Source organism: Monodelphis domestica, chromosome 3, assembly GCF_027887165.1.
Source record: "Monodelphis domestica isolate mMonDom1 chromosome 3, mMonDom1.pri, whole genome shotgun sequence".
NCBI classification, from domain to species: domain Eukaryota; kingdom Metazoa; phylum Chordata; class Mammalia; order Didelphimorphia; family Didelphidae; genus Monodelphis; species Monodelphis domestica.
In genome coordinates, this window is record NC_077229.1 from 414,214,677 (window position 1) to 414,358,855 (window position 144,179).

Sequence of the window (144,179 nt, forward strand, 5' to 3'; positions counted from 1 at the left end):
CTCAAAATAGTTAATTTCCTAGTCACCAAAATGTTTGATCAGAGAGAGGCTCCAAAACCTGTCAGGAATACTGAAAAGGGATTTCATGCTTCAGATATAGTTGATACCAAATGACCTTTCAGTTTTGTTTTGTCCTTGACACCTCCATTTAGTCCCTAACATCTGTTCAAAGTATTATAACAACTAATAGCCATTTATGTACAGTTTGTAAGGATATCTGTCTCTTTCCTTCTTCCTTCCTATTCTCACTATTCCAAACCAAGTTGAACTCATATGTGCAATAACTAATGTTAGTGCTATATCTCAAAGCATTGGCAAAATAAGGTATGGCCATATAGTATGTGCACCGTGAGACTAAATGTAAAGTAACAATGGCCTCCATTCAGAGTTTGGATCACCTTCCATGAGAAAGGTTTGAGTAGGAAATAAAATAAAAACAGGAAATGTTCTTTTGAATTACTATAAATTTCAGCTGAAGAAGGAAAGTAGTCTATGGACTCAAAGAATCTAAAAGATTTAGCTACTGAAATAAAGTCATTGAGGAATGTGGCAAGAGGGTAATTTTTAAGATGAGCTTGTAAAAATATAAGGAATAAATTCCTAGAATTCAGATTTTCCATAATGGTCCTGGTCCCATTATTTGGTATGTTAGAAGAGCTATCAATGGGAGCATTTTAGTATTGGCAGAACTCCATCTTTCAGATTCTTGAAAAGGGATTCTTGAATTCTTGGGAAGTTGAACTGATTGACTCTTTTGATAGCAAAGTCTGATAATATATGATATCGTCTTTCAGTCCTTTACAGTGACTTTTAATATTAATTTTATTTGTTTTCTACTAATATAAATATGGTAAAAACTGACTTTGCTATGGTGTACTTTTCTGTACTTAATAGCTAATGATTATGTGACTGGCCTACCATCAATGAAGCATTTACCTCATGTAAGTGGTTATATTGAATTATCTGCATATGCAGTGGTGTTAAGTTATTTACATCCACAGTGGTGTCAAACTAAAATAGAAATTGTGCCCATTAACTGTACATAAGAAGCCTTGTGAGCAACAAATTGACTTATTTATAATTCTATCTGTATTTTATTACATATCTTTATTTTGTTAAATATAATTTAATTATATTTTGACATGTTTCTCGACACACTCAGAAGTCGTCCTGTATTTGACACCTCTGGTCTTCATGCTCTAGTCAAGATTATGGCCATCTCTATGTGACCAATAGTTTACATTTTTTAGGATGATGGCCAAAGCTTGAATTTTAGCTGGCACTTCTTGTTTGAATTTCTCCTACTGTTCCTATTATAGTTTTTGATATATTTGTTCATCATTCTGTTTGGATAAGTTCCTTGAGAATAAGTCTGTCTATCTTTGCATCACATGAGTTCAGTCTTCAACCAGGAAAGGGATCAAGAATCAATGTTTCACAGAGAGATTAGACCTCTAACCTTGACTATATTGATGCCATTTTTTAACTAAATTGGCCACAGAAATTTTTTTCATCTAAAATACAGGGTCCCTATCTATTTCCAGGCATCCTCAAGCTGCAATATCTATTTCCCAGAATCTTCCCCACTTCCAGAAAGTCTCTTTTTGGAAGCCACAGTCAACCTTAATGCATTTCTATTTAGGGATCTAATGTCTGGTGAAAAATCATATCTTTATCATTTATTTAATATGTAGATGCTTTATCTATCCTCATGTCCATAGCCTTGCAAAGTACAGTAGATACTTCCCATTAATCAATTTATCTACAAGTGAAGGGTAGTCATTTAGTCTAGCATGAATTTAGGGTTCCCATTTAGATAACCACATGGTCAGACCCTATAATTTAGGATGAAGGTGAGTCAGGACACTAGTATCAATAACCACTGCAGGTATCAAGTGATGGAGGAAAATCAGCAAGGAATCTTGTTTGTTTTTTTCTCTAGCTATATAAAGAAAGTATTAATGTAGGCCTAGGAGTGGTGAACACCCAGGTTCTAGCAGTAAAGCTGTACTGCAGTGCCCAACGATTAACACACTGTCTTTGACACAGTGGGCACTTAATAAAGGCTTACTCAATTACTTAAGTCTTACATACCTTTCCATTGCCATCATAGCTGAGCTGTAAAGTTTTAGGATGATTCAGATGTCACTTAAACTTATGATGACCCAAACTGAATTACCTTATTCATATGATCCAAATGAACTCTCCTTCCTCACTTTACCTTCCCTAACACTAGCATTAAAAACTCATAGAATTTAGAGAAAGAAGAGGCCCCTGAAATCATGTACTCTAAATCTCTCATGTTACAGATTAGGGAACTAAGTGATTTTTAAAGGACTTGAAGGATAACAGTATGATTTTAGTTGGAAAAAATCTCCTGATTTTTATACCTATTCGAATCCTACAAATTCTTTAGGATTTTGTATAAGCTTTACCTCCTCTATGAAACTTTCTTTGACTACCCAAGTCAAAACTAAGGTGTACATTTTTTGAAGTATCTAGATGGCTTAGTGGATAGAAATCTGGAGCTTGGAATCAAAAAGACAAATAAAATTTTGCCCTAGACACTAGTTGTGTGATCCTAGACAAATTACTCAATCTGGTTCAGTTTTCTCAAATATAAAATGAGGGTAAAAACAGCACCTTCCTCCCAGGATTGTTGTGAGGATCAAATGAAATAATACTTTTAAAGATAATTGTAACTATTGAATATGGAATTTTGATCTGGAAAGCAATTTACAGAGGCAGGAAGGAATGTAAAGAAAAAGAACAAACAAATAGTGATGTGAATTAAAATACATAGGCATTTACAAGAAATGTACTTCTTCATCTCTGCCAATTTAAACCTGTATCTTTCATTAATTTTTAATTTAGCTTCAATCTTCTCCACTGATTATATGACTCAACTGTTAACCCTTTCTCCATTCTCAACTACCTAGTTTTCAATTTGACATGTATTATTCCTAAGACATTTAAAGCTTCTTGACCATTAGAATTAGTACCTTTTCCTTTCTGTATTCTCAGCATCTAGCACATATCTTAAAATAGAATAGTTTCCTAATAAATATTGTTTATTTTGATTTATCAACAAATACTTAAACATTTATCAGCCATTATCTGAATTATGCCCTTGAGACACAAAGAAAAACAAAATAGTTTCTGCTCTTCAGTAATCTCTTCTAATAAGTGAATCCATTTACCCTTTTTATTGTATAGTGAAGCCTCAGGATCCTTTTTCAGAATGATGTTATCAAATAAATAGGAGAACAAAGAAATTCAATTATGTTGAAATAGTAATATGACATATATGTATATATAATAAGATATGATATATGTATACATTTGCCCTTATATTATAAATGTATAGTAAGGGTATATACTATATCTATATACATAGAATATTATATGCGTATGTATACTTATGCACACACATATTCAGGACTTGAAGTTAGAATGCTTTGCAGAAAGAAAGGCAATAGAAGGGTCAGAGGTGGGGGGGAGGGTGGCGGGGAAAGGACTACCACAAAAATTATCCTTTCAGCTAAATCATGTACAAAATCAGATATTCTAAGTGGTAGAGTTGAGAGAGAGATCATTCCAGGGCTCAGGAACAATCAGATAAGGAGACAAAATATGAGCAACCATGTGTTGAATAGTATAGCAAAAATCAAAAACTCTCATGCCAAGGACAAAATACTTTAAACAGTCAGAAAGAAATAATTGTATGGCTTTAAAGCAACAAGTTTTACACATGATTTAGCAGGCAAAGGAACATAGTTTGGAATATGATATTCAAGAAGGTAGAGATGCTAGGATTATAACAAATTTCCTAGATTTATAAAGCAATTCTTAATTAGTTTTACCAGTATGGAACTAAAGAAATAAATTAATTTAGATAATATTGTTATTTTTATTATCCTACACAAAGCAATTTATGAAGTTCTAATTTTTTATCAGTCTCAATTTGTGCAATGATCTCAATAACAACAATACTGTGGGATTTTCAACTTTGAAACTTTGCTACTCTCAGAAATACAATGATCCAGGACAATTCTGAGTGATTTATGACAAAGAATGTTTTTCACCTATAGAGAAAGAACTCTTGGAGTTGAAATGTAGATCAAAGCATAGAATTTTTCATTTTAGTTTCTTTTGGTGTTTTATTGGGGGGTAATGGTTATATATGAGCATTCTCTTACAACAACAAACAATATGAAAATATATATTTAATGATAATGAATGCATGTATAACCCAGATTCATTTGCTTATTATCTCTGGGAAGGGGGAAAGAAGGGAGGGAGGGAGAAAATGTTGGACTTATAGCTTCAGAAACTGTATGTGGAAAACTGGTATTATATGTAATTGCTAAAATGAAATATCTTTTAAAGGTTTTAAAAGATTGTTTTGTAATTGTATTCCTCTAGTTTCTCTGTTTTTCCCAAAAGTTATGAACTCCAAATTGTTTTATACTATATGCAGATATTTTAAATAGAATTTCATATTCTCTCTTTACTTACAGTAACTTTACAGTAACAATATTGTTTAATGATCAACTGTGAATAACAACTATTTTCAGCAATTCTAGAATAAAGGGACTCATGATGAAAGAGGCTAGCCAATTCCATAGGAACAACTAATGGAGTCTGAATGCTGATTGAAACATGCAAGCCTTCACATCATTTCTTCATTGATTTTTTTTTCTAGTATAAGCAATTTGTATCTTCTTTCACAATATAACATGGGTCAGGGAAATGTGTATCATATGATAACATATGTACAACAAACATCACAATACTTGCTGTCATGGAGAGAAAGGAAGGGTGGAAAGCAGAGAAAGGACATGGATCAGAAAATGTCATAGAGCTATTATTAAGAACTCTATTGAAATACAATCTAGAATTTTTTAAATTCCTAACCTAAACTACATATAGTTCACTCTAAAGTTCATACTATATAGAAGTTTCCAATAATATTTATTTATTGTTGACTAGTTAATAATATAAAAATAAACTTTGATCCAGCTATGGATGTACTGAATCACAAATTCCACATTTATTACAAATTAATTGGTGAAGATTTTTCTTTAATTTAATTTCCAAAAAAATAATTCATAGATGAACTCACAGCTTAACATAAACACAACAAAATATTTATGAATATGATAAACATTTAGACTATTTCCAGAAATAGACCCAAAAATTTAAATTGACTATGATGCTATACCCCCTTTTTATTCATTTTTCCAAATCCACTATAATGAAAACATAATTCCAGATCAGAAAAAAATCCTAAGCCCTCTCTCAAGTCTACCACATCAGTATCAAAACGACTGAGCCCTCCAACTTGCCAAGATACAGACAAACGAGTTGGGTTGGTTTTATTTAATGGTTTGTAATTGAGATACACATGCTTTGCTTTAGGTGTCACTGAAGTATAAAATGTAGGGGATTACTTAGTGAATATTTATGTAGGAATCCTTTATTTTGGCTCAGGAGGAATGCACATTAACCCATGGAAATCAAATCTTTTATCCAAAGTCTCCAGAATACATGAAGAAAAAAAATACTTTCATATGGTTGTTAAGTATTAGATTTGGAAAGTCTGTTCTTTTGAAGTACCAAGTGAAAGCAAAAAGCAAAAAAGGATCTTCTAATCTGGATCATATATAGGATAGGAAAAATTAAGGTAGTGGAATTGGCATCAGTACTTGCTAATAAATATTCCAAGCTTTTCTTAGACTTCCAAGAAGAAGACAATATTAAGTGGTGAGTGAGGTCAGTTGTGTAGTCTGAAAAATTGAGAATCACTTTTTTTTCAGCCACAGTGGCTTTTCATGATAGTAATGTTTTAACTGTCTCACCATCTTTATTAATATTGAATTTTTGACTTGATCTTATTGACAAGAGACAATATTTTCACATTCTTTCTCTGTTACAACCCTAAACCCTGCAATAACTTCTCTGTCTTAGTAAGTATATATCACCAGGGAAATTATAAGATCAACCAAAAACCTTTGAATGTTCTGCCACAATTCCTGTGATTGTATCATCCTTCCAAATGTGAGTCCCAGTAGCTAGTTGGGATGAGAGAAATTCCCCAGAATGTTTAGCTTCTATTCTTCTCCTATCTATGGCAAGCTGCCTGTACATGAAAGGAATTGAATCATTATGGTTTTTTATCCACTTGCATTTGGGTTCATGAAAATGTTATGAGCTCTATGATGGTCAAAACAATATTTCAGTCTCCTTAAAAAAATCTTGCTAATCCCCTTTTACATTAAAATACAAAATGTGATATGTTTTAAATAAATCCAGATAAACCTAATAGGTTTAATTTGGGTAAGGGATATGTAGAAACCTTACTTCATTATCCTGCATCCCTATTCATCTCCTTAACTGTTGCATTTTCCCAGCTTGGGCTTCTCTCTGATTAGACAAGTGTTTTGTTTGTTTGTTCTCCTTTTTGTTTTGTTTTGTTTTTTCAAGATGTTGAGATATATTATTTTCAGTGGTCTTTGGCATACTTCAGTATATACTTAGGCTAGGACTATTTAAGTAATGCAAAATAGAGGCAAAAATACTTAGGCAAAAAGCCAAGAAGCACATTCCAAAGTGCCTAGATATTCAGGAAATGAAACCTTCAGGGTTCAATGGTTTAGTTCAGCCATTGGCTATGAAATTTCATTGGATAATTGATCTATGCTCTAATTTAATTTGCCTTTGTAAACATAGTTTTAGTTTGCTCTAGAAATACACTGGGACTAACTACTCATTACTTTAATAATTCTTCATGTTCTTAATCTTGTTCCTCTTCTCTGAAATCTTTTTGCACTTACATTATCTGTGACATTTCCATAATTTAAAAGGAATATTTCAGTTTCAAAACAAGTCCCAGATAAATTACTGACAGATGTATATATAAATGCATGGGATAAGCATAGATACATACATATGTATGCATAGTCACTTATAGGGCAGCTAGATAGTATAGTGGATAAAGAGCCAGGGCTAGAGTCAGGAAGACCCAAATTCAAATCAAGACTCAGATATTTATTAACTGAGCAGTCCTACATAAGTTACTTTATCCAATTTACTTCAATTTTCTCATATGTAAAATGGGTTGGAGAAGTTTGACTGATATCTCTGTTGGAGTCCAGTGACCCCTAATTCAAATACATGACAATCCTTCATTGAAACAGTAGACAAACTGTCAGCATGTGTTGAAATATCTAATTTGCAGGTGATATCTTCCACTATTATAGCTTTATCAGGACTAAGGGAGGAAAATGGGTGGTCCATGAGACTGATTGAAATGGGGACTTCTTGAATATAATATCCTTGTGGCCCTGAAAAACAGGATGTCCTTGGTATCTTAGAAAACAAGATGTCCCCAGTGTCCTGGACATCTTCCTACCTTAAGTGGATGATAGGTTATATTGACTGATTGAGTGGTTGATTGATTTTTTAAAATCACTGTATTATGATCATGTCTGAACATAATATGGATGGAAAGAGGAGAGAGGGAAATTTTGGTGATTAGATAAAAAGAGAACATGATTGATGAGGCAATTTGCTATAGAAGTCAGGAACCATGGCCTTAAATTAACAAAGAGGGGGTTGGGGAATGGCAAAGAAAACCTTTGCACAGAATATGATAGGAGGATGCAGTGGAACATGAATTTGTAAGTTTTTAAATAAAGACAAAAAAGGAGATAAGTAAAATCATTTTTTCAATAAAATAAGGATCAAGGTTTATAAAGGAAGTGGGAAGGAAAAGCAAGCACATGGCATATAGGAGTTGTGAGGTGAGAAGACAAAGTTTCTTTAACCCAAAGATGCTAAGTGATTCAATTCAACAAACATGCATTAAGAACTTTCTATTAAGAAGGAAGTTAGATGTCACAGTGAAGAGAGGGATGGATTTTGAGTCAGGAAGTTATCAGTTCAAATCCAGCCTTAGCCACATACTAGCTATGTGACTACCTGGTCATGACACTTAACTGTCTAAAAGAAAAGAACCTACTATGTATTGGTCACTCAATACCCTATTTGCTAGAGGTTAAGAAAAAGGAAATAAAAGAGTTTATATTTTGTATGGGAAACAACCTGTACATGATGCAAAATATGTATAAAAGAATATTTTATTTTAGTATGTAGAGGGAATGAGCTAGGTCTCTCATAAGCAGTGACTCAGTCTGAAGTTTAAAGGAAGCTTAGAATTACATAAGGAGACAATAAGTAGAGAAAGCATTCCATATTTAAAAGTTCAGCATTCCAAAGAGATGGGAGATGGAATGGTATATAAGGTGGAAAACCAGAAGGATAATTGTACTAGACCACAGAAAATACACAAACTAATATAAACTCATCCTAGAAAGGCAGGTTGAAGTCAGATAGGAAAAGGTTGTAAAGGTCAAGGTAGGAGGTTATATTGTATGCTAATGCCAAGAGGGAGCCTCCAAAACTTCATGAGGATCATTTTGAAACAATTAGTGAAGAAGAAATGAGAAAACTAACTCAACAAACAAGTTCAGTGGTCAATATAGAGATTATTGAAAGCTCATGGCTAAAAATTAGGAAAATGAAGATGTAAGAATTAAAAATAACAAAACACAGGTTCTTTTAATAATCAGAATCATGGAATTTATCAGCATCGTCAATTCATGGAGTTCTAGACCTTCTCATATATAAATATATTCAAACATTCCTTCTGATTTCAAGGATAAATTTGCTTGAACAATCAAAATATCAAGACATCAAGATTACTTTTAGGAGGTTCCTCTCATATCCAAAAAATGCAAAAAATGGGTTTTACTTGTCTTATATAGGTGAAATGGGATGTATGGGGTGCTCAGGGAGGAATAGTATTTCTGGTATGGAGGGCTTGTCGTGCCCTCCTAGGGCAGCTTTCTAACCTCTGACTCTCACCTGACCCTCAGCTCTCACTTGTGGCTCCTAGTAGCTGCTAGCATGTAGCAGCGGCCACACCCCGGCAACAATTTCAACAGGCCTGCTAAACCTTGTGAGGGTAGCCATCAGGCTGTAGAACCCTGGTGAACTATGGCTTTGCTCACCCAGAATGTGAAGACTACTTCAGCCCAACAGACAGAAGAAACCAATAAGAAGGTTCAATAGCTGAGAGGGCGACGCAGCAAAGCACTGTGGAGTGCTTAGGGCATGTTGGAGGACAAAAGACAACAGAGCCATCCGATGCAGCTGAGGAAGTCTCCAGTTGTAACGATTTTTCATGCCAATGGACCCAGGCTTCCAACGCCGAGAGAGTGGGACTGTCTCTGTGCATCGACTTTTCCACTTAAATCTCCTTCACGCACAAGTGTTTTTGTGCACTCATCTACATCACAGATGAAAGCGCACAAAGACAATCGTCATCCTCTGTTATTGAGAGACTACTACTACTACTACTACTATAGGTGAAATTATTAAACCAAATGAAGAGGATAGATGTTCTTGTCCACATATTTCAAAACTGCTAAGGTATTAAAACCATTGGGATCTGATGGGATTCTGGTGTTTCAGATATTAAAAATACTTTGAGATTATCAGTCATTATTTGGATGCTCATAGTTTTAAGTGCAACATAAAATCTTCCTTGACTTTCTATAATAGGAACATGTCAAAGTGCTAATTATTTTAAAATGAAATGGGAGCTTAAGTTGGAAAAATGCAATGTAATTCTTAGATATTCAAGAACATTCTAATAGTTTTATCTTCTAATTTCACTTGGAATAGATAGAAAAAAATTAATTTAAAGTTAAATAAAGATAGTGGAATGGTAGGAAGCAGTGCATTCAGCTCTTTATTAAAAAAACACCTCCAAACAGAATAAAAAATCAAACAAAAAAACAAAAAGAATCATTTTAACTGGATATTGAAAGAAAAGCAACAGTGAGTCGTTTTTCCAGTCCAGCTCAGCACAGAGATACAGAAAAGGAGTTAGGTAAATACTGAGAATAAGTCTTGGATCTTGATGCTGTAAAAATGGACTCGAATCCAGGACTTCAATCCCCAGAAGTCCTTGTTCCACTTTCCCAGAATGCTATGTAATCTCACTGAATTCTCACCTGGGCTGAGAGCAAAATCATTATTTAAAGGATCTCCACCCACGGCAGGGGCTCTTCTCTTTCTGGCTTCACTGGCAAACAGACGCGTCTCATGATGTGAGTGAAATTTGGGTGGGCCTCATGGCCCACCTAGCACTGCTTCTCTTACTTGTATTTTCTTTAACCCTTGACCTTTAATAAACCTCATAAAAATAATACTTCTTGCACAGAGAAACTAATTTCTACCTGCCTCAGTTTCCCAAAATTTTAATCTTTACAATGCACAGTAAACACTGTAGATTATGGGAAGAGGTAGTGATCCAGCTTCAAAGAGGTCTCAAATCCCAACCAAGTCACCAGACTAATACCAAGGCACTCTGACAAGGACATATGCCAGTTAGAAACTCTGTCACCCACTGCCCTGTTTGAGGTCACAGATAAATAAAAACCAAAAAGTCAAACTGTACACAGGGGTAGAATTTTCATGTTGAGTGGCCATGGACATAGCATAAAGAAAGAATTACATTCAGAATTAATGATGTACCTTGAACCCTAGTTGTACAACAGGGGACATTTTCTAGCATTTATCTAATATTGCAAAACCAAAAACAATAAACCTAAGCAAGAATATAAAGAGAATGATTTAATTCTACTGCTCTGAATTAACAGATCTTTCCAGGTGGATAATAGGGAGGTAGAATCCAGTAGTAGTTTATTCTTCTTCAGACTGAAATCCTGGTCAAGAACTTGCCAGTCTTGGATCAGTGGAGCATCAGTCATATATGGCCCTACTGTAATAGCACTGAAGTCTTTCAGCTCCTTAATATATCAGAGATCCCATAATAATTGGAAATCTAATTACTCTAAGAAAGTAGTAAGAGGGCCATTTCAGATTTTTCTCCCAGAAGTGTTTCAGAGTCTAGTCATAACCTCAAATCCTATATAATGTAGTAAGCTAAAAGAATGACCAAAAACTATCCAACAAAGAGCAAATAGGCAGGCAAGGAAGCTCAAGACACTCAAAAGAAGAGAATTATTTCCAGAAAATGTACAAATAAAAAATCAGAGAAAAAAATAGCTAGAGTACAAACTCAAAAAGAATTCATGGCAGAGATAAAGAGTTTCAGAGATCAAAAATGTTTTACAAATAGAATGAAAGTTCTTGATGAAAAAATGGGAAAGAAATGAGAGATGTAGAAGAAAAATTTGGATAAGGAATTAACAACTTAACATGATATACAAAACTTTTTCCAGGCAACAAATTCCCTGGAAATTAGAATGTACAGCATAGAATCCAATGACTCCGCAATATAATAAGAAGTAATTTAAAAAATAAGAAGCCAAATAATCTTAGTTATATTGGTTTTTTTGTGTAAAAACTTTTTTTTAATTTAATGTAACAAAAGTTATCTATTTTACATCTTGCAATATTCTCTATGTCTTATTTGGTCACAAATTTTTCTTTTATGCAAAGTTCTGACAGGTACACTAATATGTGCTCCCCTAATTTGCATACACTATATGTTTCTAAATCATGTGTACATTTTGACTTTACTTTGTTATACAGCATCAGGTATTGGTCTATGCCTAGATTCTGCTGAATTCATTTTCAGTTTTCCCAGAAGTTTTGTCAGAGTGAGTTCTTTTTTCAAAAGCATGAATCTTTGACATTGTCAAACATAAGATTACTATGGTGATTTCTTACTTATGTGTTGAATGACTTATCTATTCCATTGATACATTACTCTATTTCTTAATTAATACTACATTATTTTGATACTTGTAATATAATTTGAGATCCTGTGTAGTTAAGATACCTTCATTCATATTTTTATTAACCCATTTGATATTCTTAGCCCTTTCTTTTTCCAGATGAATTATATTATTTTTTTCTAGCTCCATGAAATAATTTTAGCTAGAATTATCATTTTTAAATGTAAATTAAAAACAATTACCCATGAGTAATTTATATTTTTTAATCATTTAGACCTGATTTTATTTATATGGAAAATATTTTGAAATTGTTGGCTTTGTCTTGGTAGGTAGACTCCCAGGTATTTTATATTGTCTACATTTATTCTAAATGGAGTTTTTATTTCTATCTCTTACTATTAGACTTTATTGGTAGGATAAAGGAATGCTGATGATTTATGTGAGAACTTCTAAAAATTCTGAGTGAAAAGATCAGGCTATGTAGAATGTTGTGTAGAAAGTTGTAGAAATGTTGAAGATGAAACACAGGTGAAAATAAACATAAACAAAAAAATCCCTAAATGAACAACAATAAAAGACTAAATAAGGATTAGCTCTTATAGTCAGATGTGGAAAGATATATTGGTGAGAAAGTAAAAGAATGAATGGGGGAAATTATTTCAAATAATCAGGTTATACAAATAGACAACTATATAAACAAGTAGAAGAAAGTATGGTGAGGAGCAGATGTCACTGAAACCTTATTCTAATCTGAACTGGTCAAAAAAAATGGAAAAACATACACACAGATGGGAACAGAAAGACACAGTACACAGAAAGGTAACAGGAAGGAAAGAGGGGAATCAGGGAGGAACAATTATAGAGAAAATACATTTAAAGTGGGATTAGTCTTAAATAAACTTTAGGGATTTAGAAAAAAATATTTGTAGATGTTCTTGAAATAACAGAAAATTGAAATTTGAATGTAGTACACAAATATTGGTGGTAGATGGAGCAGTGGATAGAGCATGAGGCATAGTGTCAGAAAGATCTTAATTAGAATTCAACCTCAGACACTACCTGTGTGACCCTAAGCAGTAACAGCCTCATTTTCCCTTAGTTTCTTCATCTGTAAAAATTAGAATACTAATAACTATGTCCCAGGGTTTTTGTAAGGATAAAATGATATAACAATAGTAAAAATTTTAGCACGGTGCCTGCCACATTATAAGTCCTATATAAATGTAAGCTATTATTATATTTATTATTTTGGATTGAACTAGTAAATGGTGTATAAATATGATGGAATATACTTGTTCTCATCTTTAATGAGTACAATGAACAACCATGATTGCAGAGGACAATAAAGGAGACATGCTACCCATCTCCTGCTAGAGAAATGAAGAACTCAAAACTAGACCAATATTCTTTGGATATGACCAATGTGGAATGATAGTTGATTGTTTTATATTTATTTATTTTAATACAAGTAATATTTATTTTAATATAATATTAAAATATATTCACTTAAATATTTATAAGGAATTTAATTTTTCATGTGTTTTCATTTGGAGTCAGGGTATTGAAGGATGAGGAGACAAATTTTGATGGTTAAAACAAAAAATATTGTGTAAGAATTTAATTTAGAGACAGAAGGCTAAGAATATTCTAACTCTGTTATATACTTTCTTATTTCTTATGTGACCTGGGGAAAGTTATTTCTAGTTATTTTATTTTTAAAGTTAAAATATTTTATCTAGATTATTTATGTAGTCTCATATACTCATATACTCATACTCCCTTAAAATTGTTTGTTTCATGGTTGCATCATAGGCTCAACCCTCTGCAGAGTTTTAATACTGAGCATCCTACAGTCTTCTGTCTTGATCACACACACACATATATATATATATATATATATATATATATCCATATATATATATATATCCATATATACATATCCATTGTAGTAAAGTTCAACTACCATATCGTCAAGTTCTCCCATAAAACTTTTAGAAATAAACTTTCTCAACAGAAATTAGAAGTAAAATGACATTATTCTTCATTAAATTAAAATAAAAACTGGTAATAAGATAAAGTACACTCTGAGAGGAGCCACTAAAGCTGGGATTATAAAGAGTAGTCAACACAATGATATATACATTCTATTCCAAGTCAGAATCCCTTACTATGTCATGCCATTAATCCATAACCATCCACCACATCATTATTTCTAATAAGCAGAAAACCACTCCTTTACATTTTGGAAGATATCTACTAACATGCAGACATTTAAAATATTAATTATCTTTTTTCTTGCTCTTTATATATTCATAGATTGAATTGATGAGTTCAGTAAAATATACATAAATGATATATTTTATATTACTATTATTTGCAACAATTTATATAGCAAATAAATGATTGAAGATGTATTATGAGAAAAAATGTCAATAATGAAATAAATTACTCCACTTAAGTCAGAAACCTCTGTGTTCAAATCCTGTCTCTAAGAAACAAAGTAACATTAAACTCTATATATTTTGATTTCCATATTTAAAAAAAAAAGACATCAACTATTTCACAGGTTTGTGGAGGGGATAATGTGAAATAATATCTTATGAATTTGCAAACCTTCAGTATAAATATTTAGAATAGTGATGGGATTCAGTCTCAGCCAGATTATGAATTGTGTTAATTAATGAAAAAGTCATAATAACCAATTTCTCTATTACTTTTTAATACAATAATTACATTAGATAATTTCTGGGAAGTTTGTGATTATTAAATGTTCTGCTTTGAAAAAAGTTGCCTGTCATTGGTATGTTCAGGAGAACGCAAACTTTGTAGGAACCAGACCTAATTTAAGAGAATATCTTCAACAAATTATAGACTAAAGATGAAATTCTGGTAATAAAGGCTCCTGCGATGATAACAAAAAAAGATAGAGTGCATCAGCTTTATATGAGGGTGAGAGAAAAAGCAAGAAATCTACTCTGTATGATTTTCTTAAGAGGTATAGACAACAGGAAGAGGAAATAGATAGATAGATAGATAGATAGATAGATAGATAGATAGATAGATAGATAGATAGATAGATAGATCTATATATATACACATATATATGTGTGTGTGTGAGAGAGAGAGATATATGTGTGTGTGAAAATAATTGATAATGGGCTTAAGTTAGGCCTCAGCAGACCACCAATAAAATTAAATGAGGAATAAATATAACATTTAACAAAAACTTTTACTGAGCATAGCATAGGTAAGATACTCAATTTCCTTAGGCACAGCCTCCTGTACCTCCATAAGGAAATGAGTCTGGTGGGCAGGTCATTACTTTTTGGTATGTCTTCCACATATGAAGATCACTGATTCTATAGGAGAGTGTTTTGTATGACATTAGGTAACTAAGCAACTACTGTCATGTCCTGAAGCTACCACTAATCAATTAATTGATAAGAGAAGTTAGTCTTTATTATATTCTAGGCCTTGGACCAATTAAATATCAGGAAAAGATTCTTTGTATTTTAAAGAACAATTTTGTTTGAAGGTACTGAGGGATTTTAGTTGATAGTGACCCATGAGAGTATGGAGCTCTATTTCTTTCTTAAAATCATTCTGCTTCTTATTCTTAATCTGTCTTTTTATATGATCACAAACACTTCCTTAGTTGTCTGTAACTGCAAAATATTTCCTTCAATAATGCCCCAACTAGTGAACACTGCTTCATTTTTTATGCCTAATTTTTGTTGTTATTTTAAACCTACCAACTAAATGGAAGCACCGAAAAAATTAGTTTTTCTAAGTCTATACTATATAATATCACACATCCTGAACAATGTATGTTGTTTCTAGGTGGGATTTGGGTGACATTGGCATGTCTTTAACTGATTTTCTTTTTTTTTCCACTTGCTGTACTGCTTTTTTTAAAATTTATTTTTACTTTTTATTTTTTTTTTCATATGATTAAGTTTATTTAGTCAATTTATAACATTATTCCTTGGTTACAATAAACACATTATTTCCCTCCTTCCCCTCTGCCCACTCTTCCCACAGCTAACATGAAATTTCATTAGGTATTACATGTGTCCTTGATCAGAACCCATTTCCATGTTGTTGTTTACACTGGGATGTTCATTTTGAGTCTACATCCCAAACAATATCCCTTCAACCCATGTATTGAAGCAGTTATTTTTGTTGGTGTTTTTACTCCCACAGTGTTGCCTCTGGATGTGAATAGTAGTTTTTCTAGTAGGTTCCTCCGAGTTGGTCAGGGTCATTGCATTGCCACTAATGGAAGAATCCGTTACATTCAACAGTACCACAGTGTATCAGTTTCTGTGTACAGTGCTTTCCTGGTTCTGCTCCTCTCACTCTGCATCAATTCCTGGAGGTTGTTCCAGTCCCCATTGAATTCCTCCACTTTATTATTCCTTTAAGCAAAATAGTATTACATCACCAACATGTACCACAATTTGTTCAGGCATTCCTCAAATGAAGGCATCCTCTCATTTTCCAATTTTTTGCCACCACAAAGAGAACAGCTATGAATATTTTTGTACGTGTCTTTTTCTTTATTATCTCTTTGGGGTACAAACACAGCAGTACTATGGCTGCATCAAAGGGCAGACAATCTTTTATCACCATTTGGGCATGGTTCCAAATTGACCTCCAGAATGGTTGGATCAATTCACAGCTCCACTACCAATGCATTAATGTCCCAACTTTGCCACATCCCCTCCAGCATTCATTACTTGCCTTTGCTGTCATGTTAGTCAATCTACTAGGTGTGAGGTGGTACCTCAGAGTTGTTTTGATTTGCATCTCTCTGATTATAAGAGATTTAGAGCACTTTTTCATGTGCTTATTAATAGTTTTGATTTCTTTAACTGAAAATTGCCTATTCATGTCCCTTGCCCATTTTTCAATTGCAGAATGGCTTGATTTTTTATACAACTGGGTTAGCTCTTTATAAATTTGAGTAATTAGACCTTTGTCAGACATTTTTGTAATGAAGATTGTTTCCCAATTCATTGCTTCCCTTCTAATTTTGGATGCATTCGTTTTGTTAGTACAAAACCTTTTTAATTTGATGTAATCAAAATTATTGATTTTACATATTGTGATTTTTTTCTAGCCCTTCCTTGGTTTTAAAGTCTTTCCTTTCTCAAAGATCTGACAAGTATACTATTCTGTGTTCACCTAATTTGCTTATACTTTCCTTCTTTATATTCAAGTCATTCATGCATTCTGAGTTTATCTTGGTGTAGGGTGTGAGATGTTGATTCAAACCTAATCTCTCCCATACTGTCTTCCAATTTTCCCAGCAGTTTTTATCAAAAAGTGGGTTTTGGTCCCAAAAACTGGGATCTTTGGGTTTATCATAGACTGTCCTGCTGAAGTCATTTACCCCAAGTCTGTTCCACTGATCCTCATTTCTGTCTCTTAGCCAATAACAAATTATTTTGATAACCACTGCTTTATAGTATAGTTTGAGATCTGGGACTGCAAGGCCTCCTTCCTTTGCATTTTTTTCATGATTTCCCTGAATATCCTTGATCGTTTGTTCTTTCAAATGATCTTTGTTATGTTTTTTTCATAATTCTGTAAAGTACTTTTTTGGTAGTTCAATGGGTATGGCACTAAATAAGTAAATTAATTTGGGTATGATTGTCATTTTTATTATGTTAGCTCATCCCACCCATGAGCAATGTCTTTATTCCAATAGTTTAGATTTAGTTTTAATTGTGTGGAGAGTGTTTTGTAGTTATGTTCATATAGTTCCTGTGTTTGTCTCAGCAGATATATTCCTAAGTATTTTATATTGTGTAGGGTGATTTTAAATGGAATTTCTCTTTCTAATTCTTGCTGCTGAGATAGATTGGAGGTATACAGAAATGCTGATGACTTATGCTGGTTTATTTTGTATCCTGTAACTTTGCTAAAGTTGTTGATTATTTCGACTAGCTTTTTGGTGGATTCTCTAGGATTCATTAAGTATACCATCATGTCATCCGCAAAGAGTGATAACTTGGTCTCCTCATTGCCAATTTTGATGCCTTCAATTTCTTTTCCTTCTCCAATTGCTATTGCTAGTGTTTCTAGTACAATGTTAAATAATAGGGGTGATCATGGACATCCTTGCTTCACTACTCATCTTATTGGGAAGGCTTCTAGTTTATCCCCATTGCAGATGACGTTCTCTAATGGTTTCAGATATATACTGTTTATTATTTTTAGTAAAGGCCCTTCTATTCCTATACTTTCTAGTGTTTTCAATAAGAATGGGTGTTGGATTTTATCAAAGGCTTTTTCTGTGTCAATTGAGATAATCATGTGATTTTTCAGTATGCTTGTTAATATGGTCAATAATGTGGATAGTTTTCCTAATGTTGAACCATCCTTGCATTCCTGGTATGAATCCTACCTGGTCATAGTGAATAACACTTGTGATGACTTGCTAGCATCTTTTTGCTAGTATCCTATTTAATATTCTTTTCATCTATGTTCATTAGTTTTCTTTCTCTGTTTTTGACCTGCTTGGCTTTGGGATCAGTACCATGTTTGTGTCATAAAATGAATTTGTTAGAACTCCTTCTTGGTTTATTCTGTCAAATAGTTTGTATAATATTGGGATTAGTAGTTCTTTGAATGTTTGATAGGATTCATTTGTGAATCCATGGACCTGAAGATTTTTTCTTAGGGAATTCTTTGATGGCTTGTTAAATTTCTTTTTCTGATATGGGGTTGTTTAAAAAAATTATTTCTTCCTCTTTTAGTCTAGGCAATTTATATTTTTGTAAGTATTCATTTATTTCACCTAGATTGACATATTAGTTGCCATATAATTGGGCATAGTAGTTTTAATGATTGCCTTAATTTCCTCTTCATTAGAGGTAAGGTCTCCCTTTTCATTTTGGATACTGTCAATTTGGTTTTTTCTTTCCTTTTTTTAATTAGACAGACTAGTACTTTGTCTATTTTATTTGTTTTTTCAAAGTACTAGCTTCTAGTCTTATTGATTAAATCAATAGTTCTTTAACTTTCAATTTTATTAATTTCTCCTTTGATTTTTAGGATCTCTAATTTAGTCTTCATCTGAGGATTTTTAATTTGTTCTCTTTCTAGATTTTTAATTTGCATGCCCAATTCATTGACCTCTGCCCTTCTTAATTTGTTAATATATGAACTCAAGGATATACATTTGCCCCCTGAGTACTGCTTTGGCTGCATCCCATGGGTTTTGAAAGGATGTCTCATCATTGATATTTTCTTCAATGAAGTTATTGATTGCTTCTATGATTTGTTATTTAACTAACAGGTTTTGGAGAATCATATTCTTTAATTTCCAATTAATTTTTGATTTACCTCTCCATGTTTCCTTACTAATTATTATTTTCATTGCATTGTGATCTGAGAAGGATGAATTTATTATTTCTTCCTTTTTGCACTCATTTGCAATATTTTTATGCCCTAATACATGTTCAATTTTTGTGAATGTACCATGTACTGCTGAAAAGAAGGTATATTCCTTTTTATCCCTACTTATTTTTCTTCACATGTCTACTAACTCTAATTTTTCTGAGCTTTCATTCACTTCTCTTACCTCTTTCTTATTTATCTTTTTTTTTTATTTATCTAGTTCAGATAGAGGAAGGTTCAGCTCTTCCACTAGTATAGTTTTTCTGTCTATTTCATCCTTGAGCTCCTCTAGTTTCTCTTTTAGAAATTTGGATGCTATGCCATTTGGTGAGTACATGTTGAGTACAGATATTTCTTCATTGTGTATACTGCTTTTTATCAAGATGTAATTACCTTCCCTATCTCTTTTAACTAGATTTATTTTTACTTTGGTTTTGTCAGATATCATGATTGGGACTCCTGCCTTCTTTTTATCAGTTGATTCCCAGTAGATTTGGCTTCATCCTCTTACTTTCACCCTATGTGTATCTATCTTCCTCATGTGTGTTTCTTGTAAACAGCATATGGTAGGGTTTTTGGGTTCTAATCCATTCTGCTATTCTCTTGATTTTTATGGGTGATTTCATTCCATTCACATTCAGAGTTATTATTACTAGCTGTGTATTTCCCAGCATTTTGATTCCTACTCCTGGTCCTGCTTTTTCTTCTTTCACTATTTCCTTCTACACCAATGTTTGTTTTTAATCAGTCCCCCATTTCCCACCCTTATTTTACTTCCCTTTCTACCCCCCCTTGATTCTTATTCCCCCCTCATTTTTCCTGTAGTATTTCTAAAATTACAGCCCCCACCCTCTCCCTCTCTTGTACTGCTTCCCTCCCCACCAGTCTGTTTGTTACCCTTCTACTCCCCTGTAGGGCACAAATCTATTCTCTGCCCCAATGGATTGGATTGTTCTTTCATCTTTGGGTCAGTTTTAAATCACATAAGAGTTGAGTGTTTCTAGGTGGGAGGGGGGGATGGGTCCTGGGAACTTCCTTCTGTCTTCCCCTTAAACCCGAGTGTTCTCAGATTCTAGCTTTTTGTGGGGTGTACCTTTTGAATTATGTCCAGCAGGAGGGTTCCTTGGCTCTGTCTTGTTAAGTTTGATTTTCAGTCCCCTAGGAGCATTCAGTTTGTGATTGGTAAGGAAGGGTATTCAAGTAGTAACATAAAATAATACATAATAATAAAAAAGGAAATGTTTATTTTGTCTCTCTTTGTGCATCCCTATGTTTCAACAGTACTTCAGGGATCATATTTCAAGTAATAAGTCTAAAAGTAGATGACTCTTATTGAGGGAAGATAATTTTATAATAAAGCTAAGATAAAACTTGATGAGGATACAAAATATATAAAAATGAGAAAACTAGTAGAAGTTAATAATGGGCAGTGTGCATAGCTTTGGAGGTCATTTCCTTGGCTGTCATGAAAATGAACTACATAGAAAATAAAACAAAAATTCATTCATGTACCTTATAGAATCCTAAATTGTAATGGCATTATAATGAGAAAAACATTATTTGCCCAGTCAAAATCTATTATGTTAGAAGAAATTGTGAGAGAATAAAGAAAGTTGTGGTCATCATATGCATTGGCAGCTTCTTTGTCTATAAACCAAAGAATATATATTATTTCACATAATTCTTAAAACAAATCTACTTGTCTCCACAAAGATACAAAGATATCAGGCAAATGGGAGAGGTCTCCAAACTCTAATTATGTTAAAACATTGATCATCAGAATCTCTTAAAGGTTTTTTCATTGTTTCTAATTAATCATTCATTTCAGTTATTATATTCATTTTAAGTCCATTTATTAAATGACAATTTAAGATTTTCTTCTTTTGTTTCTGAGCATAATTGAGGGTAAAGAGAAAAGAACAAAAATATGACAAAACAAAAACAGTTTTTCATTACTTAGAAAATAAAAAAAGCATATTAATTTTCTTCAGGGGAGACATATCCACACATAATTCAATTATAAAATTAAGTCATTCAAAAATATTTTAACACCTATTATGCACTAAGCATTGTTCAAAGTCCTGGGATTAGAAAAAAAAATTAAATGGTCTGCCTTCAAGAAGGTTATATTTTACTGAAGGACATTGAATATACTCAATGAAATGTACTGTAGCTATTGGGTGAGATCAGTAAAGGTCAATATAGGAAATTGCATTTGATTTGAACTTTTAAGAAAAGAAGGGGTTCTTAGAGTAAAGACTGAGTGGGAAGTTGATTTTTTCCAGCCATTAAAAGAGAAGGAAATTTATACAAAAATATTTAAAGGGCATACTATATGCCAAGAATAAAAAAAAAACAAATAATAACTCAGATCAATTAGAACAAAGAGTCTGTGAGCATCAGTAATATATAATGAATGTGGAAAGGAAGATTGGTGCCATAATTGTGCAGTAACCATTATCACTATTGTAGCAGTTTATTTTTTCTCTCACTAGGAAAGCTCAAAGGCATCTCTCATTTTATAGATGAGGTAACTGAAGACTAGATTAATGAGATGACAAATCTAAGTGTACTTTAAGGTTAAACATGATACACATTATATTGCATTTCCTTTCATTTTATCCTAGATTTTAAGAATTTGAAACTCTTTCTCCAAGTGGTGAAGGGAATATAGTGCTGGGCTTGGAATCGGGAAGACAAATTCAAAACCAGACTCTGCCACTTACTAGCTGCATAACCCTGTAAAAATCACTTAATTTCTATTTACCTCTTTCCACATTTGCACAATGAGAATACTAATAGCACCTACTTCTCTGGGTTGTTGTGAGGATCAGATTAGAAATATATATGTATATATAAATATATGTACATATATATATTTCCTTGCCAATCTCACTTTAAAAAATATATTTATTTAATTAATTTATGTTTTCAATGTACATAGAATATTTTCTGAATATTATTCATATTTGTAATATTGTTCTTCTAAAGCCAAAAACCCAGTCATATATGCATAGAACCACATAAACAATCATGTGTTTTTCTTATGCATTTTATTCCCACAGTTCTTTCTCTGGAAGTGGATAGCATTCTTTTTCATAAGTCCCTCAGAATTGCCCTGGGTTCCTTTGCTACTAGTAAAATAGTCAATTACATTCAATTGTGCCACATGTTCGACTTTCTGTATACAATGTTCTCTTGGTTCTGCTCATTGCATGCTTCATCAATTACTGAAGGTTTTTCCAATTCACATAGAAATCCTGCAGGAAAATCCTGAGGAAAACAACTGTGCATAATCAATGTTAAACATGTCAAGTAAAAAGTGGCACACTAATACATTTTTGGTGGTTTTATTGGTTTAAATATTTTGGAAAATAATTTCAAATTATATTAAAAACTATTAATATTCTTTAATCATTTATGTTTTGTGAAATGGCTTTTAGTCCTAGAGAGAGAGACGTGGATGAATGGATAGATAGATAGATAGATAGATAGATAGATAGATAGATAGATAGATAGATAGATATTTTGGATAGCAAAGCCTAATCAGAGATACTTGATAAGATTTTCTTTCCTAGAACACTTCCTTTCTAATATATATACATTATTTTCTTCATACCAAAGATTTTTAGTTTCATATAATTTTTATTTTATCTTTCATAATCACAAGTATTCTCTTTTGGTTAAGAATTAATTAATGTGACTAAAGACAGCTTTAATGTCATCACCTGAGAACACCTTATCATTCTTTTTGCCTTTTAAAAGGATTTCTAGGTTAACAGGTAGGGTCATATAAAAATATAGTCACTTTTTATGAATAATTTAAAATTATTTTCTGGAAAAGTTAAAACACTTCATATTTCTACATATAGCATATTAATGCCTATCTTTCTGCAGTCCTCTCAACCCTGAATATTTCTACTTTTGTCATTTTGGTCAATTTTCTGAGTATGAGGGCATCAAAATCTCAGGGTTGTTTGGATTGGCATTTTTCTTATTACTTATTTGGAACAATCATTCTTATGGTTGTTAATAACTTTGAGTTTTTTAAAGTTGTTTATATACCTTGATTGCCTATCTAATGGAGAATGATTCATTCATTTATTTATGTTAATTCCCTATATATATAGTAAAATAGTAATAGTCATCAAAAATGTGGATTTTTTTTCTCCTCAAATGGCAGTTTTTATTTTTCACTTGTAGTTTTAAAAATTTTGTCATTCTATTAAATTGGTTCCCTGAAGGCTCCTTCACAGCAATTATTAATATATTTAAGCCTTGAAGTTGATGTTTTTAACTGTAAAATAAAAACAGAAAATCTGCCTTCCAAATATTGAGTCAAGAATAATTATCAGACTGGAAACAAAAAAAATTATGATAAAGGGTTTTTTATTTAATTTCTTGCTTTATGTCTTTAGATTAATAATAAATTTTGGGAGAATGATATGAAAAACAGTAATATATGACCAAACAAAGGAAGCTGGAAAGTTCAGGGTTGAGGAAGTTACAAAACACACAGGAAGAACACTGGTACAAATATTGACCAGAGGGAGTGACAAAAATTGGGGGTAAAAAAAATTGTCCCCATGTAATTTTTTCTCTGAGTTACTGTTGGATTTTTAATGGCTTGTGTATTACCAAACTTGGTTTTTAATGTATTCTGCTATGGTTGTGTTGATAGGAAACAAATTTTGTTTTTCTGCAGCCCATACAATGAAACAGTAAATTCATCAATCATATTGGTTACATTTTTATTCATTCAAATTTAACAAGACTCTATGAAACATTCACTGTTTATCTTGCCCTAGAGAGCCAAAGAGCCTATATGACTGAATTTCTTTGAGGAAGACATAAACTTAGTGTTGTCTTAAAATTCGATGGTAGATAAAGTGCCAGGTCTTGAATCAGGAAGAGTCATCTTCTTGAGTTCTAGTCTGGACTCAGTCACTTATTACCTATGTGACTCTGGGCATGTCAAATAACCTTGTTTGTCTCAGTTCCTCATTTATAAAATGAATTAAGGAAGTAAATTGCAAAATCACTCGAGAATCTTTGCCAAGGAAACTCCAAAGGGGTCACAAAGAGTTTGACAAAACTGAAACAACTCAATATCAACAACATCAGTAAAACATTCTTCAACATAAAAGCCTGTATTCCTAAAACCAAAACCAACCAGCAAAACAAAACTAAATTACTTTGTCATGTAGAGAACACTTTTGAGTCAATATCTTTATATTACTATGAATCTGATCGCTTTTCTTGCTGGAGTGGAATCTTCATTTATATTTTAGGATGATTGAAGAACCCGAAAGTTGCTCTGCAAATATATTCAGTCTTAATTTAGAAATATCTTCCCAGGGTCCTTTCTAAAGTCTTTCTAAGATTTTCCTTCTTAGAAATATAGTATTAAAAAACTTTCTGACTGTCTTAGAAAGCTTACTTGTTTTGGATTCTGAACCTTTTTTTGAACTCTTTGAGACATTGTATGTTTTGAAGATGAAGGAACTATAGATACCATCTAATCCCATCTCATTCCCCATCTTATAGATAAGGAAATTAAAACTTAGAGAAATTAAATAACTTGCACTAAATTACAAAGGTATTAAATAGCTGAGCCAGTATTTGAACCCAAGTATATGAATCAAAATCCAGCAACCCTTCCTTTATATGCTTCTGTCACACCAGCTCAAAATGCAGCTAATCATATATATATATAACATAGGATTGATAAGTATTAGTTCCTAGGTGAACTCCATAGTTTTTAATTTCCCTTGGATTCTGATCTGTAAATATTGTGCTAGAGTTTTGAGGAATGGCCAATGAGAATGTTTAAAGTCATGAGATGGAGTGCATTATGTGAAGTACAGAAAGGAATCCAGTGTCAATTCATGGCTGTATAGGTGTGTGTGTGTGTGTGTGTGTGTGTGTGTGTGTGTGTGCACGCAATATAGGCATACTAGACAGATCAAGGGTATGACTAATGTACAAAGGGCTCTGAATGCCAAATTGAGGATTTGTATTTTATCCTGGAGGTAATAGGTAGATACTGGCTCTTTTTTAAGAAAAGGTTTGACATAGTCAGTTCTATGTTTTAGAAAAATGCAATATACATGTATTAAACATATATGTATATATATGCATATATATGTAAAAATATTATAGAAAGAGCCCTACACAGAAAAAGAGATAATACTGAATCACAGAAAAAGCTAAGATCTGAGACATGGAACTAATGGTTAAATTTGTTTATATACTAAAAGTTAATGCCTTGAAAGATTTTTGATTTTCAGTATGATTCTGAAAAAAAATGGTGACTATATAAATAAGCAAATAATAGTTTGTTGTTTTTTTTAATTTGTGAGAAAAGCTCCCTTGACTAAAAAATTTTCCTTATCTACCCCATGATGTTTAAAATTATAATAACAAAGCTTTGGTTCTTTGGGTCAAGGCATGAAAAGTTATTCCTTACAATAAAATGACCTAATAAAGGCCATATATTAATCAAGTTTCAGCCATTTTCAATTGAGAGTGAATCAATTTTTATGTGTATATACTTCAACACGATACACCCTAAAATATGAGAAAGAACAAGAAAGTATGCATTGATCAAAAAAGAAGGAAGGAAAATAGAAAAATAATAAAATGTGAACTACTATGGAAGTCTTTCAGCAACCAGAACTAGATACATTTGAGATAAAATAGGGGGGATTTGACATTTTTGCCTTCTCTATTTGTTTCTTATTCAGATGGCTAATCTAGCTGAATGTCTATATCTTCCTCAAGATGATCTGACCTTTTCCCCTTTCTTTTCTTTTGTTTCCTCCCTGGACTCTTGCCTCTAGGTTACCTAGACTGCATCTGAGGAGTTTTAGATTGTGTAGTTATATCTTAGATAAGCTAGGAATCACTTTATCTATTCTTTCCAAGAAGGTGGATGACCAGGCCTTATCATCTGCCCTGATACTGGGCTTCAAACTTCTTGAAGTCTTACAATTTCCTCTGCCACACTGTAGGCTATTACTACACTGTGTAATTTTTGTATCACTGAACACTTAAGTGTTATGCATCTTCCCATCTCCACTGAAGAGTGTAGATGTGTGTATAAAGATTTTGTCAAATAATGGTTTGGGGAAAAGTTTTTAGGGAAGAGGTAACAGAGAATAACACCAATAAATATAAAAACAGGGGTATATTTAATTTAAAATGGTAAAGGGAATAAGGAGGAGATTAGGAGTGTATATAACAATAATGCATACAAGTAATAGATAAAATAAACTTAACTAAACTAAACTACAAATTACTAAGGGGTTATCAATTTCCACAGGGCCAGATTCTCATAAACTCCAGATGGTAGGGTCAGATAGCCAGCAGGATCAAGTTGTGGTGTCCTCACAAGGTCCAAAAGGAAGAAAGTTCTCACCATTCACAACGCCCACCACTGTGAAAGGAAACACTTACTCAATATTTCTATAATCCAAAAGTCCTTGGGAGCTCTTCAATTGGTTCTTAAGAGAGACCACACTAGGCACACCTTCAAGTCTCACTAGCTTTAGAGAGAGAGAGAAATTTCCAACTGCCTTAGAATTCTGACCCAGTCAAGTCTGTGCAATCTTGATCTTGCAAGCTGCTAGCCTACATTGTTATTCCTTGCTAGAAATCCTTTCTTACAATGTAAACATATATGTACACATATAATATGTATATGTGTATGTATACCTACATGTATATATGCCAGATATTATTACATTTCTTAGTTATCTACAAACTTCCATCACACAGCTACTATAGCCTATTTCATATCAAACATCTGGATAATACAAAGCAAAAAATGTTAATTATTTCAATGTTGTGACTGTCTACCCCAAAGATATTGAAAATAAAAAGAAAAATAGTTGCATAAATCATGAGAGGAAAAGAAACTTAGAAATATTACCCAATTCATTCATTTTAAACATGAGAAAATAAAGCCTGAATATGGCAAGATACTGACTTTTTATTTCCCATGAGGAAATTTATTGTAACATAGCTTTTCATTTCTAAGGGGAGCTATTAAATGAAGAAGAGAAAGAGAGGTGGGAACAGGAAATGTGAAGGACTTTCAGTAGGCATGAACTGGTTTCCATTTTGTCATCCTTGATAAGAAATATATCTTGAGTAGGGACATTTAACCTCAGTACCATAGGAAGGGGAAAGCTAGGGCATGACAAATGCATTTTGTACTAGTGAACTTCCTCCCATTGCCACCTCCTGAAGAGTTTGGACATGTTCCTGAAGGCTTATCTCTTCTTTGTGTTTTTTTCAAGGTTTGTATCCCAGCATGCCTCCTGATTAACCAGGTTGTTACATAAACTGCAGTGGCAATAATTCCAGGTTCTGGCCTACCACTTCTAAGTCAGACAGGATCAGAAAATCTAGCAAGTTGGGGAGTAGTGGACCAGTCCAGAGTCTCTGGCAGTACAAAGGACCCTTACTGGTGGCAGAGAAGGAACATATACTTACTGGGTAGCTGCCAAATCACTCTCCAAAAACCTATAACACCTCAAAATGAATCCAAACAGCATAACTCATGAAAAGATAGGACAAAATAATTTTTCAGTCCAAAACAACTTAGAAGGAAAGTGCAAAAGATTTATTACACTGGTGTAGAAATGGAATATGCTCAGGTAGGCCTTACAAAGGCAACAGACCATGGTGCTAGCTAATCCAGCAGCAAAGCTTTCTGGATCACACAACTGAAAGGTGTCAGTCAGCTGCTCAAAAAAAAATTATGTCTCTCTTTACATCCTGTGGATGCAAGATTTTATCACTTTGCCTCTATGTCATAGTTTCAGGGTGAGAAAGAGCACTAGCATACACTAGCATTTGTATCCACCAGAAAGCAGGGGATCCTGGTCACAGTTTCAAGGCAAAGAAAGAGTGCTTATTGTTACTCACAGAGGAGAGTATATGTCAGCAGTGTACTAAATACAACTATTCTTTGATAATATGACCAAAAGACCATAAAACTTAGCTTTCCCTAGAAATGACTTAGAAGGCAGAAACATAAAGTTATAAAGACCAACATTAACAGGTTGTATTTTAGTTAAAAAAAAAAAAAAGTAAAAAGGCTGGAAAGTAAATGAACAACAACAACAAGTTTCCTCAATAAATTTCCTGAATTTTCTTGCCTTTTCACCCAACATCCTCCCCACTCAGTCCTTTTACCTCCTAACTCGGCTTAAAGACAGAGCTGCCAGAACAGGTAAGTATAAAACACTTTTTCTCTCTTCTCTTTTCTCCTTAATTTAAATTGGGGTCAGCAGGATTTTTTCGTTTCCTCCTTCCTTTAATTTTAAGGGGGAAACTGGGCGGCTCTTTGGATTGAGAGCCAGGCCAGGCTTATCTAATCAACTGATTAAGCAGGGAGGAATCTTTGGAGAATGGAGCCCTTACCTCACAACAAAAATAGCTGAGTACAGCTAGGGAGCCAATTTAAAGTCCATTTTCCTGTTTCCTAGCCTTTCTAGTCTTAAAAATTTAAGTGGGCTTTGCTCAAGGAAGATAGCACATGGTCCTAGCAGTTTTAGCCTGAGGGCTAAAGTAGATTGCTGGGACCCTCCCATATACACATTTTTTAAAAGAAGGAGTTTTAGCTCTACACTTTGTTTACAGCCTATTCACTCCTAATCAGCCCCATTTCATACAGCCTCTGCCTCAGGGCATAAAGTTTTGTCTGGCTTGCTCTACTTGTGACCCCTCCCAGACCTTTAAAATAAGCTTAGCCTAAGAGAAAAGATAGGAGAATTTACAACAGAATAGGCCCTTGGCAGCAGGCAGTAAAGAGAGCCACCTACTGACAAGAAGAAAAAGTTATAGGCAACTTAGTAATTGATTTTTAAAGAAAGAAAGAAAGAAAAATGTGGCTATAGCCTATACATAATTTACTTAGGAATTGCCTTATAATTTCAATAACCAAGTGCATAGGATACCTAGTAGGTGTTCCTATGGGATGGCTTTTCTCAGAAACTATAAGTCTCTTTGTGACCCTTGCATTTCTCTTCCTTGGGATTGTAATTGTTGGAGTTGTAATGTACCTAATCTCCTCTAAGAGAGAACAATCACTTGTTCCTTCTATTACTCAATAAATTAAGGAACAAAATATTTCTATTACCCAACAAATTACAGAACAAAATACTTTTATTAATCAACAATTTGTGGAACAGGATGAACTTATGGAGGAAAAATGGGGTAAGATCAAAACTTTTCTGCAAAATATTAAAAGAGTGTTAAGGGCATCCTGCAATAGGAGTGAATTATCTCTCCATTCTCCATCATTATCAGGTTCCCTGCCCAACCCTGCCCAAAACAATTTGGCTCCTAGTTCTCAAATAGAGGCCCCCTCTGACCAACCGGCCCCTACCCCTACCACCTGCTGATCCCACCCCTTTAGCTCCTCCCCATGCCTCCTACCCTGTCCCCTCAGCCCTGACCCATTCCTGATGATCCCTCCCCTTTAGTCCTGCACCATGCCTTGTACCCTATCCCCTCAGCCCTGCCCCCTGTTCCTGTCCTGGCCATTCCCCTGACCCATGCTCATGCTCCCATCCCCAACCCTCATGGTCTGACAGCCAATAATCCTAACCCTTTCCCTTCTCTTACCTACCCCATTGAAAATGGAGCAAGTAGCCTAGAAATAGTAACACAAGATAATTTGGACAGAAGTTTATTTCCATTGAGGGAAGTACCCACCTTTAATAAAGAGGGAAACTAGGTGTCTGTAAGACACTAAACACCTGTTAAAACTGACGATTTAGAAAAATTCAAGCACAATGTTCCATCATTTGAGGAAGAACCGATATCGGTTATAAAAAAATAAGAGAATATATTCAGGAACTTTGACCCTTCTTGGTTGGATGTGGAAAATTTGTTAGATACATTTCTGATAAAGAGAGAGAAAAATAATGTCATCTCTCTAGCTAATCAGAAAAGAGGTAGAGGAGCACACCATTGGCCAATTGTAGATCCACACTGGAATCCCAATATTGCACAAGATCACAAAAAAATAGCCCTGGCCATAGAAGAATTATTAAGAGTCATGAGAGATTGCTCTGCTAGATCTGAAACATGGGAAAAATTTGAATGCTCCCGACAGGAAATTGATGAGACCCCCTCCTACTTTATGGACAGACTTATTGACTTAGGAAATACATATATGGACCTTGACTTGACCAGAGAAAGAGACATTAACTATATACACAGGAAATTCATTAGGAATTGTTGTTCAGTAGTAAAAGACTACTTTGAAACTTTGAAAGTCCTAACTGGGACTCTATGGACCTCGAAGAAGTGAGGAAAGTAGCAGCCTATGTCTATAAGGGTCATTCCAAAAAACCTGTGACGCACAATACATCAGTGGTAGACTTAAAAAAAGAAATTGAAAGAATGATACAGGAACAATTGAAAAATAAGGGAGAGACCATGGCCCCTTTCCAGGAATCCACAGATAAATCATTAACATAACCCTTAATATGCCTTTTCTGTGGGGAGAGAGGCCATGCAATGATAGTCTGTAGGAGCTGGCAATGGAAAAATGGAAATAATAACAACTTTAGGAATAATGACTATAGACACCACAATGCCAATCAAAATAATGAGAGTTCTCAAAACACAGAAAATGATAATACCCAACACAATGCCCAACAACTATATATAAGACATGGAGCTTGACCATGCTACACTCAGGGTGAACACCCCCAAAAGCATGTAGGGTCCCAAAAAACTGCCCAAGCATCTTTATAAAGGTGTGAAGGGGGGAGGGAGTCAGGGCCTTGGAATCAAAGAATGAAACCTTTGATTTTCCAGACCCTGATATTTTAATGCCAATAATCCCTATACATTTCCCCACAAATAGTAAGGAATCTCATGTCACTTTAAAGGTAGGAAATTCATCCTATGACTGTCTTTTGGACACTGGAGCATCTAGGTCAGTTCTAGTAAGGAAACCAGATGGGAAATGTGATTCTATTTGTTCCCTAAATGTAGTAGGTGTTTCAGGAAAACCATTAAAGGTCCCAAAACTTTCTCCTCCCATGGTATGTGTGGGACCCCTAACTGTTGAACATTATTTTCTTTTAATGCCTGAATTCCCCACAAATTTTCTGGGGAGAGATCTACTATGCAAACTACAAGCCACAATAATGTGTGCCTCAGATGACTCTCTCTCCCTAGAAGTGCCGGAGGAATCCTTGAATTTACTCCCTGTACTTCTCTCAGAGGGCCAGGAGGAAAAAAAGTCTCCCACATTTGAAATACCTACAGATATAACAGAGTCTCTTTGGACCACATCTTCTACTGATGTAGGCTTATGTAAATCAGCTGCTCCTGTGCAAATAAAAACTAAATCCAGCCTACCTCCTTTCATTCCTCAGTATCCTCTCTCCAAGGAGGCAACAGAGGGCATTACCCCAATAATAAACTCATTAATTGACCAAGGAATAATTATCCCTTATAAATCTGAATACAATATGCCCATCCTGCCCATTAAAAAACTGAAAAGGTGGCTCGATGGCAAACACCACTATAGATTCATACAGAATTTTAGGGCTGTGAACAATCATGTTATAAAGAGACACTCCGTAGTTCCCAATATTAATACTATTATTTCTTCTATTCCTAGCACAGCTACATACTTTACAGTAGTAGACTTGTGCTCAGCATTTTTTTCCATACCCATACATGAGAACTCAAGGCATATTATTGCTTTCACCTGGAATGGCACCAAATATTCGTGGAGTCGTTTGTCCTAGGGTTGTGTAGAAAGCCCAACCTTATTTGCACAAAATTTGGGACAAGATACAGATAATATAAAATTTAAAAACAGCAAATTAATAAAATATATAGATGACCTACTCTTGGCTTCCACAGATGCAGAAGCATGTCAGGAAGATAGTAAACACCTTCTTTTGGAATTGCACAAAAGAGGTCATAAAATCTCAAAGGATAAAATTCACTGGTGTCTCCCCAAAGTAGAATATTTGGGGTTCATTCTGACAGCTGGTGCCCATTCTATTTCTTCCAAGTGAATTGAGAATATTCAAAAATTGAGTGCTCCTACCACTAAAAAGTAGTTAAAGAGCAATTCTGGGAGCAATGGGGTTTTGCAGACAATGAATTCCTTGCTATAGGGAAATTACTAAACCCCTTATAGCACTAACAAGGGATTCGTTCCCTGAGCCCCTAAAATTAGAGCCTGAACACCTGTCAGCTCTATCAGAGCTAAAAAAGGCTATCCTGTATGCCCCTGCTCTAGGCATCCCAAATTACAACAAGCCATTTACTTTGTATGTACATGAGCAAAGAGGAGTAGCTTCAGGTGTTTGGGGCCTACTCAGCACCCAGTTGCTTATTATTCAGCCCTGCTGGACCCAATAGCCTCAGGAGCACCTTAGAGGCATGGCTGCTACTGCTTTACTAGTGACAAAAACCATTGATCTAGTATTAGGATGTCCATTAACAATTATGTGCCCAGATGAGGTAGAAGCATTATTGCTAAGAAAGAGAAGACAGGCATTTTCTGATCAGCGAATTGCAAGATATGAAATAACCTTGCTAAACAATAAAAATATTACTCTGAAATGCTGTACAATCCTTAATCCTGCCACCTTGCTTCCAGACTTACCAACTTCAGGAGAACCATTACACAGTTGTGAAATACTAGTGTCCATAGCAGAAAAGCCTCGGGATAATCTCTTGGACACTCCCTTAAACAATTCAGACCTGGTCTTATTTACTGATGGTTCTTCTTTTATGAGGGATGGCTTACTCTACAGAGGAGCTGCTGTAGTCACAGAATTTGCCACTGAGTGGTCAGCTTCACTGCCCTCTAACATTAGCGCTCAAGGGGCAGAACTCATAGGTCTGAAACATGCCTGTATAATTGCCAAGGGTAAAAAGGCAACAATTTATATGAATTCTAGATATACTTTTGGCATTTGTCACTCAGTCGGGATGCTATGGCTCCAGAAAGGATTTTTAACCTCAGCTGGAAAATCCATAGCTAATGCTGAAATTATTAATGAAGTCCTTTCTGCTGTTCAGCTGCCTGAAGCCCTAGCTGTAGTTCATTGCTCTGCCCATACAGGTGGCTCTGACCCTGTCTCTAGGAGAAATGACCAAGCAGATGCTGCTGCAAAGCTAGCAGCCATAGAAGGGCCTGAATTACTTTTAACATTAACAACCACTGATGACTTAAATTTATCACTTTCCTATAATGAAAAGGAAGTGAAAAAATGGAAACAAAAATTCAAATCAAAACAGATTAATGGAGTTTGGGTGTCATCTGAAGGGGAACCCCTGCTCCCTAGAAGTTTCTGTCACCAAATTTGCCAATCTGTTCCTAATAATGACCACTTTGGTACCCAGGGCATTGTGGACTCTGTTAAGAGAGAATGGATAGCCCCTGGTATAACTACCATAGCTTCTAAAGTGTGTTCAGCCTGCTCTACCTGCCAGGAATATAACCAACATGCCTTTCATGGAAAAGCCTTTGGTGGGTGACCTCTGGCTGTGAGATTTAAAATGGTTGAGGTCTTAAACTGTAGTGGTTAAAATAGTAGAAGATATAAATTGTGATAGATATAAGAGAGGGTGAGTAAGTTTGACCACAGAAATATGTTTCACTTCAGTGTCTTGAGTTTAAAATCAAATATAAGGTGGTCGCCAGGGAAATATTCCCAATTATTCAAATACCCAAGTCAATTGGGTTTTATAGAGATTTTAATTAACAATACAATGAGTAATCAAAGAAAGAGAGAGAGAGTAAAAAAGGAATAAGTACGAAGGGCCTCAAAGCCAATACGGCCTAGACCTGAGTCTTAAAAGAGAAATCAGTCAGTTTTTTATAACTCACCATAAGATCTGTCTAAGTAAGGATTTCTAAAGACACCAGGCCAGCAGCATCTGAGCTGCTTTCACCAGCTCCCTCCTCCATCTTAATGTTTCAGAACCAGTCTCCTCAGAATGAGTCTCTCCAATCTGAATGTTTCAGAATGACCCTTCAGCTCTTCCCTGAGCTCTTATTTTTAAGGGCAAAATCTCCTCTGTCACCTCCCCTAAGTCTTTATAGCTACCAATCACTGTAGATGTTTCTAAAGGACTGTCCATTCTTAGTCCACACCTAAGAAGTTGTGAATTTTTGAGTAATTCACACCAGGAAAGCTCAGAGTAAGTTTTCCAGTTCTTTGTTCCTTGTAAATTCACAAGTTGCTTGACCTTTATAGGTACTTAGCTTAAGAAAAGTATGGGTTTAAGTACTTTTCATTGTTCAGAAAAGAGTTTACAACTTTATCTTCCCCTAGGGTAGACCCAAGTAGGTAAAGTAGAATTCTCACATTCCTGCTTTAAGTAGAGTTCACTACCCAAATGGGGAATGGTCTTAATCCAATCTTATAAAGTAGGGTCTGGGAAATTTTAAGGTTTACATGGCTTACACACCTTTTGAGCACTTGAAGATAGATCTCATAATGATGGCAAAGGCTGGACAATATAAATTTTGTCTGGTCATAGTAGGCCAACTGACCAGATGTCCAGAAGAATTTCTTACAGCCCAAGCCACAGCAGATTTTGTTGCTAAGGTGCTTAAAAAAGAAATTATTCCTCGCTTTGGCCTGGCAGCATGTATTGATTCAGATAGGGGGACACATTTTACTGATTCTGTTCTAAATCAGATATATTCTTGCTTGGGGATAACTCCAAAATTCCATCTTCCATATCATCCCCAGAGTTCAGGCCAACTTGAAAGGATGAATAAAGAACTTAAAACTATGATTGGAAAATTATGCACTGAGACCAATTTAAAATGACCTGAACACAACTACAAAACACTCGCCACACAACTAAAACTAGACTTGAGCAATTGGAAAAACATTAACTACTCATGGATAGGACGAGCCAATATAATAAAAATGACCATCCTACCCAAACTTATTTATCTATTTAGTGACATACCCATTGAACTACCAAAATACTTCTTCAATGATTTAGAAAAAAACATAACAAAGTTCATTTGGAAGAACAAAAGATCAAGGATATCCAGGGATACAATGAAAAAAAACACAAATGATGGGGGCCTTGCAGTCCCTGACCTTAAACTATATTACAAAGCAGCAGTCATCAAAACAATTTGGTACTAGCTAAGAAACAGAAAGGAAGATCAGTGGAATAGACTGGGGGAAAGCGACCTCAGCAAGACAGTATACGATAAACCCAAAGATCCCAGCTTTTGGGACAAAAATCCATTATTCGACAAAAACTGCTTGGAAAATTGGAAGACAGTGTGGGAGAGACTAGGAATAGATCAACACCTCACACCCTACACCAAGATAAATTCAAAATGGGTGAGTGACTTAAACATAAAGAAGGAAACCATAAGTAAATTGGGTAAACACAGAATAGTATACATGTCAGACCTTTGGGAGGGGAAAGGCTTTAAAACCAAGCAAGACATAGAAATAATCACAAAATGTAAAATAAATAATTTTGACTACATCAAACTAAAAAGCTTTTGTACAAACAAAACCAATGTAACTAAAATCAGAAGAGAAACAACAAATTGGGAAAAAATCTTCATAGAAACCTCTGACAAAGGTTTAATTACTCATATTTATAAAGAGTTAAATCAATTGTACAAAAAATCAAGCCATTCTCCAATTGATAAATGGGCAAGGGACATGGATAGGCAGTTCTCAGATAAAGAAATCAAAACTATTAACAAGCACATGAAGAAGTGTTCTACATCTCTTATAATCAGAGAGATGCAAATCAAAACAACTCTGAGGTATCTCCTCACACCTAGCAGATTGGCTAACATAACAGCAAAGGAAAGTAATGAATGCTGGAGGGGATATGGCAAAGTAGGGACATTAAATCATTGCTGGTGGAGTTGTGAACTGATCCAACCATTCTGGAGGGCAATTTGGATGTATGCCCAAAGGGCATTAAAAGACTGCTTGCTCTTTGATCCAGCCATAGTATTGTTGGGTTTGTACCCCAAAGAGATAATGGGGAAAAAGTCTTGTACAAAAATATTCATAGCTGTGCTCTTTGTGGTGGCCCAAAACTGGAAAACGAGGGTATGCCCATCAATTGGGAATGGCTGAGCAAATTGTGGTATATGTTGGTGATGGAATACTATTGGGCTAAAAGGAATAATAAAGTGGAGGAGTTCCATGGAGACTGGAACAAGATCCAGGAAGTGATGCAGAGCGAGAGGAGCAGAACCAGGAGAACATTGTACACAGAGACTAATACACTGTGGTATAATCGAACGTAATGGACGTCTCCATTAATGGCGGTATAATGTCCCTGAACAATTTGCAGGGATCCAGGAGAAAAAAAAAACACTATTTATAAGCAAAGGATAAACTATGGGAGTGGAAACACCGAGGAAAAGCAACTGCCTGAATACAGCGATTGAGGGGACATGACAGAGGAGAGACTCTAAAAGAACACTCTAATGCAAATATTATCAACAAAGCAATGGGCTCAAATCAAGAAAACATCTAATGCCCAGTGGATTTACGCGTCGGCTATGGGGGGTGGGGGGAGAGGAAAAGAAAATGATCTATGTCTTTAACGAATAATGCTTGGAAATGATCAAATAAAATATATTTAAAAAAATAAAATAAAATAAAATAAAATGACCTGAAATTCTCCCTTTGACCTTATTTTATCTTAGAAGCAGGCCTAGAGGAGACTTACACATCTCACCATTTGAGATGCTTTTTGGACATCTGCCTATAGAGGCTAAGCTTATATCTCCCCGGCTTATATATTGCTGTTAGGGGGAGATACTACTATTGCTTCCTATATACAGGAATTACAGCACAAACTTTGTGAGCTACATGAATCCAGAGCTGCAGTACAAGCCAGACCACTAGACTTCTCACTTCACGACCAGAACCCTGGAGACAAAGTGTATATAAAGAACTTCCAGCATACAGGAGCAACCCAGCCTTCCTGGGAAGGACCATTCCAAATATTGTTGACTACTCCAAAATCTATAAAGGTTGGAGAAAGGACTCTTGAATTCATTGCTCACCTGTAAAGAGCGCATCCTCTATTGAGACTGATTGACTGTATCCTATATATGCATTGGAGATAACTACCCATTGACAAGTGGAACTGTTTTATTTTGCTTTTGACACATTGAATTCCTGAATTTATCTCTTTTTCTTTTTTCCTTTTTCTCTTTTCCTTATTTTATTATTATTCTTTCATTTAAATATTTTATTTTTCCCCTTTTTTCTCATTTCTATGTACTTAAGGTACATACAATCAATATTAATTTTTATTCTACAATAATATTAGTTTAAATATATGTACTTGCTATTAGTATTAATATGTACACAAAAAGCTTTAGATCATGGGAACCTGCCATTTATTGATAATTGTTGTGGGACTATGATTAATGTTTGTTTCTGATTCTAGGAACAGGATCAAAAAGGAGCACAGAGATAACCTAGATAATGCCAAAAGAGCTCACAAGTTTAAAAATCAAAGACCAATCCAGGTAGGATTAATACACTTCTAAGCCAATACTAAGGACTTGAACCTATTGTGAGCCTCGGGGTTGCGACACTTGACATACCGTTAAGATGTAGGCCTTTCTTGTGTCCACACTCTTCATGAAAATACCTACAGACAAGTACCAAAGGTTGGCTATAATTGTGGCTCCATCCATCCCTGAGAATGAAGGTAAAATCAGATGAGGTAATGACACTTCCCTATAAAAATAAGAATCTGGTCCTTTTTTCCCCTCTCCTATAGTATGGCAATTTCCTGTAACCTTGGCTGAAAATGGGTAAGTGAAATTTGCTGCATTCTGTCCTACAGAGTTGTGGAATTAGAAAGTACTTAACTAGACCCTAATACAGGGACTTTCTCAAAATTTTGTATACATAGAATTTTGATATGTTGATACTAATTTTGAATTCTTCTTTAATATAAATATATGTATATATAAAGGGTTTATATTTATCCCTTAATTTTTCCCTTTTTCCTTTTTTTCTCTATTTGTTTTCATTTTTGTTTTTGTTTTCCTTTTGAATTAACTCACACACACCCCCAACTAAACCTTGCATCCTCATCTGGACTTGGTGTTTCTTTTTTCAACACTTTCTTCAGGGGGGTTTGTATTTCATAAAATCCAAGATTTAAATTTTGTTCGAGATAGATCTTAGGAGAAGAAGTTTGCTAACTAACTGAATCCAGAGAATAAACTATTTGCAGAAAGATATCTAAACCTTTTCACCACAGGAAGATCCAGAATGAACCTTAGGGTGCAGCTGATTGAACATTTTTTTGAATGTACACACTTATGACAAAGTGGACTGCCCCCTAATTGGCTTTTGTCAATGTGCCCAGCAAAACATTGATTTGCTGTCTTTCTCTCTCCTCTATTTCCCCTAATCTACAACTATTATAGTTTTCATCTCTGTGGGTAAATTTTTGTATACACTTGCAGTTAGAATTTTTCGGGGTGCAGTACACTTATGTTTAGTGATGACTGGGGAGACTAGTCCCCCAATCATCATCAGGGGGATTGTGAATTTTAAAATCTCCATCTTGCTTGGTCTAGCACCCAAAATTGTGCACACCCACACTACACAGGCATGTGCTAGTCAATGACAAATCAGAAATAACTAACTGCTCACTTGGGCTCCCTCTGGCTTGGCCAGAAGTTTGAGTTAACCTTTTCCCCTTTCCTCCTCTCTCCTTCCTTCCCAGTCCTTTCCCTTACTCCAATTGTGATTAAACCAACATAAACTCCATTCTGACTTGAGTCTTCCATTTTAGGAATTTCATAAGTAAATTCCTTGGCGACCATAAATTAATATTATAAAAATCTTTAAAGGTGATTTTTCACAACAACAGTACTCAGAGGAAAATTCATATCCCTGAGTGAATATATTAACAAATTAGGGAGGGAAACAAAAAACTTGAAAGTGAACAAATTAAACCCCCCCCAGAAGAAAATCAAATTAGAAATCCTAAAAATTAAAATCAAAATTGATAGAACTATTGAACTGATAAATGAGACTAGCAGCTGGTACTTTGAAAAAACAAACAAATTAGTCAAAGTACTAGTCAATCTAATTTAAAGAAGAAAAGAAGAAAGGCAAATTAACAGTATCATAGATGAAAAGGGGGACTTTAACTCAAATGAAGAGGAAATTAAGGTAATCATTAAAAACTATTTTGCCCAATTATATGGCAATAAATGTGCCAATCTAGGCATTATGGGTGAATATTTACAAAAATATGATTTGCCTAGACTAACAGAAGAAGAAATAGAATTCTTAAATAATCTCATATCAGAAAAAGAAATCCAACAGGCCATCAAAGAACTCCCAAAGAAAAAATCCCCAGGGCCTGATGGATTCAGAAGTGAATTCTATCAAACATTCAGAGAAAAGCTAATATCAATACTATACAAACTATTTGACATAATAAGCAGAGAGGGAGTTCTACCAAACTCCTTTTATGACACAAACATGGTACTGATTCCAAAACCAGGCAGGTCAAAAACAGAGAAAGAAAATTATAGACCAAACTCCCTAATGAATATAGATGCAAAAATCTTAAATAGGATACTAGCAAAAAGACTCCAGCAAGTGATCAGAAGGGTCATCCACCATGACCAAGTAGGATTTATACCAGGGATGCAGGGCTGGTTCCATATTAGGAAAACCATCCACATAATTGACCACATCCTACAAGCAAACCAACAAAAAAGCATGATTATCTCAATAGACGCAGAAAAAGCCTTTGATAAAATACAACACCCATTCCTATTAAAAACACTAGAAAGCATAGGAATAGAAGTGTCGTTCCTAAAAATAATGAAGAGTATATATCTAAAACCATCAGCTAATATCATCTGCAATGGGGATAAACTAGATGCATTCCCAATAAGATCAGGAGTGAAACAAGGATGCCCATTATCACCTCTACTATTTGACATTGTATGAGAAACACTAGCAGTAGCAAGTAGAGAAGAAAAAGAACTTGAAGGCATCAAAATAGGCAAGGAGGAGACCAAGTTATCACTCTTTGCAGATGACATGATGGTCTACTTAAAGAATCCTAGAGATTCAACCAAAAAGCTAATTGAAATAATCAACAACTTTAGCAAAGTTGCAGGATACAAAATAAACCCACATAAGTCATCAGCTTTTCTATATATCTCCAACACAGCTCAGCAGCAAAAACTAGAAAGAGAAATCGCATTCAAATTCACCTTAGACAAAATAAAATACCTAGGAATCTATCTCCCGCGACAAACACAGGAACTATATGAACACAACTACAAAACACTCTCCACACAACTAAAACTAGACTTGAGCAATTGGGAAAACATTAACTGCTCATGGATAGGATGAGCCAATATAATAAAAATGGACATCCTACCCAAACTTATTTCTCTATTTAGTGTCATACCTATTGAACTACCAAAATACTTCTTCAATGATTTAGAAAAAAACCATAACAAAGTTCATTTGGAAGAACAAAGGATCAAGGATATCCAGGGATACAATGAAAAAAAATAGAAAGGAAGGGGGCCTTGCAGTCCCAGACCTCAAACTATATTACAAAGCAGCAGTCATCAAAATAATTTGGTACTGGCTAAGAGACAGAAAAGAGGATCAGTGGAATAGACTGGGCAAGTGACCTCAGCAAGACAGTATACGATAAACCCAAAGATCCCGGCTTTTGGGACAAAAATCCACTATTTCATAAAAATTGCTGGGAAAATTGGAGGACAGTGTGGGAGAGATTAGGAATTGATCAACACCTCACACCCTACACCAAGATAAATTCAACATGGGTGAATGACTTAAACATAAAGAAGGAAACCATAAGTAAATTGGGTAAACACAGAATAGTATACATGTCAGATCTTTGGGAGGGGAAAGACTTTAAAACCAAGCAAGATATAGAAAGAGTCACAAAATGTAAAATAAATAATTTAGACTACATCAAATTAAAAAGTTTTTGTACAAACAAAACCAATGTAATTAAATCAGAAGGGAAACAACAAATTGGGAAAAAATCTTCATAGAAACCTCTGACAAAGGTTTAATTACTCAAATTTATAAAGAGCTACAACAATTGTACAAAAAATCAAGCCATTCTCCAATTGATAAATGGGCAAGGGACATGGATAGGCAGTTCTCAGATAAAGAAATCAAAACTATTAATAAGCACATGAATAAATGTTCTAAATCTCTTATAATCAGAGAGATGCAAATCAAAACAACTCTGAGGTATCACCTCACACCTAGGAGATTGGCTAACATGATAGCAGAGGAAAGCAGTGAATGCTGGAGGGGATGTGGCAAAGTAGGGACAATAATTCATTGCTGGTAGAGTTGTGAACTGATCCAAACATTCTGGAGGGCAATTTGGATGTATGCCCAAAGGGCATTAAAAGACTGCTTACTCTTTGATTCAGCCATAGTATTGTTGGGTTTGTACCCCAAAGAGATAATGGGGAAAAAGAATTGTAGAAGACTATTCATAGCTGTGCTCTTTGTGGTGACCAAAAATTGGATAAAGAGGGGATGCCCGGGACTTCCGGTTAAGATGGCGGCTTAGAGAAAGCTGAAGTTCAGATCTCCGGAAAACCCTTCCCGACCGATCTCAAACTAGAAGCTCCTAAGGCGCCGACATTCAAAACGATCAACAGCACAGACCCTGGGAACCCTCCTCCTGGACCTGGACCCGGTTCAAAAGGTACGGCTCCCCTTAAAAGCCAGAACCCGAGATCCCTCGGACCTCAGGGGTAGGAGCGCAGAGTCCAAGGCTCCCGGAAGCGGCAGCTGCGCCGGGCTCAGAGAGCAGGGTCTGAGGAACAACAACCCTCAGGGTCTTCTACCCAAGTCCCAGTCCGGGTGAAAGTTACTGCCTGGGGCTTCCGCTGCAGAGAGCCTGTCGGTCCGGGTGAAAGTTACTGCCTGGGGCTTCCGCTGCAGAGAGCCCGTCGGTCCAGGTGAAAGTTACTGCCTGGGGCCTCCGCTGCAAAGAGCTGGTCGGTCTGGGTGAAAGTTACTGCCTGGGGCCTCCGCTGCAGAGAGCTGGTCAAAACAACAGCAACCCTCAGGGCAGGCAAGACAGCCTCACGGGCTGGATCCTGCTATCCAAGTCTCAGTGAAAGTCTGTGCTCTCGGAGCTTGGGGAAGCGGCAGCCCATCCCCCCGCAGGCCGACGAAACAGCCTCACGGCCAGGGATTCTGAAGGCAACTTCCGGAAATCGAGCCAGGGGGAGAGTGTGGCCTCGTGGTCCGAACCTTCCATTCCAGTTCCAGTGAGGCATATTCAGTTTAACCCAGGGAAAGTCATAGAACCATCTGCCCAGGACTAAAGCCTCTGATCACCAGACAAAGACAAGAAAAGCCAATCCTCCACGTTCAGAGATGACAAACTCCACAGAAGCACAGAAGCCCCAAAATACCAAGAAAAATAAGAAGAAAGGGGCGACTCTGGACACATTCTATGGAGCCAAAATACAAAATACAGAGCAGATAGAAGAAGATATACAAGAAAATTCTCCAAAATCTTCCAAAGGAAATAGAAACTCTCCACAAACCCATGAAGAATTTGAATCAGAAAGGACCAAAAAGATGGAAGCCCTCTGGGAGGAAAAGTAGGAAATGATGCAAAAGAAATTCACGCATCTACAAAACCAGTTTGACCAAACTGTAAAAGAAAACCAGGCTTTAAAGCAAGAACTAATAAAGCAAAGCCAAAACACCAAGAAATTAGAAGAAAACATAAAATATCTCACCGACAAGGTGATAGATCTGGAAAACAGGGGGAGAAGAGAAAATTTAAGAATAATTGGACTCCCAGAAAAGCCAGAAATAAACACCAAACTGGACATGGTGATACAAGATATAATCAAAGAAAATTGCCCAGAGATTCTAGAACAAGGGGGCAATACAGCCACTGACAGAGCTCACAGAACACCTTCTACACTAAACCCCCAAAAGACAACTCCCAGGAATGTAATTGCCAAATTCCAGAGCTATCAAACAAAAGAAAAAATCCTACAGGAAGCCAGAAAAAGACAATTTAGATATAAAGGAATGCCAATCAGGGTCACACAAGACCTTGCAAGTTCTACGCTGAATGATCGTAAGGCATGGAACATGATCTTCAGAAAGGCAAGAGAGCTGGGTCTCCAACCAAGAATCAGCTACCCAGCAAAACTGACTATATACTTCCAAGGGAAAGTATGGGCATTCAACAAAATAGAAGACTTCCAACTTTTTGCAAAGAAAAGACCAGAGCTCTGTGGAAAGTTTGATACCGAAAATCAAAGAGCAAGGAATACCTGAAAAGGTAAATATTAAGGAAAGGGGAAAAATGTTATCTTCTTTTACTCAAACTCTCTTCTATAAGGACTACATTTATATCAACCTATGTATACTAATATGTGGGGAAAATGTAATGTATAAATAGGGGGTAAAGAAAGACCAAATAGAATAATGGTTCTCACACAAAGATTCACAGGGGAAGGGGAGGGGAAGAAAACTCCTATAAGAAGGAGAGGAAGAGAGGGGGGGGGGTTTACTTAAACCTCAATCTCAGGGAAATCAACTCTGAGAGGGAAAAACATCCAGATCCATTGGGATCTTGAATTCTATCTTACCCAACAAGGGTAAGGAGAAGGGAAAACCAAGGGGGGGAGGGGGAGAGGGAGAACAAAAAGGGAGGGAAAGAGAGGGGGGAGGGGGAGGGAACAAAAAGGGAGGGACTAAAAAGGGAAACATCAAGGGAGGGGACAAGGGGGACTGACTCAAAGTAAATCACTGGACTAAAAGGTAGAGCCGAAGAAGAAAAGGTTAGAATTAGGGAAGGCAATCAAAATGCCAGGGAGTCCACAAATGACAATCATAACTTTGAACGTGAATGGGATGAACTCACCCATAAAACGTAGACGAATAGCAGAATGGATTAGAATCCAAAACCCTACCATATGTTGTCTTCAAGAAACACACATGAGGCGGGTTGACACCCACAAGGTCAGAATTAAAGGATGGAGTAAGACCTTCTGGGCCTCAACTGATAGAAAGAAGGCAGGAGTGGTAATCATGATATCTGATAAAGCCAATGCAAAAATAGACCTGATCAAAAGGGATAGGGAAGGTAATTATATTTTGTTAAAAGGGACTCTAGACAATGAGGAAATATCATTAATCAACATGTATGCACCAAATAATATAGCACCCAAATTTCTAATGGAGAAACTAGGAGAATTGAAGGAAGAAATAGACAATAAAACCATACTAGTGGGAGACTTAAACCAACCATTATCAAATTTAGATAAATCGAATCAAAAAATAAATAAGAAAGAGGTAAAAGAAGTGAATGAAATCTTAGAAAAATTAGAATTAATAGACATATGGAGAAAAATAAATAGGGATAAAAAGGAATACACCTTCTTCTCAGCACCACATGGCACATTCACAAAAATTGACCATACATTAGGTCACAGAAACATAGCACACAAATGCAAAAAAGCAGAAATAATGAATGCAGCCTTCTCAGATCACAAGGCAATAAAAATAATGATTAGTAATGGTACATGGAAAACCAAATCTAAAACCAATTGGAAATTAAACAATATGATACTCCAAAACCGTTTAGCTAAAGAAGAAATCATAGAAACAATTAATAATTTCATCAAGGAAAATGACAATGGCGAAACATCCTTTCAAACCTTTTGGGATGCAGCCAAAGCGGTAATCAGAGGCAAATTCATATCCCTGAAAGCTCATAGTAACAAACAAGGGAGAGCAGAGATCAATCAATTGGAAATGTAATTGAAAAAACTCGAAAGCGATCAAATTAAAAACCCCCAGCAGAAAACCAAATTAGAAATCCTAAAAATTAAGGGAGAAATTAAGAAAATCGAAAGTGATAGAACTATTGATTTAATAAATAAGACAAGAAGCTGGTACTTTGAAAAAACAAACAAAATAGACAAAGTACTGGTCAATCTAATTAAAAAAAGGAAGGAAGAAAAGCAAATTCACAGCATTAAAGATGAAAAGGGGGACAGCACCTCCAATGAGGAGGAAATTAAGGCAATCATTAGAAATTACTTTGCCCAATTATATGGCAATAAATACACCAATTTAGGAGAAATGGATGAATATATACAAAAATACAAACTGCCTAGACTAACAGAAGAGGAAATAGAATTCTTAAATAATCCCATATCAGAAATTGAAATCCATCAAGCCATCAAAGAACTTCCTAAGAAAAAATCCCCAGGGCCTGATGGATTCACCTGTGAATTCTATCAAACATTCAGAGAACAGTTAACCCCAATACTATACAAACTATTTGACATAATAAGCAAAGAGGGAGTTCTACCAAACTCCTTTTACGACACAAACATGGTACTGATTCCAAAACCAGGCAGGTCAAAAACAGAGAAAGAAAACTATAGACCAATCTCCCTAATGAATATAGATGCAAAAATTTTAAATAGGATACTAGCAAAAAGACTCCAGCAAGTGATCAGAAGGATCATTCACCATGATCAAGTAGGATTCATACCAGGGATGCAGGGCTGGTTCAACATTAGGAAAACCATCCACATAATTGACCACATCAACAAGCAAACTAGCAAGAACCACATGATTATCTCAATAGATGCAGAAAAAGCCTTTGATAAAATACAACACCCATTCCTATTAAAAACACTAGAAAGCATAGGAATAGAAGGGTCATTCCTAAAAATAATAAACAGTATATATCTAAAACCAACAGCTAATATCATCTGCAATGGGGATAAACTAGATGCATTCCCAATAAGATCAGGAGTGAAACAAGGATGCCCATTATCACCTCTACTATTTGACATTGTACTAGAAACACTAGCAGTAGCAATTAGAGAAGATAAAGAAATTGAAGGCATCAGAATAGGCAAGGAGGAGACCAAGTTATCACTCTTTGCGGATGACATGATGGTCTACTTAAAGAATCCTAGAGATTCAACCAAAAAGCTAATTGAAATAATCAACAACTTTAGCAAAGTTGCAGGATACAAAATAAACCCACATAAATCATCAGCTTTTCTATATATCTCCAACACAGCTCAGCAGCAAGAACTAGAAAGAGAAATCCCATTCAAAATCACCTTAGACAAAATAAAATACCTAGGAATCTATCTCCCAAGACAAACACAGGAACTATATGAACACAACTACAAAACACTCGCCACACAACTAAAACTAGACTTGAACAATTGGAAAAACATTAACTGCTCATGGATAGGACGAGCCAATATAATAAAAATGACCATCCTACCCAAACTTATTTCTCTATTTAGTGCCATACCCATTGAACTACCAAAATACTTCTTCACTGATTTAGAAAAAACCATAACAAAGTTCATTTGGAAGAACAAAAGATCAAGGATATCCAGGGAAATAATGAAAAAAAACACATATGATGGGGGCCTTGCAGTCCCAGACCTCAAACTATATTACAAAGCAGCAGTCATCAAAACAATTTGGTACTGGCTAAGAAACAGAAAGGAAGATCAGTGGAATAGACTGGGGGAAAACGACCTCAGCAAGACAGTATACGATAAACCCAAAGATCCCAGCTTTTGGGACAAAAATCCACTATTCGATAAAAACTGCTGGGAAAATTGGAAGACAGTGTGGGAGAGACTAGGAATAGATCAACACCTCACACCCTACACCAAGATAAATTCAAAATGGGTGAGTGACTTAAACATAAAGAAGGAAACCATAAGTAAATTGGGTAAACACAGAATAGTATACATGTCAGACCTTTGGGAGGGGAAAGGCTTTAAAACCAAGCAAGATATAGAAAGAATCACAAAATGTAAAATAAATAATTTTGACTACATCAAACTAAAAAGCTTTTGTACAAACAAAACCAATATAACTAAAATCAGAAGGGAAACAACAAATTGGGAAAAAATCTTCATAGAAACCTCTGACAAAGGTTTAATTACTCATATTTATAATGAGCTAAATCAATTGTACAAAAAATCAAGCCATTCTCCAATTGATAAATGGGCAAGGGAAATGGATAGGCAGTTCTCAGATAAAGAAATCAAAACTATTAACAAGCACATGAAGAAGTGTTCTAAATCTCTTATAATCAGAGAGATGCAAATCAAAACAACTCTGAGGTATCACCTCACACCTAGCAGATTGGCTAACATAACAGCAAAGGAAAGTAATGAATGCTGGAGGGGATGTGGCAAAGTAGGGACATTAATTCATTGCTGGTGGAGTTGTGAACTGATCCAACCATTCTGGAGGGCAATTTGGAACTATGCCCAAAGGGCGACAAAAGAATATCTACCCTTTGACCCAGCCATAGCACTGCTGGGTCTGTACCCCAAAGAGATAATGGACACAAAGACTTGTACAAAAATATTCATAGCTGTGCTCTTTGTGGTGGCCCAAAACTGGAAAACGAGGGGATGCCCATCAATTGGGGAATGGCTGAACAAACTGTGGTATATGTTGGTGATGGAATACTATTGTGCTCAAAGGAATAATAAAGTGGAGAAGTTCCATGGAGACTGGAACAACCTCCAGGAAGTGATGCAGAGCGAGAGGAGCAGAACCAGGAGAACATTGTACACAGAGACTAATACACTGTGGTATAATCGAACGTAATGGACTTCTCCATTAGGGGCAGTGTAATGTCCCTGAACAACTTTCAGGGATCCAGGAGAAAAAAAACACCATTCATAAGCAAAGGATAAACTATGGGAGTGGAAACACCGAGAAAAAGCAACTGCCTGAATACAGAGGTTGAGGGGACATGACAGAGGATAGACTTTAAATGAACACTCTAATGCAAATACTATCAACAAAGCAATGGGTTCAAATCAAGAAAACATCTAATGCCCAGTGGACTTACGCGTCGGCTATGGGGGGTGGGGGGGAGGAAAAGAAAATGATCTATGTCTTTAACGAATAATGCTTGGAAATGATCAAATAAAATATATTAAAAAAAAAAAAAAGAGGGGATGCCCATCAATTGGGGAATGGAAGAACAAATTGCGGTATATGTTGGTGATGGAATACTATTGGGCTAAAAGGAATAATAAAGTGGAGGAGTTCCATGGAGACTGGAACAACCTCCAGGAAGTGATGCAGAGTGAAAGGAGCAGAACCAGGAGAACATTATACACAGAGACTAATACACTGTGGTATAATCGAATGTAATGGACTTCTCCATTAGTGGAGGTGTAATGTCCCTGAACAATCTGCAATGATCTAGGAGAAAAACACTATCCATAAGCAAAGGACAAACTGTGGGAGTAGAAACACTGTGGAAAACAACTGCCTGACTACAGCTGTTGAGGGGACATGACAGAGGAGAGACTCTAAACGAACACTCTAATGCAAATACTAACAACATGGCAATGGGTTCGAGTCAAGAACACATGTGATACCCAGTGGAATCACGCGTTGGCTATGGGGGTTGGGGGGAGGTAAAGAAAATGATTTTTGTCTTTTATGAATAATGCTTGGAAATGATCAAATAAAATATAATATTAAAAAAAAAGAAGAAGAAAAGAACTCTTTTAAAAAAGTAGAATTGGCCAAATGGAAAAGGAAGTACATAAATTCACTATAGAAAATGATGACTTAAAAATTGAAATTGGGCAATAAAGAAGATACTAACACTATGAGATATCAAGAAACAATAGAATAAAAGTAAAAAAGATAAAGGAAATAAAAGAAAATGTGAAATAAGTCATTGGAAAATATTCGATTAGAAAATAAACTGAGGAGAGATAATCTAAGAATTATTAGAGTATCTCAAATCCATGATCATAAAAAGAGTTTAGACTTTAAAAAAAATTACCAAGTAATACTACCCTGATATTCTACAACCAGAGGGTAAAATAGAAATTTTGGGAATCCCCTGATCATCCTCTAAAGATATCACACAAGAATAACTCCCAGCAATATTATACCCAATTTCCATAACTCCAATGTCAAGACAAAAAGATTGCAAGCAGCCAAAAAAGAATAATTCACACATCATGTATCTAAGCAGAATAACACAAGGTTCAGGAGTTTCTACTTTTTAAAAAAATGGGGGACTTGGAAATGAAAGGGCAAAGGAGCTAGAACTTCAATCAAGGATCACTTACCTACTGAAATCAAGCATGATCCTTCATGAGAAAAAATAGTTGTCAATGAAATAGAAGACTTTCAAACATTACTTACAAAAAGACCAAAATTGAATGGAAAGTTTGACTCTCAAATAAAAGTTTCAAGAGAAGCATAAAAAAGTAGTAAAGGAAGAAAAAGTTATTGAACATAGTTAAATGTCTATATGCCTACCTGGGAAGATGGTTCTTATATCCCATAAGGACTTCATATTTATTCAGTTAATTAATGGGAATGCAATATACATCATAGTGTAAGGTATGATTTAAATATGATATCTATAAACAAAATAAAATAAAATTTAGGCATGAAAAGAATGCTTTGAGAGAAGGACGAATGGAAAAATTAGAATGCAGGAAATATTTCCCAAAAGAGTAGGGAAAAATCATTTTACATTGGAAGGGAAATTAGGTGAGGTGGGTAGGGAAGCACATAAATCTTAATCTCCTCTTAACTGGCTTAATGAGGAAAGAACATAACCAAACAATTGGGTACAGAAATAAATCTTGAAGATGGCAGCACAGTAGCAGAGAATTCTTGGAGTTATTTGGAATTTCCTTCTAAACAATCATTACAAAGTATCTCAAAAGTACAGAAATAAAAAATAGACAATTAAAGGGGCTATCCTACTAGTCACAGCATGAAAATAGAGTAGTGAAAATATACACCAATGCTATAAGGGGATGAAACTGATCACAGAAAAGCTCAGTCTGACAACCTTTACCCCTCACCACCTACTATGCTGGAGTTAGAGGCAGGGTCAGGGAAATATTCTTTGGGGACAGGCTGAAGGCACCAGAGACTGACCCATGAGACTAAGTCAGGCTTTAGCAGTGAGACTTGAGACTTAACATCATGGAGTTCATTATGTGCAGTGGGGGGCAGCAACTTGGTAGCCACAGAGGAAGCAGCAGAGATGGAGGAGATAGTCTTAAGTCAAAACACATGGTACAGAATCCAACATCACAGACCCACCCTTGAAAATCCAAGCCCAAGCATCTGAGGAACATAGGAACATTATTTAGGGGCAAAATACTTTGAAGCACTCTCCCCCCCCCAAAAAAAAACAATAGCAACAACAACAAAAAAAACCCCATCACAGATCTAACTGTAGCCACAGGCTCCTGACTGGTAAGGGAAGATACTATCAAAGGAAAGCTATGCAAGACAGGAGCTAAAAAACGATCACCAACATGTAGAAATCCTAATCCTCCAATAACAAAAGGTGTAAACAACAGCAAAAAAATGTTCTAGACACTGGAAAGAACTACAGAGAAAAAGAGCAAAATACAGAAGCAACAGATGAGAATGAGAAATAAACAAAGACGTTAAAATGCCTGGGATAAATGAAAATTGGTCACAAGTCCTGGAGGAACTAATAAAGGAGTTGATGAAACAAGTAAGATAGAATAAAAATGTGAAAAAAGTTGGGAAAAGATTGAAAATAATACAAAAAAAATTTCAAAAGACAAAATTGGCAAATGGAAAAAGAGGCACAGAAATCAAGTGAAATAGTAAGCAAATTGGAGGCAAATATTGACTTGCTAGAAGCCATGAAAAGCAGGATAGACCAAACCAAAAAGGAAATAAACAGATCATAGATGAAAATCTGTCTTCAATGACTAGAATTGGGCAGGCAGAAGCTAATTATCTCATGAGATAGCAAGAATTAATAAAGAAAAACCAAAAGAATGAAAAGTTAGAATGAAACATGAAATATCTCATTTGAAACCCAACTGACCTGGAAAACAGATCTAGGAGAGGCAATGTGAGAATTATTGGTCTACCTGAAAGCCTAGGTCAAAAAAAAAAAAAGAAAGAAAAGTCTTGACATCATATTACAAGAAATTACCCAAGAAAACTTTCCTGATATTATTGAACAAGAGGGCAAAATAAACACTGAAAGAATTCATAGATGACCCCCTACATTAAATCCCTAAAAGACAACCCCCAGGGATATTATAGTCAAATTCAAGAGCTTCTAGGCCAAGGAATAAATACTGCAAGAATATAGAAAAATACAATTCAAATATCAAGGAGTCCCAGTCAGAATTACACGGTATTTGACAGTTTCCACACTAAAGGATGGCAAGGCTTGGAATGTGATATTCAGGAAGATAAGAGAACTTAGTCTATAACCAAGAATCAATTACCCATCAATTCTAACTCTATATGTTCAGGGAAAAGTATGGTAACTTAATAAAATAGAAGAAACTTGAAGGAACAGGTAAAATAGGATAAATTGTATCACATAAAGAGTTGCATGTGGGTGGGTGGATGGGGGAAATACTATTACATGAAAGAGAGCTACAGTGATGACAGGTAATACTTAACCTTACTCTCAGTGGAATTGATTCTGAGAGCGATGAATAGCCAGATTAATTGGGGTATACAATTCTATCTTACCCTACAGAGAATTTGAAAGGGAATAATGAAGGGTTTGTGTGGGGAAGGGAGCATTACAATGGTTGAAAAAATTTTGGGGAGGTGATTGAAAAACCTTAAAGAGCAATCGGAGATGAATAAGAAGGGAGGGGGTGTGAAGGAAGGAGAAGAAGGGTGGAGGAAAGGGGAACTATTTAAAAGCAAAACATTGGTTTGGAAGAAGAAATCAAAATAATGGGGAATACATAAGTGGTAATCATAACTCTGAATGTTAATGAGATGAACTCACCTATAAAATGGAAACACATAGCAGGATGTATTAAAAACCAAAATCCTACCATATATAGTCTGCAAGAAGCACACATGAGGCAGGTAGACACTCACAGGGTAAAGGATAGAGGCTAGGACAGGATTTATTGGGCATCAACTGAGAAAAAGAAGGTAGGAGTTGTAATCATGATATCTGGCAAAGTCAAAGTAGAAATAGATAGGATTAAGAGAGATAAGGAAGGTAATTATATCCTGATAAAAGACAGTATAGATAATGAAGAATTATCAGTAGTCTATATTTAAGCACAAAATTGTATATAAAATTCAGATTTTTAAAGGAGAAACTATTGGATATTAAGGAGAAAATAGATAGTAAAACTACACAAGTGGGAGAACTCAAAGAAATAAGTAAGAGATGTGAATAAAATTTTAGAAAAAATAGAGTTAAATATATGGAGATAAATGAATAGGGATAAAAAGGAATATGCCTTCTTTTTAGCTGCACATGATAAATTTACAAAGATTGATAATTTATTAGGTCATAAAATCATTGCAAGAAAATGCAGAAAATCAGAACTAATCAATGCAAAAAAATCATATTATACTGTGGTAAAATTATAATTAATTAGGGTACATGGATAGGCAAATAATAAATTAATCAGAAATTAAATAATCTTATTCCCCAAAACTCGTGGGTTAAAGAACTAATCATAGAAACAATTACTGATTTCATAGAAAAGAATGACAACAAGGAAACAAAATATAAAAATGTATGGGATACAGCCAAAATAGTATTCAGGGTAAATTTTATATCACTGAGATGTTATTTTGAGAAAAAAATAAATTATTGATTAATCTAATTTTTAAAATGTGAGACCTAAATGAACAGTATCATGAATGAAAAGGGTATTTTCACCTCTAATAAAGAGAAAATTAAGGTAATCATTAAGAGTTATTTTGCCCAATTATATGGCAATAGATATGGCAATCTAGATGAAATGGATGAATAATTAAAAAAATATAAATTCCATAGATTAACAAAAGAAAAAGTAATACTTAAATTATTACATATCAGAAAAAGAAATTGAACAAGTCATCAAGGAACTCTTTATGAAAAAATCAATAGGGCCAGATGAATTCACACGTGAATTCTATCAAATATTTAAATGTCAATCAATCCCAATACTAAAAAAATATTTCACAAAATAGACTAAGAAGGAATCTTACCAAATTTTTTATGATAAAATATGGTACTGATTCCCAAGTCAGGAAGACCAAACACAGAGAAAGAAAAATGTAGACCAATATTTTTAATAAACATAAATGCAAAAATATTAAATAAAATAGTAGCTAAAAGACTAGAGCAAGTTATCAAAAGGATTAATCACTATGACCAGGTGGGATTTATATGAGGAATACAAGCATGGTTCAATATTTGGAAAACCAACCACATAACTGATCATATCAAAAACCAAACAACTAGAAATTACATGATTATCTCAATAGATACAGAAAAAGTCTGTGACAATGTACAACACTTTTGTTCTGTTCTTATTGAAAACACTAGAAAGTATAGGAATAAATGGGCCTTTTCTCAAAAATAATAAACAATACTTATTTAAAACCATAAGCAAATATCATCTGCAATAGGGATAATTTAGAAGTCTTCCCAATAAGATTAGAATAAAGCAAGGATGCCCATTTTCACCAGTATTATTTAATATTGTACTAGAAATGCTAGCAGTAGAGATTAGAGAAGAAAAATAAATTGAAGGATCAGAGTAAACAATGAAGAAACTAAACAATCACTCTTAGCTAATGACATGATGGCATACCCAGAGAGTCTGAGAAAATCAACTAAAAAGCTAGTGGAAATAATTAATAATTTTATCAAAGTAGCAGAGTACAACATAAAATCACATAAATCATCAGAATTCCTATAAATTTCCAACAAAACCCAGCAATAAGAACTAGACAGATTAAGTCCATTGAAAATCACTCTGGACAATATAAAATGTCTGTTAATCTAATTGCCGACAAATTAAGTAATTATATGAATATAACTACAAAACACTGTTCATACAAATAAAACTAGATCTAAATAATTTAAAAAACATTAATTTCTCATGGGTAGGATGAGATAATATAATAAAAATGACAATCCTACCTAAATCAATTTACTTATTCATAGCCATACCTATCAAACTATGAAAAAAATTTACAAAGTTCATTTGGAAGAATAAAAGGTCAAGAATATTGAACTAATGAAAAAAATAACATGAAGGATGGGCTTAGTGTTACCAGATAGCAAACTATACTATACAACAGTGATCCTCAAAACAATATGGGTCCAGTTAATAGATAAAAGGGTGGATTGCTGGGATACAATTAGGGTAAGTGACAGCAGCAAAATAGTGTTCAATAAACCCAAAGATCCTAGGTTTGGGGACAAAAACAAACTATTTGACACAAAGTCCTAGGAAAAATGGAAAACAGTAGGGAGGTTTTAGGTTTGGAACAACATCTCACACCTTATACTAAGATAAATTCAAAAAGAATAAATGGCTTGAATATTAATAGGGAAATTATAAAACAATTAGATACTTAAATAGAACTTAGAAATGTATACCTGTCAGATCAAATGGAAAGGAAGGAATTTGTAACCAAGCAAGAGATAGACAGTACAAGAATACAAGCAAGACATTACAGAATATAAAAATAATAATTTTGATTATAAACAAAACCAATGTAATCAAAATTAGAAGGGAAGCAACAAATTGGGGGGAAATTACAATAAAAAACTCTGCTAAAGGTCTAACTTCTCAAATTTATAAGAAGCTAAGTCAAATGTACAAAAAAATCTTACCATTCCCCAATTGACAAATGGTCAAGGGAAATGAATAGGCAGTTTTCAGGTAAACAAATCAAAACTATCAATAAGAAGATTTAAAACTTTTCTAAATCCCTTATAATTAAAGAAAAGCCAATCAAAACAATTCTAAGATACCAACTCACACCTAGTAAAATGGCCATTATGACAATAAAGGGAAATAATAAATGTTGGAGGAGTTGTGGCAAAATTGGAACACTAATGCATTGTTAAAGGAGTTATGAGTTAATCCAAACATTCTGGAAGGCAACTTGGAATTATGTGAAAAAGCCATTAAAAGAATGCACACCTTTTGATCCAGAAATGCTTCTACTAGGTTTGTACCCCAAAGAGATAATAATGGAAAATATTTGTACAAAAATATTCATAGTGGTACTATTTGTGGTTGCAAAATATTGAAAAATGAGGGGGTGTCCCTGGATTGAGGAAGGGTTGAATAAATTGTGGTATCCGATGATAATGGAAATCTATCCTTCTGTAAGGAATGATGAATTGAAGGATTTCTATGTGAAGTAAAAAGACCTCCAAAAACTGATAGAAAGTGAAATGAGCAGCACCAAGAGAATATTGAACACTAAAAGTGAAACATTGTGTAACTATCCAATGTAATGGACTTTATGACTAGTAGCATTACTATAACCCAGAATTTATGGGAGAAAGAACACTGAGAGAAAGAACTATGGGAGTAGAAATGCAAAAGAAAAACTTATGATTCATCACATCACTCATTGTGTAGTTTCAGATTAATAAGATTTTTCTATGGTAAAAATGAATGATGTGGAAGTAGTTATCAAACAATGACATTTGTATAATCCAGTGTAATTGCTTGTCAGCTCTAGGAGGGTGGAAAGAAAATGAATCATGTATACCTGGAAAAATATTTTTTAAATTAAAAATAAAAAACAAAGATCCCAGCTTTTGGAATAAGAACTCACTGTTTATCCAAAAGTGCTGGTAAAATTGGAATGGCATAGACCAATATCTCACACCCTATACCAAGATAAGGTCAAAATGGGTATATGATTTAGAGATAAAGTGTGATACTATAAGTAATTGTGGAAACATAGAAGGGATCTATGGAGACAGGAAGTAATCATGAACAAACAAAAGATAAAGGACATTATGAGTTTTAAAATGAATTATCCTTAATGTATTAAATTAAATTTAAAAAAGCTTTTGTACAAACAAAATTAATGTAACTAAGATTAGAAGGGAAACAACAATCTGGGAATTTTTTTAAAAAAATAATTTATCCCATTTATGTAGGCAATAGGAAAGGAACCAGTAGAGAGGGAGGTATTAAAAATAAGTGAAGACTTCCGGTCAAGATGGCAGCTTAGAGAAAGCTAAAGTTCGGAGCTCCAGAAACCCTTTCTTACTGATCTCAAATGGAATGCTCCTAAGGCATCGAAATTCAAAACAAACAGCAGAATAAACCCCGGAAACACTCCTCCTGGACCTGGATCAAAAGGTACGGCCCCCCCAAGAGTCTGAGCCCAAGATCACTCGGATCTAAGGGGAAGGCAAAGGGAAGGTCCCAGGACCCATCCCCTCAAACCCAGAGTGCTGAGTCCGAGGCAGCAGCAGGAACCTCAGGGCAGGCAGGGGGGCCTCGCGGGCCAGCTGTTCTGAGGGCAGCCCCCTGAAAATGACCTGAGCCAGTCATGGGGGCACCCAGACAGCAGGGAGGCAGAAAGAGGGGCGGGGGAGCCTGTAGCCCCCTGACCAGAGCCTTCCATCTGGGTCTCACTGAAGGATGCTGCCTGAGGGCATCCTCAGTCTGAGATTAATCCTATCACCAGCCCTCAGAGCTCCAAGAAGCCATGGCACCTCCCCACTCAGAGTGCAGGGTCATCTGAAACAACAGTAACCCTCAGGGCTGGCAAAAGGGCCTCGGAGCTGAAGGCCGAATCCTGAAAACAACCTGACCCAGGGGAGGGGGCAACAAGACAGCAGGGAAACAGAGAGAGACAGGAGGAGCCTGTAGCCCCCTGACCAGAGCCTACCATCAGAGTCTCACTGAAGGTCCTTGCCTGAGGTCATACTCAATCTGAGGTTAATCCTATCACCAGCCCTCAGAGCTCCAGGAAGCCACGGCCCCTCCCCCCTCAGAGTGCTGGCTGAGGAACAGAAACAAGGGCCAAGCCATAGAACGGACAATCTGCCTAGGGCTAAAACCTCTGAACAACAGACAGAGATAAGAAAAGCTAATCCTCCCCACTCAGATAGAGATGGCAAACGCCACAGAAGCACAAAAAACTCAAAATTCCAAAAAAAAAAACAAGAAGAAGGGGGCGACTTTGGACACATTTTATGGAGAAAAATACAAAACACAGAGGAGATAGAAGAGGAAACACAAACAAATGCTCCTTCCAAACCTTCCAAAGGAAATGGAAACTCTCCACAAACTCATGAAGAATATGAATCAGAAATAATTAAAAAGATGGAACCTTCTGGGAGGAAAAATGGGAAATAATGCAAAAGAAATTCACGCACCTACAAAACCAGTTTGACCAAACTGAAAAGGAAAACCAGGCTTTAAAGCAAGAACTAATAAAGCAAAGCCAAAAGACCAAGAATTTAGAAGAGTACATAAAATATCTCACTGACAAGGTAACAGATTTGGAAAATTGAGGGAGAAGAGATAATTTAAGAATAATTGGACTTCCAGAAAAGCCAGAAATAAACAGCAAACTCAACATTGTAATACAAGAGATAATCAAAGAAAATTGCCCAGAGATTCTAGAACAAGGGGGCAATACAACCACTGACAGAGCTCACAGAACACCCTCTACAATAAACCGCCAAAAGACAACTCCCAGGAATGTAATTGCCAAATTCCAAAGCTATCAAACAAAAGAAAAAATCCTACAAGAAGCCAGAAAAAGACAATTTAGATATAAAGGAATGCCAATCAGGGTGACAAAAGACCTTGCAATTTCTACTCTGAATGATCTTAAGGCATGGAACATGATCTTCAGAAAGGCAAGAGAGCTGAGTCTTCAACCAAGAATCAGCTATCCAGCAAAAGTGACTATATACTTCCAAGAGAAAGTATGGGCATTCAACAAAAAAGAAGATTTCCAAGTTTTTGCAAAGAAAAGACCAGAGCTCTGTGGAAAGTTCGACACCGGAAAAAAAAAGAGCATGGAATACCTGAAAAGGTAAATATGAGGGAAAAGGAAAAGGAGAAAAATGTTATCTTCTTCTTTTACTCAAACTCTCTTCTATAAGGACTACATTTATATCAATCTATGTATGCTAACATGTGGGGGAAATGTAATGTGTAAATAGGGGGAAAAGAAAGACCAAATGGAATAATCATTCTCACACAAAGATTCACATGGGAAAGGGAGGGGAAGGAAACTCCTATAAGAAGGAGAGGAAGAGAAATTTACTTAAACCTCAATCTCAGGGAAATCAACTCTGAGAGGAAAAAACACCCAGATCCATTGGTCTCTTGAATTCTATCTTACCCAAGAAGGGTAGGGAGAAGGGAAAACCAAGGGGTGTGGGGGGGAACAAAACGGGAGGGAAAGAGAGGGGGTAGGGGGAGGGAACAAAAAGGGAGGGACTAAAAAAGGAAACATATCAAGGGAGGAGACAAGGGGGACTGATTTAAAGTAAATCACTGGACTAAAAGGTAGAGCCGAAGAAGAAAAGGTTAGAATTAAGGAAGGATCTCATAATGCCAGGGAATCCACAAATGACAGTCATAACTTTGAACATGAATGGGATGAACTCACCCATAAAACATAGACGAATAGCAGAATGGAATAGAATCCAAAACCCTACCATATGTTGTCTTCAAGAAACACACATGAGGCGGGTTGATACCCACAAGGTCAGAATTAAAGGATGGAGTAAGACCTTCTGGGCCTCAACTGACAGAAAGAAGGCAGGAGTTGCAATCATGATATCTGACAAAGCCAAAGCAAAAATAGATCTGATCAAAAGGGATAGGGAAGGTAATTAAATTTTGTTAAAAGGGTCTTTAGACAATGAGGAAATATCATTAATCAACATGTATGCACCAAATAATATAGCACCCAAATTTCTAATGGAGAAACTAGGAGAATTGAAGGAAGAAATAGACAGTAAAACCATATTAGTGGGAGACTTAAACCAACCATTATCAAATTTAGATAAATCAAATCAAAAAATAAATAAGAAAGAGGTAAAAGAATTGAATGAAATCTTAGAAAAATTAGAATTAATAGACATAAGGAGAAAAATAAATAGGGATAAAAAGGAATACACCTTCTTCTCAGCACCACATGGCTCATTCACAAAGATTGACCATACATTAGGTCACAGAAACATGGCACACAAATGCAGAAAAGCAGAAATAATAAATGCAGTCTTTTCAGATCACAAGGCAATAAAAATAATGTTCAGTAATGGTACATGGAAAACCAAATCAAAAACTAAATGGAAATTAAAAAATATGATACTCCAAAATCATTTAGTTAGAAAAGAAATCATAGAAACAATTAACAATTTCATCAAGGAAAATGACAATGGCGAGACATCCTTTCAACCTTTTCGGATGCAGCCAAAGTGGTAATCAGAGGTAAATTCATATCCCTGAGTGCATATATCAACAAAATAGGGAGAGCAGAGATCAATCAATTGGAAATGCAAATTAAAAACCCCCAGCAGAAAACCAAACTAGAAATCCTAAAAATTAAGGGAAAAATTAATAAAATCGAAAGTGATAGAACTATCAATTTAATAAATAAGACAAGAAGCCGGTACATTTAAAAAACAAACAAAATAGACAAAGTACTGGTCAATCTAATTAAAAAAAGGAAGGAAGAAAAGCAAATTAACAGCATCAAAGATGAAAAGGGGGACAGCACCTCTGATGAAGAGGAATTTAAGGCAATCATTAAAAACTATTTTGCCCAATTATATGGCAATTAATACATCAATTTAGGTGATATGGAAGAATATATACAAAAATACAAACTGCCTAGACTAACAGAAGAAGAAATAGAATTCTTAAACAATCCCATATCAGAAAATGAAATCCAAGAAACCATCAAAGAACTTCCTAAGAAAAAATCCCCAGGGCCTGACGGATTCACCAGTGAATTCTATCAAACATTCATACAACAGTTAATCCCAATACTATACAAACTATTTGACATAATAAGCAGAGAGGGAGTTCTACCAAACTCCTTTTATGACACAAACATGGTCCTGATTCCAAAACCAGGCAGGTCAAAAACAGAGAAAGAAAATTATAGACCAATCTCCCTAATGAATATAGATGCAAAAACCTTAAATAGGATACTAGCAAAAAGACTCCAGCAAGTGATCAGAAGGGTCATCCACTATGATCAAGTAGGATTTATACCAGGGATGCAGGGCTGGTTCAATATTAGGAAAATCATCCACATAATTGACCACATTAACAAGCAAACCAACAAGAAGCACATGATTATCTCAATTGACACAGAAAAAGCCTTTGATAAAATACAACACCCATTCCTATTAAAAACACTAGAAAGCACAGGAATAGAAGTGTCGTTCCTAAAAATAATGAACAGTGTATATCTAAAACCATCAGCTAATATCATCTGCAATGGGGATAAACTACATGCATTCCCAATAAGATCAGGAGTGAAACAAGGATGCCCATTATCACCTCTACTATTTGACAATGTTCTAGAAACACTAGCAGTAGCAATTAGAGAAGAAAAAGAAATTGAAGGCCTCAAAATAGGCAAGGAAGAGACCAAGTTATCACTCTTTGAAGGTGACATGATGGTCTACTTAAAGAATCCTAGAGATTCAACCAAAAAGCTAATTGAAATAATCAACAACTTTAGCAAAGTTGCAGGATACAAAATAAACCCACATACGTCATCAGTTTTTCTATATATCTCCAACACAGCTCAGCAGCAAAAACTAGAAAGAGAAATCCCATTCAAAATCACCTTAGACAAAATAAAATACCTAGGAATCCATCTCCCGAGACAAACACAGGAACTATATGAACACAACTACAAAACACTCTCCACACAACTAAAACTAGACTTGAGCAATTGGAAAAACATTAACTGCTCATGGATAGGATGAGGCAATATAATAAAAATGACCATCCTACCCAAACTTATTTATCAATTTAGTGCCATACCCATGGAACTCCCAAGATATTTCTTTACTGATTTAGAAGAAAAACATAACAAAATTCATCTAGAATAACAAAAGATCAAGGATATCCAGGGAAATAATGAAAAAAAAAACACATATGATGGGGCCTTGCAGTCCCAGACCTCAAACTATATTACAAAGCAGCAGTCATCAAAACAATTTGGTACTGGCTAAGAGACAGAAAGGAAGATCAGTGGAATACACTGGGGGAATGCAACCTCAGCAAGACAGTATATGATTAAACCCAAATATCCCAGCTTTTGGGTCAAAAATCCAGTATTCGATAAAAACTGCTGGGAAAACTGGAAGACAGTGTGGGAGAGATTAGGTTTGAATCAACACGTCACACCCTACACCAAGATAAATTCAAAATGGGTCAATGACTTAAACATAAAGAAGGAAACCATAAGTAAATTGGGTAAACACAGAATAGTATACATGTCAGACCTTTGGGAGGGCAAAGACTTTAAAACCAAACAAGATATAGAAAGAATCACAAAATGTAAAATAAATAATTTTGACTACATCAAATTAAAAAGGTTAAGTACAAACAAAACCAATGTAAGTAAAATCAGAAGGAAAACAACAAATTGGGAAAAAATCTTCATAGAAACCTCTGACAAAGGTTTAATTACTCATATTTATAAAGAGCTAAATCAATTGTACAAAAAATCAAGCCATTCTCCAATTGATAAATGGACAAGTGACATGGATAGGCAGTTCACAGATAAAGAAATCAAAACTATTAATAAGCACATGAAGAAGTGTTCTAAATCTCTTATAATCAGAGAGATGCAAATCAAAACAACTCTGAGGTATCACCTCACACCTAGAAGATTGGCTATCATGATAGCAAAGGTAAGTAATGAATGCTGGAGGGGATGTGGTGAAGTAGGGACATTAAATCATTGCTGGTGGTGTTGTGAACTGATCCAACCATTCTGGAGGGCAATTTGGAACTATGCCCAAAGGGCGACAAAAGAATGTCTACCCTTTGATCCAGCCAAAGCACTGCTGGGTCTGTACCCCAAAGAGATAATGGACAAAAAGACTTGTACAAAAATATTCATAGCTGAGCTCTTTGTGGTGGCCGAAAACTGGAAAACAAGGGGATGCCCATAAATTGGGGATTGGCTGAGCAAACTGTGGTATATGTTGGTGATGAAATACTATTGAGCAAAAAGGAATAATAAAGTGGAGGAATTTCATGGAGACTGGAACAACCTCCAGGAAGTGATGCAGAGTGAGAGGAGCAGAACCAGGAGAACATTGTACACGGAGACTAATACACTGTTGTATAATCGAATGTAATGGACTACTCCATTGGTGGTGGTGTAATTTCCCTGAACAATCTGCTGGGATCTAGGGGAAAAAACACCATTCATAAGCAAAGGATAAACTATGGGATTGGAAACACCAAGGAAAAGCAATTGCTTGACTACAGCGGTTGAGGGGACATGACAGAGGAGAGACTCTAAACAAAACTCTAATGCAAATATTGACAACATGGAAATGGGTTCGAATTAAGAACACATATGACACCTAGTGGAATCATGCATCGGCTATGGGGGGTGGGGGAGAGGAAAAGAAAATGATCTTTGTCTTTAATGAATAATGCTTGGAAATGATCAAATAAAATATTATTTAAAAAATTTCTGAATAAAACAAGAATAAATTCATAACAGACCCTTGAATTAGGGTCCAATTAAAGTTAATTTCTGTCTGACAAATCTGTAGGGAAAAATATAGTAACATTGCACTTACCCATCATTATCCAGGACTACAGGAAGTTGCCATACTATAAGAGAGAAAAAAGGACTGGATTTTTTTTAATATGGGAAGTGTCATTCCTTTGTCTGATATTTCATTATTTCTCAGGGATAGGGGAGCCAGAGCAGCCAATTGTTAGTCACTTTGATAGAAAGTATTTCCCAAGGAGTGTAGTACAATGAATCCTGCATCTTAATATATGTCAAATGCCTCAACCTTGAATCTCACACTATGCTCAAGTCCTTTCAAATTGATTTAGAAGTTCATCATTCCCACATGAATTGGTCTTTTTTTTTTAATCTGTGTGCTCCTTTTGGCACTATTCAGGTTAAATATATGCTTCTATGGCACTCTGTAGATAAAGCCTATGCTCCTTTTTACTGCATTTCCTAGAATCAGATAAAAGCATTAATCACCGGACGATATTTTTTTATCAATAAATGATAGGTTTCCATAGTCTAAAGCTTTTGGGTAAACATCTATATGTTAAGCAAATGGATATCTTAGCTTATTCTATAGTTAAAGAAAATATTTTCACTACTAGTAACATATCTTTCAAATGCAAAACATGAAAGAAAAAATCAAATATTGCGTGGCACATGTAGGAAGAAAAACAAAAATGTTAAAAAAAGTGTATATTCCCCAATCACAGAGGCAAACTATAGAGGCTACTTTACCAAAAAATAAAATTCATGTCCTCTTTAACTTGTCATGATTCACAGTGTTAATGCAAATGAGGTAGATAAGTAGTAATACATCCAAAAAATAAAAAAAAAAATTATAGAAGAAACAAAATGTTACAAAAAGCACATCAAGTCAATATAGGTCACTGATACTGGTTTAATTTTTTGAGGTAATATATGTATTGTCATATAAGGTCAATTCATTCAAGTGCAAGGATCAACCAAATAAAGTGCAACAAAATAGTACAGATCCATCAATAGGGAAGTCTTATCAATCAACAGTCAAATAAAATCAATAGTTGATTGTTCATTATCAGCAGAAGGTATTTGTTTTACATGGCTACAATGAATGCATGAATCCCTATCCCCAATTTTAATGGCTGTTGTTGTAGTCAATAGGTCTTGGAATGGTCTGTCATAAACAGGTTCAATTGACCTAGGGCTTTTGAAATTCTTTATGTATACACTATTACCTGCGTTTAAATCATGAAGCAAGAAATCAATGGAGTCTTCCTGAACAGCAGCTCCAGATTCGTGGAGTTCTCACAATTTTGTTAGTAATTGTCTGATATATGTGGCAATATTTGTATTCCCCCAGAACAATGAGGTATAGGCAGGGGTAAATGGTTGTGCCTGAATAGGTTCATGTCGAAAAAACATCTCAAATGCTAAGATGTATAAATCACCGCCATGTTGACTTCTGAGATAAAATAGAGTCAGAGGTAGAATTTCGGAACATTTTAAATGAGTATCTGTGCACAACTTACCAATCATAGCTTTACATTCTTTATTCTGTAAGAATTAAAAATAATATTTGTCCCCAGATACATATTTTATAAAGTTTATTAGAAGGGTAGACAAATGTTCCTAAGTAATTAATTTGATTTAATGTTGACTTTGTTCAATTTTAGAAATTTGATTTTAATTTAAATTAAATATTATTAATATTCCTATTAATAAACCTTTTGTTTAAATGTATTCAATTTAATAGCCTTATTTCAGATTACTAGTAGCAGTAGCAAAAGAATTCTTTTCATTTTCCTGCAGTTTTAATTGTCGACAGTAGGTGGCACTATAAATGCATGTAGAGTGGAAAACACCTGTGGGTAGACCTATCTACACAAGCAGTCAGATAGAGGGAAAAAAAAAAAAACAAATTGGCTTTGATATGCTAAAGAAGTGAGGTACTAAAATTTGAGAGTGGGGGAGGGAGAGAGAAAAAATTTAAAGAGAACTTCCATATAAAGTGCAGTTTCCCCTCCCACTGAGGTTAGGCAGTGACCACGTTTTTTTCAAAGTTAGGGGCAGGGCAGGGAGCTCTTAACCCTCCTACATACAGCCTGGAAGGACACCCAGGATTAATTTAATGGGTTCTCTGAGCAGGTCCCTGCTGTAGTGGCCCAGCAGGTATGGCGTGGGGATAGATCGGTTGGGTCCTAGTGCCCCTTGGTTTAAAATATCTTGGTCCCATTAAGAATGGGGGGGTCTTACACCAATTCCTAGGGGGTCACCCCTGGGCTCTGTTCCACCAGTCTGCAAGGGCTTTCCTGTGAGGGGCCCCATCTTTTACTGCCCCACTCTTGTCTAGAACAGGTCAGGTTGGGTGTGGGGGGGGGCACATGGGGAAAGTGCAGAGACTGGGAAGAAACAGGTGTCTAAGCTTTTTGCAACAGCAGGATCCTGCCCTTTAATATAAAGCAGGTGCTCCCCTGCCTAGGTCCCTGGTTCTGTTTTGGGACTGCCCCAGGAAGCCCCTAACTCTACTCCACAGCCTGGAAGGACCCCCAGGACTTATTCAAGGGGTTCCCCCCACCCTGCACTGCACTAGGCTGAAAGAAGGAACACTAGGACCTGGTGTGCTGTAGAAAATAAAAGAGCAGGATCCCGCTGATGCAAAAAAATGAAAACTCCTGGTTTTTTTTTAACTTGGCTGGAGATCTGGGGTTGATATGGTATATGAAATTTAAGAGTTATTCCCAAGAATGAATAAATTTGAGATAAGACCAAATCAGTAAAATAAGTTCCTCCATCTATGTCAATACATGCTGGAAGGCCAAAATAAGGAATGATTTCTTTCAACAGGACTTTGGCAAAAATAAAAAAAAACACTTTGGCCCAAGCAGTAGGAAAAACTTCAGGCCACATGGTCAGCTGATCGACTATGACCAGGCAAAATTTATGCTGTCCAGCTTTTAGAATAGAGAAAAAATAAATCTTTAAATGTTCACATGGTGTATAAGGAAGAGGATGTCCATGAAAGGCTTTGACATGAAAGGTGTGTTGATTAAAAGCCTAACAGGTAGGGCAGGCTGTATACACTTAAGAGGCTATAGTAGTTATACCAGGAGCTATCCATACTCATTTAACAGAGTCCACAATGCCCTGGGTGCCAAAATGACCATTTTATGCATGGATTGGCAAATTTGTTGATAAAAACTTCTAGGTAGCAGAGGTTTTCCTTTAGATGACACCTATACTCCATTAATCTGTTTTGCTTTAAGTTTTTGCTCCCATTTCCCTACTTCCTTGTTATTATAGAAAAGGGATAGATCCAAATCATCAGTAATTTTTAGTGGCAAAATTAATTCAGGTCCTTTCAAAGCAGCTAGTTTGGCTGCGATATCGGCTCAATTATTTCCCCTGAAGATAGAGTCAGTGCTATCTGTTATGTGCAGAGAAGTGAATGACAGCTATGGCTTCAGGGACCTGTATAGAAGAAAGAAGTTCTGTAATTAGATTTGCATTGGCAATATATTTTCCTGCTGATGTTAAGAATCCCTTCTGAAGCCATAGCATGCTGGCAGTGTGACATATGCCAAATGCATAATGGGAGTCTGTATAAATTGTGACCCTTTTATCCTTTGCAATAATACAGGCATGTTTCAAAGCTGTGAGTTCTGCATCTTGTGTGCTTACATTTGAGGGTAAGGAAGCTGACAACAGAGTATCAAATTCAGTAAGAAGAATTGCCCTCAGTTGCTTTTTAATGATAGGAGCTCTTAATTTTTGGATACTTTCAATATATTTAGGAGAAATTAAATGAGATCTGGGAGATAAAATGATGCCTAAAAATTGTACTTTGGGGAAACACCATTGAACTTTGTCTTTAGAGACCTTGTAGCCTCTTTTTATGTAGCTTTAAAAGGAGATACTTGCTATCCTCTTGACATGCTTCAGTGTTTGGTTAAGCCAAGGTAAAATCATCCATATATTGGATTAAAAGGCTGTGTTCAAATTTAGTGGCATCCATAATCAGTGGTTAAGAATTGTGTAGACAATGTAGGAATGTCCAAGAACTCCTGAGGCAGATGGGCCCAAGTTCATAAGGAAAGCCTTCTAGGTGAAAGCAAAGATATGACTGGAATCCTCATGTATAGATATAGAAAAGAAAGCTGTGCACAAGTCAATTACTGTAAAGTATGTAGCTGTGCTAGAAAAAGAAGAAATATTCATATTCATGTTGGAAACTATAGGGTGTTTCTTTATAAAGTGATTGTTCACAACTCTCAAATCCTGGATAAATCTATAGAGATGCTTACCACTGGGCCCCAATATATTGGTTTTTTAACAGGCAGGATTGGGATATTATATTCATATTTATAGGGAATTATGAAGTCTTGTTCAATTAGTGAGTTTATTTCAGGAGTAATGTCCTCAATTGCCTCCTCTGAGAGAGGATGCTGAGGAATGGATGGAGGTGGGCTAGATTTAGTTTGAATTTGGACAGGGACAAGCTGATTTAATAGGCCACCAACAGAAGATGGTATGGCCCAGAGAGACTCATGCATATCAGTTGGGATTTCAAAAGTATGAGACTCTTTCATCTCATGAGTGCCTGAAGGAAGTACAGGGATCAAAGTTAATAATTCCTCAGGCAATTCCAGTGACATGGAGACATCTGGAGAGCAATTTATTGTGGCTCTAAGCTTATATAAAAGATCTTTCCCCAGCAAATTTATAAGGGAGCCAGACTCAAGAGGAAAGAATGCAATACTTCCAGGGGTCCTACAGACACCATTCTAGGGGAAAGCTTTTGAACCTTTAGGGGTGGCCTGATAGCTCCACCACATTCCCTGAGCCAATGGAATTACAATCTGAATCAGGTGTACTGTTTAATACAGACCTGGAATCTCCAGTGTCCAAAAGAAAAATCATAATAGGTGTTACCAACCTTTAATGTTATATGGGTCTCATCAGTATTGGGGAGGGGGGCTCAGTGGATAGGGACAATGGGCAATCAGACATCAGGGTCTGGAAAATCAAAGGTTGTATCTTCTAATTCCTGTGCCCCAATAATCCCCACCCTGTACACCTTCAAAATCTTTGGGTAGTTCCTTGGGCTCCCCCCTGCAGGGCATTAGCACCCTGCATAGTTTGGGGTTGAGTTCCACTTAAGATATAATGTTGAGGGGTCCTTTGGTTTGAGTTATCAGTTGCCTGATTCCTATTCCTAGAATTGTTATCAGTTCTAAAGTTGCGATTCTTGAAATCATTATTGTAGTTATTATTTCTATAATAATTTCTGTAGTTATTATTCAACTAAGTATTATTTCTGATTGCCTGGAACAAATTCGTACAGTTCATCATTTTGTGGCCCTTCTTTTCACAGAAGTGAAAGGTAAGGGATTGATAGGTAGATTCCTGAAGGGGGACAAATTCCATTGGTTGAGTGTCATGCCCTTTTTCCTGTTTATCAGTCCCATCAGTTAAAGAGTTTAGTTCCTTCTGAATTGTTTCCATGAAATCATTATGCTATTCTTGTTTTTCTTTATTGCCTTTAGAAACATAAACAGCAGTTCTCAAGTCATCAAGATCCATCTCAGGTCATCTTGGGCAATGCATTTTAAAGTAATCCCAGACTACATTGCAAGAGCTGTTGACAAAGTGTCACCTTTTTTGCCAGTAGCCTTTTCTTTTAAAAGATCAAAGTCTATGTACAGACCTCCAAAATCAATGAACTTATCCATTGGAGGATGTCTCATTATCTGATTATTTAAGGTTTCCAAATTTTGTCAATGCATTCATATTTTCTGAGCATTCTCACATTGTTGTTGGAATCACCTCCCTACAAAGATATAATTGCAACTAATCATCAGAGTTGTTATAATACCATTCAGAATATTGAGATGGCCAGCGTGTTGCATTGGGCTCCTGACTTTATTAACATAAGAGATGATGTTATTTTTCTCATGTTCCTTTAGAAAACTCTGGAGCAAATTTTCAATATCTTAATAAGATGAATTATTTTGAAAAAAAATATGTTGGCCATCGTTTTTGTTACCAAAATGGCTCTTTTTTATATCTAGGAACATGGCATGTCAATTCATTTATATCTTGGAGTGTGAAAGGTATATGGTGTCTTAGGGTTACCACATCCCCATTGCATCTTATTTCAGGCACTTCCCTTTAGGGGAAAAGAAATTCATAGGAATTCGGTAATGGTTGTGGTCTCTTAGAAGTTGTCTGTTGTGGGGACTTCCGGACAAACATGGCTGTAATGTAGAAGCGACTCGCTTCCCCTCCCCCACACCGAACGAAATAGACTACCTCAAAAGAGCATAAAAATCACCTTTGGGAGAATGGAGGGACTCTCCAGTACCCCACAGAAACGAAGGTACATGGGGTTTGAACATTTCCACACTATAAGGAGGAGGAAAAGCTCACCCAAAAATGTGAACTGAGCCACCCCTCCTCCCCAACCCCCCCACAAAACCAGAGTTAGCTATCAGAGCACTCACTGGGACAGTGAGTGAGTGAGGAGAGTCTCTGTCTGGGGAGGCACACCAGGGTCCTTGGGAACTAAAGACTGCAAGGAAAAGACCTCTCAGGGTGGTTTCATGGGAGAATCCTGTGCTGATCACAGGGGCCTTCAGAGCTGAAGTACGGGGTGGTTGCGCTGAGCTCCTGGGCAGAGCTGAACACCTGGGTGGGAGGGGCTGAACACATGGGCAGTTGGGCTAAACACATGGGCCTGTGCTCTAAGAAACCTCGGGGGCTGGGAAGAACTAGTCTGAGGCAACCTAAATTCACAGAAAACCCGCCCATATCACCCAGACCCCAGACCAAAAAAGAAAGTGGAAAAAAACCACCATAGGGATGGCTCACATGGCCCAAAATCAAGCCTCCAAGAAGAAAGGGGGGAAAAAGTGACTAGTGAAAAATTTTATTGAGGGAGTACCCAAGGAAAAGAAGAGAATGAGGATGAAATTCAAACAAAATCAGAACATGCCTCCCAAAATGGAAACTATCCACAAGCTCTGGAAGATCTCAAACTGGAGCTTACCCAAAAGAAGGAAACTTTAAAATTGAGATTTGAACTCTGGACTTCAATCCCCACAAGCCCTTGCTCCACTTCCCCAAAATGCTTTGTAATCCCACAGAATTCTGAGGTGGGCTAGATCGAGAGGGTATTTAAGCTGATTACAAAGGCTTTTAAGGGCTCTTCTCTTCTTTGGACTTCTGTTTTGGAGCAGAGGCATCTCTTCCATGATGTGAGATTATTTTGTCTAGGTCACTCTGGCCTAGGCACGTTTTTCTTATTCTGTATTTTCTTTAATCTTTAACTTTTAATAAACCTCTAAAAATATAATACTCCTTGCAGAGAGAAACTAATTTCTACTTGCCTCAGACTCCCCTAAATTTTAACTGTTACAGTTTTTGGCAACCACTAGATTGCATGAGAACTTCTCAAATTTTTTAGCCTAGATAATGATTTTTTTAAAGCCACATTTCTCCAAGATGCTCTTTAGAAAACCAACTTGATCAGCTCCTGCCTGTGGCCCTCTCTGGCTCCTGCTTCTGCTCCAGGCCCTGCTTGTCTGTGCTCTGGCTCCCGGCCCTACCCACCCCGGCTGTCTGTCTCTCACCCATCTGGCCTCCAACCCAGATGGCTCATCACCCCAGCCCCAGACCCACGAGCGCGACCCCAGCCGGCTCATCACCCAGATCCTTGAAGTAGATCACTCAGGACTCATTGTGACCAGCTGGTAACAGTATTGGCCAAGTGGGTGGAGGGGAGAGTCAAGAGGGAAAGGAGAACGGGCAATTTTCCCTTAGGCTGGGAATTTATTCCCTTAGGATGGGGGTATTGACCACGGGGGGGTTCATAGCAGGGGAAAGAGAAAGGGAGAGGAGAAGAAACAGACTTTTTAAACGGAACCTTAATAGCAATGGGCTGTTTAAAGGGATACCTTTTGACTCTTCTGGTAATTTCATTGACTTCACCTGCTTGTCAGGGAGCAGACTCACTCCAGAAATTCAACTTTGGAGGGGCAGCTGGGTGGCTCAATGGACTGAGAGCCAGACATAAAGACAAGCGGTCCTGGGTTAAAATCGGGCCTCAGATATTCCCCAGCTGTAGGACCCCAAGCAGATCGCTCAGACCCCATTGCTTAGCCCTAACCACTCTGCCTTCGGACAATAGGCATTTAAATGGATAATTAATAATTAAAAAAAAAAACCCACCCAAGGAACTTTGAAGAGACTAAAGGCTATGTTCTAAGGCATTTCAGACTCCAATGGTTTATAAAAAATCTCTGTATCTCTATTGCATTTTTCCTGATTGTTTTAAGATATAACTTTGTGATTTTAAGTTCATATATTACTGGATTGAATATTATTATGTTACACTGAAGGTTGATTGAATTTATTTTGAATATACTGAGTTTTGAAATTCTGTTGTTTTTTTTCCCCTATAACTGTCCTGAAAAAATATTAGTGATTAAGCCCATATATGAAAAAACAGCCTTTTTATTTTTGCTTTTGTAAAATTGTCATAGAGATAGATGGACTTCATCAGAACTGGTTACAATTGTATAACAGCTTTTGGAAAAATTAATGTTCTAAATATTTCAAATGATTTTAAGGGTTTTTTAAATATGATTTTTGTAATTTTTTTTAACAATCTCTGGTTATTTTGCCTGCCCCTACCATGAGGTAAGGCCTATTCTAGTAGCTGAAGTGAAATACATTTTATAAACCCCAACCTTCCCACATGTGAATGGAAGTTGGGCAGTTAATCTCAGGGCATTTGTACCCCTAAAAAGCCTCCAAGAAAAAGGAGCACCCCTTTATTTATACTCTTGAGCTCACTACTTTACTTGCACCAGAATGATATATAGATTTCTTGATTATGTTCTAAACCCAAGATGAGTTTTACTTTGTTTAAAAAATATGTTTTATTCACCGAGGTTGAAAGATTGCAATTTTTGTAAGAATTGTGACAAATATCCATCAATTCATAGGTTTTAAAAGTGCCATACAGCAACTTATGTGAAATGTGAAAGTGTGTTTGTTTGCTATTGTAATTGATTGGGCTATTGAGAATTTTGGGGATATTGAAACTACATATTTGTACTACTGTTCAATTCATTTGCCTTCTACTCACAGTGAGCATGGCCAGATATTAAGAGGAAATGGATCTCATTTTTGGTGAGAAAGTTTTGTATTTTATATTTTCTTAGCTGACACAGAGTATCAATGATTATAAGCTATATTTGTAAATTTTTAAAGCTCTTTTATTATTATATTTTTCTTGCATGTGCAATATACTATTTGTTTTTTAATTATTTTTTCTCTCCTTTTTATATTTGAAGCACATGTCACCAGCATTAAGATTTTCTTTAACCTTTTGACTTTTCAGTAATACAAGTTTAAGATACATTTGCTAATGCATGCCCTAAAAGGCTAGAGACTATAAAAATGATGCCACTAATTATTTAAATAAATTATGGGACATTGGTTAATGATTCTGTCTGATTTCAGGACAAGATATACACACAAGAGCCATTGCACAGAGCAAAAGAAAACCCAATCCAGGATGGATTGATGCACTTCTAGGCCAATACAAAGGTCTTGAACCTAGTGTGAAGACTCGAGGTTACGATGTTTAACATGTGTTAAGACATAGGCTTTCCTTGTGTCCACACTCACTCAGAAATTACTCACAGACGAGTATCCCCAAAACCTTGGCTCCTATAATCTGGTCCCCTTTTCTGCCTCTCATAGTGTGGTAACTTTCTGTAGTCCTGACTATTGACTGGGTAAATGCATCATTGCTTAGATCATTTTGATTGGGCCCTGATTCAAGGACCTGTTATTGATTTATTTTTCTTTACTTGGAATTTTTAAAAATAAGACATTGATAGTCTATAGTTTCATCCAGAAATTTTTCTTTTTTTTATTTTTCTGATATCTTTTTAATATCTCTTGCCAATTGATTCATATACCTCATACCTCAGCCATGCATCCCAAAGTGATACTGTTTTTTTAATCACCCTCTTAAAGGGGGGAATATAAAAATATCATTATTTAAATTGCAAAGTTTAAATCCCCTTTGAGAAGAATTTTAGGTAAAGAAGATGTTACCTCTCTGAATCCAGACCTGAACTGTTGGAGAAGCCACCATGAAGAAGGCTCCAGATCATAAGCTGCACAAAATTGAACTTTGGGTGTGGTTTATTGAATATTTATTTGAATGTATACTTTTATGCCAAAGGGGACTGCCACCTAACTGGCTTTTTGTCAATGCGTTCAGCAATTGTTGATTTTATTTTTTTCTCTTATCCTCAAATTATTGTAATCTTTAAATTGATTATATTTTTATGATCCTTTTTGAAAGGACTTCTTCCCAGAGGATCAAACAGTGGAATGTAAAACTCTGGACTTCAATCCCCACAAGCCCTTGCTCCACTTCCCCAAAATGCTTTGTAATCCCACAGAATTCTGAGGTGGGCTAGATCGAGAGGGTATTTAAGCTGATTACAAAGGCTTTTGAGGGCTCTTATCTTTTTTGGAAATCCATTTTGGAGCAGAGGAGTCTCTTCCATGATGTGAGATTATTTTGTCTAGGCCACTCTGGCCTAGGCACATTTTTCTTATTCTGTATATTCTTTAATCTTTAACCTTTAATAAACCTCTAAAAATATAATACTCCTTGCAGAGAGAAACTAATTTCTACCTGCCTCAGTCTCCCCTAAATTTTAACAGTTACAAAACCTTTCGAGAAAAAAATGGGAGAAAGAGATCAACAGTCTGATAGACAAGACTTCACAATTGGAGAAAGAGCTAGAAGCATCTAATAGAAGGACAGACAAAGCTGAAAAGCAAATCCAGTCCCTAATGACCAGAATTAAGCAACTGGAAGACAGTAAGCATGCCCAAAAGATGGAAAGCTTTTGGAAAGAAAAATGGGAGAAAGAGATCAGCATTCTAATAGACAAGACTTCACAATTGGAGAAAGAGCTGGAAGCATCTAATAGAAGGGCAGACAAAGCTGAAAAGGAAAAGCAGTCCCTAAAAACCAGAATTAAGCAAATGGAAGACAGCGAGAATACAAAACAAAAAGAAACAATAAAGCAAAGCCAAAAAATTAATGAATTAGAAGAAAACATAAAATATCTCACGGAAAAGGTCACAGACTTGGAAAACAGAGGAAGAAGAGACAATGTGAGAATAATTGGTCTGCCTGAAAAACCAGAGATAAACAAAAAACTCGATGCTACTCTACAGGAGATTATAGAAGAAAGTCACGCACATGTTCTGGAGCAAGGGGGCAAAATAGAAATACAAAGGGTTCATAGAACACCCTCTATACTAAATCCCCAAAAGACAACCCCCAGGAATGATTGCCAAATTCAAGAGCTTCCAAGAAAAGGAGAAAATCTTACAAGAAGCCAAGAAGAGGAGATTCCGATATAAGGGGGATCCCATAAGGATCACACACAACTTAGCGGCTAACACACTAAGAGACCACAAAGCATGGAACATGATATTTAGAAAGGCAAGAGAGCTGGGTCTCCAACCAATAATCAACTACCCAGCAAAACTGACTATATACTTCCAGGAGAAAGTATGGGCATTCAACAAAATAGAAGATTTCCAAGCATTTGCTAAGAAAAGACCAGAACTTAATGGAAAATCTGATATCCAGTCACAGAAAGCAAGAGAAACATGAAAAGGTAAACATGAAAGAAAGGGAAAAGGAGATAAATCTTATATTTTTTAAGTCAAACTCTCTTATATAAGGACTACATTTATATCAAATTATATATATTAATATGTGGGGAAAATGTTTTGTGTAACTCTCAAAAATTGTATGCATCATAAGAGTAGTTAGAAGATTCATGCATAGGGAAAGATTGGGGCATCAAGAAGATTTGGTGAAAGGGAAGGAAAGAAAGTAAAAGGGAGGGGGGATTATTGATAATACTAACATTTACTTCAAGAAATTGGGGGGGGTGGACTAAATAGAATAATCTTTCCCATACAAAGATACACATGGGAAGGGGAGGGGAAGAACTCTCTTATGAGGAGAGGAAGATAGTGTGAAGTGGAATTACTTAAACCTAACTCTCAGTGAAATCAAATCTGAGAGGAAAGAACATATAGATCCAGTGGGATCCTGAATTCTAACTTATCCAACAAGGTAAGAAAGAAATGAAAAATCGAGTAGGGGGAGGGAGGAGGGAGTATAAAAAGGGAGTGAAGGAGAGGGGGGAGGGGAAAGGAGCATAAAAATGGAGGGGCTAGAAAGGGAAGCATATCAAGGGAGGGGACAAGGGGGAATGACCAAAAGTAAATCACTGGTTCAAAAGGATATAGCTAAAGAAGAAATTTCAGAACTAGGGGAAGATATCAAAATGCCAGGGAATCCACAAGTGACAATCATAACTTTGACTGTGAATGGGATGAACTCACCAATAAAAAGTAGACAAATAGAAGATTGGATCATAACCCAAAACCCTACCATTTATTGTCTCTAAGAAACACATATGAGGCGGGTTGATACTCACAAGGTTAGAATTAATGGATGGAGTAAGACCTTTTGGGCCTCAACTGATAGAAAGAAGGCAGGAGTTGCAATCATGATATCTGACAAAGCCAAAGCAAAAATAGACCTGATCAAAAGGGATAGGGAAGGTAAATATATTTTGTTAAAAGGGAGTATAGACAATGAGGAAATATCATTAATCAACATGTATGCATCAAATGTTATGGCATCCAAATTTTTAATAGAGAAACTAGGAGAATTGAAGGAGGAAATAGACAGTAAAGGCATATTAGTGGGAGACTTGAACCAACCACTATCAACTTTAGATATATCAAACCAAAAAATAAACAAGAAAGAGGTAAAAGAGGTGAATAAAATCTTAGAAAAATTAGAGTTAATAGACATATGGAGAAATATAAATAGGGACAATAAGGAATACACCTTTTCAGCACCACATGGCACATTCACAAAAATAGATCATACACTAGGTCACAGAAACATGGCACTCAAATGCAGAAAAGCAGAAATAATAAATGCAGCCTTTTCAGATCACAAGGCAATAAAAATATTGATCAGTAAGGGTACATGGAGAGCCAAATCAAAAACTAAATGGAAATTAAATAACATGATACTCCAAAATCTGTTAGTTAGAGAAGAAATCATAGAAACAATTAACAATTTCATTGAGGAAAATGACAATGGTGAGAGATCCCTTCAAACCTTATGGGATTCAGCCAAAGCAGTACTGAGAGAAAAATTCATATCCATGAGTGCATATATTAACAAATTAGGGAGGGCAGAGATCAATGAATTGGAAATGCAAATCCAAAAACTTGAGAACAAACAAATTGAAAACCCCAAGGAAAAATCCAAACTAGATATCCTAAAAATTAAGGAAGAAATTAATAAAATCAAAAGTGATACAACTATTGAACTAATAAACAAGACTAGAATCTGGTACTTTGAAAAAACAGACAAAATATACAAAGTACTGATCAATCTAATTTAAAAAAAGAAAGAAGAAAGGCAAATTAAAAGCATCAAGAATGAAAAGGGGGACCTCACCTCCAACAAAGAGGCAATTAAGGCAATCATTAAAAACTAGTTTGCCCAACTATATGGCAATAAACATACCAACCTAGGTGATATGGATGAATATATACAAAAATAAAAATTGGCTAGACTAACAAAAGAAATAGATTTCTTAAATAATCCCATATAAGAAAAAGAAATCCAACAAGCCATCAAAGAATTTCCTAAGGAAAAATCCCCAGGGCCTGATGAATTCACCAGTGAATTCTATCAAACATTCAAAGAGCAACTAACCCCAATACTATACAAACTATTTCACATAATAAGCAAAGAGGGAGTTCTACCAAATTCCTTTTATAACACAAACATGGTACTAATTCCAAAGCCAGGCAGGCCAAATACAGAGAAAGAAAATTATAGACCAATCTCCCTAATGAATATAGATGCAAAAATCTTAAATAGGATACTAGCAAAAAGACTATAGCAAGTGATCAGAAGAGTCATTCACCATGATCAGGTAGGATTTATACCAGGGATGCAGGGCTTGTTCAACATTAGGAAAATCATCCACATAATTGACCTCATCAACAAGCAAACCAACAAGAACCACATGATTATCTCAATTGACACAGAAAAAGCCTTTGATAAAATACAACACCCATTCCTATTAAAAACACTAGAAAGCATAGGAATAGAAGGGTCATTCCTAAAAATAATAAACAGTATATATCTAAAACCATCAACTAATATCATCTGCAATGGGGATAAACTAGATGCATTCCCAATAAGATCAGGAGTGAAACAAGGATGCCCATTATCACCTCTACTATTTGACATTGTACTAGAATCACTAGCAGTAGCAATTAGAGAAGAAAAAGAAATTGAAGGCATTAAAATTGGTGGCAATGAGGAGACCAAATTATCGCTCTTTGCAGAAGACATGATGGTCTACTTAAAGAATCCTAGAGATTCAACCAAAAAGCTAATTGAAATAATCAACAACTTTAGCAAAGTTGCAGGATAAAAAATAAACCTACATAAGTCATCAGCATTTCTATATAATTCCAACACAGCTCAGCAGCAAGAACTAGAAAGAGAAATCCAATTCAAAATTACCTTAGAAAAATAATATACTTAGGAATCTATCTCCTGAGACAAAAACAGGAATTTTATGAACACAACTTCAAAACACTCTCCACACAACTAAAACTAGACTTGAACAATTGGAAAAACATCAACTGCTCATGGGTAGGACGAGCCAATAAAATAAAAACGACCATCCTACCCAAACTCATCTATCTATTTAGTGCCATACCCATGGAACTTCCAAAAAAAATTTTTTTATTGATCTAGAAAAAAACATAACAAAGTTCATTTGGAAGAACAAAGGATCAAGGATATCCAAGGAAACAATGAAAAAAAATACAAAGGAAGGGGGTCTTGCAGTCCCAGATCTCAGACTATATTATAAAGCAGTGGTCATCAAAACAATTTGGTACTGGCTAAGAGACAGAAAGGAAGATCAGTGGAATAGACTCGGGGTAAGTGACCTCAGCAGGACAGTATACGACAAACCCAGAGAACCCAGCTTTTGGGATAAAAATCCACTATTTCATAAAAACTGCTGGGAAAATTGGAGGACATTGTGGGAAAGATTAGGTTTAGATCAACACCTCACACCCTACACCAAGATAAAATCAAAATGGGTGAATGACTTGAATATAAAGAAGGAAACTATAAGAAAATTAGGCGAACACAACAACATATGTTTCAGACCTTTGGGAAGGGAAAGATTTTAAAACTAAGCAAGACTTAGAAAGAGTCACAAAATGCAAAATAAATAATTTGGAATACATCAAATTAAAAAATTTTTATACAAACAAAACCAATGTAACTAAAATCAGAAGGAAAGCAACAAATTAGGAAGCAATCTTCATAAAAACATCAGACAAAGGTTTAATTACTCAAATTTACAAAGAGCTAAATCCATTGTACAAAAAACATCAAGCCATTCTCCAATTGATAAATGGGCAAGGGACATGAACAGGCAGTTCTCAGCTAGAGAAATCAAAACTATTAATAAGCATATGAAAAAATGCTCTTCATCTCTTATAATCAGAGAGATGCAAATCAAAACAACTCTGACGTAGCAGATTGGCTAACATGACAGCTATGGAAAGTAATGAATGCTGGAGGGGATGTGGCAAAGTAGGGACACTAATTCATTGCTGGTGGAGTTGTGAATTGATCCAACCATTCTGGAGGGCAATTTGGAACTATGCCCAAAGGGCAATAAAAGACTGTCTGCCCTTTGATCCAGCCATCGCACTGCTGGGCTTGTACTCCTAAGAGATAATAAGTAAAAAAAAAAAAAAAAAACTTGTACAAGAATATTCATAACTGCACTCTTTGTGGTGGCCCAAAATTGGAAAATGAGGGGATGCCCATCAATTGGGCAATGGCTGAATAAATTGTGGTATATGTTGATTATGGAATACTATTGTGCTAAAAAAAATAATAAAGTGGAGGAATTCCATGTAGTCTGGAACAACCTCCAGGAAGTGATGCCGAGCTAAAGGAGTATAACCAGTAAATCATTATACACAGAGACTGATACACTGTGGTACAATTGAAGGTAATGGACTTCTCCATTAGGGACAATGTAATGTCCCTGAACAATCTGCAGGGATCTAAAAAACACTATCCACAAGCATAGGATAAACTATCAGAGTAAAAACACCGAAGAAAACAACTGTTTGACTACAGGGGTGGAGGGGATATGACTGAGGAGAGACTCTAAATGAATATTCTAGAGCAAATACCAACAATACGGAAATGGGTTTGAGTCAAGAAAACATGTGTAACCCCGTGGAATCATGCGCCGGCTATGGGAATGGTGGGGGGTTTGGAGGAAAAGAAAATGATTTTTGTTTCCAATGAATAATGTTTGGAAATGACCAAATAAAATAATTTTAAAAAAAATGAAGTTGTCAGTTGGGATACCAAGGCAGCATGGGTTGGAACAGGTCTGGTAGGAGGATGAGATTTCCTCAGGCCTGGGTTCTTCATACTCCTAATAATATTTTATCATGAATACCTTGTGGTTATCTTGAAAACTTGCTTTGCTAAAATAATAGTTTACTTCTTCACATTGATCATCATTCAATATTTCTGTTGAAAAACACAATGTTCTTCTGATTCTTCTCACTTCACTTTTCATTAGTTCATCCAAGTATTTCCAGGTTTTTCCAGATATATCATATTCATTATTTCTTATGCTGCAATTGCATTCCATTACAATTTTAGACCACAACTTGTTTGGCCTTCTCCAAATGATAGACACTTCAATAGTTTCCAATTATTTGCTACTACAGAAAGAGCTACTAAAAATATTTTTGTGCAAGTGGATCATTTTTCCTTATATCTGATACCTTTGTGATAGAGAACTAGTAGTGTTATTGCTAGGACAAAGTGTATGCATAGTTTTATGGCTCTTTGGATGTGGCTCTAGTTTTCTCTCCAAAATGGTTGAATCAGTTCACAATTCCACCAATAGTGTATTAATGTCCCAATTTTTCCACATTCTCTCCATTATATATTATTTTCCTTTGTGGTATTGTCAATCTTATAGGTGTAAGGTGGTAACTTAGAGTTGTTTTTAATTTGCAGTTCTCTAATCAGTGTGACAAGGAAATCACTTTTAAAAGACTGATGTATATTAATTTAAGGTCGCCAAGGAATTCAGCTATGTAATTCCTTAATGAAAACTCAAGTCAGCCGTCAACCTTTTATGGAGTTTTAATTACAAACAGGAGGAAGAAAGGAATTAGAGATAGAGAGATAGAGGGAGAGAGAAAGGGGAGAGAAGGGAATAGGGCTTAAATACCCCTTCTTTTTAGGCTGGGCCAAAAGGCCCAAGCCCTTAGATAGCTGGGGCAATGAAAGGAGATCAGTCCCTATTACTCACGTGACCAAAAATGGAGAAACAGTCTCCGGGGCCCCCACCTTCAGCTTCCTTCAGGGCAAGCTTCTCAGAGCACACTCCAACCACTCAGACAAACTCCTCTACCACCTTGAGTCTTCAGCCCCCCTATCCTTAAGGAAACCATCCAAGTTCCCTCCCCTCAGTCCTCACATCTACCAATCACCTGTCCATCAATTTCCCTGTGCCAATGGAGGCTCTAGCTTAACCCAGGACTGCCCAGAGGTCTCTGGTTTTGCACATGTCTGTTGAAGTTCATATTTTCAAATAATTAAATCTTTGATCCTTTGCTACAGCCCTTTCTAAATCCTGTTAACCTGAGTAGGGTAGAGATTGGAATAATTAAATTTTGATCTATGCTGCAGCCCTTATTCAATCCTGTTAGGACTGAGTACGGTGGAGATTGATTCCGAGTATCTCCATTGTATCAATTCTAAAATTAATCATGACTCAAAGAAATTCCTGTTCTATGTTTAAGCATAGGTCAAAGTCCTTTCCATTGTTCAGCAAAAGGTTTCTGTCCTAAAGTAATCTTAAGAAGGGAGGAGAAGGAACCTCCCATGCCAATGGGGTTCACATTCCAATAGCCAAGACCCACTATCAATAGGAAATTTTTCAAGTATGAAATTTCCCAATGGTGAAATTTCCAACATTTATAAGTCTAAGAAATTTTGAGGTTTACATCAGTAATGATTTAGAGCATTTTTATATGACTATAGATAGTTTTAATTTCTTCCTCTGAGAAGTAGCTTTTCATATCTTTTGAATATCAATTGAAGAATGCATAAAGCCCTGGATTGTATTATATAGTGATGTGAAAGGACACCTAGGACTGTGGTATCCAGTCCTTTAGTATATAAATAAAGAAAAGGAAAGGTATTTTTAAAAGTTTAGTTAGTTTTAAAACAACACTTCATTATCTCTATTACACATACTACATCTCACACTACCCACTTCTCTGGCATGTGTAAACTTTATTTTTCTGTGACTTACCAATATTCTAGAATCTAAATGATATAAAGCCTTTCAATTTTTAAAAAATAATGTTATGATTGAATGGTCATATAATCAACATGTTTTAATTATGTCTCCTATCTCTCCTGACTTGTCTTGCCATGGTTCACAAAGATCTTTTCTTCAAATTCTTCACTTCAGCATTTATAATTATGCAATAATGTTAATTGTATTCATAAATCATAGGGGTTTTTTTCTAATCCCTGGTAGGTAGGTAGGTAAAGATTCATTCATCTTTAATTTAGAACTACTAACAAAAGATCTATGTACACACATCCATTTGTAGCTTTTTTTTATTCTTTTTCTATTCTCACTGAGTCACAAATATAATAGTGTTAAAGTGTCAAATGGTATATTCATATTAGTAAATTTATAAAAGTCCAAAAACAGTCCAAATTTCTTTCTACAATGACAGAGCCAATTCATATTTCCATTAAAATATTTTAGTGTAAAAATCTTCCTACATTCTCTTCAACATTTATCATTTTTGTTATTTTTTTATCTTAAATATGCCATCCAGTAAGAAGTTGGTAGAGAGGGAGTTGTTAAGGACTGGTCTTTGGAATAAAAATATATGGTGCAGGATTATTACCAGTCACACTGTTGTTGTTAATTTGGAGTGTCACTAATCTGATCATCAAGGCACCCTTCCTTAACCATAAATTCATTTGAATGAATGTGAGAAGAAGAAATAGAAGAGAACCTAGAACAAAATCACCTTGGGATTAGAAACCATGTGTCAGAGAAAAATAAGATCCCACTCATCTGTAGTTTCTCTGGGAGTATTTCCACCTGAGAAACTGAATCTCCACAAGTTCTATTGTTACATTTTCATTTTAGGAACCTTGAGGTTAATTATGTCTATAAGTTTCTGTTTATTTGATGCTCCTTCTACCCTGTGGCTAACAAATCTCAGCTTCCTACTTATTTAGACCTTTTTAAAAATAATATCCATTTTATGTATTTTGGAGTCAGAGTAAAGTTGGTCAGTTAAACGCAGGTGCCCAGCTGAACTCTCCCAACATTCTGCTTTAAATAAATTTGTTATAATAAAAAAAAAACCTTTCCTTACAACTTAGAATCAATGCATGTATTGGTTCCAAGGCAGAAGAATGATAAGGGCTAGGATATGGGGGTTAAGTGAGTTGTGCAGGGTCCCACAGCTAGGAAGTGCCTGAGTCCAAATTTGAACGTATAACCTCCAGTCTCTATGTCTGGCTCTAAATCCACTGAGGCACTCATTTTCCTCATTCTCTTTTAAATATATTTAAAATGACACCTTATGTCAAATTTTGGAGCAACAGAAATAAGAAGTTAGAGTTGGGACATTTTTAGGTATGACAACTTAAGAAGTAATCAAGACAAGTCTGTGATAAGGTGGTGGCCTCTTGAGAATAAGTGGAAGTTCTCAGCTCAGAGACAGGGCATCAGACAACTAGTCAGAAAAATATCACAATGGACTTTTTGTTGCCCCTGGGTATAGTGGGTACTGATTAGAAACTCTATTTACTACTCATAATTTGAAATGGTACTTATAGAATGGAGAGAAGACATAATGCTTATTTCAAAAGAGCAAGGGCCTTGATCACATAATGAAATGAAAGAGGAACACTAATTCTAACCAGAGCTCAATTTTACTATTAAGTTCAAAGTCAAAAAATAGATGGGAAAACAAGCAAATAACTACAAAATAATTTGCTCATAAAAGTTAATACTGTATCAAAGACCAAGAGAAACTCAGATCAAGTCAGGAATGTGAAAACAGCTTCAAAAAATCCTCCCAAAATGGCAAGTGGATCAAAAACCAATAGCAATTCCTGGAATTCAAAGAAAGAGATGAAAATGGTACAATAAAAATTAGGAAGACAGTTGATAAAGAATCAGGAAAATATATGTGAAGAGAATTAACAGCTTGGCAAAAGAGGCAAAAATGCTAAAGAAAATAACATCTTAAAAAATAATTTACCAAATAAAAACATGGACAAAAATCTATTAAAGGGAAAAAAATCTTCAAAAGGAAAAATTGGAGAAATAGTACTTGATTTTAGGGGCTCTGAAAAGAGGTTGAATAATCCAGAGCAGCTCTGTGCCATAATGAGAATCCTTTCCAACCAAGATTAACATATCACCACAAAATGAATACAGAAGTGCAAGAACCAATAAAGAGAAAGAGTGAAACAACATTCAAGAAAATAAAACTGAAATTAGGTAAAGAACATCTGGAGCACTAGGGTTAGAAGAGAGAAGAGTCAGCAAGAAGTTGTAGCAAGGAGGGAAGAGGAAGCCAAGAGCAAGGAACACACCCCCACACCCCATATCTACTGTCTGTAATAGTTAAAGGAATTGTAGAGGATTGAAGAGGGACAGGAGATAAGGAAAGTTTTGCAACAGGGAATGGAGGGGTTGAAGGGAGAGAGGGAATATGGATGCTGGTGATGTAAAAGGATAGAGATAGTCCCTGCTGAGAGGCTACCTTTGAAGAATGGAGTTCTCAAGAAATGATCCAACTATGATAGCCTTTGGGGATGTTTTCTCTATTGGTTGATGTTGAAGATACCCCAGAACAGGTAAGCTCAAACCCCCCAAGGGACAAGCCTTCCCCAAACCAAGGTTGCCTGCCAGGGGTCCAAAAAGGACTGTTTATGATTGAATGGCTGTCCTTTGGCTCTGCTCCCTTTATCTTCCCCTGAAATGGTAGTCCTCTTATCTGACTGCCAGTAATTTAAATAGAGATGAAATTAATAGCAAGTCTGAATTGGGAGGGTATCAGAGAAGAGGGAATAGGGATTTACCTAGATTGTGTTTGAGTCTCACTCGGCTTTTGAGCTGAGACCAGGCCTCACTGGCTGGTGGAAGGTTTCTTTTATTCCTTTCTATGCTAGATTTCTTAAGTTCAAAGTCTTTAGCAATAGACAGCAAGAGGAAGAAAAGATGTTTACCTTCAGAGATGGTTGGGGCTGTCTCTTCAGGCTGATGCCCCTAAAGACTGGCCTTACAGTTCAAACTGCTCCCCTTAAATCCTTTTGTTCTATGACACAATCACAGGAATCCAGGTAGAACACACAGTTGGAAAATATCCTGGAATAGAGGTACTTCTATCCAGATATAGGGAGAGAGTTCTCCTTCCAGTCCCCCCCCCCCACCAACTGTCATTGCTGTCTATAAATTTCACTCTAACCTTCCAACTGCTGTTTGCTCCAACTCAGTAGCAGAATGTCCAGAGCTTGATTCAGTTTTCCTTTCCACATATCTAAGGTTCAGAACCTATGCACAAGCCAACATCTCAATCTTGAGATTCTGTCTGGGCAAATAGTAATATAAACTGACCTACACACCTTGAAATTTCAAATTTGTGGAGAAGTCCAGAAGCTCAGGGAATTCTAGTCTGGGTTTGGGATGAGTACTAAGTTCACAATTTGAGTTTACTGATAGTACTAAGTACTAATCTTTTTGCTTAAAGTTCAGGGAAGAGGTCCAAGAAAGGGCAATCAAGAGTGTGCCTGATTGGATCAAGGACATAATGAGAACAAAAACTTGAGCCTAAGCCTCAGGATATAATTTTATTAGCCACAGAACTAATCAAGATTAAAGAGAGATTAAAAGCTTATACCTAATCCTTAGGAAAGTCTTTAAACTATCAGCATCTCAAGGGTCAATTGAATCAGCAGAGAGATGGGGCTTTCAGAGTTCTCAATCCTCAGACCATCATCATCACCCACCCATTATACTTATAATTTAATAGGAAAAAATGAGAAAAAAAACAAAATAGCACCAAACTGGAAAAAAAAATTTCTGGTGACAAAGAGCAAGGTACAGACATGGAAGGGGAGAGGGAAGACAAAGGGAAAATACACAAAGTTCAAAAGAAAATTATGGATTGGAAACAGATTCTGGAAGAACTCAAAAAGGACTTAAAATCAATTAAGAGAAGCAGAGGAAAAGTTGAAAAGATAAATGAAAGTAATGCAAGAAGAAATGGGCCAATTGAAAAGAACCAAAAACTGACAGATGAAAATCAGGCCTTAAAAATCAAAACTGAGCATCTAGAAACTAATGATTTCATGAGAAATCGAGTAAAAATAAAGCAGAATCAAAGGAATCAAAAACAGAGGAAAACACAAAATATCTTATTGAAAAACAACTATCATAGAAAATAGATCTAGGAGAGACAATTTGAGAATTAGTGAACTACCTGAAAGCCATAATCAAGAAAAACCTCGGATGTTATATTACAAGAAATTATCAAAGATAACTGCCCAGAGATCCTGAAATAAGAAAATAAAATTGAAATTGAAAGAATTTGTAGATCACCTTCAGAAAGAAATCCTCAAATGGCAACTCCCAGAAATGTAACACCTAAATTCAAGATCCCCTAAGCAGTCAGAAAGAAATTATTCAAATACCATTGAGCTACAATCAGGATCATAGAGACCTATTGGCTTCTACATTAAAGTATTGAAAGGCATGGAATATGATAATCAGGAAGGCAAAAGATTTGGGTTTACAACACAGAATCACATATCTAGCAAAACTGAGTATAATCTTTTAGGGGAAAATGGATATTCAATAAGATAGAAAATTTCCAGGAATTCCTGAGACCTAAATAGAAAATTTCAAGGTCAAATATGAGAAATGAGAGAAGACCAAAAAGGTAAATAATAAAGAGAAAATTGAAGGGCCTCATTAAGGTCAAAATATTTATATGTGTATATGAAAAGAGGATTTCTGTAATTCTCAAAAAATACTCTTAGCAGTAAAGATCAAAGGAATTTACTCATAAAGAGGGTGGAGAAGTAAGCTGATTATGATGATATGATGTTTATAATGATATATGATGATATGATGTATATGTAAATGTGATGATATGTAATGATATGTATGTATGATGATACGAATGCATATTAATGATATGTTAAAAAATCAATCAAGGGCTGAGAGGGTTGCATTGAATGAAAAGGAAAGGGAAAGATAGAATGGGGTAAATTATATAACATAAAGAGGATTGAAAAATCATTATAGAGAGGGGAGGATAAGGGTGGTGATAGACAATTTAAACTTTACTGTCATCATAGCTGAATCCAAAAGGATAAAACAAGTGTGTAATTAGAATTCCCTCCCCCAAAAAACCTCTCTTTCCCAGTTTCCCATGTTCCTTCTCACTTTACGTGCTAATGTAGAGAGAATATATTTTGAATGTAGCTCGGACCTCTTACTCTTCTTCCTGGAATGCATCTGTGGCAGTTGGGTGAGTGCAGAAGAATGTTACTCATGTGACTTTACTCAGGCTTTTACTTTTGTTCTTTTATTTCTTCTACTTCAAGTGATTAGTAAGAAACTTTATAAAATAAAATACTTGGAATTATTAGATATTAATTTTAAATTTAACATTGTTGGCCAGCCAAGAAGAGATAGAATCCTTGATTGTTTTTTAAGATAGACTTTAAGTAAATTTTCCAGGGGTGGGGACCTACCCATAATGGGTCCACCAGTCTGCTTTTCCTTGTAGAGCTCTTGGCTGAAATGGAGAAGCTGATTCCCATTGCATCTCACTTGAGCCCATCTGCCCACATCCATCTGCTTGTGCCAGTACACTTCATGTTGCCTCTAATACTTTAGTGGATTCCTGAAAGATAAAATATAACTTTCCTCTACATTGCTAACAGCTGAGCTGGCAATGGCCCCCAATCTCCTGGTATGGTTACACCCCCCCTCCAATGTAGGTCTCAAGTGTGACATAGGCACTTGAACTTCCACTACTCATACTCTGTGCTCCATTGAGCAGAAGAGCAGCCCCTTACATGCTGCCCACCCCAACCACCTTCTAGATTCCAAGCTGATTTTAAGATACCCATGGGTGTTTTTTTCCTATGGTCCTAGCTGAGAGGATAGAAACTGAGGGTTTAGTCCACATAGGGGTCTCCTATGCCACCCTCTACATGCTAAAACCCAACACAGCAGGGGGGGTTAGTAGTTTAGTGGATTGTGAATTAAATTTTTGGAAATTAGGCTCTGGTTTCCTGACCAAAAACATCAGGTGCAGCCTGTATTCCATACTCAAATACCATTTTGTTCTCTCTGATGTTTTTGCCCCTAGGGAAAAGGGGGAGGAAGAATACTCTTCCAAACCTCTTAATTTCAATCCTATCCAGTGCATACTAGGGTAGTGCCACCTACAGACAGGAAATAGAATTGCAAGCATAGCCCAGTTTCCTGTCTATCTCAAACAGCTCCCATTCCCAGAGAGCATCACTGAACTCTCACAGCTCATGATTTTAGGATGTATTTATTTGCTGCTGTTCCTGGGTGTACTGGTATTGAGAGGATACCTTGCTGCTAGTGTGAGTAATCTCAAAATTCAGAAGGGAGTTCCATTTAACTTACTATCTAAGTATACTCTTTCTCTGCAACACATCCAAAATGAGTTTTCCATAATATGCTCAATACAGAAATTTATCTCAGTATGGGGAATTAGAGAGGTGTGACCAAAGACATATAAATGTATGATGATACTTGGTAGGAGAAGAAACCTTAATGAGTCTGGAGGTGAATTTTAAGCCTTTCCAGACTCCATTGCCTTATTGATGTTAACTCTTTCAGTTTGTTCTCCTCCAATTCATGAAGAAATCTCTGTAATACAGCTATTGAAATTGGAGAAAAGAACTCTTGAATTAATTTCTCACCTCCTGTCTAATATATTATATTTTCTGATTATTTTAATATTTCATTTTTTAAATTTCATATATTAATCAAATTAAATCTATAATATTGTGTTACTCTATGTCATTTTCAGCTACTGTGTTTTAGCCATTAGCTATATGTTCTGTTATATTGTCTTTATTTGTACCCTCACCTGATGACTGGAATGGAGAAAATACCATTATAAAAGCCCATAAAAAACTGGGACAAACTCTTTTCCATGGCAAAACCATTGGTCATTATGGATGCTGGGTTTGTTGCCAGATCCATCAAGGTAACATGTTGTCTTAATGCCCTTTTGTTCCTATTTGCCTTTGTTAATTGTCACGTAGATGATAATGATGGATGGACTCCATCAAACTGGTTACAACCTGTATACATCCTTTGGAGAATTTAATGAACTAAAAATCTCAATTGATTTTAAGGGGTCTTCAGCAATGATTTTCAACTATCTAGTAGCACCAATACCTCTGACTTGTCATTTGCCTATCTTTGACTTTTGTAAACAAGACATAAGGATTATTTGACATTATTTGACAAAAAAAAATGTTGGGAAAATTGGAAAACAATATGGGGAAAATTTGGTTTAGATCAACATCTTACATCTCATACCAAGATAAATTCAAAATGGGCAGATGACTTGAATATAAAGAGTGAAACCATAAAAAATAGGTAAACATATAATTGGATACCTGTCAGAACTGTGGGAAAAGCAGGAATTTAAGAGCAAGCAAGAGATAGAGAATATTGCAAAATGTAAAATGAAGGACTTTGATTTAAACCATTCGAATTAAAAAGGTTTTTTACAAACAAAACCAATGCAATCAGAATTAGAAGGAAAGGTACAAACTGGGTGAATATTTTTATAACAAAACTCTAACAAAGGTTTAATATTCCAAATATATAAGGAACTAAGTCAAATTTACAAAAATAAATCAAGCCATTACCCAATCAACCAATGGTCAAGGGACATGAATAAGCAGTTTTCACATGAGGAAATCAAAACTATCAATAAGCACATGAAAAACTATTCTAAATCCCCCCTAATTAGACAAATGCAAATTAAAACAACTCCAAGGCACCACCTTACACCTAGCAGACTGAACAATACAGCAAGAAAGGAAAATGATAAATGTTGGAGGGGATTTGGCAACATTGGGACACTAATACCCTTCTAGTGGAGTTGTAAATAGTTCCAACCATTTTGAGGGCAATTTGGAACTATGCCTAAAGGGTTTAATAAGACTGTCTGTCCTTTGATCCAATCTTACCATTGTTGTGTTTGTACCCAAAAGATATAATAAGAAAAAAGACTTGTACAAAATTATTTATGGTCATGCTCTTTATGGTAGCGAAAATTGGTAAATGAGATGATACCCTTCAATTGAGGAATGGCTGAAAAAATTGTGGCATCTATTGGTGGTGGGATACTATTGTACTGAAAGAAATAAAGAAATGGAAGAATTGCATGTGAACTGGAATGAACTCTGGGAATTGATACAGAGAGAAAGGAGTAAAACTGGGAAAACATTGTACCTAGACTGATGCATTGTGGCACAATGAATGTAATAGATTTTTCTATTAGCAGCAATTCAATGACCCAGTACAATTCAGAGGACTTGATGAGAAAGAACTCTATCCACATCCAGAGAAAGAACTGTGGAAATGGAAATGCATTAGAAAAAATATATAATTGATCATGAAATGTGATAGAGATATGATTTGGGTTTTAATGATAAAGGATCACACTTTTGCAGATGTGAATAATATGGAAATAAGTTTTTTTATTATATTTTATTTGGTCATTTCCAAGCATTATTCATTAAAGACATAGATCATTTTCTTTTCCTCCCACCCCCACCACTACCCATAGCCGACGCGTAAATCCACTGGGCATTACATGTTTTCTTGATTTGAACCCATTGCTATGTTGATAATATTTGCATTAGAGTGTTCATTTAGAGTCTCTCCTCTGTCACGTCCCCTCAACCTCTGTATTCAGGCAGTTGCTTTTCCTCAGTGTTTCCACTAACATAGTTTATCCTATTTAAAATTTTTGCATCAATATATAGGGAGATTGGTCTATAGTTTTCTTTCTCTGTTTTTGACCTACCTGGTTTTGGAATCAGTACCATGTTTGTGTTGTAAAAGGAGTTTGGTAGAACTCCCTCTTTGCTTATTATGTCAAATAGTTTGTATAGTATTGGGATTAACTGTTGTCTGAATGTTTGATAGAATTCACTGGTGAGGACTTCCGGTCAAGATGGCGGCTTAGAGAAAGCTAAAGTTCAGATTTCCGGAAAACCCTTCCCGACTGATCTCAAACTAAAAGCTCCTAAGGCGCCGAAATTCAAAACGATCAACAGCACAGACCCTGGGAATCCTCCTCCTGGACATGGACCCGGATCAAAAGGTATGGCCCCCCTCAAAAGCCAGTACCCGAGATCACTCGGACCTAAGGGGTAGGAGCACAGAGTCCAAGGCTCAGGGAAGCCGCAGCCCCTCCCCCCTCAGAGAGCAGGGTCGTCTGAAACAACAGCAACCCTCAGGGACTTCTAACCGTGTCCCAGTGAAAGTCACTGCCTTCGGAGCTCTCCCTGCAGAGAGCAGGGTCATCTGAAACAACAGCAACCCTCAGGGAGGGAAGGACAGCCTCACGAGCTAGATCCTGCAATCCAAGTCTCAGTAAAAGTCACTGCCCTCAGAGCTCGGGGAAGCCTCGACTCCTTCCCCCGCAAAGAGCAGGGTCCTCTGAAACAACAGCAACCCTCAGGGCCAACAAAACAGCCTCACGGTCAGCTATTCTGAAGGCAACTTCCGGAAAGCAACCCGACCCAGAGAGCCGGGGGAGAGTGTGGCCCCCTGGTCTGACCCTTCCACTCCAGTTCCAGTGAGGCATACTCAATATAACCCAGGGAAAGCTCATAGAACCGACAATCTACCCAGAACTAAAGCCTCTGAACACCAGACAGAGATAAGAAAAGCTAAAACTCCACATTCAGAGATGGCAAACTCCACAGAAGCACAGAAGCCCCAAAATCCCAAGAAAAATAAGAAGAAAGGGGCAACTTTGGACACATTCTATGGAACCAAAATACAAAATACAGAGGAGATAGAAGACGATGCACAAGAAAATGCTCCGAAACGTTCCAAAGGAAATGGAAACTCTCCACAAACCCATGAAGAATTTGAATCAGAAATGACCAAAAAGATGCAAGCCTTCTAGGAGGAAAAGTGGGAAATAATGCAAAAGAAATTCACACATCTACAAAATTGGTGTGACCAAACTGAAAAGGAAAACCAGGCTTTAAAGGCTAGAATCAGGCAGCTGGAAGACAACGATCGTGTAAAAGAGCAAGAATTAATAAAGCAAAGCCAAAATACCAAGAATTTAGAAGAGAACATAAAATATCTCACTGACAAGGTGAAAGATCTGGAAAATAGAGGGAGAAGAGATAATTTAAGAATAATTGGACTCACAGAAAAGCCAGAAATAAACACCAAACTGGACATGGTGATACAAGATATAATCAAAGAAAATTGCCCAGAGATTCTAGAACAAGGGGGCAATACAGCCACTGACAGAACTCACAGAACACCTTCTACACTAAACCCCCAAAAGACAACTCCCATGAATGTAATTGCCAAATTCCAAAGCTATCAAACAAAAGAAAAAATCCTACAAGAAGCCAGAAAAAGACAATTTAGATATAAAGGAATGCCAATCAGGGTCACACAAGACCTTGCAAGTTCTACTCTGAATGATCGTAAGGCATGGAACATGATCTTCAGAAAGACAAGAGAGCTGGGTCTCCAACCAAGAATCAGCTACCCAGCAAAACTGACTATATAATTCCAAGGGAAAGTATGGGCATTCAACAAAATAGAAGATTCCCAACTTTTTGCAAAGAAAAGACCAGAGCTCTGTGGAAAGTTTGATACCGAAAATCAAAGAGCAAGGAATACCTGAAAAGGTAAATATTAAGGAAAGGGGAAAAATGTTATCTTTTTCTTTTACTCAAACTCTCTTCTATAAGGACTACATCTCTATCAGTCTATGTATACTAATATGTGGGGAAAATGTAATGTATAAATAGGGGGTAAAGAAAGACCAAATAGAATAATGGTTCTCACACAAAGATTCACAGGGGAAGGGGAGGGGAAGAAAACTCCTATAAGAAGGAGAGGAAGAGGGGGGGGGGTTTACTTAAACCTCAATCTCAGGGAAATCAACTCTGAGAGGGAAAAACATCCAGATCCATTGGGATCTTGAATTCTATCTTACCCAACAAGGGTAAGGAGAAGGGAAAACCAAGGGGGGGGGGGGGAGAGGGAGAACAAAAAGGGAGGGAAAGAGAGGGGGGAGGGGAAGGGAACAAAAAGGGAGGGACTAAAAAGGGAAACATCAAGGGAGGGGACAAGGGGGACTGATTCAAAGTAAATCACTGGACTAAAAGGTAGAGCCGAAGAAGAAAAGGTTAGAATTAGGGAAGGCAATCAAAATGCCAGGGAGTCCACAAATGACAATCATAACTTTGAACGTGAATGGGATGAACTCACCCATAAAACGTAGACGAATAGCTGAATGGATTAGAATCCAAAACCCTACCATATGTTGTCTTCAAGAAACACACATCAGGCGGGTTGACACCCACAAGGTCAGAATTAAAGGATGGAGTAAGACCTTCTGGGCCTCAACTGATAGAAAGAAGGCAGGAGTGGTAATCATGATATCTGATAAAGCCAATGCAAAAATAGACCTGATCAAATGGGATAGGGAAGGTAATTATATTTTGTTAAAAGGGACTCTAGACAATGAGGAAATATCATTAATCAACATGTATGCACCAAATAATATAGCACCCAAATTTCTAATGGAGAAACTAGGAGAATTGAAGGAAGAAATAGACAATAAAACCATACTAGTGGGAGATTTAAACCAACCATTATCAAATTTAGATAAATCAAATCAAAAAATAAATAAGAAAGAGGTAAAAGAAGTGAATGAAATCTTAGAAAAATTAGAATTAATAGACATATGGAGAAAAATAAATAGGGATAAAAAGGAATACACCTTCTTCTCAGCACCACATGGCACATTCACAAAAATTGACCATACATTAGGTCACAGAAACATAGCACACAAATGCAAAAAAGCAGAAATAATGAATGCAGCCTTCTCAGATCACAAGGCAATAAAAATAATGATTAGTAATGGTACATGGAAAACCAAATCTAAAACCAATTGGAAATTAAACAATATGATACTCCAAAACCGTTTAGCTAAAGAAGAAATCATAGAAACAATTAATAATTTCATCAAGGAAAATGACAATGGCGAAACATCCTTTCAAACCTTTTGGGATGCAGCCAAAGCGGTAATCAGAGGCAAATTCATATCCCTGAAAGCTCATATTAACAAACAAGGGAGAGCAGAGAGCAATCAATTGGAAATGCAATTGAAAAAACTCGAAAGCGATCAAATTAAAAACCCCCAGCAGAAAACCAAATTAGAAATCCTAAAAATTAAGGGAGAAATTAATAAAATCGAAAGTGATAGAACTATTGATTTAATAAATAAGACAAGAAGCTGGTACTTTTAAAAAAACAAACAAAATAGACAAAGTACTGGTCAATCTAATTAAAAAAAGGAAGGTAGAAAAGCAAATTAACAGCATTAAAGATGAAAAGGGGTACAGCACCTCCGATGAAGAGGAAATTAAGGCAATCATTAGAAATTACTTTGCCAAATTATATGGCAATAAATACACCAATTTAGGAGAAATGGATGAATATATACAAAAATACAACCTGCCTAGACTAACAGAAGAGGAAATAGAATTCTTAAATAATCCCATATCAGAAAATGAAATCCAACAAGCCATCAAAGAACTTCCTAAGAAAAAATCCCCAGGGCCTGATGGATTCACCAGTGAATTCTATCAAACATTCAGAGAACAGTTAACCCCAATACTATACAAACTATTTGACATAATAAGCAAAGAGGGAGTTCTACCAAACTCCTTTTACGACACAAACATGGTACTGATTCCAAAACCAGGCAGGTCAAAAACAGAGAAAGAAAACTATAGACCAATCTCCCTAATGAATATAGATGCAAAAATTTTAAATAGGATACTAGCAAAAAGACTCCAGCAAGTGATCAGAAGGATCATTCACCATGATCAAATAGGATTCATACCAGGGATGCAGGGCTGGTTCAACATTAGGAAAACCATCCACATAATTGACCACATCAACAAGCAAACTAGCAAGAACCACATGATTATCTCAATAGATGCAGAAAAAGCCTTTGATAAAATACAACACCCATTCCTATTAAAAACACTAGAAAGCATAGGAATAGAAGGGTCATTCCTAAAAATAATAAACAGTATATATCTAAAACCAACAGCTAATATCATCTGCAATGGGGATAAACTAGATGCATTCCCAATAAGATCAGGAGTGAAACAAGGATGCCCATTATCACCTCTACTATTTGACATTGTACTAGAAACACTAGCAGTAGCAATTAGAGAAGATAAAGAAATTGAAGGCATCAGAATAGGCAAGGAGGAGACCAAGTTATCACTCTTTGCGGATGACATGATGGTCTACTTAAAGAATCCTAGAGATTCAACCAAAAAGCTAATTGAAATAATCAACAACTTTAGCAAAGTTGCAGGATACAAAATAAACCCACATAAATCATCAGCTTTTCTATATATCTCCAACACAGCTCAGCAGCAAGAACTAGAAAGAGAAATCCCATTCAAAATCACCTTAGACAAAATAAAATACCTAGGAATCTATCTCCCAAGACAAACACAGGAACTATATGAACACAACTACAAAACACTCGCCACACAACTAAAACTAGACTTGAACAATTGGAAAAACATTAACTGCTCATGGATAGGACGAGCCAATATAATAAAAATGACCAACCTACCCAAACTTATTTATCTATTTAGTGCCATACCCATTGAACTACCAAAATACTTCTTCACTGATTTAGAAAAAACCATAACAAAGTTCATTTGGAAGAACAAAAGATCAAGGATATCCAGGGAAATAATGAAAAAAAACACATATGATGGGGGCCTTGCAGTCCCAGACCTCAAACTATATTACAAAGCAGCAGTCATCAAAACAATTTGGTACTGGCTAAGAAACAGAAAGGAAGATCAGTGGAATAGACTGGGGGAAAACGACCTCAGCAAGACAGTATACGATAAACCCAAAGATCCCAGCTTTTGGGACAAAAATCCACTATTCGATAAAAACTGCTGGGAAAATTGGAAGACAGTGTGGGAGAGACTAGGAATAGATCAACACCTCACACCCTACACCAAGATAAATTCAAAATGGGTGAGTGACTTAAACATAAAGAAGGAAACCATAAGTAAATTGGGTAAACACAGAATAGTATACATGTCAGACCTTTGGGAGGGGAAAGGCTTTAAAACCAAGCAAGATATAGAAAGAATCACAAAATGTAAAATAAATAATTTTGACTACATCAAACTAAAAAGCTTTTGTACAAACAAAACCAATATAACTAAAATCAGAAGGGAAACAACAAATTGGGAAAAAATCTTCATAGAAACCTCTGACAAAGGTTTAATTACTCATATTTATAATGAGCTAAATCAATTGTACAAAAAATCAAGCCATTCTCCAATTGATAAATGGGCAAGGGAAATGGATAGGCAGTTCTCAGATAAAGAAATCAAAACTATTAACAAGCACATGAAGAAGTGTTCTACATCTCTTATAATCAGAGAGATGCAAATCAAAACAACTCTGAGGTATCACCTCACACCTAGCAGACTGGCTAACATAACAGCAAAGGAAAGTAATGAATGCTGGAGGGGATGTGGCAAAGTAGGGACATTAATTCATTGCTGGTGGAGTTGTGAACTGATTCAACCATTCTGGAGGGCAATTTGGAACTATGCCCAAAGGGCGACAAAAGAATATCTACCCTTTGACCCAGCCATAGCACTGCTGGGTCTGTACCCCAAAGAGATAATGGACACAAAGACTTGTACAAAAATATTCATAGCTGCGCTCTTTGTGGTGGCCCAAAACTGGAAAACGAGGGGATGCCCATCAATTGGGGAATGGCTGAACAAACTGTGGTATATGTTGGTGATGGAATACTATTGTGCTCAAAGGAATAATAAAGTGGAGAAGTTCCATGGAGACTGGAACAACCTCCAGGAAGTGATGCAGAGCGAGAGGAGCAGAACCAGGAGAACATTGTACACAGAGACTAATACACTGTGGTATAATCGAACGTAATGGACTTCTCCATTAGGGGCGGTGTAATGTCCCTGAACAACTTTCAGGGATCCAGGAGAAAAAAAACACCATTCATAAGCAAAGGATAAACTATGGGAGTGGAAACACCGAGAAAAAGCAACTGCCTGAATACAGAGGTTAAGGGGACATGACAGAGGATAGACTTTAAATGAACACTCTAATGCAAATACTATCAACAAAGCAATGGGTTCAAATCAAGAAAACATCTAATGCCCAGTGGACTTACGTGTCGGCTATGGGGGGTGGGGGGGGGAGGAAAAGAAAATGATCTATGTCTTTAACGAATAATGCTTGGAAATGATCAAATAAAATATATTAAAAAAAAAAAAAGAAGGAGAGGAAGAGAGGGTTTTTTCCTTAAACCTTAATCTCAGGGAAATCAACTCTGAGAGGGGAAAACCATCCAGATCCATTGGGATCTTGAAGTCTGTCTTACCCAACAAGGGTAGGGAGAAGGGAAAACCAAGGGGGGTAGGGGGAGAGGGAAAACAAAAAGGGAGGGACTAAAAAGGGAAACATCGAGGGAGGGGACAAGGGGGACTGATTCAAAGTAAATCACTGGACTAAAAGGTAGAGCCGAAGAAGAAAAGGTTAGAATTAGGGAAGGCTATCAAAATGCCAGGGAGTCCACAAATGACAGTCTTAACTTTGAACGTGAATGGGATTAACTCACCCATAAAATGTAGACGAATAGCAGAATGGATTAGAATCCAAAACCCTACCATATCTTGTCTTCAAGAAACACACATGAGGCGGGTTGACACCCACAAGGTCAGAATTAAAGGATGGAGTAAGACCTTCTGGGCCTCAACTGACAGAAAGAAGGCAGGAGTGGTAATCATGATATCTGATAAAGCCAAAGCAAAAATAGACCTGATCAAAAGGCATAGGGAAGGTAATTATATTTTGTTAAAAGGGACTTTAGACAATGAGGAAATATCATTAATCAACATGTATGCACCAAATAATATAGCACCCAAATTTCTAATGGAGAAACTAGGAGAATTGAAGGAAGAAATAGACAGTAAAACCATATTAGTGGGAGACTTAAACCAACCATTTTCAAATTTAGATAAATCAAATCAAAAAATAAATAAGAAAGAGGTAAAAGAAGTGAATGAAATCTTAGAAAAATTAGAATTAATAGACATATGGAGAAAAATAAATAGGGATAAAAAGGAATGCACCTTCTTCTCAGCACCACATGGCACATTCACAAAAATTGACCATACATTAGGTCACAGAAACATAGCACACAAATGCAGAAAAGTAGAAATAATGAATGCAGCCTTCTCAGATCACAAGGCAATAAAAATAATGATTAGTAATGGTACATGGAAAACCAAATCTAAAACCAATTGGAAATTAAACAATATGATACTCCAAAACCGTTTAGTTAAAGAAGAAATCATAGAAACAAGTAATAATTTCATTGAGGAAAATGACAATGGCGAGACATCCTTTCAAACCTTTTGGGATGCAGCCAAAGCGGTAATCAGAGGTAAATTCATATCCCTGAATGCTTATATTAACAAACAAGGGAGAGCAGAGATCAATCAGTTGGAAATGCAAATGAAAAAACTCGAAAGCGATCAAATTAAAAACCCCCAGCAGAAAACCAAACTAGAAATCCTAAAAGTTAACGGAGAAATTAATAAAATCAAATGTAATAGAACTATTGATTTAATAAATAAGACAAGAAGCTGGTACTTTGAAAAAACAAACAAAATAGACAAAGTACTGGTCAATCTAATTAAAAAAAGGAAGGTAGAAAAGCAAATTAACAGCATTAAAGATGAAAAGGGGTACAGCACCTCCGATGAAGAGGAAATTAAGGCAATCATTAGAAATTACTTTGCCAAATTATATGGCAATAAATACACCAATTTAGGAGAAATGGATGAATATATACAAAAATACAACCTGCCTAGACTAACAGAAGAGGAAATAGAATTCTTAAATAATCCCATATCAGAAAATGAAATCCAACAAGCCATCAAAGAACTTCCTAAGAAAAAATCCCCAGGGCCTGATGGATTCACCAGTGAATTCTATCAAACATTCAGAGAACAGTTAATCCCAATACTATACAAACTATTTGACATAATAAGCAAAGAGGTAGTTCTACCAAACTCCTTTTACGACACAAACATGGTACTGATTCCAAAACCAGGCAGGTCAAAAACAGAGAAAGAAAACTATAGACCAATCTCCCTAATGAATATAGATGCAAAAATCTTAAATAGGATACTAGCAAAAAGACTCTACCAATTGATCAGAAGGATCATTCACCATGATTAAGTAGGATTTATACAGGGATGCAGGGCTGGATCAACATTAGGAAAACCATCCACATAATTGACCACATCAACAAGCAAACCGGCAAGAACCACATGATTATCTCAATAGACGCAGAAAAAGCATTTGATAAAATACAACACCCATTCCTATTAAAAACACTAGAAAGCATAGGAATAGAAGGGTCTTTCCTAAAAATAATAAACAGTATATATCTAAAACCATCAACTAATATCATCTGCAATGGGGATAAACTATATGCATTCCCAATAAGATCAGGAGTGCAACAAGGATGCCCATTATCACCTCTACTATTTGACATTGTACTAGAAACACTAGCAGTAGCAATTAGAGAAGAAAAAGAAATTGAAGGCATCAAAATAGGCAAGGAGGAGACTAAGTTATCACTCTTTGCAGATGACATGATGGTCTACTTAAAGAATCCTAGAGATTCAACCAAAAAGCTAATTGAAATAATCAACAACTTTAGCAAAGTTGCAGGATACAAAATAAACCCACATAAATCATCAGCTTTTCTATATATCTCCAACACAGCTCAGCAGCAAGAACTAGAAAGAGAAATCCCATTCAAAATCACCTTAGACAAAATAAAATACCTAGGAATCTACCTCCCAAGACAAACACAGGAACTATATGAACACAACTACAAAACACTCGCCACACAACTAAAACTAGACTTGAGCAAATGGATAAACATTAACTGCTCATGGATAGGATGAGGCAATATAATAAAAATGACCATCCTACCCAAACTTATTTATCTATTTAGTGCCATACCCATTGAACTACCAAAATACTTCTTCATTGATTTAGAAAAAACCATAACAAAGTTCATTTGGAAGAACAAAAGATCAAGGATATCCAGGGATACAATGAAAATAAAAACACATACGATGGGGGCCTTGCAGTCCCTGACCTTAAACTATATTACAAAGCAGCAGTCATCAAAACAATTTGGTACTGGTTAAGAAACAGAAACGAAGATCAGTGGAATAGAGTGGGGGAAAGTGACCTCAGCAAGACAGTATATGATAAACCTAAAGATCCCAGCTTTTGGGACAAAAATCCACTATTCGATAAAAACTGCTGGGAAAATTGGAAGACAGTGTGGGAGAGACTAGGAATAGAACAACACCTCCCACCCTACACCAAGATAAATTCAAAATGGGTGAGTGACTTAAACATAAAGAAGGAAACAATAAGTAAATTGGGTAAACACAGAATAGTATACATATCAGACCTTTGGGAGGGGAAAGGCTTTAAAACCAAGCAAAACATAGAATCACAAAATGTAAAATAAATAATTTTGACTACATCAAACTAAAAAGCTTTTGTACAAACAAAACCAATGTAACTAAAATCAGAAGGGAAACAACAAATTGGGAAAAAATCTTCATAGAAACCTCTGACAAAGGTTTAATTACTCATATTTATAAAGAGTTAAATCAATTGTACAAAAAATCAAGCCATTCTCCAGTTGATAAATGGGCAAGGGACATGGATAGGCAGTTCTCAGATAAAGAAATCAAAACTATTAACAAGCACATGAAGAAGTGTTCTAAATCTCTTATAATCAGAGAGATGCAAATCAAAACAACTCTGAGGTATCACCTCACACCTAGCAGATCGGTTAACATGATAGCAGAGGAAAGCAGTGAATGCTGGAGGAGATGTGGCAAAGTAGGGACATTAATTCATTGCTGGTAGAGTTGTGAACTGATCCAAACATTCTGGAGGGCAATTTGGAACTATGCCCAAAGGGCGTTAAAAGACTGTTTGCTCTTTGATCCAGCCATAGTATTGTTGGGTTTGTACCCCAAAGAGATAATGGGGAAAAAGAATTGTAGAAGACTATTCATAGCTGTGCTCTTTGTGGTGGCCAAAAATTGGATAAAGAGGGGATGCCCATCAATTGGGGAATGGAAGAACAAATTGTGGTATATGTTGGTGATGGAATACTATTGTCCTCAAAGGAATAATAAAGTGGAGGAATTCTGGAGGAGACTGGGACAACCTCCAGGAAGTGATGCAGAGCGAAAGGAGCAGAACCAGGAGAATATTATACACAGAGACTAATACACTGTGGTATAATCGAATGTAATGGACTTCTCCATTAGTGGCGGTGTAATGACCCTGAACAATTTTCAGGGATTTAGGAGAAAAAAACACTATTCATCAGCAAAGGAAAAACTATGGGAGTAGAAACACCGAGGAAAAGCAACTGCCTGAATACAGCTGTTGAGGGGACATGACAGAGGAGAGACTCTAAATGAACACTCTAATGCAAATATTACCAACAAAGGAATGGGTTCAAATCAAGAAAACATGTAATGCCCAGTGGATTTACACGTCGGCTATGGGGTTGGGGGGGAGGAAAAGAAAATATTCTATGTCTTTAACGAATAATGCTTGGAAATGATCAAATAAAATATATTTAAAAAAAGAAAAGAATTCACTGTTGAATCCATCAGGCCCTGGGGATTTTTTCTTAGGATTTCTTTGATGGCTTGTTGGATTTCATTTTCTGATATGGGATTATTTAAGAATTCTAATTCCACTTTTGTTAGTCTAGGCAGTTTCTATTTTTGTATATATTCATCCATTTCTCCTAAATTGGTGTATTTATTGCCATATAATTGGGCAAAATAATTTCTAATGATTGCCTTAATTTCCTCTTCATTGGATGTGCTGTCCCCCTTTTCATCTTTAATGCTGTTAATTTGATTTTCTTCCTTCCTTTTTTTAATTAGATTGACCAGTACTTTGTCTATTTTGTTTGTTTTTTCAAAGTACCAGCTTCTTGTCTTATTTAATTAAATCAGTAGTTCTATCACTTTTGATTTTATTAATTTCTCCCTTAATTTTTAGGATTTCTAGTTTGTTTTTTTCTGCTGGGAGGTTTTAATTTGATCACTTTCCAGTTTTTTTCATTTGCATTTCCAATTGATTGATCTCTCCTCTCCCTTGTTTGTTAATATAAGCATTCAGGGATATGAATTTACCTCTGATTACCACTTTGGCTCCATCCCAAAAGGTTTGAAAGGATGTCTCGCCATTGTCATTTTCCTCAATGAAATTATTACTTGTTTCTATGATTTCAAATTTAACTAAACAGTTTTGCAGTATCATATTGTTTAATTTCCAATTGGTTTTAGATTTGGTTTTCCATGTACCATTACTAATCATTATTTTTATTGCCTTGTGATCTGAGAAGGCTGCATTCATTATTTCTGCTTTTCTGCATTTGTGTGCTATGTTTCTGTGACCTAATGTATGGTCAATTTTTGTGAATGTGCCATATGGTGCTGAGAAGAAGGTGTATTCCTTTTTATCCCTATTTATTTTCCTCCATATATCTATTAATTCTAATTTTTCTAAGATTTCATTCACTTCTTTTACCTCTTTCTTATTTATTTTTTGATTTGATTTATCTAAATTTGATAATGGTTGGTTTAAGTCTCCCACTAATATGGTTTTACTGTCTATTTCTTCCTTCAATTCTCCTAGTTTCTCCATTAGAAATTTGGGTGCTATATTATTTGGTGCATACATGTTGATTAATGATATTTCCTCATTGTCTAAAGTCTTTTTTAACAAAATATAATTACCTTCCCTATACCTTTTGATCAGGTCTATTTTTGCTTTGGCTTTATCAGATATCATGATTACCACTCCTGCCTTCTTTCTGTCAGTTGAGGCCCAGAAGGTCTTACTCCATCCTTTAATTCTGACCTTGTGGGTGTCAACCCGCCTCATGTGTGTTTTTTGAAGACAAGATATGGTAGGGTTTTGGATTCTAATCCATTCTGCTATTCATCTACGTTTTATGGGTGAGTTCATCCCATTCACGTTCAAAGTTATGATTATCATTTGTGGACTCCCTGGCATTTTGATAGCCTTCCCTAATTCTAACCTTTTCTTCTTCGGCTCTACCTTTTAGTCCAGTGATTTACTTTGAATCAGTCCCCCTTGTCCCCTCCCTCGATGTTCCCTTTTTAGTCCCTCCCTTTTTGTTCCCTCCCCCTCCCCCCTCTCTTTCCCTAACTTTTTGTTCTCCCTCTCCCCCTCCCCCCCTTGGTTTTCCCTTCTCCCTACCCTTGTTGGGTAAGATAGACTTCAAGATCCCAATGGATCTGGATGGTTTTCCCTCTCAGAGTTGATTTCCCTGAGATTAAGGTTTAAGTAAAAAACCCTCTCTTCCTCTCCTTCTTATAGGAGTTTTCTTCCCCTCCCCTTCCCATGTGAATCTTTGTGTGAGAAAGATTATTCTATTTGGTCTTTCTTTACCCCCTATTTATACATTACATTTTCCCCACATATTAGTATACATAGACTGATAGAGATGTAGTCCTTATAGAAGAGAGTTTGAGTAAAAGAAGAAGATAATATTTTTCCCCTTACTTAATATTTACTTTTTCAGGTATTTCTTGCTCTTTATTTTTAGGTATCAAACTTTCCATAGAGCTCTGGTCTTTTCTTTGCAAAAAGTTGGAAGTCTTCTATTTTGTTGAATGCCCATACTTTTCCTTGGAATTATATAGTCAGTTTTGCTGGGTAGCTGATTCTTGGTTGAAGACCCAGCTCTCTTGCCTTTCTGAAGATCATGTTCCATGCCTTACGATCATTCAGAGTAAAACTTGCAAGGTCTTCTGTGACCCTGATTGGCATTCCTTTATATCTAAATTGACTTTTTCTGGCTTCCTTTAGGATTTTTTCTTTTGTTTGAGAGCTTTGGAATTTGGCAATTACATTCCTGGGAGTTGTCTTTTGGGGGTTTAGTGTAGAAGGTGTTCTGTGAGTTCTGTCAGTGGCTGTATTACCCCCTTGTTCTAGAATCTCTGGGCAATTTTCTTTGATTATATCTTGTATCACCATGTCCAGTTTGGTGTTTATTTCTGGCTTTTCTGGAAGTCCAATTGTTCTTAAATTATCTCTTCTCCCTCTATTTTCCAGATCTTTCACCTTGTCAGTGAGATATTTTATGTTCTCTTCTAATTTCTTGGTATTTTGGCTTTGCTTTATTAATTCTTGCTCTTTTACATGATCGTTGTCTTCCAACTGCCTGATTCTAGCCTTTAAAGCCTGGTTTTCCTTTTCACTTTGGTCAAACTAGTTTTGTAGATGCGTGAATTTCTTTTGCATTATTTCCCACTTTTCCTCCCAGAAGGCTTCCATCTTTTTGGTCATTTCTGATTCAAATTCTTCATGGGTTTATTGAGAGTTTCCATTTCCTTCGGTAGGTTTTGGAGCATTTTCTTGTGCATCGTCTTCTATCTCCTTTGTATTTTTTATTTTGGTTCCATAGAATGTGTCCAAAGTTGCCCCTTTCTTCTTATTTTTCTTGGGATTTTGGGGCTTCTGTGCTTCTGTGGAGTTTGCCATCTTTGAATGTGGAGGATTAGGTTTTCTTATGTCTGTCTGGTGTTCAGAGGCTTTAGTCCTTGGCAGATTGTTGGTTCTATGAGCTTTCCCTGGGTTGCCTTAAGGCAATGACTTTTCACTGGAACTGGAATGGAAGGGTTGGACCAGGGGGCCACACTCTCCCCCAGCTCTATCTGCTTCCCTGCTGCTAATGTGCCCCCTCCACTGGGTCGGGTTGCTTTCTGGAAGTTGCCTTCACAATAGATGGCCGTGAGGCTGGTTTGTTGGCCCTGAGGGTTGCTGTTGTTTCAGAGGACCCTGCTCTCTGCTGTGGAAAGAGTCACGGCTTCCCAGAGATCTGAGGGAAGTGACTTTCACTGAGACTTGGATAGCAGGAACTAGCTGGTGAGGCTGTGTTGCCCACCCTGAGGGTTGCTGTTGTTTCCAACTACCCTGCTCTCTGAGCGGGGCGGGGCCGCGGCTTCCTGGAGCCTTGGACTCTGCGCTCCTACCCCTTAGGTCCAAGTGATCTCGGGTTCTGGCTTTTGAGGGGGGCCTTACCTTTTGATCCAGGTCCAGGTCCAGGAGGAGGATTCCCAGGGTCTATGCTGTTGATCGTTTTGAATTTCGGTGCCTTAGGAGTTTATAGTTTGAGATCGGTTGGGAAGGGTTTTCTGGAGATCTGAACTTTAGCTTTCTCTAAGCTGCCATCTTGACCGGAAGTCAGAAATAAGTTTTGAACAATGATAAATATATAACCCAGTGGAACTGCTTGTCACCTTCAGGAGCAGGGAGGAAACAGCAGGTAGTGGGTGTGGGGGAGTGGGGAGGCATCATTAATTATGTAATCATGGAAAAATATTTTAAATGTTAAAAACTTTTAGAAATATAATTTTTAATCTATCCTCAATTCAGCTGCCAAGGTGAGTTTGGGATTTTGTGTGTGTGTGTGTTTTGTTTTGTTTTCTTTGTTTTTTTGTTTTTGTTTTTGTTTTTTGTTGTCATGTACACTATATTTCTATATTAGCTCTGTTGTAAAAGAAAGCACAGATCAAAACACCAACCAAAGAAAATAAGGAAAGTAAAGACAGTTTTTTTAAAAGATCCTTTGATCTGCATTCAGTCTTCATCAATGTTTTCTCTGCAAGTGGATGTTAATCTTACATCTTTTGAAATTGTTTTGGATCAGTGTATTATTGAAAATAGTTAAGTTATTTATATTTGGTCACCAAGTTTTTTATATCAGTCTGAACTTGATCAGGTCAGGTGCTGATCAAGTTCTAGCCCCAGGCTTAGGCTCAAGTTTTTAATCTCAATGTGTTCTTGATTCGATCAGTCACATCTTTGATTTCCCTGTCCTCAAGCTCAACCCTTAGTTTTGGGAAAACAGATCCTGGAGAGGCTCCCCCTGAGAACTGTATCCTTACCCCAACCATGGATTTTTTTCCCAAACCCAAATTATCCTGGGCTGGGACTCCAGATTTCTCCACAGCTTTGAAATTTCAAGGGGTGTGAGTTGCCTTGGAGTACTATTTGCCTGACAGGATCTCAGGGTCTGCCAGTTAGGTAGGGCTTAATTTTGGAACCTGTGAGAGCAAGTGTGGGGGGCAGGTGGAGCCAGGGAGGAGGGGGCAGTTGTGGTTTGCTCTTGGCTTCCTCTTCACTCATGACTATGCCTCTTGCTAGCTCTGTTCTCCTCTCACCTCAGTTCCCCATATGGTCTTTGCCTACCTTTTGGGTTTTCTTTTTTTTTTTTGAAGGTTGTTTCACTCTGTTTCTTTGTCACTTCTTTCACTCCTGTATTCATTTTATGGTAATATTTTATTCATGGTCAGAGAGGATTTTTGTGGTGAAATGGGACTGCTCTTCTAGTTACTGCTTCATCTTCTAGATAATATTTTTCAGTAAATTTTAAGGATAAAATTTTCAGATAACTTAGAACCAGAGAAGAATGTAGGATTTAAAAGAATCCATTGTTCAACTTTTGAAAGGAATAACAAAATCCAAACTCCCAGCAATATTTCAACGAAAATACAGAGCTCTTAGAACAAGGAGAAAATAATGAAAGCAGTCATATAAAAATGCAGAAAATCCCATGAAGACACAGTCAATATCATATAAGATTTAGCTGTTGTCACTAAAAAAGATTGGACAGCTAGTTATTATATATTCTGGGAGGCGAAGGAACTAGAATTACATCCAAGAATAATTCATATAACAAAACTTAGTACAATCCTACAAGACAAAAATGTATACTTAATGAAGAGTACTTTCAATAATTCTTGATGAAAAGGCCAGAGTTGAATAGAGAATTTGACATGAAAACACATGACTAAACAGAAATTGAAAAAGGGAAAAATGAGCAAGAAATCATATGGTACTTAAAAGATTAAAATTTTAAATTCCTATATTGGGATATGATGTGTTATCAGAAAGAATTTCTTGATTACTTTGGCAGATAGAGTGATCCTACCTAGACAGAGAGCATGGATATGAGTCTATTATGTTAGTATGATATTAGAAGTAATTGGAAAAATTGGCCAAGGCTGGGGGTGATATTAGAGACAAATTCAAAAGCTTCCAGGTCAAGGAGTAAGTTATCAAAGCAGATAGAAACAATTAAAATATTGTAGAGCTACTCAGGATCACAACATTAAATGAGTGGAAAGATTGGAATATGATATTTCAGAGAAGACAATAGAACTAGGATTGCAACAAAGAACATCCTACACACCACAACTAAATAGAATCCTTCAGGGAAAGAATGGATATTTACAGAACTTTCAAGTATTTCTCATGAAAAGAACATTGATGAACTGAAAATTAGATATTTAAACACAATATTCAAGAGAAACACAAGAAGATAAAGTGAGTAATCACAAGGGACTCATTAGGTTAAACCATTTATATTTCTGTATGGGAAGATGATTCATGTAATTTAAATTTTTTATTATTTGTAGAACATTTAAAAAGAGTTAATATGTAGATAAAATGTGAATATAATTTGATTATATTAGAATTATCTCCAAAAAAAGGGTGGTGGTAAAGAAAAGATATGCACTGGGGCAAGAGGTTTAGGAATGATGGAGAGGAGAGATTTTTTTTCTCACATAAAATGCAAAAGGATGACTTTTCATACCATAGAGGAAAATAGGAGGAGGAGGCAGGCAATGCTTGAATCATTTTCTCATCAGAGTTGACTCAAAATGGGAAGAATACATATACTCATTCAACTATGTATTTAAATCTCTCTTACTCAATATGGTTATAGAATGTGAAGGGAATAAGAGAAAAGGAGAGGATGGTAAAAAGGAAAGTAGATTAAAGGACTCAGTAGTTAGAAAGAAAATAGACTTTTAAAGAAGTACAGGATAAAAAAGGAGATAACACATAGATGAACTGGAAAGGAGGAAAATATATTAGTAATCATAAATGTGACTGGGATGAGCTTCCTCACAAACAGAAGAATATAGAAAAATGGATAAGAAATAAGATTCAACACTATGTTTTTTTAAGAGAAATATTTGACTTCCAGGTAAGCATGGAGGCAGTCTAGACATTGGATGCTTCCTCTCCTCAGACCACTGATATAGACTACCTAAAAAGACCCCAAAAATGATTTTCATTTGTAAACCTCAAAATATCTTAGACTTATAAATGTTGGAAATTTCACCATTGGGAAATTTCATACTTGGAAAATTTCTTAGTGATAGTCTATTGGAATGTGAACCCAATTGACAAGGGAGGTTCCTCCTCCTCCGTTCTTAAGATTACTTTAGGACAGAAACCTTTTGCTGAACAATGGAAAGGGCTTTGACCTATGCTTAAGCATAGAACAGGAATTTCTTTGAGTCATGATTGATTTTAGAATTGATACAATAGAGATACTTGGAATGACAGAACCAGGTCTTGGAAATTGCAATCTCCACCCTACTCAGTCCTACCAGGATTTAGGAAGGGCTGCAGCATAGATCAAAATTTAATTATTCCAATCTCTACCCTACTCAGGGTAACAGGATTTAAGAAGGGCTGTAGCAAAGGATCAAGATTTAATTATTTGAGAATATGACCTTCAACAGACATGTGCAAAGCCACAGACCTCTGGGCGGTCCTGGGTTAAGCTAGAGCCACCATTGGCACAGGGAAGACATGGACAGTGATTGGTAGATGTGAGAATGGAGGGGAGGGAACTTGGATGGTTTCCTTAAAGATAGAGGGGTCTAAGGACTGAGGGGGGGTTGGAGAGTTTTGGCTCTGAGTGGTTGGAGAGGTACTCTGAGAAGCTTGCTCTGAAGGAAGCTGGAGGTGGAGGCCTCTGAGACTGTTTCTCCATTTTGGTCAGGTGAGTAATAGGGACTGATCTCCTTTCTTTGCCCCAGCTATCTAAGGGCTTGGGCCTTTTGGCCCAGCCTAAACAGAAGGGGTATTTAAGCCCTATTCCCTTCTCTCCCATTTCTCTCTCCCTCTCTCTCTCTATCTCTAATACCTTTCCTCATCCTGTTTGTAATTAAACTTTATAAAAGGTTGACTGCTGACTTGAGTTTTCATTTAGGAATTACATAGCTGAATTCCTTGGCGACCTTAAATTAATATATATCAGTCTTTTAAAGTGATTTCCTTTTCACACATAAGAACGAAGGGACTCTACGGTAGGGTGCAGCATTGAAGGTACATGGGATTTGGACATTTCCACACTATAAGGGGGAGGAAAGCTCCCACCCAAATGTGAGCTGATCTGCCCTCCCCCACCCCACCTACAGAGCCAGAGTCAGAGCCAGCTTGTAGGAATCATCAAGTGAACAAGGGGCACTTCTGGAGTGAGTAAAGGGCAGCTCTACGTCATGGGTACTAACAAAGACCACAAAGGACCTACCCCTGAGAGCAGTTACACCCAAAAACCTGGCAGGCAGGGGAGAGGGGGTGACCCGACCTTGGGAGCTCTGAGCCAGCACATGCCAGAATCAGCGAGTGAGCAAGGGGCATGTCTAGGTCTTGGGAGCTGATGAAGACCACCCAGGACCTAACCCTGAGAGCAGTTACAACCAAAATCCTGTCAGTCAGGGGCAGCACAAACCATGGGCACCTCAGAAAGGTAGCACAGCTGGAGAGACTCGAGATCTTGCCTCAGGCAAAATCCTTGCTCCTTAACTCCATACACAGAGAACCTGCCCAGCTCATTCAGATATCTGATAAAAAAGGGAAGGTAAATCCTCCACAGAGATGGCAAATTGAGCACAGGAGCCCCAAACTCCTTCCAAAAAAAAAGAAATAAAAAAAAAGAAAGTGAGCCTCGAAAAAATTTAAGGAGGAAAACCCCAGGATACAGAAGATATACAGGAGGAAATTCAAACAAAAACAAAACCTTCTAAAAATGGAAATTGTCCACAAGCTCTGTAAGAATTTAAATCAGAGCTTACAAAAAGATGGAAGCCTTCTGGCAAGAGAAGTGGGAAATGGTTCAAAAAGAAAATAAAAAAATTATAGCTGAAAATCAAAAAATTATTGCAGAAAATCAAAAGGTTAACACAGAAAACCAGGCCTTAAGGACCAGAATTGAGCAACTGGAAACCAATGATCATGCAAAACAGCAAGAAATAATGAAGCAAAATCAAAAGACAAATAGAAGAAAACATAAAATATCTCACTGACAAGGTGACAGATCAGGAAAACAGAGGAAGGAGAGACAATTCATGAATCATTGGTCTACCTGAAAAAAACAGAAATAAACAGAAATTTTGACATCCTACTACAAGAAATCATCCAAGAAAACTGCCCTGATGTTCTTGAACAAGAGGGCAAAATAGACATTGAAAGAGTTCATAGAATACACTCTATACTAAATCCTGAAAAATCAACTCCCAGGAATGTAATTGCTAAATTTCAGAGCTTTCAAGCTAAGGATAAAATTCTACAAGAATCCAAAAAGAGAAAATTCAGATACCAAGGAGCACCAATCAGGATCACATAAGACCTGGCAGCTTCCACACTAAAGAACCACAAGGCCTGAAATATGATATTCAGAAAGGCAAGAGAACTGGGTCTTCAACCAAAAATCACATATCTATCAAAACTGACTATATACTTCAGGGGAAAGTATGGGCATTCAACAAAATAGAAGATTTCCAAGTATTTGTAAAGAAAAGACCAGAACTAAGTGGAAAATTTAATATCCAAACACAAAGATCAAGAGAAACATGAAAAGGTAAATAATAAAAAGAGGGAAAAGGATAAAAATGTTTTTTTTTTCGGTATTCAAACTCTCTTCTTTAAAGGCTACAATTAGATCAAATTATATCTATATATATATATAAATATGGGGATAATGCAATTTGTAACTCTCAAAAACTATTACATTATAATAGTAATTAGAGGAATAATTCATAGGAAAAGATTGGGGCATTAAGGGCTAAAAGATGATATGAAAAAAGAAAAAGGGGGAATCAAAGAGGGTACCAAGAGATACTTGAAGAAACAAAGTAAATAGAATAAACTTTTCTACACAAAGATACACATGGGAAGGGGAGGGGAAGAAGACTCTTTTAAGAAGGAGAGGAAGAAAGTGCTAATAGAGAATACATAAACCTTACTGTCAGAGAAATCAACTCTGAGAGGGAAGAGCATCTACATCCATTGGGATCATGAATTCTATCTTATCCTACAGGGTAAGGGAGAAGGTAAAACTAAGGGGGTAGGGATGAGGGAGTATAACAAGGGAGGGAAGGAGAGGGGGGAGGGAATTTAACAGACCCTAAAAAAATAAGTAGGGAACAAAAAGGGAGGGACCAGAAGGGGAAGCATATCAAGGGAGGGGATTAGGGAGATTGGTTAAAAGTAAACCACTGGTTTAAAAGGATATAGCAAAAGAAGAAAGGAGAGAACTAGGAGAGGATATCAAAATGCTAGGCAATGCACAAGTGACAATCATAACTCTGAACATAAATGAGATGAACTCACCAAGAAAAATGTAGATGAATAGGAGAGTTTTGGATGAGAATCCAAAACCCTACCATGTGTTGTCTTCAAGAAACACACATGAGGCTGGTAGATACCCACAAGGTCAGAATTAAAGGTTGGAGCAAGACCTATTGGGCCTCAACTGATAGAAAGAAGGCAGGAGTTGCAATCATGATATCTGACAAAGGCAAAGTAAAAATAGACCTGATTAAAAGGGATAGGGAAGTTTGAATTTTAAAACTAATCCACCCTACTCAGACCATACTTTAGAAGATTTAATTTAGTTACTGGTTTGTAACAATGGAGATACTTGGTCTAATATAATCAGGTCTACATTGCTCCCCCCTACTTAGTTTAACATGGTCAAGAATGTCTGCACCCATACTCAAGGATAAAGTATCTAAGAGGATGGCTTTCAATAAACATGTGCAGAAACAGCTGACAGACACCTGGGCTGTCTTAAGTCAAGCTAAGCTAATATTGGTACAGATGAGATGCAGGAAAGTGATGTAAAACCATCTATATAGGTCAAGTGACTTCCTCTCTTCACTCTCTTTCCCCAGAGAGGTGGCTCTGGCTGGCAGCATGCTAAGCATTTCAACATCGTGGAGAGGTGACAGCTATTTGTTTGGGTTTTAGCAGTGAGTTTTCCCTTGAGCTAAATTATGTTCAGGCATCGTGGCTGAGCCCTATTGTAGTTCAGGCTGATTTCTTCATCCTTTGCTCTCCAAAACCTTGCCTTCCTAGAGCCTCTAATCTTCTCCCTGGCACAAGCCAGGAAGGAGAAATCCTACAAACTTTCCTTCTCCCTTTTTCTTAATTTATTTCCACTATATTAATTAAATCACCATAAATATCCAGCTGACTTCAGTATTTTTTTTAAAATTGGGATATCCATGGTGAACAAATAAATAATATAGTTTAGGTCACAACACTAAAATTATCCATTACAGAAGGTAAATACATCCTGATAAAAGGGAGTATAGACAATGTGGAAATATCACTAATCAACATGTATGCACCAAATGATATAGCACCCAAATTTCTAATGGAAAAACTAGTAGAATTGAAGGAGGAAATAGATAGTAAAACTATACTAGTGGGAGACCTGAACCTACCGCTATCAAATTTAGATAAATCAAATAAATGAGAAAGAGGTGAATAAAATCTTAGAAAAATTAGAGTAAATAGATATAGGGAGAAAAATAAATAGGAACAAAAAGGAATACACCTTTTCAGCAGCACATGGTACATTCACAAAGATTGACCATATACTAGGTCATAAAAACATGGCATTCAAATGCAGAAAAGGAGAAATAATAAATGAAAACTTTTCAGATCATAAGACAATAAAAATAATGATTAGTAAGGGTACATGGAGAACCAAATCAAAAATTAATTGGAAACGAAACAATATGGTTAGTTAGAGGACAAATCATAGAAACAATTAATAATGTCATTGAAGAAAATGACAATGATGAGACATCCTTTCAAACCTTATGGGATGTAGCCAAAGCAGTACTCAGGGGGAAATTTATATCCTTGAGTTCATATATTAACAAATTATGGAGGGCAGAGGTCATTGATTTGGACATGCAAATCAAAAAAATCTTGAAAGCAAACAAATTAAAAATCCCCAGAAGAAAACCGAATTAGAGATCCTAAAAATTAAGGGAGTAATTAATAAAATGAAAAGTGATAGAACTATTGAACTAATAAATAAAACTAGAAGTTGGTATTTTGAAAAAACAAACAAAATAGACAAAATACTGGTGAATCCAACTAAAAAAAGAAAAGAAGAAAATCAAATTAACTATCATAGATGAGGAGAACTCACCTCAAATGAAGAAGAAATTAAGGCAATCAAAAATATTTTGCCCAATTATATAGCAATATACATGCCAACGTATATGTATAAATATTTACCAAAATATAATTGCCTAGATTAACAGAAGGAGAAATAGAATTCTTAAAAAAATCCCATATCACAAAAAGAAATTGAACAGGCCATCAAAGAACTCCCTAAGAAAAATCCCAAGGGCCTGATGGATTCCCAAGTGAATTCTATCAAACATTCAAAGAACAGCTAATCCCAATACTATACAAACTATTTGATATAATAAGCAAAGAGGGAGTTATACAAAATTCCTTTTATGACACAAATATGGAACTGATTCCAAAGCCAGGCAAGTCAAAAATGGAGAAAGAAAACTACAGACCAATCTCCATAATGAACATAGTTGCAAAAATCTTAAATAGGATACTAGCAAAAAGACTCTAGTAAGTGATGAAGAGGGTTATGCACTATGATCAGGTGGGATTTATACCAGGAATGTAAGGATGGTTCAATATCAGGAAAACCATCCACATAATTGACCATATCAACAAGCAAACCAACAAAAATCACATGATTATCTCAATAGATGCAGAAAAAGCCTTTGAAAAAATACAACACTTATTCCTATTAAAACACTAGAAAGTATAGGAATAGAAGGGTCTTTCCTAAAAATAATAAACAGTATATATCTAAAACCATCAATAGACATCATCTGCAATGGGGATAAACTAGAAGCCTTTCCAATAAGATGAAGAGTGGAACAAGGTTGCCCATTATCACCTTTGTTATTTAACATTGTACTAGAAACACTGGCAGTAGCAATGAGAGAAGAAAAAGTAATTGAAGGTATAAAATTGGCAATGAAGAGACCAAGCCTTCACTCTTTCTGGATGATATGATGATCTACTTAAAAAATCCTAGAGAATCATCTAAAAAACTAGTGGAAATAATCAACAACTTTAGCAAAGTTGCAAGATACAAAATAAACCCACGTAAGTCATCAGCATTTCTATATATCTCCAACACATCTCAGCAGCAGGAATTAGAAGGAGAATTCCATTCAAAATCACCATAAACAATATAAAATACTTAGGAATCTATCTGCCAAGACAAACACAGGAACCATATGAACACAACTACAAAACACTTTCCACACAACTAAAACTAGATCTGAGTAATTGGAAAAACATTAATTGCTCATGGGTACGATGAGCTAACATAATATAAATGACCATCCTACCCAAAATTATCTATTTATTTACTGCCATATTTATCAAATTTCAAAAAAAAAAAAACAACCTTTTTTACTGAATTAGAAAAAGCCATAACAAAGTTCATTTGGAAGAATAAAAGATCAAGGATATCCAGGAAAATGATGAAAAATAATATAAGATAAATATTTGAAAGAGAAAGACACTGAGTTAAAACAAAAGCCTGGGGCAGAATATAATAAGCTTCATCTGAAATAAAAAAGGCAGAAATAGCAACCATGTTCTCAGATGAAAGGAAAGTAAAAAAATACAGGCCTATAAATTTAGAAAATCCATTTTTTTCTAAAAGAAACCATAGACAGCGAAAGAATATTTTTACAGCAAGTTTTCCTAATAAAAGTCTCATTTGTCATGTGTGTTTGTGTGTGTGTGTAATTCAGTCTGTCTCTAAATATAATTGAATCAAATTCATTTAAAAATAGAGCCATTCTCCAAATATTAAATAAGTACAATCATGAACTTTTGGTAGTATAGTAAACTGGCCCATCCATTTTGGAGAACTTTTTGACAGGAGAGTTAAAGGGCTTTAGAACTGACCCAAGAATAACAGTACTATTTATTTATTCCCAAGAGATAAAAGAAAAAGAAAAGTAATTGTGTGTACAAAAATGTCTATATTATTTGTTTCTATGAAAATTAAGTATTGGAAGTTTTAGGATGGATCATCATTTGGCAAACAGTTAAATATACAATCCTAAATAATTATATCAGAGTATTATTGCTCTATGAGAAGTGAAAAGAGCAACATTTTCATAAATGAAAAACAAAAAATGGTAAGACCTGTATTAACTTGAGTGAATTTGAGAGTGAATACCTAGGAGATCATTTTGCACAGTTGCAACAATACTGTAATAACCATTAACTGTATGAGACTTTACTATTCTGATTAATACAATCATCAAAACAGTTCCAATGGTATCATGAAAAATTCTATCCATCTCCAAAGAAAATTGAGGAACTCTAGTTCAATTGATATATAATTTTCTATTTTTGGGTTTTTTTGACAATATGGCTAATATAAAAATATATTTTGCATGATTTCATAAGTAAATTTATATCATAATTCTTGTTTTTTTTCAGTGGAAGGTAGAGGCTCTGAAATGGATAGGGAGAATACGAAACGAAACATTTTACAATGATGTTAAAAATAAATAATATTTTTAAATTGTAAAAGGAATAAATTGAATATTCTTAAAATAATTATAACCTATATAAATTGAAGAATGATTATGTATGAGGAAAAAATTGAAAACATTCCAGTATTATAAACATGAATCTAAATATCCATTATTAACATTCTTTTTCAATATTGTTCTAAAAATGCCAAAAAGAAAAAGTAGAGGAAGAAGCATATACAATGAGGAATCCAGAATATGATACTTTGCAGATTATATGACATGCCATTTAGGTAACCTGAGAGAGTCAACAACATCAGCAACAATTAAAAAAAAACTAGTGAAAACAATGAATGAGTTTATCAAAGTTGCATTATATAAAACAAACCTACAGAACTATTGAGCTAATAAACAAGACTAGAAGCTGGTACTTTGAAAAAACAGACAAAATAGACAAAGTACTGGTTAATCTAATTAAAAAAGGAAAGAAGAAAGGCAAATTAAGAGCATCAAGGATGAAAAGGGGGATCTCACCTCCAATGAAGAGGAAATTAAGGCAATCATTAAAAACTACTTTGCCCAACTATATGGCAATAAATATACCAACCTAGGTGATATGGATGAATATTTACAAAAATATAAATTGCCTAGACTAACAGAAGAAGAAATAGTTTTCTTAAATAATCCCATATCACAAAAAGAAATCCAACAGGCCATCAAAGAACTTCCTAAGAAAAAATCCCCAGGGCCTGATGGATTCACCAGTGAATTCTATCAAACATTCAAAGAACAGTTAATCCCAATACTATACAAACTATTTGACATAATAAGCAAAGAGGGAGTTCTACCAAACTCCTTTTACGACACAAACATGGTACTGATTCCAAAGCCAGGCAGGCCAAAAACAGAGAAAGAAAATTATAGACCAATCTCCCTAATGAATATAGATGCAAAAATCTTAAATAGGATACTAGCAAAAAGACTCCAGCAAGTGATCAGAAGGGTCATCCACCATGACCAAGTAGGATTTATACCAGAGATGCAGGGCTGGTTCCATATTAGGAAAACCATCCACATAATTGACCACATCAACAAGCAAACTAGCAAGAACCACATGATTATCTCAATAGATGCAGAAAAAGCCTTTGATAAAATACAACACCCATTCCTATTAAAAACACTAGAAAGCATAGGAATAGAAGGGTCATTCCTAAAATTAATGAACAGTATATATCTAAAACCATCAGCTAATATCATCTGCAATGGGGATAAACTAGATGCATTCCCATTAAGATCAGGAGTGAAACAAGGATGCCCATTATCACCTCTACTATTTGACATTGTACTAGAAACACTAGCAGTAGCAATTAGAGAAGATAAAGGAATTGAAGGCATCAAAATAGGCAAGGAGGAGACCAAGTTCTCACTCTTTGCGGATGACATGATGGTCTACTTAAAGAATCCTAGAGATTCAACCAAAAAGCTAATTGAAATAATCAAAAACTTTAGCAAAGTTGCAGGATACAAAATAAACCTACATAAGTCATCAGCATTTCTATATAATTCCAACACAGCTCAGCAGCAAGAACTAGAAAGAGAAATCCCATTCAAAATTACCTTAGAAAAAATAAAATACTTAGGAATCTATCTCCCGAGACAAACACAGGATCTATATGAAAACAACTACAAAACACTCTCCACACAACTAAAAGACTTGAACAATTGGAAGAACATTAACTGCTCGTGGGTAGGACGAGCCAATATAATAAAAATGACCATACCCAAACTCATCTATCTATTTAGTGCCATACCCATGGAACTTCCAAAAAATTTTTTTACTGATTTAGAAAAAACCATAACAAAGTTCCTTTGGAAGAACAAAAGATCAAGGATATCCAGGGAAATAATGAAAAAAATACAAAGGAAGTGGGCCTTGCAGTCCCAGATCTCAGACTATATTATAAAGCAGTGGTCATCAAAACAATTTGGTACTGGCTAAGAGACAGAAAGGAGGATCAGTGGAATAGACTTGGGGCAAGCAACCTCAGCAAGACAGTATATGACAAACCCAGAGAACCCAGCTTTTGGGACAAAAATCCACTATTTCATAAAAACTGCTGGGAAAATTGGAGGACATTGTGGGAAAGATTAGGTTTAGATCAACACCTCACACCCTACACCAAGATAAATTCAAAATGGGTGAATGGCTTGAACATAAAGAAGGAAACTATAAGAAAATTAGGCGAACACAGAATAGTATACATGTCAGACCTTTGGGAAGGGAAATACTTCAAAACCAAGCAAGAATTAGAAAGAGTTACAAAATGCAAAATAAATAATCTGGAATGCATCAAATTAAAAAGTTTTTGTACAAACAAAACCAATGTAACCAAAATCAGAAGGGTAGCAACAAATTGGGAAACAATCTTCATAAAAACCTCTGACAAAAGTTTAATTACTCAAATTTATAAAGAGCTAAATCAATTGTACAAAAAATCAAGGTATTCCCCAATTGATAAATGGGCAAGGGACATGGATAGGCAGTTTTCAGATAAAGAAATCAAAACTGTTAATAAGCACATGAAGAAATGTTCTAAATCACTTATAATCAGAGAGATGCAAATCAAAACATCTCTGAGATATCACCTCACACCTAGCAGATTGGCTAACATGACAGCTATGGAAAGTAATGAATGCTGGAGGAGATGTGGCAAAGTAGGGACATTAATTCATTGCTGGTGGAGTTGTAAATTGATCCAACCATTCTGGAGGACAATTTGGAAGTATGCCCAAAGGGCTATAAAAGAATGTCTACCCTTTGATCCAGCCATAGCACTGCTAGGTCTGTACCCCAAAGGGATACTGGACAAAAAGACTCATATAAAAACATTCATAGCTGTGCTCTTTGTGGTGGCCAATAATTGGAAAATGAGGGGATGCCCTTCAATTGGGGAATGGCTGAACAAATTGTGGTATATGTTGCTGAAGGAATACTATTGTGCTAAAAGGAATAATAAAGTGGAGGAATTCCATGGAGACTGGAACAACCTCCAGGAAGTGATGCAGAGCGAAAGGAGCAGAACCAAAAAAACATTGTACACAGAGACTGATACATTGTGGTACAATCGAAGGTGATGGACTTCTCCATTAGTATCAATGCAATGTCCCTGAACAATCTGCAGGGATCTAAAAAATATTCCCCACAAGCAGAGGATAATCTGTGGGAGTAAAATCACCAATGAAAATCAACTGCTTGACTACAGGGTTGGAGGGGATAAGACTGAGGAGAGACTCTAAATGAACACTATAATGCAAATTCCAACAACAGGGAAATGGGTAAGAGTCAAGAACACATGTGATAACCAGTGGAATCACGCATCGGCTATGGGAGAGGGAAAGGTGGGGAGGGGGAAGGGAGGAAAAGAAAATGATCTTTGTTTCCAGTGAATAATGTATGGAAACGACCAAATAAAATAATGTTTAAAAATTAAAAATAAAAACCTAGAGAAAAAAATCAGTACTTTCATGTATTACAAAAAAAAACAAAGGAACTAGTAGAAAAAGTAATTTTCTGTAAAATAACTATAGACAGTTTAAAATATACCTAGTGGTTTATCTTCCAAGATACACAAAAAAGATTAATGAAATTAAGAATCACTTCACACAAATAGAGACATTTCTACTTAATTGGAAAAATATTTACTACTCATGGGTAGGTTTACCCAATATAATGAAAATGATGTCATCAATTTGATTTTTTTTTTGTGCCATACTGATCAAGCTACCAAAATCAGAATATTTCTGATATTTGCTCATCTAATTTTGCCAGTAATTTACATTTTAATTTTAACAAACACCAAATCCTTTTAAAAATTACTGTTTATAATGCTGTTTGAGACCTGCAATTCATCTTTATTTCTACTTAATTCCTCTTTATTTCTATTTCTCAAGTTTCCTTGATTTTTAGCAGCTTTTGTTATTTCATATGAATATGTTATCATTTTGGTTATCTATGTAAAATAATCTTTTAGCAGTTTGATTAGATTTGACCTAAGTCTATAAATTAATAAATGGTGACATTTTATTGTATTAAGTACAAATCCTTACATTATGTCTTTCTATATTCATACAAATAGCATTATTTGATTATATTTATATAAAATAAAATATCTTTTGGCAGTAAAGTCACAGATATGTTATTAATTTTTACAGATGTTTTTGTTACTTTTAGTTGAATTTTTATTTTTTGTTTACTGTATAGAAAGGATACATATTTATATGGATTAATTGTACATCTTAATAATTATAGGTATTATTTTTCTGGTGTAGTTTCTAGAGCTAATTCTATCAGTTTTTCTTAGTAATTTTTCCTATTTTATAATTTGGATTATTTTTTTTTACCAATGTTGGTGTCTTAAAATTTTTTCTCTTCACATTTCTATTACTAATATTTCTAGAATGAATGAAATAATAAATTTACAGGCTTCATCCTTGTTTTATTCCTTATATTGTTGGAAACTTCTACTTTTAAAATTTCCATTTTAGTCTAAGTGCAAACTCCCATTCCCTTTAATTCATATCCCTCTTTTACCTAATAAACCTGTTGAGAGATTGGACAAAATATTGTTCCTTCATTGTTCACTTTCAGTCCTATAAAGACTATTTCTTGGGGGATGGAGCTAAGATGGCTACTTAATAGCAGCAAAAACTGGAATTACTCTGAAAATTCTCCTAAACTAACCTTAAAATAGTGCCTCAAAATAACAGGGATCACAAAGTCACAACAGGATGGAGTGAAAGTGCTTTCTTTTTTTTTTAATATATTTTATTTGATCATTTCCAAGCATTATTCGTTAAAGACATAAATCATTTTCTTTTCCTCCCCCCCACCCCCCATAGCGGATGTGTAAGTCCACTGGGCATTAGATGTTTTCTTGATTTGAACCCATTGCTTTGTTGATAGTATTTGCATTAGAGTGTTCATTTAGAGTCTATCCTCTGTCATGTCCCCTCAACCTCTGTATTCAGGCAGTTGCTTTTTCTCGGTGTTTCCACTCCCATAGTTTATCCTTTGCTTATGAATGGTGCTTTTTTCTCCTGGATCCCTGCAAGTTGTTCAGGGACATTACACCGCCACTAATGGAGAAGTCCATTACGTTCGATTATACCACAGTGTATTAGTCTCTGTGTACAATGTTCTCCTGGTTCTGCTCCTCTCGCTCTACATCACTTCTTGGAGGTTGTTCCAGTCTCCATGGAATTCCTCCACTTTATTTTTCCGTTTAGCACAGCAGTATTCCATCACCAACATATACCACAGTTTTTTCAGCCATTCCCCAATTGATGGGCATCCCCTCGTTTTCCAGTTTTGGGCCACCACAAAGAGCGCAGCTATGAATATTTTTGTACAAGTCTTTGTGTCCATTATTTCTTTGGGGTACAGACCCAGCAGTGCTATGGCTGGGTCAAAGGGTAGATATTCTTTTGTTGCACTTTGGGCATAGTTCCAAATTGCCCTCCAGAATGGTTGGATCAGTTCACAACTCCACCAACAATGAATTAATGTCCCTACTTTGCCACATCCACTCCAGCATTCATTACTTTCCTTTGCTGTTTTTAGCCAATCTGCTAGGTGTGAGGTGATACCTCAGAGTTGTTTTGATTTGCATCTCTCTGATTATAAGAGATTTAGAACACTTCTTCATGTGCTTGTTAATACTTTTGATTACTTTATCTGAGAACTGCCTATCCATTTCCCTTGCCCATTTATCAATTGGAGAATGGCTTGATTTTTGGTACAATTGATTTAGCTCATTATAAATATGAGTAATTAAACCTTTGTCAGAGGTTTCTATGAAGATTTTTTCCCAATTTGTTGTTTCCCTTCTGATTTTAGTTACATTGGTTTTGTTTGTACAAAAGCTTTCTAGTTTCATGTAGTCAAAATTATTTATTTTACATTTTGTGATTCTTTCTATATCTTGCTTGGTTTTAAAGCCTTTCCCCTCCCAAAGGTCTGACATGTATACTATTCTGTGTTTACCCAATTTACTTATGGTTTCCTTCTTAATGCTTAAGTCACTCACCCATTTTGAATTTATCTTGGTGTAGGGTGTGAGGTGTTGTGAGGTGATTCACAGGTGAATCCATCAGGCCCTGAGGATTTTTTCTTAGGAGGTTCGTTGATGGCTTGTTGGATTTCAATTTCTGATATGGGATTATTTAAGGATTCTATTTCCTCTTCTGTTAGTCTAGGCAGTTTGTATTTTTGTATATATTCATCCATTTCTCTTAATTTGATCACTTTCCAGTTTTTTTCATTTGCATTTCCAATTGATTGATCTCTGCTCTCCCCTGTTTGTTAATATAAGCATTCAGGGATATGAATTTACCTCTGAATACCGCTTTGGCTGCATCCCAAAAGGTTTGAAAGGATGTTTCGCCATTGTCATTTTCCTCGATGAAATTATTAATTGTTTCTATGATTTCTTCTTTAACTAAACGGTTTTGGAGTATCATATTGTTTTATTTCCAATTGGTTTTAGATTTGGTTTTCCATGTACCATTACTAATCATTATTTTTATTGCCTTGTGATCTGAGAAGGCTGCATTCATTATTTCTGCTTTTTTGCATTTGTGTGCTATGTTTCTGTGACCTAATGTATGGTCAATTTTTGTGAATGTGCCATGTGGTGCTGAGAAGAAGGTGTATTCCTTTTTATCCCTATTTATTTTTCTCCATATGTCTATTAATTCTAATTTTTCTAGGATTTCATTCACTTCTTTTACCTCTTTCTTATTTTTTTCATTTGATTTATCTAAATTTGATAATGGTTGGTTTAAGTCTCCCACTAGTATGGTTTTATTGTCTATTTCTTCCTTCAATTCTCCTAGTTTCTCCATTAGAAATTTGGGTGCTACATTATTTGGTGCATACATGTTGATTAATGATATTTCCTCATTGTCTAGAGTCCCTTTTAACAAAATATAATTACCTTCCCTATCCCATTTGATCAGGTCTATTTTTGCATTGGCTTTATCAGATATCATGATTACCACTCCTGCCTTCTTTCTATCAGTTGAGGCCCAGAAGGTCTTACTCCATCCTTTAATTCTGACCTTGTGGGTGTCAACCCGCCTCATGTGTGTTTCTTGAAGACAACATATGGTAGGGTTTTGGATTCTAATCCATTCTGCTATTCGTCTACGTTTTATGGGTGAGTTCATTCACGTTCAAAGTTATGATTGTCATTTGTGGACTCCCTGGCATTTTGATTGCCTTCCCTAATTCTAACCTTTTCTTCTTCGGCTCTACCTTTCAATCCAGTGAATCAGTCCCCCTTGTCCCCTCCCTTGATGTTTCCCTTTTTAGTCCCTCCCTTTTTGTTCCCTCCCCCTCCCCCCTCTCTTTCCCTAACTTTTTGTTCTCCCTCTCCCCCTCCCCCCCTTGGTTTTCCCTTCTCCCTACCCTTGTTGGGTAAGATAGACTTCAAGATCCCAATGGATCTGGATGGTTTTCCCTCTCAGAGTTGATTTCCCTGAGATTAAGGTTTAAGTAAAAAACCCTCTCTTCCTCTCCTTCTTATAGGAGTTTTCTTCCCCTCCCCTTCCCATGTGAATCTTTGTGTGAGAAAGATTATTCTATTTGGTCTTTCTTTACCCCCTATTTATACATTACATTTTCCCCACATATTAGTATACATAGACTGATAGAGATGTAGTCATTATAGAAGAGAGTTTGAGTAAAAGAAGAAGATAATATTTTTCCCCTTACTTAATATTTACCTTTTCAGGTATTTCTTGCTCTTTATTTTTAGGTATCAAACTTTCCACAGAGCTCTGGTCTTTTCTTTGCAAAAAGATGGAAGTCTTCTATTTTGTTGAATGCCCATACTTTCCCTTGGAAGTATATAGTCAGTTTTGCTGGGTAGCTTATTCTTGGTTGGAGACCCAGCTCTCTTGCCTTTCTGAAGATCATGTTCCATGCCTTACGATCATTCAGAGTAGAACTTGCAAGGTCTTGTGTGACCCTGATTGGCATTCCTTTATATCTAAATTGTCTTTTTCTGGCTTCCTGTAGGATTTTTTCTTTTGTTTGATAGCTTTGGAATTTGGCAATTACATTCCTGGGAGTTGTCTTTTGGGGGTTTAGTGTAGAAGGTGTTCTGTGAGCTCTGTCAGTGGCTGTATTGCCCCCTTGTTCTAGAATCTCTGGGCAATTTTCTTTGATTATATCTTGTATCACCATGTCCAGTTTGGTGTTTATTTCTGGCTTTTCTGGGAGTCCAATTATTCTTAAATTATCCCTTCTCCCTCTATTTTCCAGATCTATCACCTTGTCGGTGAGATATTTTATGTTCTCTTCTAATTTCTTGGTGTTTTGGCTTTGCTTTATTAGTTCTTGCTTTAAAGCATGGTTTTCTTTTACAGTTTGGTCAAACTAGTTTTGTAGATGCGTGAATTTCTTTTGCATTATTTCCCACTTTTCTTCCCAGAAGGCTTCCATCTTTTTGGTCATTTCTGATTCAAATTCTTCATGGCTTTGTGGAGAGTTTCCATTTCCTTTGGAAGATTTTGGAGCATTTTCTTGTATATCTTCTTCTATCTGCTCTGTATTTTGTATTTTGGCTCCATAGAATGTGTCCCAAGTCACCCCTTTCTTCTTATTTTTCTTGGTATTTTGGGGCTTCTGTGCTTCTGTGGAGTTTGCCATCTCTGAATATGGAGGATTAGCTTTTCTTATCTCTGTCTGGTGATCAGAGGCTTTAGTCCTGGGCAGATTGTCGATTCTATGAGCTTTCCCTGGGTTAAACTGAATATGCCTCACTGGAACTGGAATGGAAGGGTCGGACCACATTGCTTTCCGGAAGTTGCCTTCAGAATCGCTGGCCGTGAGGCTGTTTCGTCGGCCTGCCGGGGATGGGCTGCAGCTTCCCCAAGCTCCGAGGGCCGGGACTTTCACTGAGACTTGGATAACAGGATCCAGCCTGTGAGGCTGTCTTGCTCCAGGCAGTGACTTTCACTGGGACTTGGATAGAAGGCCCTGAGGGTTGTTGTTCCGAGGACCCTGCTCTCTGAGCCGGGCCGGGCTGCGGCTTCCTGGAGCCTTGGACTCTGCGCTCCTACCCCTTAGGTCCGAGTGATCTCGGGTTCTGGCTTTTGAGGGGAGCCGTACCTTTTGATCCGGGTCCAGGTCCCGGAGGAGGGTTCCCAGGGTCTGTGCTGTTGATCGTTTTGAATTTCGGCGCCTTAGGAGCTTATAGTTTGAGATCGGTCGGGAAGGGTTTTCCGGAGATCTGAACTTTAGCTTTCTCTAAGCCGCCATCTTAACTGGAAGTCGATAGTGCTTTCTTACACAAAGCAATTTGATAGTCTGACAGAGAATCAATTTTCAAGGGATAAGGAAGAACTGGAAGTCAAACTTTGGGACCCTAGAACCCTGTTTAAGCCAAAGATAGAATATCCTACACCAATTCTATGAAGCTGCAAGCCCTCATACAAGTCCACTTTGAGACCCTGATGTCCTTATTGATTGAACATTTCAAGCCTGCAGTGAAGCTCCTAGACCCAAAGCAAAATAATTAAAAGTGCCAAGTTCTGCAACCCATCAGCAGAAGATACAGAATTAGCAGGTCTCGGAATTCCTCGTCTACTGGCAAAAAAAACAAAAACAACAAATCAAAAAAGGCTGGAAAATTAAGCAAACAGCAAAATAAACACCTAACCATAGAAAATTTGAATGGAGACAAAGAGGAAGAACAGATTTAGTAGGGGATAGTGAGAACAAAGCAACCACATTCAAAACTTCAAAGAAAAATGGGAATTTATCTCAATCTCTGGAAGAACTCAGAAAAGGAATTTAAAAATCCAGGTTAGAGAAAAGTGAGAAAAATAAATTAAATTATTGCAAAAATGAAAATAATAGCTTAAAAAGCAATATTGGTAAAATAGAAGAAGAGGCAGAAAAATCCAATAAAAATATTACCATGAAAAGCATAATGGACCAAATGGAAAAAGTGAATCAAAAGGTCATGAAAGAAAATTATTCTTCAAAGATTAGAATTGAGGAAAAAAGGCTAATTACTTCATAAGTCATCAAGAAAAAAATAAAACTGATTCAACAGAATGAAAAAATAGAACATGTAAAATATCTCATTATGAAACTAATGTGGGAAATAGATATAGGAGAGATGATCTAAGAATTATTGGACTACCTGAAAGTCATGAGTAAAAAAAGAGAGAGAGACTAGAAGATGGCTGCTTAGAAGCAGCAAAAGTCCAGACTACTCTCAAAATCCTTCCACAACAATAAAAAAGTTCTTTGAGGGGACAGAAAACCAAATCTAACAACAGAACAGAGCTCAGGGATCCTCCTGCTAGGTTCAACTTAAAAGTTACAGCAAAAACAAAAGCCTGAAATCTTGAACTTTTGGGTTCAATGGAAAGGAAGAAGGAACTTCCAAGGACCTCTTCCCCACCTACTGTGCTGAGTCTTCTGTGGTCCCTGGAATCTCTGAGTAGGCAAGGGCACTATTCTATGAGGAGTGCCTTGATGTCACAGCTGTGCAAGACCCAGGGCATTGAACATAGAAGGCGGGGAGGCAGCTGGAGGAGAAGCACAGAGAGAGCAGACTAGTTGCAGCCAAAATGCTGCATATTCACACCCCCCCCCATTTTTCTTGAGGTTTTGTCCTAAGGACATATCCAGGTCTCCAAGATCAACTTTGCTCTGACTTAATTTTATCAATAGAGTAGATAAGAAACCTTCAGAGTCCAGGGAAGCTCAATCTCCAACACCCCTCTCACACAGACTATACTGAGAAACTTGTTGGTTAAGGTCTGAAGGTGAAGGCTGAAACCACTAGAGAATACCCTGATAACAGGGTGGGAAACCCAGCTCCCATTAGCCTACACACCAATACCTATACCTTTAGCCCCTGCTGTCAGCTGGGGAAGATCTGACCTTAGGACTCATTAATACCATAAGCCTAACTTAGTCAATCAGCAGAAGAGAAAAGGAGCCCCATCAGGACAGAATTACCCAAACTCACAGATCCAGCAAATAATCAGAGGAGCAAGAATATAGCCAATGACATGGGGGAAAGAAGGAAAAAATATGTGTAAACAAAAGAAAAAGGAAAAAAGAAATTACATTCAACAGCTTCTATCCAGGTAATGAACAAAGAACATATGGAACAGAGGAGGACCAAGGAACACCATGAAAAAACACAGAAACTCCAGCGAATTGGACATAAACTTTGGAAGAACTCAAAACACAATTCAAAAAAACAATTAAGAGTGACTGAAGATAATTGGGAAAAGAACTTAAAAAGCAAAATAAATCATCTGGAAACAGAAAATAGTGTCTTGAAAGCCAGAATTGACCAGCTTGAAAACAAAGCAAAGAAAGTTAAAGATGACCTATAAAGAAAATCAAATGAAGGATGACCAAAAAATCTGGGATAAAATATTGTCTTTAAAATTTATACTACAACAACTAGAAGCAAATGACTTTACAATGCAGCAAGAATCTATAAAACAAAATCAATAGAATGAAAAAATTGAGGAAAATATGAAAACCCTCACTGGCAAAATTGCAGATCTTGAAAACAGATCAAGGTGAGATAATTTAAAAATTATTGGGCTACATGAAGATCATGTAAAAGGAAAAAGCCTGGACATAATTCTACAGGAAATTATACAAAAAAATTGTTCCAATATTCTCAAAAAAGTAGAAAAAGTAGAGATTGAAAGAATCCAGAGATCACTTCCTGCATTTAATTCCCAACTGAAAATGCCCAGTAAGGTTAGAAACAAATTCAAGAACTACCAAACCAATGAAAAAAATGTTACAAACTGCTAAGAAGTAATTCAGATACTATGGAGTCACAGATAGGATAAGAGAGGATCTGGCTGCATCTACACTGAAGGACTAGAATATGGAATATGATATTCTGGAAAGCAGGAGAACTGGGTCTAAAAGCAAGAATCAACTACCAGAAAAATTGATTAGATTCTTGCTGGGGAAATTGGGGTCATTTAATAAAATAGCAGACTTCCAAGAATTTATAAAGATTAAAAACAGAATTAAACAGAAAATTTGATGCCCAAACTCAGAAGTCAAGAAAATCACCAAAAGGTAATTAAGACAGGAAAAAAAAACTTTTTAAGGGATACAATCAGTTCAAATGACTTGTACTCTCATGATAAAAGATGATACAGGTAACTCTTAAAACTTGTTATTATCACCAGGGTAACTAGAAGAATTATACTTAGAGGGAACAGTGACAAACTGTATTGGCTTAAATGTCAAGATATATGTATTGTAAGAGAAGATTTGTAAGATTTTAAGAGAGAAGCAGATCTGGCAAGATGGGGAATTCTGCAGTAATGGGGGAAGGATAGGAAAGAGAGAGGATTCTGAGAAAAGGAGAGGAAGTGAACTGATCTGGAAAGTTGGAATTATTCTTCTTCTCTCTGAGAAGCTACAAGGAAGGTAGACTGGGTGGATCTCTGAACCAGCACTCATCTCCCCCTGTGAAAGCTTGACACAATAACCCAAGAAGACAATTAAGGGAATAGGACTTCAACTGGAAGCTGTTCACTGGAAGAAAGATTTCCTCCTGATCCCTAAATTCCTGTACTGTTTACAGTTGCCAAGGCAGCTAGAGATCCAGGGATTCTTCATTAACTGACACCAGGGGGTCAGATCAGCAAAGCCTGATCTGCCAGACTTTTGAGAGAAGGGGTTTCAGTTATCCTATGGACCCCTTGCTCCCTGTTCCCTTCTGGCTCATTCTTAAACCCATCTGCTATATCCCTTGCCTTGTTCCTTATAATAAAACAGTTTTAATAAGAATAAGTGACTGACTCCATCATATCTAGAGAGAGACTTGAAGTTGGGGGGGAGGTAATTTTCATTCTTCTCTCCATGGAGAAAGAAGCTAACAGTATCAATCCTGTTTTGCCAAGGTATCTGAGGGAACAGAAGTTAAGATATTGAAAGGCAACCAGAGTAGGATTTGTCAGGTGTTATTATTAAAATTTTAGTTTCTATTAGTAAAAGTATTATGTTTTAAGAGGTTTATTAAAGATTAAGAAATAAAGAAAAATACAAAAATAAGAAAGCACATGCCTAGGCACAGAGGCCATTCATAGCCACTTACTTTACATCTTGAGAGACGAGGGTGTTTGGAAGCGCAAGCAGGAAGAGAGAGCTCAGTAGGTTTTATAGCCAGTTTAAATTGAAATTTTGATCTCACCCAGGTGGGGATCTCAGTAAGATTAGAGGGCATCTTGGGAACTAGAGAAAGGACTTCTGGGGATTGAAGTCTGGGGTTCAAATCTCCATTTTTACATTGGGAAAGCTGAGAAGGAAGAAAATCCATCCTCTCTCTCTCTCTCTTTCTCTCTCACTCTCTCTCTCTTTTTGTCTCTCTTTCTCTCTCTCTCTCTCTTTGACTCTCCTCCATATTTACATCACTCTGATCCTGACCCAGCAGGGAGGGAAGACATCCATATATGTATGTGTGTATAAATATATATAAACTAGAGGTAAAAATAGGTTAATACTAAGAGAAATGGGAAAAGAGAAAAAATGGGGTCAATTTATATTTCATAAAGAAGCATATGGTGGAATTGAGGGAGAACACCAATAAACTGGAAGGGTAAAGAGGTTGGAGACAGGAAATACTTAATTTTTACATGCATTGATATTGACTCAAAGAGGGAAGAACAACCAGATCCACTGGGGCAAAGAATTGATTTGTGACCTATAGAGACATAGAAGGGTAAGAAACAGATTGGTGGGGAGGGAAGCAATACAAGGGAGAGAGGGGAGTAGTTTAAAAAGACCCTATGGAAAAAATAATAGGGGAATAAGAAGAGAGGAAGGATAAAGGGAAGTAAAATAAGGTTGAGAATTAGGGGAACTGATTAAAAACAAAATACTGGTATAAAAGGAAATAGTGAAAGAAGAAAGGGAAGGCCAAAGAGAGAAAATCAAAATGTTGTTGGAGAATACACAGGTGGTAAGCATAGCTCTCAATGTGAATGGGATGAATTAACCAATAAAACAGAAGTAAATAGCAGAGTGGATTAGAAATAAAAATCCTACTATATGTTGTCCACAAGAAACACACATGAGGCAGGCAGAAACCTACAGGGTAAAGATAAAAGGCTGAAGCAAAATCTATTGGACATCAACTGAGAAAAAGAAAACAGGAGTCACAATCATGATATCTGACAAAGCCAAAGTAAAAATAGATCTAGTTAAAAGTGATAGGGAAGGTAAAATTACATCCTGATAAAAGACAGTATGGACAATGAGGAAATATCAGTACTCAACATGTATGCACCAAATGGCATAGCATCCAGATTTCTAAAGAAGAATCTAATGGAGTTTAAGGATGAAATAGATGGGAAAAGTATACTAGTGGGAGAAAGCTGAACCTTCCTATTCCAGATCTAGATAAATCAAACCAAAAAAATAAATGAGAAAGTGTTAAGAGATGTGAATGAAATCTTAGAAAAATTAGAGTTAATTGATATGTGGAGAAAAATAAATAGGGACAAATAGGAATACACCTTCTGTTCAGCAGCACTTGGTACATTCACAAAGATTGACCATGTACTAGGGCATAAAAAGATGGCAAGCAAGTGCAAAAGAACAGAAATAATAAGGTTGACTTTTTCAGATAATAATGCAATAAAATAATAATTATTAAGGATACTTGGAGAGGCAAATCAAAAACTAATTGGAAACTAAATAATACGATTTTCAAAAATTTGTTAAAGAAAAAATCATATAAACAATAATTTCATTGAAGATAATGACAATGATGAGACATCCTATCAAAATCTATGGGATACAGCCAAAGCAGTACTCAGGGGGAAATTTATATCCTTGAGTGCATATATTAACAAATTAGGGAGGGCAAAGGTCAATAAATTTGGCATGGAAATTAAAAAAATAGAAAGCAAATAAATTATGAATCCCAAGATTAAAACTAAATTAGAGATCCTTAAAATTTAAGAAAATATTAATAAAATTAAAATTAAAGAACTATTGCATTAATAAATAAGACTAGAAGTTGGTACTTTGAAAAAAACATATAAAATAGACAAAGTAGAGGGCAGTCTAATAAAAAAGGAAAGAAGAAAAAAAAATTAACATTATCAAAGATGAAAAGGGAGGCCTCACCTCTAATTAAGAGGAAATTAAGCAATGATTAAAAACTCTTTTGCCCAATCATATGGTAATAAATATGACAATCTAGGTCATATGGTTGAATATTAAAAATATAAATTGCGTAGATTAACAGAAGAAGAAACATAAGACTTAAATAATCCCATATCACAAAAAGAAATTGAACAGTCCATCAAAAACTCCCTAAGAAAAAAATCCCCCGACCACATGGATTCAGAAGTGAATTCTATCAAACTTTCAAAGAACAATTAATCTCAATATTATGCAAACTATTTGACAGAATAAGCAAAGAAGAAGTTCTACCAAATTCCTTTTATGACACAAATATGGTACTTCTTCCAAAGCCAGGTAGATCAAAAACAGAGAAAGAAAAAGACATACCAATCTCCTTAATGAACATAGATGCAAAATTCTTAAATAGAATATTAGCCAAAAGTCTCCAGCAAGTGGTCATGAGGATTATTCACTATGATCAGGTGGGATTTATACCAAGAATGCAAGGATGACTCAATATTAGGAAAACCATTCCCATAATTGACCATATCAACAAGCAAAGCAGCAAAAATCACATGATTATCTCAATAAGTATATTAAAAGCCTTTGACAAAATACAACACTCATTCCTATTGAAAATACTAGAAAGTATAGGAATAGAAGGGCCTTTCCTAAAATTAATAAACAGTATATATCTAAAATCATCAGCAAGCATCATCTGCAATGGGGATAAATTATAAGCATTCCCAATAAGATCAGGAGTGAAACAATGATACCCATTATCACGTCTATTATTTAACATTGTACTAGAAACACCAGCAGTAGTAATTAGGAAGAAAAAGTAACTGAAGTTATTAAAAATCAACACCCTAAATCATATACCCATACAAACAAGTGATAAATCATGTGTTTTTCTTCCTCATTTCTATTCCTACAGTTCTTTCTCTCGATGAGTTGAGAATTCTTTCTCCCTTGGGATTATCATGGATAATTGAGCTTTGCTATTAGTAGTTAATATGTTACATTTGATCATACCACAATGTTACTGTGTACAATAATCTCCTGGTTCTGTTCATTTCACTCAGCATCAGTTCATGGAGGTCTTTTCAGTTCATATACAAATCAAGCATTTCATTGTCCCTTATTGCATAACAGTATTTCATCACCTTATATACCATAATTTATTCAGCCATTGCCAAAGGACACACCCTCATTTTCCTATTTTTTCTACTAAAAAGAGAAAGGCTATGAATATTTTTGTATGATCATTTTTTTAATAATCTCTTTAGGGTACACACCTAGTAATGATATTGCTGTATCAAAAGGCATGCATTCTTTTAAAGTAATTTGGGCATAATTCCAAATTGACTTCCAGAATAGCTGAATCAATTCACAACTACAGTAGCAATGCATTAGTGTTCTTATTTTGCAATGTCCCTTTCAACATTTATTATTTCCTGTTAGTGTCATATTGGCCAGTTTGCTAGGTCTGAGGTAGTACCTCAGAGTTGTTTTTTATTTGAATTTCTCTAATCAGGAGGGACATAGACCACTTTTTCCATGTGATTATTAATAGTTTTGATTTCTTCTTCTGAAAACTACCTATTCATATCCCTGCCTATTCATATCCCTTGACCAATTGGGGAATGGCTTGATTTGTTGTACATTTGACTTAGTTACTTATAAATTTGAGAAATTATACCTTTGTCAGAGATTTTTGTTATGAATTTTTCTCCCAATTTGTTCTTTCCTTACAATATTTTTTTGGTTTTGTTTGTACAAAACTTTTTAATTTAATATAATCATTTTTTTCATTTTACATCTTATAATGCTCTCTATCTTTTGTTTAGTCTTAAGTTCTTTTCCATAGATCAGAAAGGTATACTACTCTATGTTCCCACAATTTACTTATAATTTCCTTCTTTACATTTAAATTATTTATCCATTTTGAATTTATTTTGGTATAGGACTGTCTAATTCTTATAAATGGAGTGGACATGGAAATCTAAGTTGCCAAATTTTTTCATCTCTTCCTTATAACAAAAGAAAAAAAACATTTAAAATCAATTAAACATCAAATTTTTATATACCTTTTATGTCAAAAAATATTTCATTATAAGATATAACTTTTATTACATAATGAGATAGATCTAAAATAAATCACCTAAGAGACAAATAACTAATATTGTCTCCTGTCTTAAAGGTAGGTTTCAAGAGAGAGAATAAGTATATGAAAATAATGATCATAAAATTGGTATACAGTTATAAATAATGAAGCAAAGGGACCAAAGTGAAGAAAAAGTGGCTATTGAAGATGTGATAATAATTGTAACTTCCAGTAGTGCTTTGTGATTTTCAAAATGTTTTCACAGACATTATAGTATTTAATCTTATCCTCAAAATGTATTTTTGATAAAAATAGAGCACTTACCTTTAAGCCTATTTGACACAGGGGGAAATAAGGATCAGAGATATCAAATGGCTTCCTTAATTGTATAGTAAAGTCCAAATTTTTACTCAATATTTTGACTCCAATTCCAATGTTTTTACTCCTCTATTATGCTGCTATTTCAAAGATAGGCCATACTTACAAATAAATTGCATAATTTTACATAAAATGTCTCCACTAAGAGGAGTGTACATTTTGTTACTTTTCTCTCCATACTTTATAAGGAACTGATATGTTTTTAGAATATCTCAATTATAGTATGAAGGATAGGACAATAGAATTACTACTCTTCATAGTCTATATTATAAATTTATCTAAATGTAACATAAAACTTAATGAACATTTTGCTAGCATCTTTGTGCCTGGCTCAGAGTAGTTGCTCAATAAGTGATGATTTGACTCTTATGTTATAAGCAAGATTAATATTAGATGTAAGGCCTCATATGATCTCTAGGTATTTTTTGCACAAATATGAGTTATGATTATGATATTTATTTTTTAATTTAAGGGTAGAATTTTTCATTTATTTTATTAAATATGATACTAGTAGATTAATTCCACTGATTTAGTATGCTGAGAACTTACAAGATAATTTAACACAGTTATATTTTCCAACTTTGTATCCCTTCAACATCTGATAATTTTCCCTTCCTTTATGGATTCATCCACATGAAAAAAAATTTTTTTTGAAGAGAAAAGGAACAAGACCATGTCTCAAGAACACTTTGTTTTTGACCTCTATCTTTATATGCATTGTCATCAATTAACATATGTTTCTTATTAATCAAATAGCCCATAATGCATCTAATTATATTTTTTAAAGAATGGTTTCATAGAACTCTTTGCAATTCATAAGGATCTTTTGTTCCAGGATGCATCTTGTCCAAATGAATATCCTCTACCAACCTAATGCCTATCACTTGCCCCATTTTGTGGAATTGTTTTGTTGTGGACTAGGTTTAACTCAAGCCTGTACAGTGGTTATTGTCTGAAACAGAATGAAATGAAATATTTTTGATGACTCAAAAGTTAACAAAAGGAAGCTTAGTTAACAATACTGTGAAAATTATACTTTAAAAGTACATTGCATTAGCACTGAATCAAGCAGATATAGTCTGTTCCTTCTTGTCTCCCCCTCGCTATAAAGAGATATATCAGAATGGTGTGTTGGGTGTTGTGTTAATTGAGTATAGTGACTTACATAAGGGCATAACATCCTTTAAGGTAGAAGGACACTGACTCTTTGTGGGATAGATTTCTAATCCCCTAGTAATCTATAAAACTATGTCAGTTACTGGAGCTTTGGTCTATTGGATTAACTCAGTCTCACAGATTACTTCCTTCCCTTTAGGAAAAGAAAATATGTGAGCCTATGTAGTGCAATGCTGTTAGGTACCTGGGAAGCCCACATCCACAGCTAAAGCACTACTACTCTGAATAATAAAGATTTGAGTTCATCTTTCTTAATTTTTAGAAAAATAAAATTAGTCTAACTCACATGTCAAAGACCATGGTGTATATTGCTAATAAAACATCTCAATATTTAGTAACTTCTTTTTTCTTTAATATTATTAAGCATTATCTCTATATCTATGAGACCAGAAGAGAAAATATGGCCAGTGATGTCTTCCTATGAATGACTACAAATCCTGTTACCTATATTTACACTTCTAAACATGTTTGCCTATAGAATCATTCAGATGTTCCAGAAGCAAAGTTAGTGGACTTATGAGATTCTGGCATAGTCATGAGTGATTCCTTTCAAAAGAGAATTGATCAATTTGTTTTTTCTTGCCATGCACTGCAGATCAGCTTTTCAAAAGCATGGCCCCCTCTTTCAAATCTCACACCAGGATCTTCTAAAATCCAGATTGCATATCTTTTCTCTTCAGTTTATTAAGTTTTAAAACATAGAATTGTGATTTGTGAACTTTTTTGATAACTGTATTTCAACATGATTGGTTTCCTTTTTAATTCCATATATTTTAGTTGAAGCACTTAAAAATTCTTCATATAAGAGGTTAATAAATTTCAACCAACTACCAGAACAATCCATTAGTCCCCCAAAAGAATCATAATGTATCACATTATAAAAGGAAAGGCATAAGATCATAGACCTTACCTAATATAGTCCAGATGTTTGGGACTCATTATTCAAATTCCAAATTAACCTATATTGTGTCATCTTGTCCCTAATCATTTCTAGGTAAACTACATTTTCACTTTTCCTTTACCTAAAAAACAATCCTAAGCCCCTCCAAAGGAAATGAATATTATGCCATACTTTTTTCAAATTTTTATCAATTTTTAGATTCAATGAAAAATGCTGCCCACTTTTAAAAAATCAGTTTCCTTTTAAATTAACTGTGTTTTTTAGAAGCACTTAACCATCAAGTCCTGTGATTGAGATAAATTATGATTTTTTCTTTTAGTTGTATGTGTGTGTATGCACATGTGTGTGTGCATGCGTGCATATTTGTTGATTGATTGACGCATCTTAGAAGAGACTTCTATGAGGCTTAGCCCAACAAATTAAGTCTAGGAAACTTGCATTTGGACCACAGTTCTACCACCTCCTTTCCCATGACTATGGAAAAGACACTTAGTCTCACTAGACATCAGATTTTTCATCTGTGAAAGTGAAAGTCTGAGACTAGATTCCCTGCACAATCTTTTATAATTATGAATTTAGGGATCTCTCACTTCCTGGAAACCCAAAAAGTTGTTAATCACTTTTTAATTTGGAATCAAAGTGAAGAGGAGTCTATTATAAAACAAACAATTAGTGAACTAGCATTTGTTTAGCACCTACTATGTGTCTGATACTACATTAGTTTTAAGGGATTTTAAGATAAAAATAAAAATAGTTCCTTTCTAGAATTATCTTAATAACTATCAGAAGAAATAATATTTACATATTTAAAAAAAATATATATATATCCATAGAGGAAACAATATTGATAGTAGAAATGAATGAGCAACTTGGAAGTATCAGGAAAGATCTTGTACAGAAGGTGAAGCATAGCGTTGTTGAAGGTACAGATATCAGAAATGAGAGACATCATATGCAAGTTTCAATGAGAAAGGAAATGAACATTTGCACAACAAAGGGCAGGTTTGTCATTTGGACTGGAAGGTATAGTGTGTGAAGGGAAATAATGTTTAATAAGCCTTGAAAGATAGCCTGAAACCAGGTTATAAAAGGTTTTGAATCTTAAAGAAAAAATTTAAATTTTGTAGTAAATGAACAAAACATTGAAACAGGGAAATAACCTGGTCAGACCTAGAAGGATGTTTTAAGAATTTTACTTTGGCAGCAATATAAAAAGCTAAATAGAAGAGGGGAAAGAAAAGACAGGCATATCAAACAATTGGAAATTCATCAAAATGGCCTTGAGTAAAGTTGATAGGGATCTGTTGCATGATGGTGACCATATAAGTTTAAAAAAGGGAATAGTTGTGAGAGATGTTTTGGAGATAGGCTCCACATTCTTTGGTACCTGAACATTTTGTGCAAATCTTCTTGCAAGATATGTCAATAAATAATTGAAAAGTCTTTTTGAACCTCAGTAAAGATTCAGAAATATCAAGACTTCCCTCCTCTTCTTTTATCTTTACTGGTGATTTTCTTCTGAAACTTTAAGTCTACATTATTTTTCTTGAAGGTCAAGTGACTACTTCATTCTCAGAAGGCCCTGCTTTAATTCTGCTTTATATAAGGATCCTGATATGAGGGGATAGATAGGCAGACAGAAAGATAAGGAGAAAGAGAGAGAGAGAGAGAGAGAGAGAGAGAGAGAGAGAGAGAGAGAGAGAGAGAGATATGGACAGATAGATGTATGTATGTTAGGATAAGCACTTATCAACTACTATACTACTATATGCTAGTCACTGTAATAAGAGCCAGGGAACCCCCAAACAAGAAAATAAACCAGTCTCTACTGACATGGATCAAACATTAAAACTGGAGAAGAAATAAATCTGAAGGGAACTAGAAATTTTTAGGGATGATATTTTAAAAGGTATCAGGAAACTTGTATGTAGATGTTTCTAATCCTAGATTAAGTTCCTGACTGAATATCTCCTTATAGATTATTTCTAATGTGTTATGTGTCTCCAAAATGCTATGCTGATAATTTTTAAAGTTTTATGGCCCATAAACTGTGCATCTCAAGAATTTATTAATTAATATTACCTGGACCAGAGGAATATATGACTTCCTATTGGTTTGCACCAACCAGGTTTTCATCTTATCATTTTATAAATTTTGATATTAAAAAAATCTTTCAAGGGTTATTATTGATTAATGTTTTATCCTTTTCAATCCATCCTGTACAACACTACCAGATTAATTTTACTTTGATAGGATTTTTATCATGTCAATGCTACATTAAATACCTGCAAGGTAACCCTATTTCTTACAATACTTAATCAATAATCTTGATTTTCCAGGTCTGATACTCAATAACTTCAACCTTTTAATCTATGCCTTCTCCCTGCCCAACTAGCTATTCTCCTTCATAAGGTTACAAAGTTTTCCTCCACTTTTCCTGATTTTGCCTGTGTAAATCTTACCCTTCTTTTAGAACTTGCAAAAACTTTCTTCTCTCCAAACCCCTCCAAACCTCAATGTTTGTCTGTTTTTAAAATATTTTTTATAATTTTAATTACTTTTAAATTTAATTTAATTTATTATATAATTATATATTAATTTATATTTAAATTATTTTCTTTTAAAATTTTCTTTTAAAAATAATTTAAAATATTCATTTTAACATATATAAACTTAATTTCCCTCTAAATATTAGATGAATTTGCTCTAATGATGATGTGGATGCTACTAAGTAATGACAATCATATATAATGCTTAAAAGTTTTGTAAGTTTTTTTCCTTATAACTACACCCTGATTTATAGTGAGAAAGGTTTTGTTTTGTTTAGTTTTCCCTCTTCCTTTCTCATTATATGGAATGAAAAATTGAGTACCTTGGTAATTGAAATGATAATCTAGGTCTTCTCATTGAAAAGACATAGTCTGATTTAGTGGAAATAAGTCTAGATGTGAATATCAGGAGATTTGGATTTGAATCTAAGTTCTGTTTCTGAGGGAAACTGACCCCTAAGAGAGTGGGAACATATGAACCCAGAGAAGAGATTTCAAGATAAATGAAAATTGACCATGGGGGAAAATAAGGCTAATAATGAAATGAATAGATCACAGCATAACATCATTAATTTCATTTATGAATTTTATTATAGGTGTGATATGAATCTTCTATAAAGGCATGGGGAATATGAAAATATGTATATGCATAATAGCACTGGTATAACTTATATCAGACTATCTACTACCCGGGGAGGGGAGAGGAAGGAAATTGTAGGTGGGAATCTGAATCCCAAAATGTCATAAAACAATTGGTCAAAAAATGTTTCTCTGTTTAATTTTTTTTTAAATAATTTAAAACAGAAAATAAAACAAATTGCATAATGTAAAGATTAAAATTTAGGGGAGATGGGGAGACTGAGGCAGGTAGAAATTAGTTTCTCTCTGCAAGGAGTATTATATTTTTAGAGGTTTATTAAAGGTTAAAGATTAAAGAATATACAAGTAAGAAACATGTGCCTAGGCCAGAGGCCTAGACAAAATAACCTCACATCACGCAAGAGACTGCCTGCTCCAAAACGGAAGTCCAAAAAGAGCCAAGAGCCCTTTCAAAAGTCTTTGAATCAGCTTAAATACCTTCTCGATCTCGGCCCAGGTGAGATTACAAGGCATTCTGGGGAAGTGGAGCAAAGGCTCATGGGGATTGTAGTCCTGTATTCGAGTCTATTTTTTACAATAATCAGACATGGAAAAAATTCCACCTCAAGCAATATCCTCTCTATGAACTGAAAGGTTTATGTTTGGAAAAAATAAGAAACTTCCATGGGAAAAAGAAGGAAAATAATAAGTATAAAGCCAATGAATCAAAGAATACAATTTTAAAATAAACAGAAAAGAAAGAAAAGTAATGGAGAGAATAAGGGGAAATAATAATTTCTAGGAAAAGGTGCTGAAAATGAAATAAAAACTAACAAAATAAGTTTAAGATGAGGAGAGGAAAGGAGGATACTTGACATTTAGATAAAGGGGAAAAAAGAAGACTGTTTTTAGATGAAAGTAAAAAACGAATAGGAACTAATAAATTAAGGAAAACTGTACAACTAGTTTAAAGGGTAAACAAATGGGACTGGTGTGGGGAAATTCAAGTTCAGACTGAACAGAAGAAAACTGGTGCCCTGCCTTGAAACCAATTATGATAACATAACTGAAAACACATCATACTGAATGAGTTTTAATAACAACATATGACCATGAGTAAATAATTTTACACCCAACTTTCAGACTTATCATCCATGAAATGCAGAAACTAGTTAACTTCTAGAATTATTGTGAGAAAATATTTTTTAAATGTTAATCTTGTAGAGAAATGTGAGACTGAAATTCTATGGCAGCTATAATTTCACTATACTTGCCATTAGAGATTTAGACTAGTCTGTAAACTCCTTAAGGACAAGGGCAATGGTTTATACTTCAATATATCTTATAAAATGATCTGAGGACATTTGTGAGTTTATATCAGAAGTTCAATAAATAGAAGATCATTTATTAACTAAATTTTGTGTTTATGTATATGTGCATACATGCATGTATACATGTACATGTGTGCACATACACTATATTTGAATATATTACATATATGTATTGGTTATAAATATACCTGTGATTTATATGTGTGTATATGCATGCACATATAATTTATGGAACTGATTAAAGTATTTTCTGATATAAAAAGTCACTGAGTTTTAGAAACTAAAACCATATGTGACAGTCCTATAATTGTGTGAGTTATTAGTGCAGCCTAAAGCTAGATTGGAACCAAAAAATCCCACCATTGTTCATTAGGGAAATAAAATGAATTTATGGAGAAAATAATCCCTTCAACTTGAACTAATTTGCTGGAACATCAACTCTGATTTGTGAAACGTGACACTGAACAATATATAGCTGTCTTTAGTGCAATATAGATAAAAGGACACTAGACTACAAGAGAATACATTTAGTTTCAATCCTGAATTATGCTACCTGAGACTTTGTACAAGTCATCCCTACTCCAAGTTTTCATTTTCTTATCTATAGTATTCAAGTATTACACTAGATAATCTGTAATGTCCTTTCAAACTTTAACATTTTATAACATTTTGGCTCTAAGACTAAGCCTTTCTTCGTGTAAGTTGACATATGAATTAATTCTATTTTAAATACTAGGAATGCATTAAATATCCAGGGGGAAATAGCATTCAATAGTACATGATAATTGCTGTGGATAAATCAGCCTGGTAACCATAGACACATGGTATAATAAAGGGGAAAGAGTGCTAGAATCAGGAAATTTGGGTACAAAAACCATGTTGTCCACCTACTTACTACGGCATCATATACATGACACTTCAAAACTATGACTATCAGTTTTCTCTTCGGCGAATTGGTGAGGATTATCAATCTAATGTTGAAAGGAACTTTGGTTGCCTTTTAGACTAAACAGTTCTTCCTTTATATGAAAAACTTAAGACCAAAGGAGGTTAAATAACTTGTCCAAGCTGTCACAAATAACACAAATTAATGGTAATATTTCAATTCATATCTGTCATTAGAGCTCTTTCTCCAGCATCATGCTGTACTATCTACTGAACAATATCGTGAGGCAAACACTTAGTAAATGTCAAAGTCCTTAAGAAATGTTGGGTAGTGGTAGTAGCAAAAATAAACTTGAGATTCTGACTGTATTTGACCAAATGTGTAGATAGAAGGCAGATAATATACTAACAGATGTTTGGAATCATGCAGACTCAAAACTAATAGTTTTAATAAATGTTGGAGGGATGTGGCAAAATTGGGACACTAATGTTTTTCTGGTGGAGTTGTGAATGATCCAATCATTTTAGAAGACAATTTGGAATTATGCCCAAAGGACTTTAAAAATGTCCTTTGACCCAGTAATACCACTACTACGTTTGTACTCCAAAGAGATTAAAAAAAATTTTTGTACAAAAATATTTATAGTCATGCTCTTTGTGGTGACAAAAATTGGAAAATAAGGGGGTATCCCTTGACTGGGGAGTAGCTGAACATATTGTGGTATGTGATGGTGATGAAATACTATTGAGTTGTAAAGAATGGTGGACTGCTTGATTTCTATAAAAACTAGAAAGATCTCCATGAACTGATGCAGAATGAAATAAGCAGAACCAGGAGAACATTATACACAATAACTGAAACATTGTGGGATGATCAAATGTAATAGACTTTGGTACTAATAGCAAGCAATGATCTAGGACACTCCTGAGGGACTTGTGAGAAAGAACACTATCCACATTCAGAGAAAGAACTGTGGTAGTAGAAACACAGAAAAAAAATGATTTGTCACTTATTTATATAGTATTGGATTTGGGGTTTTAGTTTTTAAAGATTGCTCTATTACAAAAATGAGTAATATGGAAATAGTTTTTGAGTAATAATAAATGTATGAGTAGAATTGCTTGTTAGCCAAAGGAGGAAGAAAGGACAGTGGGAATAACATGAATTATGCTACAATGGGAAAATACTTATAAATAAATATTATTAATTTGTGTTCCCAGATTATCAAACATCTGGATGAAAAAATAGGGAAAAGCAGTTTTTTATAGGCATCTAGAGGTCTGAGATAGTTCACTTGTTAAATATTACTGTTTCCCATATGCCAGATACTGTGTTTCTAATTACTGGGGATCTAAAACATGGAAGCAAAGCCCTACCCCTGAGAAATTTACACTCCAATGATAGCACATAAAAGTGGGTTAGAAGAGAGGGGGAAAGGTAAGGAATGATGGCATGGTTTGGAAATAAACTAGAAATTAAGTAAAAGCTTAGATCAAGGCAAGGAAATAAAGTTTATATAAGTGGGGGACTTTGTGGAAACTAGTTAATTTCTTATTTTCTTCCTTCTTTGTGCATCTAAGGGAAATAGCTTGAAGTTTTGTGGTGTATTACTAAGATATTCCCCTTAAATATATGGGAAAGACAGAAAAAGAGAGTTGAACTAATTTGTGTGTGTGTATATATATAGAGAAAAATACATATATACATATAGTCAATTGTAATATACTATTATGTAATAAACTATAATTATATTTATATTAAATAAATGTATCCTAATAGAATGTATATACTATGTGTATATACAAACACACATAGATACATATGGGGGGTGATAAGATTGAGTCTATGACATTCTTCCCTTTGGTGTCTATGCATGGAAGTCATTGCTATAAAATGAAGCTTGATGGTCTTGAAATCATTTTGACAGTGGCTTCTTAAGGGAAATTCCAAGCTTTTATAGAATACACTCATGGAAAATGCAAATATTTTTGAAGGTCACTACAAAATAATGTTTCACATACCATCAGTTTGTTATTCTCTCATATATCAACTCCAAACGTTGTATTTCATTTACCTCCAGCTTTTTTTTTTTTTATCTCCCAGATCTTCGATGTCCAAAATAATGTTTTCCCCTGACCCTGGATAATGTAACTTATCCAGTTACATCCATTCACAAGCCACTGAAAATCTGAGTGAAGAATGCCACTCTCAGAAGGTCATTTCTCTCAAACAGGAGGACTTCAGCTTCTTGCTGGAGCTCCTTTTTCCTCTTTGATGGACTTTTCCTCTGTGCTTTTCAACACAGTGCTGCCCTTAAGTGAATTCTATTCTATCTTACTTTATATCACCGAATGGTATCATATCTTCTTTTTCTCTACTGCTTTCCCTCTCTTCTTCATTGCTTACAATGAAGCATTCTATTAATGTTTATTTCCCTTTTTAAATTGATATTTTTTAGCACCTGAACTCATTTAGGAGTTATTTTCCCTCAAGAACTCAGGCTGACATAAGGGCCTTTCTTTAGACAGAAACAGTTTATCCAGAAAAGTACTTAATCTTTTGATAGCCCCACTTACACTGGGTAATATATGTACACATATGTACAAAATTAAAAAAATAATCTTTTTTCTCCCTTCAAAGAGTTGAATGAACTGCATAGCTATTTTTTGCACTGTAGGTCACTCACCAGTCCAGGGATGATCTCTAATCAGGCATTGCAAGTAAGAAGAGAAATTTTCTCTGGAAGGACATCTCCACTACAAAAAGCACATACAATGGGCTAGATAATTGCTTTTTGCAACAACACAGGAATTATTAAATAGCCTCTTCTTGATTCATGTGCCCTGATGACCTCTGTTCCATTGAGACTACTGGAATTTATTCTGACAAGAGAAGAAAAAATTTCCAGAGTAGTCTGGGATGAGGAGTTAGAGCAATTAAACAAAAGGCTATTCTTTGATTACTGGTGAGGTTGAGATCCCTGAAAACATTTGTCAACTCTTAACTGGCTCCTGTGTGCTATTAAATGTTAATTTTAAAGAAAAAATAAGAGAAATTAGATGCTAAGAATAACTGTCTTATTTAATGCAAATGAAATGTGGGTTGGGAAACCAGTACATTTTGCTAATTATTTTCCTCTGGATCCTAGATAAATTGGATGTTTTTTTTTTTCTTTAAAGCCATACAAAGCCTAGAAAATGTTATTTTTATAGGGACAGAATCAGCTATGCATTAGTTTTTTTTGTTTGTTTGTTTTTTGGTTCCAGCAATACAAGGTCAAAAGAAACAATTCTAGGACAAAGAGAACCTCTTGGGACTAACTTTATTTTTGACCAGGCTATCAGAAGAACAGCTAAGCCAGATTCTACAACTGAAAGGAGAGCTCCAGTTCTCACCTTTCATTGAGCTGGTTATTAGAACATCTACCAGTATACTACCTATATGATTCCAGGTAGGTCAATTAACTTTCAAGAGCTTTAGTTATTTTGCTTCTAAAATAGTAAGTCAAAAATCCCCCAGAGGGATATTTTATTTATATTTGTATATTTTTTCATTTTATTTGAAGAATATTATAGTCATAGAATTCTAGAGTTTGAAGAGGCCTTAGAGATCACCTAAAATCATGTGAGAAAATGTGGGGCAAATGATGTGCATATCAGCTTATGTTGCCATCCCTTACTTGTAACTATTCTATCCCTAAGCTTATCCTACCTCAACCCCATTACCATTCTTGCTTGTTTCCCTATGGAATTTAATTTATTTCTACACCAATCAGTGTGTGTGTGTGTATGGGAGGGATCAATACTCCTTTGCTTATTTC